Genomic DNA, 144,179 nt, shown 5'->3' with positions numbered 1-144,179 from the left:
CATAAGTACAAAAAGACTGACTCTTCTTACTGACTATGATTTGAACATTTCCTGTGAGACCAGTTTTAGATTCCGATCCTTCACTATATGTTTAGTGTATCCCGTGGACCTTCTTGTTGACGATGAAACACAGAGATTGCATCGGAATTAAATACAAAAGGCACAATGCCGACTTAAGTACAAGAAGACTGACTCTTCTTGCTGTGTATGTTTTGAACCATTCCTGTGACACTAGTTATAGATTCCGATGCTTCACTTCAGGTTTACTGTATCCCTCTGACATTCTTATTGACGATGAAACACAGAAATTGCATGGGAATTAAATAGAAAAGGCACAACGCCGACTTAAGTTCAAGAAGACTAACTCTTCCTACTCTCTATTGTTTAAACCACTCCTGTTACACTAGTTATAGATTCCGATGCTTCACTTCAGGTTTTCTGTATCCCTCTGACCTTCTTATTGACGATGAAAGACAGAAATTGCATCGGAATTAAATAGAAAAGGCACAATGCCGACTCAAGTACAAGTAGACTATCTCTTCTTACTGTCTATGTTTTGAACCTTCCCTGTGAGACCAGTTTTAGTTTCCGATGCTTCACTTCAGTTTTACTGAATCCCTTGGTCCTTCCATATTGACGATGAAGCACAGAAATTGCATCGGAATTAAATACAAAATGCACAATGCCGACTTCAGTACAAGAAGACTGACTCTTCGTACTGACTATGTTTTGAACATTTCCTGTGAGACCAGTTTTAGTTTCTGATGCTTCACTATATGTTTACTGTATGCCCTGGACCTTCTTATTGACATGGAAACACAGAAATTGCATCGGAATTAAATAGAAAAGGCACAATGCCGACTTAAGTACAAGAAGACTAACTCTACCTACTCTCTATGTTTTGAACCATTCCTGTGACACTAGTTATAGATTCCGATGCTTCACTTCAGGTTTACTGTATCCCTTGGACCTTCTTATTGACGACGAAACACAGAAATTGCATCGGAATTATATAGAAAAAGCACAATGCCGACTTAAGTACAAAAAGACTGATTCATCTTACAGACTGTGTATTGAACCATTCCTGTGACACTAGTTGTAGATTCCGATGCTTCACTTTAGGTTTACTGTATCCCTCTGACCTTCTTATTGACGATGTAACACAAAAATTGCATCGGAATTAAATACTATAGGCACAATGGCGACTTAAGTACAAGAAGACTGACTCTTCTTACTGTCTATGTTTTGAACCTTTCCTTTGACACTAGTTATATATTCCTATGTTTCACTTCAGGTTTGCTGTATCCCTTAGACCTTTTTATTGACGACGAAACACAGAAATTGCGTCGGAATTAAATAGAAAAGGCACAATGCCGACTCAAGTACAAGTAGACTGGCTCTTCTTACTGTCTATGTTATGAAGCTTTCCTGTGAGACCGGTTTCAGATTCCGATTCTTCACTTTAGATTTACTGTATCCCTTGGACCAGCTTACTGACGGCGAAACACAGAAATTGAATCAGAATTAAATAGTAACGGCACAATGCTGACTTAAGTACAAGATAACTAACTCTTCTTAATGTCTATGTTTTGAACCTTTCCTGTGAGACCAGTTTTAGATTCCGATGCTTCACTTCAGTTTTACTGTATCCCTTGGATATTCCATATTGACGATGAAACACAGAAATTGCATCGGAATTAAATACAAAAGGCACAATGCCGACTTAAGTACAAGAAGACTGACTCTTCTTACTGACTCTGTTTTGAACATTTCCTGTGAGACCAGTTTTAGTTTCTGATGCTTCACTATATGTTTACTGTATCCCTTGGATCTTCTTATTGACGATGAAAGACAGAAATTGCATCGGAATTAAATACAAAAGGAACAATGCCGACTTAAGTACAAGAAGACTGACTCTTCTTACTGACTATCTTTTGAACACTTCATGTGAGACCAGTTTTAGATTCCGATGCTTCACTATATGTTTACTGTATCCCTTGGAGCTTCTTATTGACGATGAAACACAGAAATTGCATGGGAATTAAATACAAAACGCATAATGCCGACTTAAGTACAAGAAGACTGAGTCTTCTTACTGACTATGTTTTGAACATTTCCTGTGAGACCAGTTTTAGATTCCGATGCTTCACTATATGTTTACTGTATCCCTCGGACCTTCTTATTGACGATGAAACACAGACATTGCATCAGAATTAAATACAAAAGGCACAATGCCGACTTAAGTACATGAAGACTGACTCTTCCTACTGACTATGATTACAACATTTCCTGTGAGACCAGTTTTAGATTCCGATGCTTCACTATATGTTTAACGTATCCCTTGGACCTTCGTATCGACGATGAAACACAGAAATTGCATCGGAATTAAATAGAAAAGGCACAGTGCCGACTTAAGTACAAGAAAACTGACTCTTCTTACTGTCTATGTTTTGAACCATTCCTGTGACACTAGTTATAGATTCCGATGCTTCACTTCAGGTTTTCTGTATCCCTCTGACCTTCTTATTGACGATGAAAGACAGAAATTGCATCGGAATTAAATAGAAAAGGCACAATGCCGACTCAAGTACAAGTAGACTATCTCTTCTTACTGACTATGCTTTGAACACTTCCTGTGAGACCAGTTTACATTCCGATGCTTCACTGTATGTTTACTGTATCCCTTGGACCTTCGTATCGACGATGAAACACAGAAATTGCATCGGAATTAAATAGAAAAGGCACAATGGCGACTTAAGTACAAAAAGACGGACTCTTCTTACTGTCTATTTTTTGAACCTTTCCTGTGACACTGGTTATATATTCCTATGTTTCACTTCTGGTATGCTGTATCCCTTGGACCTTCTTATTGACGACGAAACACAGAAAATGCATCGGAATTAAACAGAAAAGGCACAATGCCAAATTAAGTTCAAGAGGACTGACTCTTCCTTCTGTCTATGTTTTGAACCATTCCTTTGACACTAGTTAAAGATTCCGATGCTTCACTTCAGGTTTACTGTATCCCTTGGACCTTCCTATTGACGATGAAACACAGAAATTGCATCGGAATTAAGTAGAAAAGGCACAATGCCGACTTAAGTACAATAAGACTGACTCTTCTTACTGTCTATGTCTTGAACCATTCCTGTGACACAAGTTATAGATTCCGATACTTCACTTCATATTTACTGTATCCCTTGGACCTTCTTATTGACGACGAAACACAGAAATTGCATCGGAATTAAATAGAAAAGGCGTAATGCCGACTTCAGTACAAGAAGACTGACTCTTCCTACTGTCTATGCTTTGAACCATTCCTGTGACACTAGTTATAGATTCCGATTCTTCACTTCAGGTTTACTGTATCCCTCTGACATTCTTATTGACGATGAAACACAGAAAATGCATCGGAATTAAAAAGAAAAGGCACAATGCCGACTTATGTACAAAAAGACTGACTCTTCTTACTGTCTATATTTTGAACAATTCCTGTGACACTAGTTATCGATTCCGATGCTTGACTTCAGGTTTACTGTATCCCCTGGACCTTCTTATTGACGAGGAAACACATAAATTGCAACGGAATTAAATAGAAAAGCCACAATGCAGACTTAAGTACAAGAAGACTGACTCTTCTTACTGACTATGTTTCGAAAATTTCCTGGTAGACCGGTTTTAAATTCCGATGCTTCACTTCAGGTTTACTGTATCCCATGGACCTTCTTATTGACGTCGAAACAAAGAAATTGCATCGGAATTAAATAGAAAAGGCACAATGTCGACTTAAGTCCAAGAAAACTGACTCTTCTTACTGACTATGTTTTGAACCATTCCTGTGACACTAGTTATAGATTACGATGCTTCACTTCAGGTTTTCTGTATCCCTCTGACCTTCTTATTGACGATGAAAGACAGAAATTGCATCGGAATTAAATAGAAAAGGCACAATGCCGACTCAAGTACAAGTAGACCTTCTCTTCTTACTGTCTATGTTTTGAACCTTTCCTGTGAGACCAGTTTTAGATTCCGATGCTTCACTTCAGTTTTACTGAATCCCTTGGACCTTCCATATTGACGATGAAGCACAGAAATTGCATCGGAATTAAATACAAAAGGCACAATGCCGACTTCAGTACACGAAGACTGACTCTTCGTACTGACTATGTTTTGAACATTTCCTGTGAGACCAGTTTTAGTTTCTGATGCTTCACTATATGTTTACTGTATGCCCTGGACCTTCTTATTGACATGGAAACACAGAAATTGCATCGGAATTAAATAGAAAAGGCACAATGCCGACTTAAGAACAAGAAGACTAACTCTACCTACTCTCTATGTTTTGAACCATTCCTGTGACACTAGTTATAGGTTCCGATGCTTCACTTCAGGTTTACTGTATCCCTTGGACCTTCTTATTGACGACGAAACACAGAAATTGCATCGGAATTATATAGAAAAAGCACAATGCCGACTTAAGTACAAGAAGACTGATTCATCTTACAGACTGTGTATTGAACCATTCCTGTGACACTAGTTATAGATTCCGATGCTTCACTTTAGGTTTACTGTATCCCTCTGACCTTCTTATTGACGATGTAACACAAAAATTGCATCGGAATTAAATACTATAGGCACAATGGCGACTTAAGTAGAAGAAGACTGACTCTTCTTACTGTCTATGTTTTGAACCTTTCCTTTGACACTAGTTATATATTCCTATGTTTCACTTCAGGTTTGCTGTATCCCTTAGACCTTTTTATTGACGACGAAACACAGAAATTGCATCGGAATTAAATAGAAATGGCACAATGCCAACTTAAGTACAAGAAGACTTACTCTTCTTACTGACTAAGTTTTGAACACTTCCTGTGAGACCAGTTTACATTCCGATGCTTCACTGTATGTTTACTGTATCCCTTGGACCTTCTTATAGCCGACGAAACACAGAAATTGCATCGGAATTAAATAGAAAAGGCACAATGCCGACTTAAGTTCAAGAAGACTGACTCTTCCTACTGTCTATGTTTTGAACCATTCCTGTGACACTAGTTATAGATTGCGATGCTTCACTTCAGGTTTACTGTATCCCTCTGACATTTTTATTCACGATGAAACACAGAAATTGCATCGGAATTAAATACTATACGCACAATGGCGACTTAAGTACAAGAAGACTGACTCTTCTTACTGTCTATGTTTTGAACCTTTCCTTTGACACTAGTTATATATTCCTATGTTTCACTTCAGGTTTGCTGTATCCCTTGGACCTTTTTATTGACGACGAAACACAGAAATTGCATCGGAATTAAATAGAAAAGGCACAATGCCGTTCAAGTACAAGTAGACTGGCTCTTCTCACTGTCTATGTTATGAAGCTTTCCTGTGAGACCGGTTTCAGATTCCGATTCTTCACTTTAGATTTACTGTATCCCTTGGACCAGCTTACTGACGGCGAAACACAGAAATTGAATCAGAATTAATATAGTAACGGCACAATGCTGACTTAAGTACAAGATAACTAACTCTTCTTAATGTCTATGTTTTGAACCTTTCCTGTGAGACCAGTTTTAGATTCCGATGCTTCACTTCAGTTTAACTGTATCCCTTGGATATTCCATATTGACGATGAAACACAGAAATTGCATCGGAATTAAATACAAAAGGCACAATGCCGACTTAAGTACAAGAAGACTGAGTCTTCTTACTGACTATGTTTTGAACATATCCTGTGAGACCAGTTTTAGATTCCGATGCTTCACTATATGTTTACTGTATCCCTTGGAGCTTCTTATTGACGATGAAACACAGAAATTGCATGGGAATTAAATACAAAACGCACAATGCCGACTTAAGTACAAGAAGACTGAGTCTTCTTACTGACTATGTTTTGAACATTTCCTGTGAGACCAGTTTTAGATTCCGATGCTTCACTATATGTTTACTGTATCCCTCGGACCTTCTTATTGACGATGAAACACAGACATTGCATCAGAATTAAATACAAAAGGCACAATGCCGACTTAAGTACATGAAGACTGACTCTTCCTACTGACTATGATTACAACATTTCCTGTGAGACCAGTTTTAGATTCCGATGATTCACTATATGTTTAACGTATCCCTTGGACCTTCGTATCGACGATGAAACACAGAAATTACATCGGAATTAAATAGAAAAGGCACAGTGCCGACTTAAGTACAAGAAAACTGACTCTTCTTACTGTCTATGTTTTTAGCGATTCCTGTGACATTAGTTATAGATTCCGATGCTTCACTTCAGGTATACTGTATATCTCTCACCTTTGTATTGACGATGAAACACAGAAATTGCATCGGAATTAAATACAAAAGGCAAAACGCCGACTTAAGTACAAGAAAACAGACACTTCTCACTGTCTTCGTTTTGAACCACTCATGTGACACTAGTTATGGATTTCGATGCTTCACTTAAGGTTTACTGTATCCCTCCGACCATCTTATTGACGATGAAACACAGAAATTGCATCAAAATTAAATACAAAAGGCACAATGTTGACTTAAGTACAAGATATCTAGCTCTTCTTAGAGTCTGTGTTTTGAACCATTCCTGTGACTTTAGTTGTCGATTCCGATCCTTCACTTCAGGTTTACTGTATCGCTCTGACCTTCTTATTGACGATGAAACTCAGAAATTGCGTCGGAATTAAATACAAAAGGCACAATGCCGAATTAAGTACGAGAAAACTGACTCTTCGTACTGTCTATGTTTTGAACCATTCCTGTGATACTAGTTATAGTTTCCGATGCTTCGCTTCAGGTTTTATGTATCCCTCTGACGTTCTTATTGACGATGAAAGACAGAAATTGCATCGGAATTAAATACAAATGGCACAATGCTGACTCAAGCACAAGTAGACTGGCTCTTCTTACTGTCTATGTTATGAAGCTTTCCTGTGAGACCGGTTTCAGATTCCGATGTTTCACTTCAGGTTTACTGTATCCCTTGGACCTTCTTATCAACGATGAAACACAGAAATGGCATCGGAATTAAATAGAAAAGGCACAATGCCGACTTAAGTACAAGAAAACTGACTCTTCTTACTGTCTATGCTTTCAACCATTCCTGTGACACTAGTTATACACTCCGAAGCTTCACTTCAAGTATACTGTATCTGTCTGTCCCTCGTATTGACGATGAAACGCAGAGATTGCATCGGAATTAACTACAAAAGGCACAATGCCGACTTAAGTACAAGAAGACTGACTCTTCTTACTGACTATCATTTGAACATTTCCTGTGAGACCAGTTTTAGATTCTGATGCTTCACTATATGTTTACTGTATCCCTTGGACCTTCTTATTGACGATGAAACACAGAAATTGCATCGCAATCAAATACAAAAGCACAATGCCGAATTAAGTACAAGAGAAAAACTCTTCCTACAGTCTATGTTTTGAACCATTCCTGTGACACTAGTTGTAGATTCCGATGCTTCACTTCGGGTTTACTGTATCCCACTGACCTTCGTATTGACGATGAAACACAGAAACTGCATCGGAATTAAATACAAAAGGCACAATGCCGACTCAAGTACAAGAAGACTGGCTCTTCTTACTGACTATGTTTTGAGCCATTCCTGTGACACTAGTTATAGATTCCGATGCTTCACTTCAGGTTTACTGTATCCCTCTGACCATGTTATTGACGATGAAACACAGAAATTGCATCGGAATTAAATACATAGGCACAATTGTGACTCAAGTACAAGAAGTCTGGCTCTTCTTACTGTCTATGCTTTGAACCATTCCTGTGACACTAGTTATAGATTCCGATGCTTCACTTCAGGTTAACTGTATCCCTCTGACCTTCTTATTGACGATGAAACACTGAAATTGCATCGGAATTAAATAGAAAAGGAACAATGCCGACTTACGTACAAGAGAACTGACTCTTCTTACTGTCTATGTTTTGAACGATTCCCGTGACACTAGTTACAGATTCCGATGCTTCACTTCAGATTTACTGTATCCCTCTGACCTTCTTATTGACGAGGAAACACAGAAATTGCATCGGAATTAAATACAAAAGGCACAATGCCGACTCAAGTACAAGAAGACTGGTTCTTCTTACTGGCTATGTTTTGCAACTTTCCTGTGAGACCGGTTTTAGATTCCGAAGCTTCACTTCAGGTTTACTGTATCCCTTGGATCTTCTTATTGTCGACGAAACACAGAAATTGCATCGGAATTAAATAGAAAAAGCACAATGCCGACTTAAGTACAAGAAAACTGACTCTTCTTACTGTCTATGATGTGAACCTTCCTGTGTCACTAGTTACACATTCCGATGCTTCACTTCATGTGTACTGTATCCCTCTGACCTTCTTATTGACGATGAAACACAGAAATTGCATCGGAATTAAATACAAAAGGCAAAATACCGACTTATGAACGAGAAAACTGACTCTTCTCACTGTCTTTGTTTTGAACCATTCCTGTGACACTAGTTATGGATTTCGATGATTCACTTCAGGTTTACTGTATCCCTCTGACTTTCTTATTGATGATGAAACACAGAAATGGCATCGGAATTAAAAACAAAAGGCACAATGCCGACTTAAGTACAAGAAGACTGACTCTTCTTACTGACTATGTTTTGAACCATTCCTGTGACACTAGTTATAGATTCCGATGCTTCACTTCAGGTTTACTGTATCCCTCTGACCTTATTGACGATGAAACACAGAAATTGCATCGGAAATAAATACAAAAGGCACAATGCCGACACAAGTACAAGAAGACTGGCGCTTCCTACTGTCTATGTTTTGAACCATTCCTTTGACACTAGTTATAGATTCCGATGCTTCACTTCAGGTTTACTGTATCCCTCAGACCTTCTTATTGACGATGAAACACAGAAATTGCATCGGTATTAAATACATAGGCACAATGCCGACTCAAGTACAAGAAAACTGACTCTTCTAACTGTCTGTGTTTTGAAGCTTTCCCGTGACACTAGTTATAGATTCCGATGATTCACTTCAGGTTTACTGTATCCCTTTGACTTTCTTATTGACGATGAAACACAGAAATTGCATCGTAATCAAATTCAAAAGCACAATGCCGAATTAAGTACAAGAGAACTACTCTTCCTACTGTCTATGTTTTGAACCATTCCTGTGACACTAGTTGTAGATTCCGATGCTTCACTTCGGGTTTACTGTATCCCACTGTCCTTCGTATTGACGATGAAACACAGAAACTGCATCGGAATTAAATACAAAAGGCACAATGCCGACTCAAGTACAAGAAGACTGGTTCTTCTTCCTGGCTATGTTTTGCAACTTTCCTGTGAGACCGGTTTTAGATTCCGATGCTTCACTTCAGGTTTACTGTATCCCTTGGATCTTCTTATTGTCGACGAAACACAGAAATTGCATCGGAATTAAATAGAAGAAGCACAATGCCGACTTAAGTACAAGAAACCTGACTCTTCTTACTGTCTATGATGTGAACCATTCCTGTGTCACTAGTTACACATTCCGATGCTTCACTTCATGTGTACTGTATCCCTCTGACCTTCTTATTGACGATGAAACACAGAAATTGCATCGGAATTAAATACAAAAGGCAAAATGCCGACTTATGTACGAGAAAACTGACTCTTCTCACGGTCTTTGTTTTGAACCATTCCTGTGACACTAGTTATGGATTTCGATGCTTCTCTTCAGGTTTACTGTATTTCTCTGACCTTCTTATTGACGATGAAACACGGAAATTGCATCGCAATTAAATACAAAAGGCACAATGCCGAATTAAGTACAAGAAAACTGACGGTTCTTACTGTCTATGTTTTGAACCATTCCTGTGACACTAGTTATAGATTCCGATGCTTCACTTCAGGTTTTTTGTTTCTGTCTGACCTTCTTATTGATGATGAAATACTGAAATGGCATCGGAATTAAATACAAAACGCACAATGCCGACTTAAGTACAAGAAGACTGACTCTTCTTACTGACTATGTTTTGAACCATTCCTGTGACACTAGTTATAGATTCCGATGCTTCACTTCAGGTTTACTGTATCCCTCTGACCTTCTTATTGACGATGAAACACATAAATTGCATCGGAAATAAATACAAAAGGCACAATGCCGACTCAAGTACAAGAAGACTGGCGCTTCCTACTGTTTATGTTTTGAACCATTCCTTTGACACTAGTTATAGATTCCGATGCTTCACTTCAGGTTTACTGTGTCCCTCAGACCTTCTTATTGACGATGAAACACAGAAATTGCATCGGTATTAAATACATAGGCACAATGCCGACTCAAGTACAAGAAAACTGACTCTTCTTACTGTCTATGTTTTGAAGCTTTCCCGTGACACTAGTTGTAGATTCCGATGATTCACTTCAGGTTTACTGTATCCTTTTGACTTTCGTATTGACGATGAAACACAGAAATTGCATCGTAATCAAATACAAAAGCACAATGCCGAATTAAGTAAAAGAGAACTACTCTTCCTACTGCCTATGTTTTGAACCATTCCTGTGACACTAGTTGTAGATTCCGATGCTTCACTTCGGGTTTACTGTATCCCACTGACCTTCGTATTGACGATGAAACACAGAAACTGCATCGGAATTAAATACAAAAGGCACAATGCCGATTTAAGTACAAGAAGACTGGCTCTTCTTACTGTCTATGTTTTGATCCATTCCTGTGACACTAGTTATTGATTCCGATACTTCACTTCAGGTTTACTGTAACCCTCTGACCTTCTTATTGACGATGAAACACAGAAATTGCATCGGAATTAAACACAAAAGGCACAATGCCGACTTAAGTACAAGAAGACTGACTCTTCCTACTGTCTATGTTTAAAACCATTCCTGTGACACTAGTTATAGTTTCCGTTGCTTCACTTCAGGTTTACTGCATCCCTTTGACCTTCTTATTGCCGATGAAACACAGAAATTGAATCAGAATTAAATAGAAAAGGCACAATGCTGACTTACGTACAAGAAAACTAACTCTTCTTACTGTCTATGTTTTGAACCTTTCTCGTGAGACGAGTTTTAGATTCCGATGCTTCACTTCAGGTTAACTGTATCCCTTTGGACCTTCTTATTGACGATGAAACACAGAAATTGCATCGGAATTAAATACAAAAGTCACAATGCCGACTTAAGTACAAGAAGACTGACTCTTCTTACTGACTATGTTTTGAACATTTCCTGTGAGACCAGTTTTAGATTCTGATGCTTCACTATATGTTTACTGTATCCCTTGGACCTTCTTATTGACGATGAAACACAGAAATGGCATCGGAATTAAATACAAAAGGCACAACGCCGACTTATGTACTAGAAGACTGACTCTTCTTACTGACTACCTTTGAACATTTCCTGTGAGACCAGTTTTAGATTCCGATGCTTCACTATATGTTTACTGTATCCCTTGGACCTTCGTATTGACGATGGAACACAGAAGTTACATCGGAATTAAATAGAAAAGGCACAATGCGGACTTAAGTACAAGAAAACTGACCCTTCTTACTGCGTATGCTTTGAACCATTCCTGTGCCGCAAGTTATAGATTACGATGCTTCAATTCAGGTATACTATATCTCTCCGACCTTCTTATTGACGATGAAACACAGAAATTGCATCGGAATTAAATACAAAAGGCACAATGCCGACTCAAGTGCAAGGAGACTGGTTCTTCATTCTGGCTATGTTTTGCAACTTTCCTGTGAGACCGGTTTTAGATTCCGATGCTTCACTTCAGCTTTACTGTATCCCTTGGATCTTCTTATTGTCGACGAAACACAGAAATTGCATCGGAATTAAATAGAAAAAGCACAATGCCGACTTAAGTACAAGAAAGCTGACTCTTCTTACTGTCTATGATGTGAACCATTTCTGTGTCACTAGTTACACATTCCGATGCTTCACTTCATGTGTACTATATCCCTCTGACCTTCTTATTGACGATGAAACACAGAAATTGCATCGGAATTAAATACAAAAGGCAAAATGCCGACTTATGTACGAGAAAACTGACTCTTGTCACTGTCTTTGTTTTGAACCATTCTTGTGACACTAGTTATGGATTTCGATGCTTCTCTTCAGGTTTACAGTATTTCTCTGACCTTCTTATTGACGATGAAACACAGAAATTGCATCGCAATTAAATACAAAAGGCACAATGCCGAATTAGGTACAAGAAAACTGACGGTTCTTACTGTCTATGTTTTGAACCATTCCTGTGACACTAGTTATAGATTCCGATGCTTCACTTCAGGTTTTTTGTTCCTGTCTGACCTTCTTATTGATGATGAAACACAGAAATGGCATCGGAATTAAATACAAAAGGCACAATGCCGACTTGAGTACAAGAGGACTGACTCTTCTTACTGATAATGTTTTCAACCATTCCTGTGACACTAGTTATATATTCCGATGCTTCACTTCAGGTTTACTGTATCCCTCTGACCTTCTTATTGACGATGAAACACTGAAATGGCATCGGAATTAAATACAAAAGGCACAATGCCGACTTAAGTACAAGAGGACTGACTCTTCTTACTGACTATGTTTTCAACCATTCCTGTGACACTAGTTATAGATTCCGATGCTTCACTTCAGGTTTATTGTATCCCTCTGACCTTCTTATTGACGATGAAACACTGAAATTGCATCGGAATTAAATAGAAAAGGAACAATGCCGACTTATGTACAAGAGAACTGACTCTTCTTACTGTCTATGTTTTGAACGATTCCCGTGACACTAGTTACAGATTCCGATGCTTCACTTCAGATTTACTGTATCCCTCTGACCTTCTTATTGACGAGGAAACACAGAAATTGCATCGGAATTAAATACAAAAGGCACACTGCCGACTCAAGTACAAGAAGACTGGTTCTTCTTACTGGCTATGTTTTGCAACTTTCCTGTGAGACCGGTTTTAGATTCCGAAGCTTCACTTCAGGTTTACTGTATCCCTTGGATCTTCTTATTGTCGACGAAACACAGAAATTGCATCGGAATTAAATTGAAAAAGCACAATGCCGACTTAAGTACAAGAAAACTGACTCTTCTTACTGTCTATGATGTGAACCTTCCTGTGTCACTAGTTACACATTCCGATGCTTCACTTCATGTGTACTGTATCCCTCTGACCTTCTTATTGACGATGAAACACAGAAATTGCATCGGAATTAAATACAAAAGGCAAAATACCGACTTATGAGCGAGAAAACTGACTCTTCTCACTGTCTTTGTTTTGAACCATTCCTGTGACACTAGTTATGGATTTCGATGATTCACTTCAGGTTTACTGTATCCCTCTGACTTTCTTATTGATGATGAAACACAGAAATGGCATCGGAATTAAATACAAAAGGCACAATGCCGACTTAAGTACAAGAAGACTGACTCTTCTTACTGACTATGTTTTGAACCATTCCTGTGACACTAGTTATAGATTCCGATGCTTCACTTCAGGTTTACTGTATCCCTCTGACCTTCTTATTGACGATGAAACACAGAAATTGCATCGGAAATAAATACAAAAGGCACAATGCCGACACAAGTACAAGAAGACTGGCGCTACCTACTGTCTATGTTTTGAACCATTCCTTTGACACTAGTTATAGATTCCGATGCTTCACTTCAGGTTTACTGTATCCCTCAGACCTTCTTATTGACGATGAAACACAGAAATTGCATCGGTATTAAATACATAGGCACAATGCCGACTCAAGTACAAGAAAACTGACTCTTCTAACTGTCTATGTTTTGAAGCTTTCCCGTGACACTAGTTATAGATTCCGATGATTCACTTCAGGTTTACTGTATCCCTTTGACTTTCTTATTGACGATGAAACACAGAAATTGCATCGTAATCAAATTCAAAAGCACAATGCCGAATTAAGTACAAGAGAACTACTCTTCCTACTGTCTATGTTTTGAACCATTCCTGTGACACTAGTTGTAGAGTCCGATGCTTCACTTCGGATTTACTGTATCCCACTGACCTTCGTATTGACGATGAAACACAGAAACTGCATCGGAATTAAATACAAAAGGCACAATGCCGACTCAAGTACAAGAAGACTGGTTCTTCTTACTGGCTATGTTTTGCAACTTTCCTGTGAGACCGGTTTGAGATTCCGATGCTTCACTTCAGGTTTACTGTATCCCTTGGATCTTCTTATTGTCGACGAAACACAGAAATTGCATCGGAATTAAATAGAAAAAGCACAATGCCGACTTAAGTACAAGAAAACTGACTCTTCTTACTGTCTATGATGTGAACCATTCCTGTGTCACTAGTTACACATTCCGATGCTTCACTTCATGTGTACTGTATCCCTCTGACCTTGTTATTGACGATGATACACAGAAATTGCATCGGAATTAAATACAAAAGGCAAAATGCCGACTTATGTACGAGAAAACTGACTCTTCTCACGGTCTTTGTTTTGAACCATTCCTGTGACTCTAGTTATGGATTTCGATGCTTCTCTTCAGGTTTACTGTATTTCTCTGACCTTCTTATTGACGATGAAACACAGAAATTGCATCGCAATTAAATACAAAAGGCACAATGCCGAATTAAGTACAAGAAAACTGACGGTTCTTACTGTCTATGTTTTGAACCATTCCTGTGACACTAGTTATAGATTCCGATGCTTCACTTCAGGTTTTTTGTTTCTGTCTGACCTTCTTATTGATGATGAAACACAGAAATGGCATCGGAATTAAATACAAAAGGCACAATGCCGACTTAAGTACAAGAAGACTGACTCTTCTTACTGACTATGTTTTGAACCATTCCTGTGACACTAGTTATAGATTCCGATGCTTCACTTCAGGTTTACTGTATCCCTCTGACCTTCCTATTGACGATGAAACACATAAATTGCATCGGAAATAAATACAAAAGGCACAATGCCGACTCAAGTACAAGAAGACTGGCGCTTCCTACTGTTTATGTTTTGAACCATTCCTTTGACACTAGTTATAGATTCCGATGCTTCACTTCAGGTTTACTGTGTCCCTCAGACCTTCTTATTGACGATGAAACACAGAAATTGCATCGGTATTAAATACATAGGCACAATGCCGACTCAAGTACAAGAAAACTGACTCTTCTTACTGTCTATGTTTTGAAGCTTTCCCGTGACACTAGTTGTAGATTCCGATGCTTCACTTCGGGTTTACTGTATCCCACTGACATTCGTATTGACGATGAAACACAGAAACTGCATCGGAATTACATACAAAAGGCACAATGCCGATTTAAGTACAAGAAGACTGGCTCTTCTTACTGTCTATGTTTTGATCCATTCCTGTGACACTAGTTATTGATTCCGATACTTCACTTCAGGTTTACTGTAACCCTCTGACCTTCTTATTGACGATGAAACACAGAAATTGCATCGGAATTAAACACAAAAGGCACAATGCCGACTTAAGTACAAGAAGACTGACTCTTCCTACTGTCTATGTTTAAAACCATTCCTGTGACACTAGTTATAGTTTCCGTTGCTTCACTTCAGGTTTACTGCATCCCTTTGACCTTCTTATTGCCGATGAAACACAGAAATTGAATCAGAATTAAATAGAAAAGGCACAATGCTGACTTACGTACAAGAAAACTAACTCTTCTTACTGTCTATGTTTTGAACCTTTCTCGTGAGACGAGTTTTAGATTCCGATGCTTCACTTCAGGTTAACTGTATCCCTTTGGACCTTCTTATTGACGATGAAACACAGAAATTGCATCGGAATTAAATACAAAAGTCACAATGCCGACTTAAGTACAAGAAGACTGACTCTTCTTACTGACTATGTTTTGAACATTTCCTGTGAGACCACTTTTAGATTCTGATGCTTCACTATATGTTTACTGTATCCCTTGGACCTTCTTATTGACGATGAAACACAGAAATTGCATCGGAATTAAACACAAAAGGCACAATGCCGACTTAAGTACAAGAAGACTGACTCTTCCTACTGTCTATGTTTAAAACCATTCCTGCATGGAATTAAATACAAAAGGCACAACGCCGACTTATGTACTAGAAGACTGACCCTTCTTACTGCGTATGCTTTGAACCATTCCTGTGCCACAAGTTATAGATTACGATGCTTCAATTCAGGTATACTATATCTCTCCGACCTTCTTATTGACGATGAAACACAGAAATTGCATCGGAATTAAATACAAAAGGCACAATGCCGACTCAAGTGCAAGGAGACTGGTTCTTCATTCTGGCTATGTTTTGCAACTTTCCTGTGAGACCGGTTTTAGATTCCGATGCTTCACTTCAGCTTTACTGTATCCCTTGGATCTTCTTATTGTCGACGAAACACAGAAATTGCATCGGAATTAAATAGAAAAAGCACAATGCCGACTTAAGTACAAGAAAGCTGACTCTTCTTACTGTCTATGATGTGAACCATTCCTGTGTCACTAGTTACACATTCCGATGCTTCACTTCATGTGTACTATATCCCTCTGACCTTCTTATTGACGATGAAACACAGAAATTGCATCGGAATTAAATACAAAAGGCAAAATGCCGACTTATGTACGAGAAAACTGACTCTTCTCACTGTCTTTGTTTTGAACCATTCCTGTGACACTAGTTATGGATTTCGATGCTTCTCTTCAGGTTTACAGTATTTCTCTGACCTTCTTATTGACGATGAAACACAGAAATTGCATCGCAATTAAATACAAAAGGCACAATGCCGAATTAGGTACAAGAAAACTGACGGTTCTTACTGTCTATGTTTTGAACCATTCCTGTGACACTAGTTATAGATTCCGATGCTTCACTTCAGGTTTTTTGTTCCTGTCTGACCTTCTTATTGATGATGAAACACAGAAATGGCATCGGAATTAAATACAAAAGGCACAATGCCGACTTAAGTACAAGAGGACTGACTCTTCTTACTGACTATGTTTTCAACCATTCCTGTGACACTAGTTATAGATTCCGATGCTTCACTTCAGGTTTACTGTATCCCTCTGACCTTCTTATTGACGATGAAACACAGAAATTGCATCGGTATTAAATACATAGGCACAATGCCGACTCAAGTACAAGAAAACTGACTCTTCTTACTGTCTATGTTTTGAAGCTTTCCCGTGACACTAGTTATAGATTCCGATGATTCACTTCAGGTTTACTGTATCCCTCTGACTTTCTTATTGACGATGAAACACAGAAATTGCATCGTAATCAAATACAAAAGCACAATGCCGAATTAAGTACAAGAGAACTACTCTTCCTACTGTCTATGTTGTGAACCATTCCTGTGACACTAGTTGTAGATTCCGATGCTTCACTTCGAGTTTACTGTATCCCACTGACCTTCGTATTGACGATGAAACACAGAAACTGGGTCGGAATTAAATACAAAAGACACAATGCCGACTTAAGTACAAGAAGACTGGCTCTTCTTACTGTCTATGTTTTGAACCATTCCTGTGACACTAGTTATAGATTCCGATGCTTCACTTCAGGTTTACTGTATCCCTCTTACCTTCTTATTGACGATGAAACACAGAAATTGCATCGGAATTAAATACATAGGCACAATTGTGACTCAAGTACAGGAAGACTGGCTCTTCTTACTGTCTATGTTTTGAACCATTCCTGTGACAAAAGTTATAGATACCGATGCTTCACTTCAGGTTAACTGTATCCCTCTGACCTTCTTATTGACGATGAAACACAGAAATTGCATCGGAATTAAATAGAAAAGGCACAATGCCGACTTAAGTAAAAGAGAACTGACTCTTCTAACTGTCTATGATTTGAACTATTCCCGTGACACTAGTTACAGATTCCGATGCTTCACTTCAGATTTACTGTATCCCTCTGACCTTCTTATTGACGATGAAACACAGATATTGCATCGGAATTAAATACAAAAGGCACAATGCCCAATTAAGTACAAGAAAACTGACTCTACTTACTGCCAATGTTTTGAACCATTCCTGTGACACTAGTTATAGATTCCGATGCTTCACTTCCGGTTTTCTGTAACCCTCTGACCTTCTTATTGACGATGAAACACAGAAATTGCATCGGAATTAAACACAAAAGGCACAATGCCGACTTAAGTACAAGAAGACTGACTCTTCCTACTGTCTATGTTTAAAACCATTCCTGTGACACTAGTTATAGATTCCGTTGCTTCACTTCAGGTTTACTGCATCCCTCTGACCTTCTTATTGCCGATGAAACACAGAAATTGAATCACAATTAAATAGAAACGGCACAATGCTGACTTACGTACAAGAAAACTAACTCTTCTTACTGTCTATGTTTTGAACCTTTCTCGTGAGACGAGTTTTAGATTCCGATGCTTCACTTCAGGTTTACTGTATCCCTTTGGAACTTCTTATTGACGATGAGACACAGAAATTGCATCGGAATTAAATACAAAAGCCACAATGCCGACTTAAGTACAAGAAGACTGACTCTTCTTCTGACTATCTTTGAACATTTGCTGTGAGACCAGTTTTAGATTCCGATGCTTCACTATATGTTTACTGTATCCCTTGGACCTTCATATTGACGATGGAACACAGAAATTGCATCGGAATTAAATAGAAAAGGCACAATGCGGACTTAAGTACAAGAAAACTGACCCTTCTTACTGCGTATGCTTTGAACCATTCCTGTGGTACAAGTTATAGATTACGATGCTTCACTTCAGGTATACTATATCTCTCTGACCTTCTTATTGACGATGAAACACAGAAATTGCATCGGAATTAAATACAAAAGGCACAATGCCGACTCAAGTACAAGAAGACTGGTTCTTCTTACTGCCTATGTTTTGCAACTTTCCTGTGAGACCGGTTTTAGATTCCGATGCTTCACTTCAGGTTTACTGTATCCCTTGGATCTTCTTATTGTCGACGAAACACAGAAATTGCATCGGAATTAAATAGAAAAAGCACAATGCCGACTTAAGTACAAGAAACCTGACTCTTCTTACTGTCTATGATGTGAACCATTCCTGTGTCACTAGTTACACATTCCGATGCTTCACTTCATGTGTACTGTATCCCTCTGACCTTCTTATTGAAGATGAAACACAGAAATTGCATCGGAACTAAATACAAAAGGCAAAATGCCGACTTATGTACGAGAAAACTGACTCATCTCACTGTCTTTGTTTTGAACCATTCCTGTGACACTAGTTATGGATTTCGATGCTTCTCTTCAGGTTTACTGTATTTCTCTGACCTTCTTATTGACGATGAAACACAGAAATTGCATCGCAATTAAATACAAAAGGCACAATGCCGAATTAAGTACAAGAAAACTGACGGTTCTTACTGTCTATGTTTTGAACCATTCCTGTGACACTAGTTATAGATTCCGATGCTTCACTTCAGGTTTTTTGTTTCTCTGTGACCTTCTTATTGATGATGAAACACAGAAATGGCATCAGAATTAAATACAAAAAGCACAATGCCGACTTAAGTACAAGAAGACTGACTCTTCTTACTGACTATGTTTTCAACCATTCCTGTGACACTAGTTATAGATTCCGATGCTTCACTTCAGGATTACTGTATCCCTCTGACCTTCTTATTGACGATGAAACACAGAAATTGCATCGGAATTAAATACATAGGCACAATTGTGACTCAAGTACAGGAAGACTGGCTCTTCTTACTGTCTATGTTTTGAACCATTCCTGTGACAATAGTTATAGATACCGATGCTTCACTTCAGGTTAACTGTATCCCTCTGACCTTCGTATTGACGATGAAACACAGAAACTGCATCGGAATTAAATTCAAAAGGCACAATGCCGACTTATGTACAAGAAGACTGGCTCTTCTTACTGTCTATGTTTTGAACCATTCCTGTGACACTAGTTATAGATTCCGATGCTTCACTTCAGGTTTACTGTATCCCTCTTACCTTCTTATTGGCGATGAAACACAGAAATTGCATCGGAATTAAATACATAGGCACAATTGTGACTCAAGTACAGGAAGACTGGCTCTTCTTACTGTCTATGTTTTGAACCATTCCTGTGACAATAGTTATAGATTCCGATGCTTCATTTCAGGTTAACTGTATCCCTCTGACCCTCTTATTGACGATGAAACACAGAAATTGCATCGGAATTAAGTAGAAAAGGCACAATGCCGACTTAAGTACAAGAGAACTGACTCTTCTAACTGTCTATGTTTTGAACCATTCCCGTGACACTAGTTACAGATTCCGATGCTTCACTTCAGATTTAGTGTATCGCTCTGACCTTCTTATTGACGATGAAACACAGATATTGCATCGGAATTAAATACAAAAGGCACAATGCCCAATTAAGTACAAGAAAACTGACTCTTCTTACCGCCAATGTTTTGAACTATTCCTGTGACACTAGTTATAGATTCCGATGCTTCACTTCAGGTTTGCTGTAACCCTCTGACCTTCTTATTGACGATGAAACACAGAAATTGCATCGTAATCAAATACAAAAGCACAATGCCGAATTAAGTACAAGAGAACTACTCTTCCTACTGTCTATGTTTTGAACCATTCCTGTGACACTAGTTACACAGTCCGATGCTTCACTTCATGTGTACTGTAACCCTCTGACCTTCTTATTGACGATGAAACACAGAAATTGCAGCGGAATTAAATACAAAGGCACAATGCTGACTTAAGTACAAGAAAACTGACTCTTCTTACTGTCTATGTTTTGAAGCTTTCCCGTGACACTAGTTACAGATTTCGATGATTCACTTCAGGTTTACTGTATCCCTCTGACTTTCTTATTGACGATGAAACACAGAAATTGCATCGTAATCAAATACAAAAGCACAATGCCGAATTAAGTACAAGAGAACTACTCTTCCTACTGTCTATGTTTTGAACCATTCCTGTGACACTAGTTGTAGATTCCGATGCTTCACTTCGGGTTTACTGTATCCCACTGACCTTCGTATTGACGATGAAACACAGTAACTGCATCGGAATTAAATACAAAAGGCACAATGCCGACTTAAGTACAAGAAGACTGGCTCTTCTTACTGTCTATGTTTTGAACCATTCCTGTGACACTAGTTATAGAGTCCGATGCTTCACTTCAGGTTTACTGTATCCCTCTTACCTTCTTATTGACGATGAAACACAGAAATTGCATCGGAATTAAATACATAGGCACAATTGTGACTCAAGTACAGGAAGACTGGCTCTTCTTACTGTCTATGTTTTGAACCATTCCTGTGACAATAGTTATAGATTCCGATGCTTCACTTCAGGTTAACTGTATCCCTCTGACCTTCTTATTGACGATGAAACACAGAAATTGCATCGGAATTAAATAAAAAGGCTCAATGCCGACTTAAGTACAAGAGGACTGACTCTTCTAACTGTCTATGCTTTGAACCATTCCCGTGACACTAGTTACAGATTCCGATGCTTCACTTCAGATTTAGTGTATCCCTCTGACCTTCTTATTGACGATGAAACTCAGATATTGCATCGGAATTAAACACAAAAGGCACAATGCCCAATTAAGTACAAGAAAACTGACTCTTCTTACCGCCAATGTTTTGAACCATTCCTGTGACACTAGTTGTAGATTCCGATGCTTCACTTCAGGTTTGCTGTAACCCTCTGACCTTCTTATTGACGATGAAACACAGAAATTGCATCGGAATTAAACACAAAAGGCACAATGCCGACTTAAGTACAAGAAGACTGACTCTTCCTACTGCCTATGTTTAAAACCATTCCTGTGACACTAGTTATAGATTCCGATGCTTCACTTCAGGTTTACTGCATCCCTCTGACCTTCTTATTGCCGATGAAACACAGAAATTGATTCAGAATTAAATAGAAAAGGCACAATGCTGACTTACGTACAAGAAAAGTAACTCTTCTTACTGTCTATGTTTTGAACCTATCTCGTGAGACGAGTTTTAGATTCCGATGCTTCACTTCAGGTTTACTGTATCCCATTGGACCTTCTTATTGACGATGAAACACAGTCATTGCATCGGAATTAAATACAAAAGTCACAATGCTGACTTAAGTACAAGAAGACTGACTCTTCTTACTGTCTATGATTTGAACCATTCCTGTGTCACTAGTTACACAGTCCGATGCTTCACTTCATGTGTACTGTAACCCTCTGACCTTCTTATTGACGATGAATCACAGAAATTGCAGCGGAATTAAATACAAAGGCACAATGCTGACTTAAGTACAAGAAAACTGACTCTTCTTACTGTCTATGTTTTGAAGCTTTCCCATGACACTAGTTATAGATTCCGATGATACACTTCAGGTTTACTGTATCCCTCTGACTTTCTTATTGACAATGAAACACAGAAATTGCATCGTAATCAAATACAAAAGCACAATGCCGAATTAAGTACAAGAGAACTACTCTTCCTACTGTCTATGTTTTGAACCATTCCTGTGACACTAGTTGTAGATTCCGATGCTTCACTTCAGGTTTACTGTATCCCACTGACCTTCGTATTGACGATGAAACACAGTAACTGCATCGGAATTAAATACAAAAGGCACAATGCCGACTTAAGTACAAGATGACTGGCTCTTCTTACTGTCTATGTTTTGAACCATTCCTGTGACACTAGTTATAGATTCCGATGCTTCACTTCAGGTTTACTGTATCCCTCTTACCTTCTTATTGACGATGAAACACAGAAATCGCATCGGAATTGAATACATAGGCACAATTGTGACTCAAGTACAGGAAGACTGGCTCTTCTTACTGTCTATGTTTTGAACCATTCCTGTGACAATAGTTATACATTCCGATGCTTCACTTCAGGTTAACTGTATCCCTCTGACCTTCTTATTGACGATGAAACACAGAAATTGCATCGGAATTAAATAAAAAGGCTCAATGCCGACTTAAGTACAAGAGGACTGACTCTTCTAACTGTCTATGCTTTGAACCATTCCCGTGACACTAGTTACAGATTCCGATGCTTCACTTCAGATTTAGTGTATCCCTCTGACCTTCTTATTGACGATGAAACACAGATATTGCATCGGAATTAAATACAAAAGGCACAATGCCCAATTAAGTACAAGAAAACTGACTCTTCTTACTGCCAATGCTTTGAACCATTCCTGTGACACGAGTTATAGATTCCGATGCTTCACTTCAGGTTTGCTGTAACCCTCTGACCTTCTTATTGACGATGAAACACAGAAATTGCATCGGAATTAAACACAAAGGCACAATGCCGACTTAAGTACAAGAAGACTGACTCTTCCTACTGTCTATGTTTAAAACCATTCCTGTGACACTAGTTATAGATTCCGATGCTTCAGTTCAGGTTTACTGCATCCCTCTGACCTTCTTATTGCCGATGAAACACAGAAATTGATTCAGATTTAAATAGAAAAGGCACAATGCTGACTTACGTACAAGAAAACTAACTCTTCTTACTGTCTATGTTTTGAACCATTCAAGTGACACTAGTTATAGATTCCGATGCATCACTTCAGGTTTACTGTATCCCTCTGACCGTCTTATTGACGATGAAACACAGAAATTGCATCGGAGTTAAATGCAAAAGGCACAATGCCGACTTAAGTACAAGAAAACTGACTCTTCTGACTGTCTATGTTTCGAACCATTATGTGACACTAGCTATAGATTCCGATGCTTCACTTCAGGATTACTGTATCCCTCTGACCTTCTTATTGACGATCAAACACAGAAATTGCATCGGAGTAAAATACAAAAGGCACAATGCCAACTTAAGTACAAGAAAACTGACTCTTCTTACTGTCTATGATTTGAACCATTCCTGTGTCACTAGTTACACATTCCGATGCTTCACTTCATGTGTACTGTAACCCTGTGACCTTCTTATTGACGATGAAACACAGAAATTGCAGCGGAATTAAATACAAAGGCACAATGCTGACTTAAGTACAAGAAAACTGACTCTTCTTACTGTCTATGATTTGAACCATTCCTGTGTCACTAGTTACACATTCCGATGCTTCACTTCATGTGTACTGTAACCCTGTGACCTTCATATTGTCGATGGAACACAGAAATTGCATCGGAATTAAATAGAAAAGGCACAATGCGGACTTAAGTACAAGAAAACTGACCCCTCTTACTGCGTATGCTTTGAACCATTCCTGTGGTACAAGTTATAGATTACGATGCTTCACTTCAGGTATACTATATCTCTCTGACCTTCTTATTGACGATGAAAAACAGAAATTGCATCGGAATTAAATACAAAAGGCACAATGCCCAATTAAGTTCAAGAAAACTGACTCTTCTTACTGCCAATGTTTTGAACCATTCCTGTGACACGAGTTATAGATTCCGATGCTTCACTTCAGGTTTGCTGTAACCCTCTGACCTTCTTACTGTCGACGAAACACAGAAATTGCATCGGAATTAAATAGAAAAAGCACAATGCCGACTTAAGTACAAGAAACCTGACTCTTCTTACTGTCTATGATGTGAACCATTCCTGTGTCACTAGTTACACATTCCGATGCTTCACTTCATGTGTACTGTATCCCCCTGACCTTCTTATTGACGATGAAACACAGAAATTGCATCGGAACTAAATACAAAAGGCAAAATGCCGACTTATGTACGAGAAAACTGACTCATCTCACTGTCTTTGTTTTGAACCATTCCTGTGACACTAGTTATGGATTTCGATGCTTCTCTTCAGGTTTACTGTATTTCTCTGACCTTCTTATTGACGATGAAACACAGAAATTGCATCGCAATTAAATACAAAAGGCACAATGCCGAATTAAGTACAAGAAAACTGACGGTTCTTACTGTCTATGTTTTGAACCATTCCTGTGACACTAGTTATAGATTCCGATGCTTCACTTCAGGTTTTCTGTTTCTCTGTGACCTTCTTATTGATGATGAAACACAGAAATGGCATCAGAATTAAATACAAAAAGCACAATGCCGACTTAAGTACAAGAAGACTGACTCTTCTTACTGACTATGTTTTCAACCATTCCTGTGACACTAGTTATAGATTCCGATGCTTCACTTCAGGTTTACTGTATCCCTCTGACCTTCTTATTGACGATGAAACACAGAAATTGCATCGGAAATATATACAAAAGGCACAATGCCGACTCAAGTACAAGAAGCCTGGCGCTTCCTACTGTCTACGTTTTGAACCATTCCTTTGACACTAGTTAAAGATTCCGATGCTTCACTTCAGGTTTACTGTATCCCTCAGACCGTCTTATTGACGATGAAACACAGAAATTGCATCGGTATTAAATACATAGGCACAATGCCTACTCAAGTACAAGAAAACTGACTCTTCTTACTGTCTATGTTAAAGCTTTTCCGTGACACTAGTTATAGATTCCGATGATTCACTTCAGGTTTACTGTATCCCTCTGACTTTCTTATTGACGATGAAACACAGAAATTGCATCGTAATCAAATACAAAAGCACAATGCCGAATTAAGTACAAGAGAACTACTCATCCTACTGTCTATGTTTTGAACCATTCCTGTGACACAAGTTGTCGGTTCCGATGCTTCACTTCGGGTTTACTGTATCCCACTGACCTTCGTATTGACGATGAAACACAGAAACTGCATCGGAATTAAATTCAAAAGGCACAATGCCGACTTATGTACAAGAAGACTGGCTCTTCTTACTGTCTATGTTTTGAACCATTCCTGTGAAACTAGTTATAGATTCCGATGCTTCACTTCAGGTTTACTGTATCCCTCTTACCTTCTTATTGACGATGAAACACAGAAATTGCATCGGAATTAAATACATAGGCACAATTGTGACTCAAGTACAGGAAGACTGGCTCTTCTTACTGTCTATGTTTTGAACCATTCCTGTGACAATAGTTATAGATTCCGATGCTTCATTTCAGGTTAACTGTATCCGTCTGACCTTCTTCTTGACGATGAAACACAGAAATTGCATCGGAATTAAATAGAAAAGGCACAATGCCGACTTAAGTACAAGAGAACTGACTCTTCTAACTGTCTATGTTTTGAACCATTCCCGTGACACTAGTTACAGATTCCGATGCTTCACTTCAGATTTAGTGTATCCCTCTGACCTTCTTATTGACGATGAAACACAGATATTGCATCGGAATTAAATACAAAAGGCACAATGCCCAATTAAGTACAAGAAAACTGACTCTTCTTACCGCCAATGTTTTGAACCATTCCTGTGACACTAGTTATAGATTCCGATGCTTCACTTCAGGTTTGCTGTAACCCTCTGACCTTCTTATTGACGATGAAACACAGAAATTGCATCGGAATTAAACACAAAAGGCACAATGCCGACTTAAGTACAAGAAGACTGACTCTTCCTACTGTCTATGTTTAAAACCATTCCTGTGACACTAGTTATAGATTCCGATGCTTCACTTCAGGTTTACTGCATCCCTCTGACCTTCTTATTGCCGATGAAACACAGAAATTGATTCAGAATTAAATAGAAAAGGCACAATGCTGACTTACGTACAAGAAAAGTAACTCTTCTTACTGTCTATGTTTTGAACCTATCTCGTGAGACGAGTTTTAGATTCCGATGCTTCACTTCAGGTTTACTGTATCCCATTGGACCTTCTTATTGACGATGAAACACAGTCATTGCATCGGAATTAAATACAAAAGTCACAATGCTGACTTAAGTACAAGAAGACTGACTCTTCTTACTGTCTATGATTTGAACCATTCCTGTGTCACTAGTTACACAGTCCGATGCTTCACTTCATGTGTACTGTATCCCTCTGACCTTCTTATTGACGATGAAACACAGAAATTGCAGCGGAATTAAATACAAAGGCACGATGCTGACTTAAGTACAAGAAAACTGACTCTTCTTACTGTCTATGTTTTGAAGCTTTCCCGTGACACTAGTTATAGATACCGATGATTCACTTCAGGTTTACTGTATCCCTCTGACTTTCTTATTGACGATGAAACACAGAAATTGCATCGTAATCAAATACAAAAGGACAATGCCGAATTAAGTACAAGAGAACTACTCTTCCTACTGTCTATGTTTTGAACCATTCCTGTGGCACTAGTTGTAGATTCCGATACTTCACTTCGGGTTTACTGTATCCCACTGACCTTCGTATTGACGATGAAACACAGTAACTGCATCGGAATTAAATACAAAAGGCACAATGCCAGCATAAGTACAAGAAGACTGGCTATTCTTACTGTCTATGTTTTGAACCATTCCTGTGACACTAGTTATAGATTCCGATGCTTCACTTCAGGTTTACTGTATCCCTCTTACCTTCTTATTGACGATGAAACACAGAAATTGCATCGGAATTAAATACATAGGCACAATTGTGACTCAAGTACAGGAAGACTGGCTCTTCTTACTGTCTATGTTTTGAACCATTCCTGTGACAATAGTTATAGATTCCGATGCTTCACTTCAGGTTAACTGTATCCCTCATACCTTGTTATTGACGATGAAACACAGAAATTGCATCGGAATTAAATAAAAAGGCACAATGCCGACTTAAGTACAAGAAGACTGACTCTTCTAACTGTCTATGCTTTGAACCATTCCCGTGACACTAGTTACAGATTCCGATGCTTCACTTCAGATTTAGTGTATCCCTCTGACCTTCTTATTGACGATGAAACACAGAGATTGCATCGGAATTAAATACAAAAGGCACAATGCCCAATTAAGTACAAGAAAACTGACTCTTCTTACTGCCAATGTTTTGAACCATTCCTGTGACACGAGTTATAGATTCCGATGCTTCACTTCAGGTTTGCTGTAACCCACTGACCTTCTTATTGACGATGAAACACAGAAATTGCATCGGAATTAAACACAAAAGGCACAATGCCGACTTAAGGACAAGAAGACTGACTCTTCCTACTGTCTATGTTTAAAACCATTCCTGTGACACTAGTTATAGATTCCGATGCTTCACTTCAGGTTTACTGCATCCCTCTGACCTTCTTATTGCCGATGAAACACAGAAATTGATTCAGATTTAAATAGAAAAGGCACAATGCTGACTTACGTACAAGAAAACTAACTCTTCTTACTGTCTATGTTTTGAACCATTCATGTGACACTAGTTATAGATTCCGATGCATCACTTCAGGTTTACTGTATCCCTCTGACCGTCTTATTGACGATGAAACACAGAAATTGCATCGGAGTTAAATGCAAAAGGCACAATGCCGACTTAAGTGCAAGAAAACTGACTCTTCTGACTGTCTATGTTTCGAACCATTATGTGACACTAGTTATAGATTCCGATGCTTCACTTCAGGATTACTGTATCCCTCTGACCTTCTTATTGACGATGAAACACAGATATTGCATCGGAATTAAATACAAAAGGCACAATGCCCAATTAAGTTCAAGAAAACTGACTCTTCTTACTGCCAATGTTTTGAACCATTCCTGTGACACGAGTTATAGATTCCGATGCTTCACTTCAGGTTTGCTGTAACCCTCTGACCTTCTTGTTGTCGACGGAACACAGAAATTGCATCGGAATTAAATAGAAAAAGCACAGTGCCGACTTAAGTACAAGAAACCTGACTCTTCTTACTGTCTATGATGTGAACCATTCCTGTGTCACTAGTTACACATTCCGATGCTTCACTTCATGTGTACTGTATCCCTCTGACCTTCTTATTGACGATGAAACACAGAAATTGCATCGGAACTAAATACAAAAGGCAAAACGCCGACTTATGTACGAGAAAACTGACTCATCTCACTGTCTTTGTTTTGAACCATTCCTGTGACACTAGTTATGGATTTCGATGCTTCTCTTCAGGTTTACTGTATTTCTCTGACCTTCTTATTGACGATGAAACACAGAAATTGCATCCCAATTAAATACAAAAGCCACAATGCCGAATTAAGTACAAGAAAACTGACGGTTCATACTGTCTATGTTTTGAACCATTCCTGTGACACTAGTTATAGATTCCGATGCTTCACTTCAGGTTTTTTGTTTCTCTGTGACCTTCTTATTGATGATGAAACACAGAAATGGCATCAGAATTAAATACAAAAAGCACAATGCCGACTTAAGTACAAGAAGACTGACTCTTCTTACTGACTATGTTTTCAACCATTTCTGTGACACTAGTTATAGATTCCGATGCTTCACTTCGTGTTTACTGTATCCCTCTGACCTTCTTATTGACGATGAAACACAGAAATTGCATCGGAAATAAATACAAAAGGCACAATGCCGACTCAAGTACAAGAAGCCTGGCGCTTCCTACTGTCTATGTTTTGAACCATTCCTTTGACACTAGTTATAGATTCCGATGCTTCACTTCAGGTTTACTGTATCCCTCAGACCCTCTTATTGACGTTGAAACACAGAAATTGCATCGGTATTAAATACATAGGCAAAATGCCGACTCAAGTACAAGAAAACTGACTCTTCTTACTGTCTATGTTTTGAAGCTTTCCCGTGACACTAGTTATAGATTCCGATGATTCACTTCAGGTTTACTGTATCCCTCTGACTTTCTTATTGACGATGAAACACAGAAATTGCATCGTAATCAAATACAAAAGCACAATGCCGAATTAAGTACAAGAGAACTACTCTTCCTACTGTCTATGTTTTGAACCATTCCTGTGACACAAGTTGTCGATTCCGATGCTTCACTTCGGGTTTACTGTATCCCACTGACCTTCGTATTGACGATGAAACACAGAAACTGCATCGGAATTAAATTCAAAAGGCACAATGATGACTTATGTACAAGAAGACTGGCTCTTCTTACTGTCTATGTTTTGAACCATTCCTGTGACACTAGTTATAGATTCCGATGCTTCACTTCAGATTTAGTGTATCCCTCTGACCTTCTTATTGACGATGAAACACAGATATTGCATCGGAATTAAATACAAAAGGCACAATGCCAAATTAAGTACAAGAAAACTGACTCTTCTTACCGCCAATGTTTTGAACCATTCCTGTGACACTAGTTATAGATTCCGATGCTTCACTTCAGGTTTGCTGTAACCCTCTGACCTTCTTATTGACGATGAAACACAGAAATTGCATCGGAATTAAACACAAAAGGCACAAAGCCGACTTAAGTACAAGAAGACTGACTCTTCCTACTGTCTATGTTTAAAACCATTCCTGTGACACTAGTTATAGATTCCGATGCTTCACTTCAGGTTTACTGCATCCCTCTGACCTTCTTATTGCCGATGAAACACAGAAATTGATTCAGAATTAAATAGAAAAGGCACAATGCTGACTTACGTACAAGAAAAGTAACTCTTCCTACTGTCTATGTTTTGAACCTATCTCGTGAGACGAGTTTCAGATTCCGATGCTTCACTTCAGGTTTACTGTATCCCATTGGACCTTCTTATTGACGTTGAAACACAGTCATTGCATCGGAATTAAATACAAAAGTCACAATGCTGATTTAAGTACAAGAAGACTGACTCTTCTTACTGTCTATGATTTGAACCATTCCTGTGTCACTAGTTACACAGTCCGATGCTTCACTTCATGTGTACTGTAACCCTCTGACCTTCTTATTGACGATGAAACACAGAAATTGCAGCGGAATTAAATACAAAGGCACAATGCCGACTTAAGTACAAGAAGACAGACTCTTCTAACTGTCTATGCTTTGAACCATTCCCGTGACACTAGTTACAGATTCCGATGCTTCTCTTCAGATTTAGAGTAACCCTCTGACCTTCTTATTGACGATGAAACACAGAGATTGCATCGGAATTAAATACAAAAGGCACAATGCCAACTTAAGTACAAGGAAAGTGACTCTTCTTACTGTCTATGTTTGAACCATTCCTGTGACACTAGTTATAGATTGCGATGCTTCACTTCAGGTTTACTGTATCTTTGTGACCTTCTTATTGACGATGATACACAGAATTTGCATCGGAATTAAATACAAAAAGCACAATGCCGACTTAAGTACAAGAAAACTGACTCTTCTTACTGTCTATGTTTTGAAGCTTTCCCGTGACACTAGTTATAGATTCCGATGATTCACTTCAGGTTTACTGTATCTCTCTGACTTTCTTATTGACGATGAAACATAGAAATTGCATCGTAATCAAATACAAAAGCACAATGCCGAATTAAGTACAAGAGAACTACTCTTCCTACTGTCTATGTTTTGAACCATTCCTGTGACACTAGTTGTAGATTCCGATGCTTCACTTCGGGTTTACTGTATCCCACTGACCTTCGTATTGACGATGAAACACAGTAACTGCATCGGAATTAAATACAAAAGGCACAATGCCGACTTAAGTACAAGAAGACTGGCTCTTCTTACTGTCTATGTTTTGAACCATTCCTGTGACACTAGTTATAGATTCCGATTCTTCACTTCAGGTTTACTGTATCCCTCTTACCTTCTTATTGACGATGAAACACAGAAATTGCATCGGAATTAAATAAAAAGGCACAATGCCGACTTAAGTACAAGAAGACAGACTCTTCTAACTGTCTATGCTTTGAACCATTCCCGTGACACTAGTTACAGATTCCGATGCTTCACTTCAGATTTAGTGTAACCCTCTGACCTTCTTATTGACGATGAAACACAGAGATTGCATCGGAATTAAATACAAAAGGCACAATGCCCAATTAAGTACAAGAAAACTGACTCTTCTTACTGCCAATGTTTTGAACCATTCCTGTGACACGAGTTATAGATTCCGATGCTTCACTTCAGGTTTGCTGTAACCCTCTGACCTTCTTATTGACGATGAAACACAGAAATTGCATCGGAATTAAACACAAAAGGCACAATGGCGACTTAAGGACAAGAAGACTGACTCTTCCTACTGTCTATGTTTAAAACCATTCCTGTGACACTGGTTATAGATTCCGATGCTTCACTTCAGGTTTACTGCATCCCTCTGACCTTCTTATTGCCGATGAAACACAGAAATTGATTCAGATTTAAATAGAAAAGGCACAATGCTGACTTACGTACAAGAAAACTAACTCTTCTTACTGTCTATGATTTGAACCATTCATGTGCCACTAGTTATAGATTCCGATGCATCACTTCAGGTTTACTGTATCCCTCTGACCGTCTTATTGACGATGAAACACAGAAATTGCATCGGAGTTAAATGCAAAAGGCACAATGCCGACTTAAGTACAAGAAAACTGACTCTTCTGACTGTCTATGTTTCGAACCATTATGTGACACTAGTTATAGATTCCGATGCTTCACTTCAGGATTACTGTATCCCTCTGACCTTCTTATTGACGATGAAACACAGAAATTGCATCGGAGTTAAATACAAAAGGCACAATGCCAACTTAAGTACAAGAAAACTGACTCTTCTTACTGTCTATGATTTGAACCATTCCTGTGTCACTAGTTACACATTCCGATGCTTCACTTCATGTGTACTGTAACCCTGTGACCTTCTTATTGACGATGAAACACAGAAATTGCAGCGGAATTAAATACAAAGGCACAATGCTGACTTAAGTACAAGAAAACTGACTCTTCTTACTTTCTATGTTTTGAACATTTCCTGTGAAACCAGTTTTAGATTCTGATGCTTCACTATATGTTTACTGTATCCCTTGGACCTTCTTATTGACGATGAAACACAGAAATGGCATCGGAATTAAATACAAAAGGCACAACGCCGACTTATGTACTAGAAGACTGACTCTTCTTACTGACTATCTTTGAACATTTCCTGTGAGACCAGTTTTAGATTCCGATGCTTCACTGTATGTTTACTGTATCCCTTGGACCTTCATATTGACGATGGAACACAGAAATTGCATCGGAATTAAATAGAAAAGGCGCAATGCGGACTTAAGTACAAGAAAACTGACCCTTCTTACTGCGTATGCTTTGAACCATTCCTGTGCCACAAGTTATAGATTACGATGCTTCACTTCAGGTATACTATATCTCTCTGACCATCTTATGGACGATGAAACACAGACATTGCATCGGAATTAAATACAAAAGGCACAATGAGACTCAAGTACAAGAAGACTGGTTCTTCTTACTGGCTATGTTTTGCAACTTTCCTGTGAGACCGGTTTTAGATTCCGATGCTTCACTTCAGGTTTACTGTATCCCTTGGATCTTCTTATTGTCGACGAAACACAGAAATTGCATCGGAATTAAATAGAAAAAGCACAATGCCGACTTAAGTACAAGAAAACTGACTCTTCTTACTGTCTATGATTTGAACCATTCCTGTGAGACCAGTTTTAGGGTCCGATGCTTCACTTCAGGATTACTGTATCCCTTGGAACTTCTTATTGACGATGAAACACAGAAATTGCATCGGAATTAAATACAAAAGGCACAATGCCGACTTAAGTACAAGAAAGCTGACTCTTCTGACTGTCTATGTTTTGAACCATTATGTGACACTAGTTATAGATTCCGATGCTTCACTTCAGGATTACTGTATCCCTCTGACCTTCTTATTGACGATGAAACACAGAAATTGCATCGGAGTTAAATACAAAAGGCACAATGCCAACTTAAGTACAAGAATACTGACTCTTCTTACTGTCTAAGTTTTGAACCATTCCTGTGACACTAGTTATAGATTCCGACGCTTCACTTCAGGTTCACTGTATCCCTCTGACCTTCTTTTTGACGATGAAACACTGAAATTCCATCGGAATTAAATACAAAGGCACAATGCCGACTTAAGTACAAGGAAACTGACTCTTCTTACTGTCTACGATTTGAACCATTGCTGTGACACTAGTTATAGATTCCGATGCTTCACTTCTGGGTTACTGTATCCCTCTGACCTTCTTATTGACGATGAAACACAGAAATTGAATCAGAATTAAATAGAAAAGGCACAATGCTGACTTAAGTACAAGAAAACTAACTCTTCTTACTGTCTATGTTTTGAACCTTTCCTGTGAGACCAGTTTTAGGGTCCGATGCTTCACTTCAGGATTACTGTATCCCTTGGAACTTCTTATTGACGATGAAACACAGAAATTGCATCGGAATTAAATACAAAAGGCACAATGCCGACTTAAGTACAAGAAGACTGACTCTCCTTGCTGACTATGTTTTGAACATTTCCTGTTGTACCGGTTTTAGATTCCGATGCCTCAGTATATGTTTACTGTATCCCTTGGACCTTCTTACTGACGATTAAACACAGAAATTGCATCGGAATTATATACAAAAAGCACAATGCCTACTTAAGTACAAGGAGACTGACTCTTCTTACTGCCTATCTTTTGAACATTTCCTGTGAGACCAGTTTTAGATTCCGATGCTTCACTATTTGTTTACTGTATCCCTTGGACCTTCTTATTGACGATGAAACACAGGAATTGCATCAGAATTATATAAAAAAGGCATAATGCTGACTTAAGTACAGGAAGAGTGATTATTCCTACTGACTATGATTTCAACATTTCCTGTGAGACCAGTTTTATATTCCGATGCTTCACTAAATGTTTACTGTATCCCTTGGACCATCTTATTGACGATGAAACACAGAAATTGCATCGGAATTAAAGACAAAAGGCACAATGCCGACTCAAGTACAAGAAGACTGGCTCTTCTTACTGTCTATGTTTTGAAACTTTCCTGTGAGACCGGTTTTAGATTCCGATGCCTCACTTCAGGTTTACTGTATCCCTTGGATCTTCTTATTGACGACGAAACACAGAAATTGCATCGGAATTAAATAGAAAAAGCACAATGCCGACTTAAGGACAAGAAATCTGACTCTTCTTACTGTCTTTGTTTTGAACTATTCCTGTGACACTAGTTATAGATTCCGATGCTTCACTTCAGGTTTACTGTATCCCTGTGACCGTCTTATTGACGATGAAACACAGAAATTGCATCGGAATTAATTATATAGGCACTATGCCTACTCAAGTACAACAAGACTGGCTCTTCTTACTGTCTATGTTTTGAACCATTCCTGTGACACTAGTTATGGATTCCGATGCTTCTCTTCAGGTTTACTGTATCCCTCTGACCTTCTTATTGACGATGAAACATAGAAATAGCATCAGAATTAAATAGAAAAGACACAATGCCGACTTAAGTACAAGAGAACTGACTCTTCTTACTGTCTATGTTTTGAAGCATTCCCGTGACACTAGTTATAGATTCCGATGTTTCACTTCAGGTTAACTGTATCCCTCTGACCTTCTTATTGACGATGAAACACAGAAATTGCATCGGAATTAAATACAAAAGCACAAGGCCGACTTCAGTACAAGAGAACTGACTCTTCTTAATGCGTATATTTTGAACCATTCCTGTGACACAAGTTATAGATTACGATGCTTCACTTCAGGTATACTATATCTCTCTGACCTTCTTATTGACGATGAAACACAGAAATTACATCGGAATTAAATACAAAGGCACAATGCCGACTCAAGTACAAGAAGAGTGGTTCTTCTTACTGTCTATGTTTTGCAACTTTCCTGTGAGGCCGGTTTTCGATTCCGATGCTTCACTTCAGGTTTACTGTATCCCTTGGATCTTCTTATTGACGACGAAACACAGAAATTGCATCGGAATTAAATAGAAAAGGCACAATGCCGACTTAAGTACAAGAAAAGTGACTCTTCTTACTGTCTATGCTTTGAACCATTCCTGTGTCACTAGTTACACAATCCGATGCTTCACTTCAGGTTTACTGTATCCCTCTGACCTTCGTATTGACGATGAAACACAAATATTTCATCGGAATTAAATACAAAAGGCACAATGCCGACTTAAGTACAAGAAAACTGACTCTTCTGACTGTCTATGTTTTGAACCATTATGTGACACTAGTTATAGATTCCGATGTTTCACTTCTGGTTTACTGTATCCCTCTGACCTTCTTATTGACGATGAAACACAGAAATTGCATCGGAATTAAATACAAAAGCACAATGCCGACTTAAGTACAAGAGAACTGACTCTTCCTACTGTCTATGTTTTGAACCATTCCTGTGACGCTAGTAATAGATTCCGATGCTACACTTCAGGTTTACTGTATCCCTCTGACCTTCTTATTGAAGATGAAACACAGAAATTGCATCGGAATTAAATACAAAAGGCACAAGGCCGACTTAAGTACAAGAAGACTGACTCTTCTTACTGGGTATCTTGTAAAGATTTCCTGTTGTACCAGTTTTAGATTCCGATGCCTCACTATATGTTTACTGTCTCCCTTGGACCTTCTTACTGACGATTAAACACAGAAATTGCATCGGAATTATATACAAAAGGCACAATGCCTACTTAAGTACAAGAAGACTGACTCTTCTTACTGACTGTCTTTTAAACATTTCCTGTGAGACCAGTTTTAGATTCCGATACTTCACTATATGTTTACTGTATCCTTTGGACCTTCTTATTAACGATAAAACACAGAAATTGCATCAGAATTAAGTACAAAAGGCACAATGCTGACTTAAGTACAAGAAGACTGACTATTCCTACTGACTATGATTTCAACATTTCCTGTGAGACCAGTGTTATATTCCGATGCTTCACTATATGTTTACTGTATCCCTTGGACCTTCTTATTGACGATGGAACACAGAAATTGCATGGGAAATAAATAGAAAAGGCACAATGCGGACTTAAGTACAAAAAAACTGACTCTTCGTACTGCGTATGTTGTGAACCATTCCTGTGACACTAGTTATAGATTCCGATGCTTCACTTCAGGTATACTACATCTCTCTGGCCTTCTTATTGACGATGAAACACAGAAATTGCTGCGCAATTAAATACAAAAGGCAAAATGCCGACTTAAGTACAAGAAATCCGACTCTTCTTACTGTCTTTGTTTTGAACCATTCTTGTGACACTAGTTATCGATTCCGATGCTTCACTTCAGGTTTACTGTATCGCTCTGACCTTCTTCTTGACGATGAAACACAGAAATTGCATCGGAATTAAATACAAAAGGCACAATGCCGAATTAAGTACAAGAAAACTGACTCTTCTTACAGTCTATGTTTGAACCAATCCTGTGACACTAGTTATGGATTCCGATGCTTCACTTCAGGTTTACTGCATCCCTCTGACCTTCCTATTGACGATGAAACACAGAAATTGTATCGGAATTAAGTACAAAAGGCACAATGCCGACTTAAGTACAAGAAGACTGACTCTTCTTACTGTCTATGTTTTGAACCATTCATGTGGCATTAGTTATACATTCCGATGCTTCACTTCAGCTTTACTGTATCCCTCTGACGTTCTTATTGCCGATGAAACACAGAAATTGCGTCGGAATTTATTACAAAAGGCACAATGCCGACTTAAATACAAGAAAACTGACTCTTCTGACTGTCTATGTTTTGAACCATTATGTGACACTAGTTATAGATTCCGATGCTTCACTTCAGGTTTACTGTATCCCTCCGACCTTCTTATTGACGATGAAACAAAGAAATTGCATCGGAGTGAAATACAAATGGCACAATGCCAACTTAAGTACAAGAAAACTGACTCTTCTTACTGTCTAAGTTTTGAACCATTCCTGTGACACTAGTTATACATTCCGATGCTTCACTTCAGGATCACTGTATCCCTCTGACCTTCTTATTGACGATGAAACACTGAAATTCCTTCGGAATTAAATACAAAAGGCACAATGCCGACTTAAGTACAAGAAAACTGACTCCTCTTACTGTCTATGTTTTGAACCATTCCTGTGCCACTAGTTATAGATTTCGATGCTTCACTTCAGGTTTCTGAATGCCTCTGACCTTCTTATTGACGATGAAACAAAGAATTTGCATCGGAATTAAATACAAAAGGCACAGTGCCGACTTAAGTACAAGAAGACTGGCTCTTCTTACTTACTATCCTTTGAACATTTCCTGTTGTACCAGTTTTAGATTCCGATGCCTCACTATATGTTTACTGTATCCCTTGGACCTTCTTACTGACGATTACACACAGAAATTGCATCGGAATTATATACAAAAGGCACAATGCCTACTTAAGTACAAGAAGACTGACTCTTCTTACTGACTATCTTTTGAACATTTCCTGTGAGACCAGTTTTAGATTCCGATGCTTTACTATATGTTTACTGTTTTACTTGGACCTTCTTATTGACGATGAAACAAAGAATTTGCATCGGAATTAAATACAAAAGGCACAATGCCGAATTAAGTACAAGAAAACTGACTCTTCTTACAGTCTATGTTTGAACCAATCCTGTGACACTAGTTATGGATTCCGATGCTTCACTTTAGGTTTACTGCATCCCTCTGACCTTCAAATTGACGATGAAACACAGAAATTGCATCGGAATTAAGTACAAAAGGCACAATGCCGACTTAAGTACAAGAAGACTGACGCTTCTTACTGTCTATGTTTTGAACCATTCATGTGGCATTAGCTATACATTCCGATGCTTCACTTCAGGTTTACTGTATCCCTCTGACGTTCTTATTGACGATGAAACACAGAAATTGCATCGGAATTTAATACAAAAGGCACAATGCCGACTTAAGTACAAGAAATCCGACTCTTCTTACTGTCTTTGTTTTGAACCATTCTTGTGACACTAGTTATCGATTCCGATGCTTCACTTCAGGTTTACTGCATCCCTCTGACCTTCCTATTGACGATGAAACACAGAAATTGCAACGGAATTAAGTACAAAAGGCACAATGCCGACTTAAGTACAAGAAGACTGACTCTTCGTACTGCGTATGTTCTGAACCATTCCTGTGACACTAGCTATAGATTCCGATGCTTCACTTCAGGGATATAATATCTCTCTGACCTTCTTATTGACGACGAAATACAGAAATTGCATCGGAATTAAATACAAAAGGCACAATGCCAACTCAAGTACAAGAAGACTGGCTCTTCTTACTGTCTATGTTTTGAAACTTTCCTGTAAGACCGGTTTTAGATTCCGATGCTTCACTTCAGGTTTACTGTATCCCTTGGATCATCTTATTGACGACGAAACAAAGAAATAGCATCGGAATGAAATAGAATAGGCACAATGCCGACTTAAGTACAAGAAAACTGACTCTTCTTAGTGTCTAGGTTTTGAACCACTCCAGTGACACTAGTTACACATTCCGATGCTTCACTTCAGGTTTACTGTATCCCTCTGACCATCTTACTGACGATGAAACACATAAATTGCAGCGGAATTAAATGCAAAAGGCAAAATGCCGACTTAAGTACAAGAAATCCGACTCTTCTTACCGTCTTTGTTTTGAACCATTCCTGTGACACTAGTTATAGATTTCGATGCTTCACTTTGGGTTCACTGTATCCCTCTGACCTTCTTATTGACAATGAAACACAGAAATTGCATTGGAATTAAATACAAAAGTCACAATGCCGACTTAAGTGCAAGAAATCTGACTCTTCGTACTGTCTATGCTTTGAACCATTCCTGTGACACTAGTTATCGATTCCGACGCTTCACTTCAGGTTTACTGTATCGCTCTGACCTTCTTATAGACGATGAAACACAGAAATTGCATCGGAATTAAATACAAAAGGCACACTGCCGAATTAAGTACAAGAAAACTGACTCTTCTTACTGTCTATGTTTTGAACCAATCCTGTGACACTAGGTATAGATTCCGATGCTTCACTTCAGGTTTACTGCATCCCTCTGACCTTCTTATTGACGATGAAACACAGAAATTGCAACGGAATTAATTACAAAAGGCACAATGCCGACTTAAGTACAAGAAGACTGACTCTTCTTACTGTCTACGTTTTGAACTATTCCAGTGACACTAATTATAGATTCCGATGCTTCACTTCAGGTTTACTGTATCCCTCTGACCTTCTTATTGACGATGAAACACACATATTGCATCGGAATTAAATACAAAAGGCACAATTCCGACTCAAGTACAAGAAGACTGGCTCTTACTACTGTCTATGTTTTGAACCATTCCTGTGCCACTAGTTATAGATTCCGATGCTTCACTTCAGGTTTACTGTATCCCTCTGACCGTCTTATTAACGATGAAACACAGAAATAGCATCGGAATTAATTACATAGGCACAATGCCGACTCAAGTACAAGAAGAATGGCTCTTCTTACTGTCTATGTTTTGAACCAATCCTGTGACACTAGTTATAGATTCCGATGCTTCTCTTCAGGTTTACTGTATCCCTCTGACCTTCTTATTGACGATGATACATAGAAATTGCATCAGAATTACATAGAAAAGACACAATGCCGACTTATCTACAAGAGAACTGACTATTCTTACTGTCTATGGTTTGAAGCATTCCCGTGACACTAGTTATAGATTCCGAAGCTTCACTTCAGGTTTACTGTATCCCTCTGACCTTCTTATTGACGATGAAACACAGAAATTGCATCGGAATTAAATACAAAAGCACAAAGCCGACTTCAGTACAAGAGAACTGACTCTTAATACTGTCTATGTTTTGAACCATTCCTGTGACACTAGTAATAGATTCCGATGCTACACTTCATGTTTACTGTATCCCTCAGCCCTTCTTATTGAAGATGAAACACAGAAATTACATCGGAATTAAATACAAAAGGCAAAATGCCATCTTACGTACAAGAAAACTGACTCTTCTTACTGTCTATGTTTTGAACTATTCCTGTGACACTAGTTATAGATTCCGATGCTTCACTTCAGGTTTTCTGTATCCCTCTGACCTTCTTATTGACGATGAAACACAGAAATTGCATCAGAAATAAATAGAAAAGACACAATGCCGACTTATCTACAAGAGAACTGACTATTCTTACTGTATACGTTTTGAAGCATTCCCGTGACACTAGTTATAGATTCCGATGCTTCACTTCAGGTTTACTATATCCCTCTGACCTCCTTATTGACGATGAAACACAGAAATTGCATCGGAATTAAATACAAAAGCACAAAGCCGACTTCAGTACAAGAGAACTGACTCCTCCTACTGTCTATGTTTTGAACCATTCCTGTGACACTAGTAATAGATTCCGATGCTACACTTCATGTTAACTGTATCCCTCAGCCCTTCTTATTGAAGATGAAACAAAGAAATTACATCGGAATTAAATACAAAAGGCACAATGCCGTCTTAAGTACAAGAAAACTGACTCTTCTTACTGTCTATGTTTTGAACTATTCCTGTGATACTAGTTATAGATTCCGATGCTTCACGTCAGCTTTACTGTATAGCTCTGACTTCTTATTGACGATGAAACACAGAAATTGCATCGGAATTAAACACAAAAGGCACAATGCCGAATCCAGAACAAGAAGACTGGCTCTTCCTACTGTCTATGCTTTGAACCATTCCTGTGACACTAGTTATAGATCCCGATGATTCACTTCAGGTTTACTGTATCCCTCTGACCTTCTTATTGAAGATGAAACACAGAAATTGAATCGGAATTAAATACAAAAGGCACAATGCCGACTTAAGTACAAGAAGACTGACTCTTCATACTGTCTATGTTTTGTACTATTCCTGTGACACTAGTTATAGATTCTGATGCTTCACATCAGCTTTACTGTATCCCTCCGACCTTCGTATTGACGATGAAACACAGAAATTGCATCGGAATTAAATACAAGAAGGCACCATACCGAATCAAGAACAAGAAGACTTGCTCTTCCTACTGTCTATGTTTTGAACCATTCCTGTGACACTAGTTATAGATCCCGATGCTTCACTTCAGGTTTTCAGTATCCCTCTGACCGTCTTATTGACGATGAAACACAGAAATTGCATCGGAATTAAATACATAGGCACAATGCCGACTCAAGTACAAGAAAACTGGCTCTTCTTACTGTCTATGATTTGAACCATTCCTGTGACACTAGTTATAGATTCCGATGCGTCACTTCAGGTTTACTGTATCCCTCTGACCTTCTTATTGACGATGAAACACAGAAATTGCATCAGAATTAAATAGAAAAGGCACAATTCCGACTTAAATACAAGAAAACTGACTCTTCTTACGGTCTATGTTTTGAAGCATTCCCGTGACACTAGTTATAGATTCCGATGCTTTACTTCTGGTTTACTGTATCCCTCTGACCTTCTTATTGACGATGAAAGACAGAAATAGCATCGGAATTAAATACAAAAGGCACAATGCCGACTCAAGTACAAGAAGACTGGCTCTTCTTACTGTCTATGATTTGAACCATTCCTGTGACACTAGTTATAAATCCCGATGCTTCACTTCAGGTTTACTGTATCCCTCCGACCATCTTACTGACGATGAAACACATAAATTGCAGCGGAATTAAATGCAAAAGGCAAAATGCCGACTTAAGTACAAGAAATCCGACTCTTCTTACCGTCTTTGTTTTGAACCATTCCTGTGACACTAGTTATAGATTTCGATGCTTCACTTCAGGTTCACTGTATCCCTCTGACCTTCTTATTGACAATGAAACACAGAAAATGCATCGGAATTAAATACAAAAGTCACAATGCCGACTTAAGTGCATGAAATCTGACTCTTCTTACTGTCTATGCTTTGAACCATTCCTGTGACACTAGTTATCGATTCCGACGCTTCACTTCAGGTTTACTGTATCGCTCTGACCTTCTTATTGACGATGAAACACAGAAATTGCATCGGAATTAAATACAAAAGGCACACTGCCGAATTAAGTACAAGAAAACTGACTCTTCTTACTGTCTATGTTTTGAACCAATCCTGTGACACTAGGTATAGATTCCGATGCTTCACTTCAGGTTTACTGCATCCCTCTGACCTTCTTATTGACGATGAAACACAGAAATTGCAACGGAATTAATTACAAAAGGCACAATGCCGACTTAAGTACAAGAAGACTGACTCTTCTTACTGTCTACGTTTTGAACTATTCCTGTGACACTAATTATAGATTCCGATGCTTCACTTCAGGTTTACTGTATCGCTCTGGCCTTCTTATTGACGATGAAAAACACATATTGCATCGGAATTAAATACAAAAGGCACAATTCCGACTCAAGTACAAGAAGACTGGGTCTTACTACTGTCTATGTTTTGAACCATTCCTGTGACACTAGTTATAGATTCCGATGCTTCTCTTCAGGTTTACTGTATCCCTCTGACCTTCTTATTGACGATGATACATAGAAATTGCATCAGAATTAAATAGAAAAGACACAATGCCGACTTATCTACAAGATAACTGACTATTCTTATTGTCTATGTTTTGAAGCAATCCCGTGACACTAGTTATAGATTCCGAAGCTTCACTTCAGGTTTACTGTATCCCTCTGACCTTCTTATTGACGATGAAACACAGAAATTGCATCGGAATTAAATACAAAAGCACAAAGCCGACTTCAGTACAAGAGAACTGACTCTTCCTACTGTCTATGTTTTGAACCATTCCTGTGACACTAGTAATAGATTCCGATGCTACACTTCATATTTACTGTATCCCTCAGCCCTTCTTATTGAAGATGAAACACAGAAATTACATCGGAATTAAATACAAAAGGCAAAATGCCATCTTACGTACAAGAAAACTGACTCTTCATACTGTCTATGATTTGAACTATTCCTGTGACACTAGTTATAGATTCCGATGCTTCACTTCAGCTTTACTGTCTCCCTCTGACCTTCTTATTGACGATGAAACACAGAAATTGCATCGGAATTAAACACAAAAGGCACAATGCCGAATCAAGAACAAGAAGACTGGCTCTTCCCACTGTCTATGTTTTGAACCATTCCTGTGACACTAGTTATAGATCCCGATGCTTCACTTCAGGTTTACTGTATCCCTCTGACCTTCTTATTGAAGATGGAACACAGAAATTGCATCGGAATTAAATATAAAAGGCACAATGCCGACTTAAGTACAAGAAGACTGACTCTTCATACTGTCTATTTTTTGTACTATTCCTGTGATACTAGTTACAGATTCCGATGCTTCACTTCAGCATTACTGTATCCCTCCGACCTTCGAATTGACGATGAAACACAGATATTGCATCGGAATTAAATACAAGAAGGCACAATGCCGAATCAAGAACAAGAAGACTGGCTCTTCCTACTGTCTATGTTTTGAACCATTCCTGTGACAGTAGTTATAGATCCCGATGCTTCACTTTAGGTTTACTGTATCCCTCTGACCGTCTTATTGACGATGAAACACAGAAATTGCATCGGAATAAATACATAGGCACAATGCCGACTCAAGTACGAGAAAACTGGCTCTTCTTACTGTCTATGATTTGAACCATTCCTGTGACACTAGTTATAGATTCCGATGCTTCACTTCAGGTTTTCTGTATCCCTCTGACCTTATTATTGACGATGAAACACAGAAATTGCATCGGAATTAAATACAAAAGCACAAAGCCGACTTCAGTACAAGAGAACTGACTCTTCCTACTGTCTATGTTTTGAACCATTCCTGTGACACTAGTAATAGAATCCGATGCTACACTTCTTGTTTACTGTATCCCTCAGCCCTTCTTATTGAAGATGAAACACAGAAATTACATCGGAATTAAATACAAAAGGCACAATGCCGTCTTAAATACAAGAAAACTGACTCTTCTTACTGTCTATGTTTTGAACTATTCCTGTGACACTAGTTATAGATTCCGATGCTTCACGTCAGATTTACTGTATAGCTCTGACCTTCTTATTGACGATGAAACACAGAAATTGCATCGGAATTAAACACAAAAGGCACAATGCCGAATCCAGAACAAGAAGACTGGCTCTTCCTACTATCTATGCTTTGAACCATTCCTGTGACACTAGTTATAGATCCCGATGATTCACTTCAGGTTTACTGTATCCCTCTGACCTTCTTATTGAAGTTGAAACACAGAAATTGCATCGGAATTAAATACAAAAGGCACAATGCCGACTTAAGTACAAGAAGACTGACTCTTCATACTGTCTATGTTTTGTACTATTCCTGTGACACTAGTTATAGATTCCGATGCTTCACTTCAGGTTTACTGTATCCCTCTGACCTTCTTATTGACGATGAAACACAGACATTGCATCGGAATTAAATAAAAATGGCACAATGCCGACTTAAGTACAAGAAAACTAACTCTTCTTACTGTCTATGTTTTGAACCATTCCTGTGACACTAGATATAGATTCCGATGCTTCACTTCAGGTTCACTGTATCCCTCTGACCTTCTTATTGACGGTGAAACACTGAAATTGCATCGGAATTAAATACAAAAGGCACAGAGCCGACTTACGTACAAGAAAACTGACTCTTCTTACTGTCTATGTTTTGAACCATTCCTGTGACACTAGTTATAGATTCCGATGCTTCACATCAGGTTTACTCTATGCCTCTGACCTTCTTATTGACGATGAAACACAGAAATTGCATCGGAATTAAATACAAAAGGCACAATGCCGACTTAAGTACAAGAAAACTGACTCTTCTAACTGTCTATGTTTTGAAACATTCCTGTGACACTAGTTATAGATTCCGATGCTTCACTTCAGGTTTACTGTATCCCTCTGACCTTCTTATTGACGATGAAACACAGAAATTGCATCGGAAATAAATACAAAAGGCACAATGCCAACTTAAGTACAAGATAACAGACTCTTCTTACTGTCTATCTTTTGAACCATTCATGTGACACTCGTTATAGATTCCGATGCTTTTCTTCAGGTTTACTGTATCCCTCTGACTTTCTTATTGTCGATGAAACACAGAAATTGCTTCGAAATTAAATACAAAATGCACAAAGCCGACTTAGTAACAAGTTAACTGCCTCTTCTTCCTGTCTATGTTTTGAACCATTCCTGTGACACTAGTTATAGATTCCGATGCTTCACTTCAGGTTTACTGTATCCCTCTGACCATCTTATTGACGATGAAACACAGAAATTGCATCGGAATTAAATATAAAAGGCACACTGCCGACTTAAGTACAAGAAAAACTGACTCTTCTTACTGTCTTTGTTTTCAACCATTCCTGTGACACTAGTTATAGATTCCGACGCTTCACTTCAGCTTTACTGTATCCCTCTGACCTTCTTATTCACGATGAAACACAGAAATTGCATCGGAATTAAAAACAAAAGGCACAATGCCGACTTAAGTACAAGAAAACTGACTCTTCTTACTGCCTATGTTTTGAACCATTCCTGTGACACTAGTTATAGATTCCAATGCTTCACTTCAGGTTTACTGTATCCCTCTGACCTTCTTATTGACGATGAAACACTGAAATTGCATGGGAATTAAATAGAAAATGCACAATGCCGCCTTAAGTAGAAGAAAACTGACTCTTTTTACTGTCTATGTTTTGAACCATTCCTGTGACACCAGTTATAGATTCCGATGCTTCACTTCAGGTTCACTGTATCCCTCTGACCTTCTTATTGACGATGAGACACTGAAATTGCATCGGAATTAATTACAAAAGGCACAAAGCCGACTTAAGTATAAGAAAACTGACTCTTCTTACTGTCTATGTTTTGATCCATTCATGTGACACTAGTTATAGATTCCGATGCTTCACTTCAGGTTTACTGTATCGCTCTGACCTTCTAATTGACGATGAAACACAGAAATTGCATCGGAATTAAATACAAAAGGCACAATGCCGACTTAAGTACAAGAAAACTGACTCTTCTTACTGTCTATGTTTTGAACCATTCATGTGACACTAGTTACAGATTCCGATGCTTCACTGCAGGTTTACTGTATCCCTCTGACCTTCTTATTGACGATGAAACACAGAAATAGCATTGGAATTATATACAAAATGCACAATGCCGGCTTAAGTACAAGAAAACTGACTCTTTTTACTGTCTATGATGTGAACAATTCCTGTGACACTAGTTATAGATTCCGATGCTTCACTTCAGGTTTACTGTATCCTTCTGACCTTCTTATTGACGATGAAACACAGAAATTGCATCGGAATTAAATACGAAAGGCACAATGCCGACTTAAGTACAAGAAAACTGACTATTCTTGCTCTCTATGCTTTGAACCATTCCTGTGACACTAGTTATAGATTCCGATGCTTCACATCAGGTTCACTGTATCCCTCTGACCTTCTTATTGACGATGAAACCCTGAAATTGCATCGGAATTAAATACAAAAGGCACAAAGCCGACATAAGTATATGAAAACTGATTTTTCTTACTGTCTATGTTTTGAACAATTCCTGTGACACTAGTTATAGATTCCGATGCTTCAGTTCAGGTTTACTGTATGCCTCTGACCTTCTTATTGACGATGAAACACAGAAATTGCATCGGAATTAAATACAAAAGGCACAATGCCGACTTAAGTACAAGAAAACAGACTCTTCTTACTGTCTATATTTTGAACCATTCATGTGACACTAGTTATAGATTCCGATGCTTCACTTCAGGTTTACTGTATCCCTCTGACCTTCTTATTGACGATGAAACACAGACATTGCATCGGAATTAAATACGAAAGGCACAATGCCGACTTAAGTACAAGAAAACTGACTCTTCTTACTGTCTATGCTTTGAACCATTCCTGTAACACTAGTTATAGATTCCGATGCTTCACTTCAGGTTCACTGTATCCCTCTGACCTTCTTATTGACGGTGAAACACTGAAATTGCATCGGAATTAAATACAAAAGGCACAATGCCAACTTAAGTACAAGATAACAGACTCTTCTTACTGTCTATCTTTTGAACCATTCATGTGACACTCGTTATAGATTCCGATGCCTTTCTTCAGGTTTACTGTATCCCTCTGACTTTCTTATTGACGATGAAACGCAGAAATTGCTTCGAAATTAAATACAAAATACACAAAGCCGACTTAAGAACAAGTTAACTGCCTCTTCTTCCTGTCTATGTTTTGAACCATTCCTGTGACACTAGTTATAGATTCCGATGCTTCACTTCAGGTTTACTGTATCCCTCTGACCATCTTATTGACGATGAAACACAGAAATTGCATCGGAATTAAATATAAAAGGCACAATGCCGACTTAAGTACAAGAAAAACTGACTCTTCTTACTGTCTATGTTTTCAACCGTTCCTGTGACACTAGTTATAGATTCCGACGCTTCACTTCAGCTTTACTGTATCCCTCTGACCTTCTTATTCACGATGAAACACAGAATTTGCATCGGAATTAAAAACAAAAGGCACAATGCCCACTTAAGTTCAAGGAAACTGACTCTTCTTACTGTGTATGTTTTGAACCATTCCTGTGACACTAGTTAGAGATTCCGATGCTTCACTTCAGGTTTACTGTATCCCTCTGACCTTCTTATTGACGATGAAACACAGAAATTGCATGGGAATTAAATAGAAAAGGCACAATGCCGCCTTAAGTAGAAGAAAACTGACTCTTTTTACTGTCTATGTTTTGAACCATTCCTGTGACACCAGTTATAGATTCCGATGCTTCACTTCAGGTTTACTGTATCCCTCTGACCTTCTCATTGACGATGAAACACAGAAATTGCATCGTAATTAAATACGAAAGGCACAATGCCGACTTAAGTACAAGAAAACTAACTCTTCTTACTGTCTATGATTTGAACCATTCCTGTGACACTAGATATAGATTCCGATGCTTCACTTCAGGTTCACTGTATCCCTCTGACCTTCCTATTGGCGATGAGACACTGAAATTGCATCGGAATTAATTACAAAAGGCAGAAAGCCGACTTATGTATAAGAAAACTGACTCTTCTTACTGTCTATGTTTTGATCCATTCCTGTGACACCAGTTATAGATTCCGATGCTTCACTTCAGGTTTACTGTATCGCTCTGACCTTCTAATTGACGATGAAACACAGAAATTGCATCGGAATCAAATACAAAAGGCACAATGCCGACTTAAGTACATGAAAACTGACTCTTCTTACTGTCTATGATTTGAACCATTCATGTGACACTAGTTACAGATTCCGATGCTTCACTGCAGCTTTACTGTATCCCTCTGACCTTCTTATTGACGATGAAACACAGAAATAGCATTGGAATTATATACAAAAGGCACAATGCCGACTTAAGTACAAGAAAACTGAGTCTTCTTACTGTCTATGATGTGAACAATTCCTGTGACACTAGTTGTAGATTCCGATGCTTCACTTCAGGTTTACTGTATCCCTCTGACCTTCTTATTGACGATGAAACACAGAAATTGCATCGGAATTAAATACGAAAGGCACAATGCCGACTTAAGTACAAGAAAACTGACTATTCTTACTGTCTATGCTTTGAACCATTCCTGTGACACTAGTTATAGATTCCGATGCTTCACATCAGGTTCACTGTATCCCTCTGACCTTCTTATTGACGATGAAACCCTGAAATTACATCGGAATTAAATACAAAAGGCACAAAGCCGACATAAGTATATGAAAACTGATTTTTCTTACTGTCTATGTTTTGAACAAGTCCTGTGACACTAGTTATAGATTCCGATGCTTCAGTTCAGGTTTACTGTATGCCTCTGACCTTCTTATTTACGATGAAACACTGAAATTGCATCGGAATTAAATACAAAAGGCACAAAGATGACTTAAGTATAAGAAAACTGACTCATCTTACTGTCTATGTTTTGAACCATTCCTGTGACACTAGTTGTAGATTCCGATACTTCGCTTCAGGTTTACTGTAAGCCTCTGACCTTCTTATTGACGATGAAACACAGAAATTGCATCGGAATTAAATACAAAAGGCACAATGTCAACTTTAGTACAAGAAACTGACTCTTCTTACTGTCTATGTTTTGAACCATTCATGTGACACTAGTTATAGATTCCGATGCTTCACTGCAGGTTTACTGTATCCCTCTGACCTACTTATTGGCGGTGAAACACAGAAATTCCATCGGAATTAAATACAAAAGGCACAATGCCGGCTTAAATACAAGAAAACTGACTCTTCTTACTGTCTATGCTTTGAACAATTCCTGTGACACTAGTTATAGATTCCGATGCTTCACTTCAGGTTTAACGTATCCCTCCGACCTTCTTATTGACGATGAAACACAGAAATTGCATCGGGTTAAATCCAAAAGGCACAATGCCGACTTAAGTACAAAAAAACTGATCCTCTTACTGCCTATGTTTTGAACCAATCCTGTGACACATGTTATAGAATGCGATGCTTCACTTCAGGTTCACTAAATCCCTCATACCTTCTTATTGACGATGAAATACTGAAATTACATCAGACTTAAATAAAGAGGCACAATGGCGACTTAAGTACAAGTAAACTGACTAATCCTACTGTCTATGTATTAAACCATTCCTGTGACACTAGTTATAGAGTCCGATGCTTCACTTCAAGTTTACTGTATGCCTCTGACCTTCTTATTGACGATGAAACACAGAAATTGCATCGGAATTAAAACCAAAAGGCACAATGCCGACTTAAGCACAAGAAAACTTACTCTTCATACTGTCTATGTTTTGAACCATTCCTGTGATACTGATTATAGATTCCGATGCTTCACTTCAGGTTTATTGTATCCCTCTGACCTTCTTATTGACGATGAAACTCAGAAATTGCATCGGAATTAAATACAAAAGGTACAATGCCTACTTAAGTACAAGAAAACTGACTCTTCTTACTGTCTATATTTTGAACCATTCATGTGACACTCGTTATAGATTACGATGCTTTACTTCAGGTTTACTGTATCCCTCTGACCTTCTTCTTGACGATGAAACACAGAAATTGCTTCGGAATTAAATACAAAAGGCACAATGCCGACTTAAGTACAAGATAATTGACACTTCGTACTGTCTGTGTTTTGAACCATTCCTGTGACACTAGTTAAAAATTCCGATGCTTCACTTCATTTTTACTGTATCCCTATGACCTTCTTATTGACGATGAAACACAGCAATTGCATCGGAATGAAATATAAAATGCACAATGCCGACTTAAGTGCAAGAAAACTGACTCTTCTTACTGTCTATGATTTGAACCATTCATGTGACACTAGTTATAGATTCCGATGCTTCACTGCAGGTTTACTGTATCGCTCTGACCTCCTAATTGACGATGAAACACAGAAATTGCATCGGATTAAGTACAAAAGGCACAATGCCGACTTAAGTACAAGAAAACTAATCTTCTTACTGTCTATGTTTTGAATCATTCCTGTGGCACTAGTTATAGAATCAGATGTTTCACTTCAGGTTCACTGTATCCCTCTGACCTTCTTATTGTCGACGAAACACTGAAATTGCTTCGGAATTAAATACAAAAGGCACAATGCCGACTTAAGTACAAGAAAACTGACTCTTATTACTGTCTATGTCTTGACCCATTAATGAGACACTAGTTATAGATTCCGATGCTTCACTTCAGGTTTACTGTATCCCTCTGACCTTCTTATTGACGATGAAACACATAAATTGCATCGGAATTAAATACAAAAGGCACAATGCCGACATAAGTACAAGAAAACTGACTCTTCTTACTGTCTATGTTTTGAACAATACCTGTGACACTAGATATAGATTCCGATGCTTCACTTCAGGTTTACTGTATACCTCTGACCTTCTTATTACCGATGAAACACAGAAATTGCATCGGAATTAAATACAAAAGGCACAATGTCAACTTTAGTACAAGAAAACAGACTCTTCTGACTGTCTATGTTTTGAACCATTCATGTGACACTATTTATAGATTCCGATGCTTCACTGCAGGTTTACTGTATCCCTCTGACCTTCTTATTGACGATGAAACACAGAAATGGCATCGGAATTAAATACAAAAGGCACAATCCCGACTTAAGTACAAGAAAACTGACTCTTCTTACTGTCTATGTTTTGAACAATTTCTGTGACACTAGTTATAGATTCCGATGCTTCACTTCAGGTTTACTGTATCCCTCCGACCTTCTTATTGACGATGAAACACAGAAATTGCATCGGATTAAATACAAAAGGCACAATGCCGACTTAAGTACAAGAAAACTGATCCTCTTACTGTTTATGTTTTGAACCATTCCTGTGACACTAGTTATAGAATCCGATGCTTCACTTCAGGTTCACTAAATCCCTCTGACCTCCTTATTGACGATGAAATACTGAAATTGCATCGGACTTATATACAAGAGGCACAATGCCGACTTAAGTACAAGTAAACTGACTCTTCTTGCTGTCTATGTATTGAACCATTCCTGTGACACTAGTTATAGATTTCGATGCTTCACTTCAGGTTTACTGTATGCCTCTGACCTTCTTATTGACGATGAAACACAGAAATTGCATCGGAATTAGATATACAAAAAGCACAATGCCGACTTAGGTACAAGAAAACTTACTCTTCATACTGTCTATGTTTTGAACCATTCCTGTTACACTAATTATAGTTTCCGATGCTTCACTTCAGGTTTATTGTATCCCTCTGACCTACTTATTGACGATGAAACACAGAAATTGCATCGGAATTAAATACAACAGGTACAATGCCGACTTAAGTACAAGAAAACTGACTCTTCTTACTGTCTATATTTTGAACCATTCATGTGACACTCGTTATAGATTACGATGCTTCACTTCAGGTTTACTGTATCCCTCTGACCTTCTAATTGACGATGAAACACGGAAATTGATCGGAATTAAATACAAAAAGCACAATTCCGACTAAAGTACAAGAAAACTGACTCGTCTTACTGTCTATGTTTTGAACCATTCCTGTGACACTAGTTATAGATTCCGATGCTTCACTTCAATTTCACTGTATCCCTCTGACCTTCTTATTGACGATGAAACACTGAAATTGCATCGGAATTAAATACAAAAGGCACAATGCCGTCTTAAGTACAAGAAAACTGACTCTTCTTACTGTCTACGTTTTGAACCATTCCTATGACACTAGTTATAGATTCCGATGCTTCACCTCAGGTTTACTGTATGCCTCAGACCTTCTTACTGACGATGAAACACAGAAATTGCATCGGAAATAAATACAAAAGGCACAACGCCGACTTAAGTACAAGAAAACTGACTCTTCTTACTGTCTATGTTTTGAAACATTCCTGTGACACTAGTTATAGATTCCGATGCTTCACTTCATGTTTACTGTATCCCTCTGACCCTCTTATTCACGATGAAACACAGAAATTGCATCGGAATTTAATACAAAAGGCACAATGCCGACTTAAGTACAAGAAAGCTGACTCTTCTTACTGTCTATGTTTTCAATCATTCATGTGAACACTAGTTATAGATTCCGATGCTTTACTCTAGATTTACTGTATCCCTCTGACCTCCTTATTGACGATGATACAAAGAAATTGCTTCGGAAATAAATACAAAAGGCACAATGAAGACTTAAGTACAAGAAAACTGACTCTTCTTACTGTCTATGTTTTGAACCATTCCTGTGACACTAGATATAGATTCCGATGCTTCACTTTAGGTTTACTGTATCCCTCTGACCTTCTTATTGACGATGAAACACAGAAATTGCATCGGAATTAAATACAAAAGGCGCAATGCGGACTTAAATACAAGAAACCTGACTCTTCTTACTGTCTATGTTTTGAACCATTCCTGTGACACTAGTCATAGATTCCGATGCTTCACTTCAGGTTCACTGTATCCCTCTGACCTGCGTATTGACGATGAAACACTGAAATTGCATCGGAATTAAATACAAAAGGCACAATGCCGTCTTAAGTACAAGAAAACTGACTCTTCGTACAGTCTATGTTTTGAACCAGTCCTGTGACACTAGTTATAGATTCCGATGCTTCACTTCAGGTTTACTGTATGCTCAGACCTTCTTATTGACGATGAATCACAGAAATTGCATCGGAATTAAATACTAAAGGCACAACGCCGACTTAAGTACAAGAAAACTGACTCTTCTTACTGTCTATGTTTTGAACCATTCCTGCGACACTAGTTATATATTCCAATGCTTCACTTCATGTTTACTGTATCCCTCTGACCCTCTAATTCACGATGAAACACAGAAATTGCATCGGAATTTAATACAAAAGGCACAATGCCGACTTAAGTACGAGAAAACTGACTCTTCTTACTGTCTATGTTTTCGACCATTCCTGCGACACTAGATATAGATTCCGATGCTTCACTTTAGGTTTACTGTATCCCTCCGACCTTCTTATTGACGATGATACACAGAAAATGCATCGGAATTAAATACAAACGCACAATGCAGATTCAGTACAAGAAAACTGACTTCTCTTACTGTCTATGTTTTGAACCATTCCTGTGACACTAGATATATATTCCAATGCTTCACTTCATGTTTACTGTATCCCTCTGACCCTCTTATTCACGATGAAACACAGAAATTGCATCGGAATTTAATGCAAAAGGCACAATGCCGACTTAAGTACGAGAGAACTGACTCCTCTTACTGACTATGTTTTCAAACATACCTGTGACACTAGATATAGATTCCGATGCTTCACTTTAGGTTTACTGTATCCCTCTGACCTTCTTATTGACGATGAAACACAGAAAATGCATCGGAATTAAATAAAAACGCACAATGCAGACTTCAGTACAAGAAAACTGACTCCTCTTACTGTCTATGTTTTGAACCATTCCTGTGACACTAGTTATAGATTCCGATGCTTCACTTCAGGTTTACTGTATCCCTCTGACTTTCTTATTGACGATGAACACAGAAATTGCATCGGAATTAAATACAAAAGGCACAATGCCGACATTAGTACAAGAAAACTGACTTTTCTTACTGTCTAAGTTTGAACCATTCCTGTGACACTAGTTATAGATTCCGATGCTTCACTTCAGGTTTACTGTATCCCTCTGACCTTGTTATTGACGATGAAACACAGAAATTGCATCGGAATTAAATACAAAAGCCACAATGCCGACTTAAGTACAAGAAAACTGACTCTTCTTACTGTCTATGTTTGAACCATTCCTGTGACACTAGTTATAGATTCCGATGCTTCCCTTCAGGTTTACTGTATCCCTCTGACCTTCTTATTGACGATGAACACAGAAATTCCATCGGAATTAAATACAAAAGGCACAACGCCGACTTAAGTACAAGAAAACTGACTTTTCTTACTGTCTATGTTTTGAACCATTCCTGTTACACTAGTTATAGATTCCGATGCCTCACTTCATGTTTACTGTATCCCTCTGATCCTCGTATTCACGATGAAACACAGAAATTGCATCGGAATTTAATACAAAAGGCACAATGCCGACTTAAGTACAAGAAAACTGACTCTTCTTGCTGTCTATGTTTTCAACCATTCATGTGACACTAGTTATGGATTCCGATGCTTTACTCCAGGTTTACTGTATCCCTCTAACTTCCTTATTGACGATGATACAAAGAAATTGCTTCGGAATTAAATACAAAAGGCACAATGCCGATTTAAGTACAAGAAAACTGACTCTTCTTACTGTCTATGTTTTGAACCATTCCTGTGACACTAGATATAGTTTCCGATGCTTCACGTTAGGTTTACTGTATCCCTCTGACCTTCTTATTGACGATGAATCCCTGAAATTGCATCGGGATTAAATACATAAAGCACAATGCAGACTTCAGTACAAGAAAACTGACTCCACTCACTGTGTATGTTTTGAACCATTCCTGTGACACTAGTTATATAATCCGATGCTTCACTTCAGGTTTACTGTATCCCTCTGACCTTCTTATTGACGATGAACACAGAAATTGCCTCGGAATTAAATACCAAAGGCACAATGCCGACTTAAGTACAAGAAAACTGACTCTTCTTACTATCAAAGATTTGAACCATTACTGTGACACTAGTTATAGATTCCGATGCTTCACTTCAGGTTTACTGTATCCCTCTGACCTTATTATTGACGATGAAACACAGAAATTGCATCGGAATTAAATACAAAATGCACAATCCCGACTTAAGTACAAGTAAACTGACTCTTCTTACTGTCTATGTTTGAACCATTCCTGTGACACTAGTTATAGATTCCGATGCTTCCCTTCAGGTTTACTGTATCGCTCTGACCATCTTCTTGTCGATGAAACACAGAAATTGCATCGGAATTAAATTCAAAAGGCACAATGCCGACTTAAGTACAAGAAAACTGACTCTTCTTACTGTCTATGATTTGAACCATTCCTGTGACACTAGTTATAGATTCTGCTGCTTCACTTCAGTTTTACTGTATCCCTCTGACCTTCTTATTGACGATGAAACACAGAAATTGCATCGGAATTAAATACAAAAGGCACAATGCCGACTTAAGTTCAAGAAAACTGTCTCTTCTTACTGACTATGCTTTGAACCATTCCTGTGACACTAGGAATAGATTCTGATGCTTCACTTCAGGTTTACTGTATCCCTCTGACCTTCTTATTGACGATGAAACACAGAAATTGCATCGGAATTAAATTTAAAAGGCACAATGCCGACTTAAGTACAAGAAAACTGACTCTTCTTACTGTCTATGATTGAACCATTCCTGTGACACTAGTTATAGATTCCGATGCTTCACTTCAGGTTTGCTGTATCCCTCTGACCTTCTTATTGACGATGAAACCTAGAAATTGCATCGGAATTAAATACAAAAGGCACAATGCCGAATTAAGTACAAGAAAACTGACTCTTCTTACTGTCTATGTTATGAACCATTCCTGTGACAGTAGTTGTAGATTACGATGCTTCACTTCAGATTTACTGTATCCCTCTGACCTTGTTATTGACGATGAAACATAGAAATTGCATCGGAATGAAATACAAAAAGCACAATGCCGACTTATGTACAAGAAAACTGACTCTTCTTACTGTCTATGATTTGAACCATTCCTGTGACACTAGTTATAGATTCCGATGCTTCACTTCAGGTTTACTGTATCCATCAGACCTTCTTATTGACGATGAAACTCAGATATTGCATCGGAATTAAATGAAAGAGGCACATTGCCGACTTATGTGCAAGAAAACTGAGTCATCTTACTGTCTATGTTTGCACCATTCATGTGACACTAGTTATAGATTCCGATGCGTCACTTCAGGTTTACTGTATCCCTCTGACCTTCTTATTGACGATGAAACACAGAAATTGCATCGGAATTATATACAAAAGGCACAATGCCGACTTAAGTACAAGAAAACAGACTCTTCTTGCTGTCTATGATTGATCAATTCCTGTGACACTAGTTATAGATTCCGATGCTTCACTTCAGGTTTACTGTATCCCTCTGACCTTCTTATTGACGATGAAACACAGAAATTTCATATGAATTAAATACAAAAGGCGCAATGCCGACTTAATTACATGAAAACTGACTCCCCTTACTGTCTATGTTTTGAACCATTCCTGTGACACTAGTTATAGATTCCGACGCTTCACTTCAGCTTTACTGTATCCCTCTGACCTTCTTATTGACGATGAAACACTGAAATTGCATCGGAATTAAATACAAAAGCCACAACGCCGACTTGAGTACAAGAAAACTGACCCTTCTTACTGTCTATGTTTTGAACCATTCCTGTGACACTAGTTATAGATTCCGATGCTTCACTTCAGGTAAACCGTATCCCTCTGACCTCCTTATTGACGATGAAACACAGAAATTGCATCGGAATTAAATACAAAAGGCACAATGCCGACTTAAGTACAAGATAACTGACTCTTCCTTCTGTCAATGTTTGAAACACTCATGTGACACTAGTTATAGATTCCGATGCTTCACTTCAGGTTTACTGTATCCCTCTGACCTTCTTATTGACGATGAAACACAGAAATTGCATCGGAATTAAATTCAAAAGGCACAATGCCGACTTCAGTACAAGAAAACTGACTCTTCTTGCTGTCTATGTTTTGAACCATTCCTGTGACACTAGTTATAGATTCCGATATTTCCATTCAGGTTTGCTGTATCCCTCTGACCTCCTTATTGACGATGAAACACAGAAATTGCATCGGAATTAATTACAAAAGGCACAAAGCCGACTTAAGTTCAAGAAAACTGACTCTTCTTACTGTCTATGATTTGAACCACTCCTGTGACACTAGTTATAGATTCCGATGCTTCACTTCAGGTTCACTGATTCCGTCTGACGTTCTTATTGACGATGAAACACAGAAAATGCATTGGAATTAAATACAAAAGGCACAACGCCGACTTAAGTACAAGAAAACTGACTCTTCTTACTGTCTTTGTTATGAACCATTGCTGTGACACTAGTTATAGATTCCGATGCTTCACTTCAGGATTACTGTATCCCTCTGACCTTCTTATTGACGATGAAACACAGAAATTGCATCGGAATTAAATACAAAAGGCACAATTCCGAGTTAAGTACAAGAAATCTGACTCTTCTTACTGTCTATGTTTTGAACCATTCCTGTGGCACTAGATATAGATTCCGATGCTTCACTTCAGGTTTTCTATATCCCTCCGATCTTCTTATTGACGATGAAACGCAGAAATCGCTTTGGAATTAAATACAAAAAGCACAATGCCGACATAATTACAAGAAAGCTAACTCTTCTTACTGTCTATGTTCTGAACCATTCCTGTGACACTAGTTATAGATTCCGATGATTCACTTCAGGTTTACTGTATCCCTCGGACCCTCTTATTGACGATGAAACACAGAAATTGCATCGGAATTAAATAGAATTGTCACAATGCCGACTTAAGTACAAGAAAACTGACTCTTCTTACTGTCAATGCTTTGAACCATTCCTGTGACACTAGTTATAGATTCCGATGCTTCACTTCTGGTTTACTGTATCCCTCTGACCTTCTTATTGACGATGAAACACAGAAATTTCATCGGAATTAAATACAAAAGGCACAATTCCGACTTACATTCAAGAAAACTGACTCCTCTTACTGTCTATGTTTTGAACCATTGCTGTGACACTAGTTATTGATTCCGATGCTTCACTTCAGGTTTACTGTATCGCTCTGACCTTCTTGTTGACGATGAAACACAGAAATTGCACAGGAATTAAATACAAGAGGCTCAATGCCGACTTAAGTACTAGAAAACTGACTATTCCTCCGGTCCATGTTTTGAACCATTCCTGTGACACTAGTTATAGATTCCGATGCTTCACTTCAGGTTTACTGTATCCCTCTAACCTTCTTATTGACGATGAAACACAGAAATTGCATCGGAGTTAAATACAAAAGGCACAACGCCGACTTAAGTACAGGAAAACTGTCTCTTCTTTTAGTCTATGTTTGAACTATTCCTGTGACACTAGTTATAGATTCCGATGCTTCACTTCAGGTTTACTTTATCCTTCTGACCTTCATATTGACAATGAAACACAGATATTGCATCGGAATTAAATACATATGGCACAATGACGACTTAAGTACAAGAAAACTGACTCTTCTTGCTGTCTATGTTTTGAACCATTCCTGTGACACTAGTTATGGATTCCGATGCTTCACTTCAGGTTTACAGTATCCCTCTGACCTTCTTATTGACGATGAAACACAGAAATTGCATCGGAGTTAAATACAAAAGGCACAATGCCGACTTAAGTACAAGAATACTGACGCTTTTTACAGTCTATGTTTTGAACCATTCCAGTGACACTAGTTATAGATTCCGATGCTTCACTTCAGGTTTACTGTATCCCTCTGACCTTCTTATTGACGATGAAACCAAGATATTGCATCGGAATTAAATACAAATGGCACAATGACGACTTAAGTACAAGAAAACTGACTCTTCTTACTGTCTATGTTTTGAACCATTCCTGTGACACTAGTTATAGATTACAATGCTTCACTTCAGGTTAACTGTATTCCTCTGATCTTCTTATTTGCGATGAAACACAGAAATTGCATCGGAATTAAATACAAAAGGCACAATGCCGACTTAAGTACAAGATAACTGACTCTTCTTACTGTCTTTATTTTGAACCATTCCTGCGACACTAGTTATAAATTACGATGCTTCACTTCAGCATTACTGTATCCCTCTGACCTTCATAATGACGATGAAACACAGAAATTGCATCGGAAATAAATACAAAAGGCACAATGCCGACTTAAGTACAAGATAACTGACTCTTCTTACTGTCTATGTTTGAACCAGTCATGTGACACTAGTTATAGATTCCGATGCTTCACTTCAGGTTTATTGTATTCCTCTGACCTCCTTATTGACGATGAATTACAGAAATTGCATTGGAATTAATTACAAACGGCACAATGCCGACTTAAGTACAAGAAAACTGACTGTTCTTACTGCCTATGTTTTGAACCTTTCCTTCGACACTAGTTATAGATTCCGATGGTTCACCTCAGGTTTACTGTATCCCTCTGACCTTCTAATTGACGATGAAACATAGAAATTACATCGGAATTATATAGAAAAGGCACAATGCCGACTTAAGTACAAGAAAACTGACCCTTCTTACTGTCTATGTTTTGAACCATTCCTGTGACACTAGTTTTGGATTCCGATGCTCCACTTCAGGTTTACTGTATCCCTCTGACCTTCTTATTGACGTTGAAACACCAAAACTGCATCGGAATTAAATACAAAAGGCACAATGCCGACTTAAGTACAAGAAAACTGACTCTTCTTATTGTCTAAGTTTTGAACCATTCCTGTGACACTAGTTACAGATTCCGATGCTTCACTTCAGCTTTACTGTATCCCTCTTACCTTCTTATTGACGATGAAACACAGAAATTGCATCGGAATTAAATACAAAAGGCACAACGCCGACTTAAGTACAAGAGAACTGACCCTTCTTACTGTCTATGTTTTGAACCATTCCTGTGACACCAGTTTTAGATTCCGATGCTTCACTATATGTTTACTGTATCCCTTGGACCTTCTTATTGACGATGAAACACAGAATTTGCATCGGAATTAAATACAAAAGGCACAAAGCCGACTTAAGTACAAGAAAACTGACTCTTCTTACTGCCTATGTTTTGACCCATTCCTGTGACACTAGTTATAGATTCCGATGATTCACTTCCGGTTTACTGTATCCCTCGGACCTTCTTATTGACGATGAAACACAGAAATTTCATCGGAATTAAATACAAAAGGCACAATTCCGACTTAAGTACAAGAAAACTGACTCTTCTTACTGTCTATGTTTTGAACCATTCCTTCGACACTAGTTATAGATTCCGATGCTTCACTTCAGCTTTACTGTATCCCTCTTACCTACTTATTGACGATGAAACACACAAATTGCATCGGAATTAAATACAAAAGGCACAACGCCGACTTAAGTACAAGAGAACTGACCCTTCTTACTGTCTATGTTTTGAACCATTCCTGTGACACTAGTTTTAGATTCCGATGCTTCACTTCAGGTTTAATGTATCCCTCTGACCTTTTTATTGACGATGAAACACAGAAATTGCATCGGAATTAAATACAAAAGGCAAAATGCCGACTTAAGTACAAGAAAACTGACTCTTCCTACTGACTATGTTTGAACCAGTCCTGTGACACTAGTTATAGATTCCGATGCTTCACTTCAGGTTTACTGTGTGCGTCAGACCTTCTTATTGACGATGAATCACAGAAATTGCATCGGAATTAAATACTAAAGGCACAACGCCGACTTAAGTACAAGAAAACTGACTCTTCTTACTGTCTATGTTTTGAACCATTCCTGCGACACTAGTTATATATTCCAATGCTTCACTTCATGTTTACTGTATCCCTCTGACCCTCTAATTCACGATGAAACACAGAAATTGCATCGGAATTTAATACAAAAGGCACAATGCCGACTTAAGTACGAGAAAACTGACTCTTCTTACTGTCTATGTTTTCAACCATTCCTGCGACACTAGATATAGATTCCGATGCTTCACTTTAGGTTTACTGTATCCCTCCGACCTTCTTATTGACGATGATACAAAGAAGTTGCTTCGGAATTAAATACAAAAGGCACAATGCCGATTTAAGTACAAGAAAACTGACTCTTCTTACCGTCTATGTTTTGAACCATTCCTGTGACACTAGATATAGTTTCCGATGCTTCACTTTAGGTTTACTGTATCCCTCTGACCGTCTTATTGACGATGTAACCCTGAAATTGCATCGGAATTAAATACAAATAGCACAATGCAGACTTCAGTACAAGAAAACTGACTCCGCTCACTGTCTACGTTTTGAACAATTCCTGTGATACTAGTTATATAATCCGATGCTTCACTTCAGGTTTACTGTATCCCTCTGACCTTGTTATTGATGATGAAACACAGAAATTACATCGGAATTAAATACAAAAGGCACAATGCCGACTTAAGTACAAGAAAACTGACTCTTCTTACTGTCTATGTTTGAACTATTCCTGTGACACTAGTTATAGATTCCGATGCTTCCCTTCAGGTTTACTGTATCCCTCAGACCTTCTTATTGACGATGAAACACAGAAATTGCATCGGAATTAAATACAAAAGGCACAACGCCAACTTAAGTACAAGAAAACTGACTCTTCTTACTGTTTATGTTTTGAACCATTCCTGCGACACTAGTTATATATTCCAATGCTTCACTTCATGTTTACTGTATCCCTCTGACCCTCTTATTCACGATGAAACACAGAAATTGCATCGGAATTTAATACAAAAGGCACAATGCCGACTTAAGTACGAGAGAACTGACTCTTCTTACTGACTATGCTTTCAAACATTCCTGTGACACTAGATATAGATTTCGATGGTTCACTTTAGGTTTACTGTATCCCTCTGACCTTCTTATTGACGATCAAACACAGAAAATGCATCGGAATTAAATAAAAACGCACAATGCAGACTTCAGTACAAGAAAACTGACTCCTCTTACTGTCTATGTTTTGAACCATTCCTGTGACACTAGTTATAGATTCCGATGCTTCACTTCAGGTTTACTGTATCCCTCTGACTTTCTTATTGACGATGAACACAGAAATTGCATCGGAATTAAATACAAAAGGCACAATGCCGACATAAGTACAAGAAAACTGACTCTTCTTACTGTCTAAGTTTTGAACCATTCCTGTGACACTAGTTATAGATTCCGATGCTTCACTTCAGGTTTACTGTATCCCTCTGACCTTGTTATTGACGATGAAACACAGAAATTGCATCGGAATTAAATACAAAAGGCACAATGCCGACTTAAGTACAAGAAAACTGACTCTTCTTACTGTCTATGTTTGAACCATTCCTGTGACACTAGTTATAGATTCCGATGCTTCCCTTCAGGTTTACTGTATCCCTCTGACCTTCTTATTGACGATGAACACAGAAATTGCATCGGAATTAAATACAAAAGGCACAATGCCGACTTAAGTACAAGAAAACTGACTCTTGTTGCTGTCTATGTTTTCAACCAATCATGTGACACTAGTTATGGATTCCGATGCTTTACTCCAGGTTTACTGTATCCCTCTAACCTCCTTATTGACGATGATACAAAGAAATTGCTTCGGAATTAAATACAAAAGGCACAATGCCGATTTAAGTACAAGAAAACTGACTCTTCGTACTGTCTATGTTTTGAACCATTCCTGTGACACTAGATATAGTTTCCGATGCTTCACGTTAGGTTTACTGTATCCCTCTGACCTTCTTATTGACGATGAATCCCTGAAATTGCATCGGAATTAAATACAAAAAGCACAATGCAGACTTCAGTACAAGAAAAGTGACTCCTCTTACTGTCTATGCTTTGAACCATTCCTGTGACACTAGTTATATAATCCGATGCTTCACTTCAGGTTTACTGTATCCCTCTGACCTTCTTATTGACGATGAACACAGAAATTGCCTCGGAATTAAATACCAAAGGCACAATGCCGACTTAAGTACAAGAAAACTGACTCTTCTTACTATCAAAGTTTTGAACCATTACTGTGACACTAGTTATAGATTCCGATGCTTCACTTCAGGTTTACTGTATCCCTCTGACCTTGTTATTGACGATGAAACACAGAAATTGCATCGGAATTAAATACAAAAGGCACAATGCCGACTTAAGTACAAGAAAACTGACTCTTCTTACTGTCTATGATTGAACCATTCCTGTGACACTAGTTATAGATTCCGATGCTTCACATCAGGTTTGCTGTATCCCTCTGACCTTCTTATTGACGATGAAACACAGAAATTGCATCGGAATTAAATACAAAATGCACAATGCCGACTTAAGTACAAGAAAACTGACTCTTCTTACTGTCTATGTTTGGAACCATTCCTGTGACACTAGTTATAGATTCCGATGCTTCACTTCAGGTTTACTGTATCCCTCTGACCTTCTTATTGACGATGAAACACAGAAATTGCATCGGAATTAAATACAAAATGCACAATGCCGACTTAAGTACAAGAAAACTGACTCTTCTTACTGTCTATGTTATGAACCATTCCTGTGACAGTAGTTATAGATTCCGATGCTTCACTTCAGGTTTACTGTATCCCTCTGACCTTCTTATTGACGATGAAACACAGAAATTGCATCGGAATTAAATACAAAATGCACAATGCCGACTTAAGTACAAGAAAACTGACTCTTCTTACTGTCTATGTTATGAACCATTCCTGTGACAGTAGTTATAGATTCCGATGCTTCACTTCAGGTTTACTGTATCGCTCTGACCTTCTTCTTGCCGATGAAACACAGAAATTGCATCGGAATTAAATTCAAAAGGCACAATACCGACTTAAGTACAAGAAAACTGACTCTTCTTACTGTCTATGATTTGAACCATTCCTGTGACACTAGTTATAGATTCTGCTGATTCACTTCAGTTTTACTGTATCCCTCTGACCTTCTTATTGACGATGAAACACAGAAATTGCATCGGAATTAAATACAAAAGGCACAATGCCGACTTAAGTACAAGAAAACTGACTCTTCTTACTGTCTATGATTGAACCATTCCTGTGACACTAGTTATAGATTCCGATGCTTCACATCAGGTTTGCTGTATCCCTCTGACCTTCTTATTGACGATGAAACACAGAAATTGCATCGGAATTAAATACAAAATGCACAATGCCGACTTAAGTACAAGAAAACTGACTCTTCTTACTGTCTATGTTTGGAACCATTCCTGTGACACTAGTTATAGATTCCGATGCTTCACTTCAGGTTTACTGTATCCCTCTGACCTTCTTATTGACGATGAAACACAGAAATTGCATCGGAATTAAATACAAAATGCACAATGCCGACTTAAGTACAAGAAAACTGACTCTTCTTACTGTCTATGTTATGAACCATTCCTGTGACAGTAGTTATAGATTCCGATGCTTCACTTCAGGTTTACTGTATCCCTCTGACCTTCTTATTGACGATGAAACACAGAAATTGCTTCGGAATTAAATACAAAAGGCACAATGCCGACTTAAGTACAAGAAAACTGACTCTTCTTACTGTCTATGTCTTGAACCAGTCCTGTGACACTAGTTATAGATTCCGAAGCTTCACTTCAGGTTTACTGTATCCCTCTGACCTTCTTATTGACGATGAAACACAGAAATTGCATCGGAATTAAATACAAAAGGCACAATTCCGACTTAAGTACAAGAAAACTGACTCTTCTTACTGTCTATGATTTGAACCATTCCTGTGACACTAGTTATAGATTCTGCTGCTTCACTTCAGGTTTACTGCATCCCTCTGACCTTGCTATTGACGATGAAACATAGAAATTGCATCGGAATGAAATACAAAAAGCACAATGCCGACTTAAGTACAAGAAAACTGACTCTTCTTACTGTCTATGATTTGAACCATTCCTGTGACACTAGTTATAGATTCCGATGCTCCACTTCAGGTTTACTGTATCCATCAGACCTTCTTATTGACGATGAAACTCAGAAATTGCATCGGAATTAAATGAAAAATGCACAATGCCGACTTATGTACAAGAAAACTGAATCATCTTACTGTCTATGTTTGCACCATTCATGTGACACTAGTTATAGATTCCGATGCGTCACTTCAGGTTTTCTGTATCCCTCTGACCTTCTTATTGACGATGAAACACAGAAATTTCATGGGAATTAAATACAAAAGGCGCAATGCCGACTTAATTACATGAAAACTGACTCCCCTTACTGTCTATGTTTTGAACCATTCCTATGACACTAGTTATAGATTCCGACGCTTCACTTCAGCTTTACTGTATCCCTCTGACCATCTTATTGACGATGAAACACTGAAATTGCATCGGAATTAAATACAAAAGCCACAACGCCGACTCAAGTACAAGAAAACTGACCCTTCTTACTGTCTATGTTTTGAACCATTCCTGTGACACTAGTTATAGATTCCAATGCTTCACTTCAGGTAAACCGTATCCCTCTGACCTTCTTATTGACGATGAAACACAGAAATTGCATCGGAATTAAATACAAAAGGCACAATGCCGACTTAAGGACAAGATAACTGACTCTTCTTTCTGTCAATGTTTGAAACACTCATGTGACACTAGTTATAGATTCCGATGCTTCACTTCAGGTTTACTGTATCCCTCTGACCTTCTTATTGACGATGAAACACAGAAATTGCATCGGAATTAAATTCAAAAGGCACAATGGCGACTTAAGTACAAGAAAACTGACTCTTCTTGCTGTCTCTGTTTTGAACCATTCCTGTGACACTAGTTATAGATTCCGATATTTCCATTCAGGTTTACTGTATCCCTCTGACCTCCTTATTGACGATGAAACACAGAAATTGCATCGGAATTAATTACAAAAGGCACAATGCCGACTTAAGTACAAGAAAACTGACTCTTCTTACTGTCTATGATTTGAACCATTCCTGTGACACTAGTTATAGATTCCGATGCTTCACTTCAGGTTCACTGATTCCGTCTGACGTTGGTATTGACGATGAAACACAGAAATTGCATTGGAATTAAATACAAAAGGCACAACGCCGACTTAAGTACAAGAAAACTGACTCTTCTTGCTGTCTATATTTTGAACCATTCCTGTGACATTAGTTAAAGATTCCAATGCTTCACTTCAGGTATACTGTATCCCTCTGACCTTCTTATTGACGATGAAACATAGAAATTGCATCGCAATGAAATAGAAAAGGAACAATGCCGACATAGGTACAAGAAAACTGACTCTTCTTACTTCCTTTGTTATGAACCATTGCTGTGACACTAGTTATAGATTCCGATGCTTCACTTCAGGTTTACTGTATCCCTCTGACCTTCTTATTGACGGTGAAACACAGAAATTGCATCGGAATTAAATACAAAAGGCACAATTCCGAGTTAAGTACAAGAAATCTGACTCTTCTTACTGTCTATGTTTTGAACCATTCCTGTGGCTCTAGATATAGATTCCGATGCTTCACTTCAGGTTTTCTATATCCCTCCGATCTTCTTATTGACGATGAAACGCAGAAATCGCTTTGGAATTAAATACAAAAAGCACAATGCCGACATAAGTACAAGAAAACTAACTCTTCTTACTGTCTATGTTTTGAACCATTCCTGTGACACTAGTTATAGATTCCGATGATTCACTTCAGGTTTACTGTATCCCTCGGACCTTCTTATTGACGATGAAACACAGAAATTGCATCGGAATTAAATAGAAAAGTCACAATACCGACTTAAGTACAAGAAAACTGACTCTTCTTACTGTCAATGCTTTGAACCATTCCTGTGACACTAGTTTTAGATTCCGATGCTTCACTATATGTTTACTGTATCCCTTGGACCTTCTTATTGACGATGAAACACAGAATTTGCATCGGAATTAAATACAAAAGGCACAAAGCCGACTTAAGTACAAGAAAACTGACTCTTCTTACTGCCTATGTTTTGACCCATTCCTGTGACACTAGTTATAGATTCCGATGATTCACTTCCGGTTTACTGTATCCCTCGGACCTTCTTATTGACGATGAAACACAGAAATTTCATCGGAATTAAATACAAAAGGCACAATTCCGACTTAAGTACAAGAAAACTGACTCTTCTTACTGTCTATGTTTTGAACCATTCCTTCGACACTAGTTATAGATTCCGATGCTTCACTTCAGCTTTACTGTGTCCCTCTTACCTACTTATTGACGATGAAACACACAAATTGCATCGGAATTAAATACAAAAGGCACAACGCCGACTTAAGTACAAGAGAACTGACCCTTCTTACTGTCTATGATTTGAACCATTCCTGTGACACTAGTTTTAGATTCCGATGCTTCACTTCAGGTTTAATGTATCCCTCTGACCTTTTTATTGACGATGAAACACAGAAATTGCATCGGAATTAAATACAAAAGGCAAAATGCCGACTTAAGTACAAGAAAACTGACTCTTCCTACTGACTATGTTTGAACCAGTCCTGTGACACTAGTTATAGATTCCGATGCTTCACTTCAGGTTTACTGTGTGCGTCAGACCTTCTTATTGACGATGAATCACAGAAATTGCATCGGAATTAAATACTAAAGGCACAACGCCGACTTAAGTACAAGAAAACTGACTCTTCTTACTGTCTATGTTTTGAACCATTCCTGCGACACTAGTTATATATTCCAATGCTTCACTTCATGTTTACTGTATCCCTCTGACCCTCTAATTCACGATGAAACACAGAAATTGCATCGGAATTTAATACAAAAGGCACAATGCCGACTTAAGTACGAGAAAACTGACTCTTCTTACTGTCTATGTTTTCAACCATTCCTGCGACACTAGATATAGATTCCGATGCTTCACTTTAGGTTTACTGTATCCCTCCGACCTTCTTATTGACGATGATACAAAGAAATTGCTTCGGAATTAAATACAAAAGGCACAATGCCGATTTAAGTACAAGAAAACTGACTCTTCTTACCGTCTATGTTTTGAACCATTCCTGTGACACTAGATATAGTTTCCGATGCTTCACTTTAGGTTTACTGTATCCCTCTGACCGTCTTATTGACGATGTAACCCTGAAATTGCATCGGAATTAAATACAAATAGCACAATGCAGACTTCAGTACAAGAAAACTGACTCCGCTCACTGTCTACGTTTTGAACAATTCCTGTGATACTAGTTATATAATCCGATGCTTCACTTCAGGTTTACTGTATCCCTCTGACCTTGTTATTGATGATGAAACACAGAAATTACATCGGAATTAAATACAAAAGGCACAATGCCGACTTAAGTACAAGAAAACTGACTCTTCTTACTGTCTATGTTTGAACTATTCCTGTGACACTAGTTATAGATTCCGATGCTTCCCTTCAGGTTTACTGTATCCCTCAGACCTTCTTATTGACGATGAAACACAGAAATTGCATCGGAATTAAATACAAAAGGGACAACGCCAACTTAAGTACAAGAAAACTGACTCTTCTTACTGTTTATGTTTTGAACCATTCCTGCGACACTAGTTATATATTCCAATGCTTCACTTCATGTTTACTGTATCCCTCTGACCCTCTTATTCACGATGAAACACAGAAATTGCATCGGAATTTAATACAAAAGGCACAATGCCGACTTAAGTACGAGAGAACTGACTCCTCTTACTGACTATGCTTTCAAACATTCCTGTGACACTAGATATAGATTTCGATGCTTCACTTTAGGTTTACTGTATCCCTCTGACCTTCTTATTGACGATGAAACACAGAAAATGCATCGGAATTAAATAAAAACGCACAATGCAGACTTCAGTACAAGAAAACTGACTCCTCTTACTGTCTATGTTTTGAACCATTCCTGTGACACTAGTTATAGATTCCGATGCTTCACTTCAGGTTTACTGTATCCCTCTGACTTTCTTATTGACGATGAACACAGAAATTGCATCGGAATTAAATACAAAAGGCACAATGCCGACATAAGTACAAGAAAACTGACTCTTCTTACTGTCTAAGTTTTGAACCATTCCTGTGACACTAGTTATAGATTCCGATGCTTCACTTCAGGTTTACTGTATCCCTCTGACCTTGTTATTGACGATGAAACACAGAAATTGCATCGGAATTAAATACAAAAGGCACAATGCCGACTTAAGTACAAGAAAACTGACTCTTCTTACTGTCTATGTTTGAACCATTCCTGTGACACTAGTTATAGATTCCGATGCTTCCCTTCAGGTTTACTGTATCCCTCTGACCTTCTTATTGACGATGAACACAGAAATTGCATCGGAATTAAATACAAAAGGCACAATGCCGACTTAAGTACAAGAAAACTGACTCTTGTTGCTGTCTATGTTTTCAACCAATCATGTGACACTAGTTATGGATTCCGATGCTTTACTCCAGGTTTACTGTATCCCTCTAACCTCCTTATTGACGATGATACAAAGAAATTGCTTCGGAATTAAATACAAAAGGCACAATGCCGATTTAAGTACAAGAAAACTGACTCTTCGTACTGTCTATGTTTTGAACCATTCCTGTGACATTAGATATAGTTTCCGATGCTTCACGTTAGGTTTACTGTATCCCTCTGACCTTCTTATTGACGATGAATCCCTGTAATTGCATCGGAATTAAATACAAAAAGCACAATGCAGACTTCAGTACAAGAAAAGTGACTCCTCTTACTGTCTATGCTTTGAACCATTCCTGTGACACTAGTTATATAATCCGATGCTTCACTTCAGGTTTACTGTATCCCTCTGACCTTCTTATTGACGATGAACACAGAAATTGCCTCGGAATTAAATACCAAAGGCACAATGCCGACTTAAGTACAAGAAAACTGACTCTTCTTACTATCAAAGTTTTGAACCATAACTGTGACACTAGTTATAGATTCCGATGCTTCACTTCAGGTTTACTGTATCCCTCTGACCTTGTTATTGACGATGAAACACAGAAATTGCATCGGAATTAAATACAAAAGGCACAATGCCGACTTAAGTACAAGTAAACTGACTCTTCTTACTGTCTATGTTTGAACCATTCCTGTGACACTAGTTATAGATTCCGATGCTTCCCTTCACGTTTACTGTATCGCTCTGACCTTCTTCTTGTCGATGAAACACAGAAATTGCATCGGAATTAAATTCAAAAGGCACAATACCGACTTAAGTACAAGAAAGCTGACTCTTCTTACTGTCTATGATTTGAACCATTCCTGTGACACTAGTTATAGATTCTGCTGATTCACTTCAGTTTTACTGTATCCCTCTGACCTTCTTATTGACGATGAAACACAGAAATTGCATCGGAATTAAATACAAAAGGCACAATGCCGACTTAAGTACAAGAAAACTGACTCTTCTTACTGTCTATGATTGAACCATTCCTGTGACACTAGTTATAGATTCCGATGCTTCACATCAGGTTTGCTGTATCCCTCTGACCTTCTTATTGACGATGAAACACAGAAATTGCATCGGAATTAAATACAAAATGCACAATGCCGACTTAAGTACAAGAAAACTGACTCTTCTTACTGTCTATGTTTGGAACCATTCCTGTGACACTAGTTATAGATTCCGATGCTTCACTTCAGGTTTACTGTATCCCTCTGACCTTCTTATTGACGATGAAACACAGAAATTGCATCGGAATTAAATACAAAATGCACAATGCCGACTTAAGTACAAGAAAACTGACTCTTCTTACTGTCTATGTTATGAACCATTCCTGTGACAGTAGTTATAGATTCCGATGCTTCACTTCAGGTTTACTGTATCCCTCTGACCTTCTTATTGACGATGAAACACAGAAATTGCTTCGGAATTAAATACAAAAGGCACAATGCCGACTTAAGTACAAGAAAACTGACTCTTCTTACTGTCTATGTCTTGAACCAGTCCTGTGACACTAGTTATAGATTCCGAAGCTTCACTTCAGGTTTACTGTATCCCTCTGACCTTCTTATTGACGATGAAACACAGAAATTGCATCGGAATTAAATACAAAAGGCACAATTCCGACTTAAGTACAAGAAAACTGACTCTTCTTACTGTCTATGATTTGAACCATTCCTGTGACACTAGTTATAGATTCTGCTGCCTCACTTCAGGTTTACTGTATCCCTCTGACCTTGCTATTGACGATGAAACATAGAAATTGCATCGGAATGAAATACAAAAAGCACAATGCCGACTTAAGTACAAGAAAACTGACTCTTCTTACTGTCTATGATTTGAACCATTCCTGTGACACTAGTTATAGATTCCGATGCTCCACTTCAGGTTTACTGTATCCATCAGACCTTCTTATTGACGATGAAACTCAGAAATTGCATCGGAATTAAATGAAAAATGCACAATGCCGACTTATGTACAAGAAAACTGAATCATCTTACTGTCTATGTTTGCACCATTCATGTGACACTAGTTATAGATTCCGATGCGTCACTTCAGGTTTTCTGTATCCCTCTGACCTTCTTATTGACGATGAAACACAGAAATTTCATGGGAATTAAATACAAAAGGCGCAATGCCGACTTAATTACATGAAAACTGACTCCCCTTACTGTCTATGTTTTGAACCATTCCTATGACACTAGTTATAGATTCCGACGCTTCACTTCAGCTTTACTGTATCCCTCTGACCATCTTATTGACGATGAAACACTGAAATTGCATCGGAATTAAATACAAAAGCCACAACGCCGACTCAAGTACAAGAAAACTGACCCTTCTTACTGTCTATGTTTTGAACCATTCCTGTGACACTAGTTATAGATTCCAATGCTTCACTTCAGGTAAACCGTATCCCTCTGACCTTCTTATTGACGATGAAACACAGAAATTGCATCGGAATTAAATACAAAAGGCACAATGCCGACTTAAGGACAAGATAACTGACTCTTCTTTCTGTCAATGTTTGAAACACTCATGTGACACTAGTTATAGATTCCGATGCTTCACTTCAGGTTTACTGTATCCCTCTGACCTTCTTATTGACGATGAAACACAGAAATTGCATCGGAATTAAATTCAAAAGGCACAATGGCGACTTAAGTACAAGAAAACTGACTCTTCTTGCTGTCTCTGTTTTGAACCATTCCTGTGACACTAGTTATAGATTCCGGTATTTCCATTCAGGTTTACTGTATCCCTCTGACCTCCTTATTGACGATGAAACACAGAAATTGCATCGGAATTAATTACAAAAGGCACAATGCCGACTTAAGTACAAGAAAACTGACTCTTCTTACTGTCTATGATTTGTACCATTCCTGTGACACTAGTTACAGATTCCGATGCTTCACTTCAGGTTCACTGATTCCGTCTGACGTTGGTATTGCCGATGAAACACAGAAATTGCATTGGAATTAAATACAAAAGGCACAACGCCGACTTAAGTACAAGAAAACTGACTCTTCTTGCTGTCTATATTTTGAACCATTCCTGTGACATTAGTTAAAGATTCCAATGCTTCACTTCAGGTATACTGTATCCCTCTGACCTCCTTATTGACGATGAAACACAGAAATTGCATCGGAATTAAATACAAAAGGCACAATTCCGAGTTAAGTACAAGAAATCTGACTCTTCTTACTGTCTATGTTTTGAACCATTCCTGTGGCTCTAGATATAGATTCCGATGCTTCACTTCAGGTTTTCTATATCCCTCCGATCTTCTTATTGACGATGAAACGCAGAAATCGCTTTGGAATTAAATACAAAAAGCACAATGCCGACATAAGTACAAGAAAACTAACTCTTCTTACTGTCTATGTTTTGAACCATTCCTGTGACACTAGTTATAGATTCCGATGATTCACTTCAGGTTTACTGTATCCCTCGGACCTTCTTATTGACGATGAAACACAGAAATTGCATCGGAATTAAATAGAAAAGTCACAATACCGACTTAAGTACAAGAAAACTGACTCTTCTTACTGTCAATGCTTTGAACCATTCCTGTGACACTAGTTATAGATTTCGATGTTTCACTTCTGGTTTACTGTATCCCTCTGACCTTCTTATTGACGATGAAACACAGAACTTTCATCGGAATTAAATACAAAAGGCACAATTCCGACTTAAGTACAAGAAAACTGACTCTTCTTACTGTCTATGTTTTGAACCATTCCTTCGACACTAGTTATGGATTCCGATGCTTCACCTCAGGTTTACTGTATCCCTCTGACCTTCTAATTGACGATGAAACACAGAAATTACATCGGAATTATATAGAAAAGGCACAATGCCGACTTAAGTACAAGAAAACAGACTCTTCTTACTGACTACGTTTTGAACCATTCATGTAACACTAGTTATAGATTCCGATGCTTTACTTCAGGTTTACTGTATCCCTCTGACTTTCTTATTGACGATGAAACACATAAATTGCTTCGGAATTAATTACAAAAGGCACAATGCCGACTTAAGTACAAGTAAACTGACTCTTCTTACTGTCTATGTTTGAACCATTCCTGTGACACTAGTTATAGATTCCGATGCTTCCCTTCACGTTTACTGTATCGCTCTGACCTTCTTCTTGTCGATGAAACACAGAAATTGCATCGGAATTAAATTCAAAAGGCACAATACCGACTTAAGTACAAGAAAGCTGACTCTTCTTACTGTCTATGATTTGAACCATTCCTGTGACACTAGTTATAGATTCTGCTGATTCACTTCAGTTTTACTGTATCCCTCTGACCTTCTTATTGACGATGAAACACAGAAATTGCATCGGAATTAAATACAAAAGGCACAATGCCGACATAAGTACAAGAAAACTGACTCTTCTTACTGTCTATGATTGAACCATTCCTGTGACACTAGTTATAGATTCCGATGCTTCACATCAGGTTTGCTGTATCCCTCTGACCTTCTTATTGACGATGAAACACAGAAATTGCATCGGAATTAAATACAAAATGCACAATGCCGACTTAAGTACAAGAAAACTGACTCTTCTTACTGTCTATGTTTGGAACCATTCCTGTGACACTAGTTATAGATTCCGATGCTTCACTTCAGGTTTACTGTATCCCTCTGACCTTCTTATTGACGATGAAACACAGAAATTGCATCGGAATTAAATACAAAATGCACAATGCCGACTTAAGTACAAGAAAACTGACTCTTCTTACTGTCTATGTTATGAACCATTCCTGTGACAGTAGTTATAGATTCCGATGCTTCACTTCAGGTTTACTGTATCCCTCTGACCTTCTTATTGACGATGAAACACAGAAATTGCTTCGGAATTAAATACAAAAGGCACAATGCCGACTTAAGTACAAGAAAACTGACTCTTCTTACTGTCTATGTCTTGAACCAGTCCTGTGACACTAGTTATAGATTCCGAAGCTTCACTTCAGGTTTACTGTATCCCTCTGACCTTCTTATTGACGATGAAACACAGAAATTGCATCGGAATTAAATACAAAAGGCACAATTCCGACTTAAGTACAAGAAAACTGACTCTTCTTACTGTCTATGATTTGAACCATTCCTGTGACACTAGTTATAGATTCTGCTGCTTCACTTCAGGTTTACTGTATCCCTCTGACCTTGCTATTGACGATGAAACATAGAAATTGCATCGGAATGAAATACAAAAAGCACAATGCCGACTTAAGTACAAGAAAACTGACTCTTCTTACTGTCTATGATTTGAACCATTCCTGTGACACTAGTTATAGATTCCGATGCTCCACTTCAGGTTTACTGTATCCATCAGACCTTCTTATTGACGATGAAACTCAGAAATTGCATCGGAATTAAATGAAAAATGCACAATGCCGACTTATGTACAAGAAAACTGAATCATCTTACTGTCTATGTTTGCACCATTCATGTGACACTAGTTATAGATTCCGATGCGTCACTTCAGGTTTTCTGTATCCCTCTGACCTTCTTATTGACGATGAAACACAGAAATTTCATGGGAATTAAATACAAAAGGCGCAATGCCGACTTAATTACATGAAAACTGACTCCCCTTACTGTCTATGTTTTGAACCATTCCTATGACACTAGTTATAGATTCCGACGCTTCACTTCAGCTTTACTGTATCCCTCTGACCATCTTATTGACGATGAAACACTGAAATTGCATCGGAATTAAATACAAAAGCCACAACGCCGACTCAAGTACAAGAAAACTGACCCTTCTTACTGTCTATGTTTTGAACCATTCCTGTGACACTAGTTATAGATTCCAATGCTTCACTTCAGGTAAACCGTATCCCTCTGACCTTCTTATTGACGATGAAACACAGAAATTGCATCGGAATTAAATACAAAAGGCACAATGCCGACTTAAGGACAAGATAACTGACTCTTCTTTCTGTCAATGTTTGAAACACTCATGTGACACTAGTTATAGATTCCGATGCTTCACTTCAGGTTTACTGTATCCCTCTGACCTTCTTATTGACGATGAAACACAGAAATTGCATCGGAATTAAATTCAAAAGGCACAATGGCGACTTAAGTACAAGAAAACTGACTCTTCTTGCTGTCTCTGTTTTGAACCATTCCTGTGACACTAGTTATAGATTCCGGTATTTCCATTCAGGTTTACTGTATCCCTCTGACCTCCTTATTGACGATGAAACACAGAAATTGCATCGGAATTAATTACAAAAGGCACAATGCCGACTTAAGTACAAGAAAACTGACTCTTCTTACTGTCTATGATTTGTACCATTCCTGTGACACTAGTTACAGATTCCGATGCTTCACTTCAGGTTCACTGATTCCGTCTGACGTTGGTATTGCCGATGAAACACAGAAATTGCATTGGAATTAAATACAAAAGGCACAACGCCGACTTAAGTACAAGAAAACTGACTCTTCTTGCTGTCTATATTTTGAACCATTCCTGTGACATTAGTTAAAGATTCCAATGCTTCACTTCAGGTATACTGTATCCCTCTGACCTCCTTATTGACGATGAAACACAGAAATTGCATCGGAATTAAATACAAAAGGCACAATTCCGAGTTAAGTACAAGAAATCTGACTCTTCTTACTGTCTATGTTTTGAACCATTCCTGTGGCTCTAGATATAGATTCCGATGCTTCACTTCAGGTTTTCTATATCCCTCCGATCTTCTTATTGACGATGAAACGCAGAAATCGCTTTGGAATTAAATACAAAAAGCACAATGCCGACATAAGTACAAGAAAACTAACTCTTCTTACTGTCTATGTTTTGAACCATTCCTGTGACACTAGTTATAGATTCCGATGATTCACTTCAGGTTTACTGTATCCCTCGGACCTTCTTATTGACGATGAAACACAGAAATTGCATCGGAATTAAATAGAAAAGTCACAATACCGACTTAAGTACAAGAAAACTGACTCTTCTTACTGTCAATGCTTTGAACCATTCCTGTGACACTAGTTATAGATTTCGATGTTTCACTTCTGGTTTACTGTATCCCTCTGACCTTCTTATTGACGATGAAACACAGAACTTTCATCGGAATTAAATACAAAAGGCACAATTCCGACTTAAGTACAAGAAAACTGACTCTTCTTACTGTCTATGTTTTGAACCATTCCTTCGACACTAGTTATGGATTCCGATGCTTCACCTCAGGTTTACTGTATCCCTCTGACCTTCTAATTGACGATGAAACACAGAAATTACATCGGAATTATATAGAAAAGGCACAATGCCGACTTAAGTACAAGAAAACAGACTCTTCTTACTGTCTATGTTTTGACCCATTCCTGTGACACTAGTTATAGATTCCGATGCGTCACCTCAGGTTTACTGTATCCCTCTGACCTTCTTATTGACGATAAAACACAGAAATTACAACTTAATTAAATACAAAAGGCACAATGCCGACTTAAGTACAAGAAAACTGACTCTTCTTACTGTCTATGTTTTGAACCATTCCTGTGACACTAGTTATAGATTCCGATGCGTCACCTCAGGTTTACTGTATCCCTCTGACCTTCTTATTGACGATAAAACACAGAAATTACAACTTAATTAAATACAAAAGGCACAATGCCGACTTAAGTACAAGAAAACTGACTCTTCTTACTGTCCATGTTTTGAACCATTCCTGTGACACTAGTTATAGATTCCGATTCTTGACTTCAGGTTTACTGTATCCCTCTGACCTTCTTATTGACGATGAAACACAGATATTGCATCGGTATCAATTACAAAAGGCACAATACCGACTTACATTCAAGAAAACTGACTCCTCTTACTGTCTATGTTTTGAACCATTGCTGTGACACTAGTTATTGATTCCGATGCTTCACTTCTGGTTTACTGTATCCCTCTGACCTTCTTGTTGACGATGAAACACAGAAATTGCACAGGAATTTAATACAAGAGGCTCAATGCCGACTTAAGTACTAGAAAACTGACTATTCCTCCTGTCCATGTTTTGAACCATTCCTGTGACACTAGTTATAGATTCCGATGCTTCACTTCAGGTTTACCGTATCCCTCTAACCTTCTTATTGACGATGAAATACTGAAATTGCATCGGAGTTAAATACATAGGCACAACGCCGACTTAAGTACAGGAAAACTGTCTCTTCTTTTAGTCTATGTTTGAACTATTCCTGTGACACTAGTTATAGATTCCGATGCTTCACTTCAGATTTACTTTATCCTTCTGACCTTCATATTGACAATGAAACACAGATATTGCATCGGAATTAAATTCAAATGGCACAATGACGACTTAAGTACAAGAAAACTGTCTCTTCTTACTGTCTATGTTTTGAACCATTCCTGTGACACTAGTTATGGATTCCGATGCTTCACTTCAGGTTTACAGTATCCCTCTGACCTTCTTATTGACGATGAAACACAGAAATTGCATCGGAGTTAAATACAAAAGGCACAATGCCGACTTAAGTACAAGAATACTGACGCTTTTTACAGTCTGTGTTTTGAACCATTCCAGTGACACTAGTTATAGATTCCGATGCTTCACTTCAGGTTTACTGTATCCCTCTGACCTTCTTATTGACGATGAAACCAAGATATTGCATCGGAATTAAATACAAATAGCACAATGACGACTTAAGTACAAGAAAACTGACTCTTCTTACTGTCTATGTTTTGAAACATTCCTGTGACACTAGTTATAGATTACAATGCTTCACTTCAGGTTCACTGTATTCCTCTGATCTTCTTATTTGCGATGAAACACAGAAATTGCATCGGAATTAAATACAAAAGGCACAATGCCGACTTAAGTACAAGATAACTGACTCTTCTTACTGTCTTTATTTTGAACCATTCCTGCGACACTAGTTATAAATTACGATGCTTCACTTCAGCATTACTGTATCCCTCTGACCTTCATAATGACGATGAAACACAGAAATTGCATCGGAAATAAATACAAAAGGCACAATGCCGACTTAAGTACAAGATAACTGACTCTTCTTACTGTCTATGTTTGAACCAGTCATGTGACACTAGTTATAGATTACGATGCTTCACTTCAGGTTTATTGTATCCCTCTGACCTTCTTATTGACGATGAAACACAGAAATTGCATCGGAATTAAGTACAAAAATCACAATGCCAACTTAAGTGCAAGAAAACTGACTCTTCTTGCTGTCTATGTTTTGCACAATTCCTGTGACACTAGTTATAGATTCCGGTGCTTCACTCATGTTTACTGTATCCCTCTGACCTCCTTATTGACGATGAATTACAGAAATTGCATTGGAACTAATTACAAACGGCACAATGCCGACTTAAGTACAAGAAAACTGACTGTTCTTACTGTCTATGTTTTGAACCTTTCCTTCGACACTAGTTATAGATTCCGATGCTTCACCTCAGGTTTACTGTATCCCTCTGACCTTCTAATTGACGATGAAACACAGAAATTACATCGGAATTATATAGAAAAGGCACAATGCCGATTTAAGTACAAGAAAACTGACCCTTCTTACTGGCTATGTTTTGAACCATTCCTGTGACACTAGTTACAGATTCCGATGCTTCACTTCAGCTTTACTGTATCCCTCTTACCTTCTTATTGACGATGAAACACAGAAATTGCATCGGAATTAAATACAAAAGGCACAACGCCGACTTAAGTACAAGAGAACTGACCCTTCTTACTGTCTATGTTTTGAACCATTCCTGTGACACCAGTTTTAGATTCCGATGCTTCACTATATGTTTACTGTATCCCTTGGACCTTCTTATTGACGATGAAACACAGAATTTGCATCGGAATTAAATACAAAAGGCACAATGCCGACTTAAGTACAAGAAAACTGACTCTTCTAACTGCCTATGTTTTGACCCATTCCTGTGACACTAGTTATAGATTCCGATGATTCACTTCAGGTTTACTGTATCCCTCGGACCTTCTTATTGACGATGAATCACAGAAATTGAATTAAATAGAAAAGTCACAATGCCGACTTAAGTACAAGAAAACTGACTCTTCTTACTGTCAATGCTTTGAACCATTCCTGTGACACTAGTTATAGATTCCGATGCTTCACTTCTGGTTTACTGTATCCCTCTGACCTTCTTATTAACGATGAAACACAGAAATTTCATCGGAATTAAATACAAAAGGCACAATTCCGACTTAAGTACAAGAAAACTGACTCTTCTTACTGTCTATGTTTTGAACCATTCCTTCGACACTAGTTATAGATTCCGATGCTTCACTTCAGCTTTACTGTATCCCTCTTACCTAGTTATTGACGATGAAACACACAAATTGCATCGGAATTAAATACAAAAAGCACAACGCCGACTTAAGTACAAGAGAACTGACACTTCTTACTGTCTATGTTTTGAACCATTCCTGTAACACTAGTTTTAGATTACGATGCTTCACTTCAGGTTTACTGTATCCCTCTGACCTTTTTATTGACGATGAAACACAGAAATTGCATCGGAATTAAATACAAAAGGCACAATGCCGACTTAAGTATAAGAAAACTGACTCTTCTTACTGTCTATGTTTTGACCCATTCCTGTGACACTAGTTATAGATTCCGATGATTCACTTCAGGTTTACTGTATCCCTCGGACCTTCTTATTGACGATGAAACACAGAAATTGCATCGGAAATAAATACAAAAGGCACAATGGCGACTTAAGTACAAGAAAACTGACTCTTCTTACTGTCTATGGTTTGAACCATTCATGTGACACTAATAATAGATTCCGATGCTTCACTTCAGGTTTACTGTATCCCTCTGACCTTCTGATTGACGATGAAACACAGAAATTGCATCGGAATGAAATAGAAAAGGAACAATGCCGACTTAGGTACAAGAAAACTGACTCTTCTTACTGTCTATGCTTTGAACCATTCCTGTGACACTAGTTATAGATTCCGATGCTTCACATCAGGTTTACTGTATCCCTCTGACCTTCGTATTGACGATAAAACACAGAAATTGCATCGGAATTAAATACAAAAGGCAAAATGCCGACTTAAGTACAAGAAAACTGACTCTTCCTACTGACTATGTTTGAACCATTCCTGTGACACTAGTTATTGATTCCGATGCTTCACTTCAGGTTTACTGTATCCCTCTGACCTTCTTGTTGACGATGAAACACAGAAATTGCACAGGAATTAAATACAAAAGGCACAATGCCGACATAAGTACAAGATAACTGACTCTTCTTGCTGTCTATGGTTTGAACCATTCCTGTGACACTAGTTATAGATTCCGGTGCTTCGCTTCAGGTTTACTGTATCCCTCTGCCCTCCTTATTGACGATGAAACACAGAAATTGCATCGGAATTATTTACAAAAGGCACAATGCCGACTTCAGTACAAGAAAACTGACTCTTCTTACTGACAATGCTTTGAACCATTCCTGTGACGCTAGTTATAGAATCCATTGCTTCACTTCAGGTTTACTGTATCCCTCTGACCTTCTAATTGACGATGAAACACAGAAATTGCATCGGAATTAAATACAAAAGGCACAACGCCGACTTAAGTACAAGAAAACTGACCCTTCTTACTGTCTATGTTTTGAACCATTCCTGTGACACTAGTTTTAAATTCCGATGCTCCACTTCAGGTTTTCTGTATCACTCTGACCTTCTTATTGACGTTGAAACACAGAAACTGCATCGGAATTAAATACAAAAGGCACAATGCCAACTTAAGTAGAAGAAAACTGACTCTTCTTATTTTCTAAGTTTTGAACCATTCTTGTGACACTAGTTACAGATTCCGATGCTTCACTTCAGCTTTACTGTATCCCTCTTACCTTCTTATTGACGATGAAACACAGAAATTGCATCGGAATAAAATACAAAAGGCACAACGCCGACTTAAGTACAAGAGAACTGACCCTTCTTACCGTCTATGCTTTGAACCATGCCTGTGACACTAGTTTTAGATTCCGATGCTTCACTTCAGGTTTACTGTATCCCTCTGACCTTTTTATTGACGATGAAACACAGAAATTGCATCGGAATTAAATACAAAAGGTACAATGCCGACTTAAGTACAAGAAAACTGACTCTTCTTACTGCCTATGTTTTGACCCATTCCTGTGACACTAGTTATAGATTCCGATGATTCACTTCAGGTTTACTGTATCCCTCGGACGTTCTTATTGACGATGAAACACAGAAATTGCATCGGAATTAAATAGTAAAGTCACAATGCCGACTTAAGTACAAGAAAACTGACTCTTCTTACTGTCAATGCTTTGAACCATTCCTGTGACACTAGTTATAGATTCCAATGCTTCATTTCTGGTTGACTGTATCCCTCTGCCCTTCTTATTGACGATGAAACACAGAAATTTCATCGGAATTAAATACAAAAGGCACAATTCCGACTTAAGTACAAGAAAAGTGACTCTTCTTACTGTCTATGTTTTGAACCATTCCTTCGACACTAGTTATGGATTCCGATGCTTCACCTCAGGGTTACTGTATCCCTCTGACCTTCTTATTGACGTTGAAACACAAAAACTGCATCGGAATTTAATACAAAAGGCACAATGCCGACTTAAGTACAAGAAAACTGACTCTTCTTATTGTCTAAGTTTTGAACCATTCCTGTGACACTAGTTACAGATTCCGATGCTTCACTTCAGCTTTACTGTATCCCTCTTACCTTCTTATTGACGATGAAACACAGAAATTGCATCGGAATTAAATACAAAAGGCACAACGCCGACTTAAGTACAAGAGAACTGACCCTTCTTACTGTCTATGTTTTGAACCATTCCTGTGACACCAGTTTTAGATTCCGATGCTTCACTATATGTTTACTGTATCCCTTGGACCTTCTTATTGACGATGAAACACAGAATTTGCATCGGAATTAAATACAAAATGCACAATGCCGACTTAAGTACAAGAAAACTGTCTCTTCTAACTGCCTATGTTTTGACCCATTCCTGTGACACTAGTTATAGATTCCGATGATTCACTTCAGGTTTACTGTATCCCTCGGACCTTCTTATTGACGATGAAACACAGAAATTGAGTTAAATAGAAAAGTCACAATGCCGACTTAAGTACAAGAAAACTGACTCTTCTTACTGTCAATGCTTTGAACCATTCCTGTGACACTAGTTATAGATTCCGATGCTTCACTTCTGGTTTACTGTATCCCTCTGACCTTCTTATTAACGATGAAACACAGAAATTTCATCGGAATTAAATACAAAAGGCACAATTCCGACTTAAGTACAAGAAAACTGACTCTTCTTACTGTCTATGTTTTGAACCATTCCTTCGACACTAGTTATAGATTCCGATGCTTCACTTCAGCTTTACTGTATCCCTCTTACCTACTTATTGACGATGAAACACACAAATTGCATCGGAATTAAATACAAAAGGCACAACGCCGACTTCAGTACAAGAGAACTGACCCTTCTTACTGTCTATGTTTTGAACCATTCCTGTAACACTAGTTTTAGATTACGATGCTTCACTTCAGGTTTACTGTATCCCTCTGACCTTTTTATTGACGATGAAACACAGAAATTGCATCGGAATTAAATACAAAAGGCACAATGCCGACTTAAGTACAAGAAAACTGACTCTTCTTACTGTCTATGTTTTGACCCATTCCTGTGACACTAGTTATAGATTCCGATGATTCACTTCAGGTTTACTGTATCCCTCGGACCTTCTTATTGACGATGAAACACAGAAATTGCATCGGAAATAAATACAAAAGGCACAATGGCGACTTAAGTACAAGAAAACTGACTCTTCTTACTGTCTATGTTTTGAACCATTCATGCGACACTAATAATAGATTCCGATGCTTCACTTCAGGTTTACTGTATCCCTCTGACCTTCTGATTGACGATGAAACACAGAAATTGCATCGGAATGAAATAGAAAAGGAACAATGCCGACTTAGGTACAAGAAAACTGACTCTTCTTACTGTCTATGCTTTGAACCATTCCTGTGTCACTAGTTATAGTTTCCGACGCTTCACTTCAGGTTTACTGTATCCCTCTGACCTTCGTATTGACGATAAAACACAGAAATTGCATCGGAATTAAATACAAAAGGCAAAATGCCGACTTAAGTACAAGAAAACTGACTCTTCCTACTGACTATGTTTGAACCATTCCTGTGACACTAGTTATTGATTCCGATGCTTCACTTCAGGTTTACTGTATCCCTCTGACCTTCTTGTTGACGGTGAAACACAGAAATTGCACAGGAATTAAATACAAAAGGCACAATGCCGACTTAAGTACAAGATAACTGACTCTTCTTGCTGTCTATGGTTTGAACCATTCCTGTGACACTAGTTATATATTCCGGTGCTTCGCTTCAGGTTTACTGTATCCCTCTGCCCTCCTTATTGACGATGAAACACAGAAATTGCATCGGAATTATTTACAAAAGGCACAATGCCGACTTCAGTACAAGAAAACTGACTCTTCTTACTGACAATGCTTTGAACCATTCCTGTGACGCTAGTTATAGAATCCGTTGCTTCACTTCAGGTTTACTGTATCCCTCTGACCTTCTAATTGACGATGAAACACAGAAATTGCATCGGAATTAAATACAAAAGGCACAACGCCGACTTAAGTACAAGAAAACTGACCCTTCTTACTGTCTATGTTTTGAACCATTCCTGTGACACTAGTTTTATATTCCGATGCTCCACTTCAGGTTTTCTGTATCACTCTGACCTTCTTATTGACGTTGAAACACAGAAACTGCATCGGAATTAAATACAAAAGGCACAATGCCAACTTAAGTACAAGAAAACTGACTCTTCTTATTGTCTAAGTTTTGAACCATTCTTGTGACACTAGTTACAGATTCCGATGCTTCACTTCAGCTTTACTGTATCCCTCGTACCTTCTTATTGACGATGAAACACAGAAATTGCATCGGAATTAAATACAAAAGGCACAACGCCGACTTAAGTACAAGAGAACTGACCCTTCTTACTGTCTATGTTTTGAACCATGCCTGTGACACTAGTTTTAGATTCCGATGCTTCACTTCAGGTTTACTGTATCCCTCTGACCTTTTTATTGACGATGAAACACAGAAATTGCATCGGAATTAAATACAAAAGGTACAATGCCGACTTAAGTAGAAGAAAACTGACTCTTCTTACTGCCTATGTTTTGACCTATTCCTGTGAAACTAGTTATAAATTCCGATGATTCACTTCAGGTTTACTGTATCCCTCGGACGTTCTTATTGACGATGAAACACAGAAATTGCATCGGAATTAAATAGTAAAGTCACAATGCCGACTTAAGTACAAGAAAACTGACTCTTCTTACTGTCAATGCTTTGAACGATTCCTGTGACACTAGTTATAGATTCCGATGCTTCATTTCTGGTTGACTGTATCCCTCTGCCCTTCTTATTGACGATGAAACACAGAAATTTCATCGGAATTAAATACAAAAGGCACAATTCCGACTTAAGTACAAGAAAAGTGACTCTTCTTACTTTCTATGTTTTGAACCATTCCTTCGACACTAGTTATGGGTTCCGATGCTTCACCTCAGGTTTACTGTATCCCTCTGACCTTCTTATTGACGTTGAAACACAAAAACTGCATCGGAATTAAATACAAAAGGCACAATGCCGACTTAAGTACAAGAAAACTGACTCTTCTTATTGTCTAAGTTTTGAACCATTCCTGTGACACTAGTTACAGATTCCGATGCTTCACTTCAGCTTTACTGTATCCCTCTTACCTTCTTATTGACGATGAAACACAGAAATTGCATCGGAATTAAATACAAAAGGCACAACGCCGACTTAAGTACAAGAGAACTAACCCTTCTTACTGTCTATGTTTTGAACCATTCCTGTGACACCAGTTTTAGATTCCGATGCTTCACTATATGTTTACTGTATCCCTTGGACCTTCTTATTGACGATGAAACACAGAATTTGCATCGGAATTAAATACAAAAGGCACAATGCCGACTTAAGTACAAGAAAACTGTCTCTTCTAACTGCCTATGTTATGACCCATTCCTGTGACACTAGTTATAGATTCCGATGATTCACTTCAGGTTTACTGTATCCCTCGGACCTTCTTATTGACGATGAAACACAGAAATTGAATTAAATAGAAAAGTCACAATGCCGACTTAAGTACAAGAAAACTGACTCTTCTTACTGTCAATGCTTTGAACCATTCCTGTGACACTAGTTATAGATTCCGATGCTTCACTTCTGGTTTACTGTATCCCTCTGACCTTCTTATTAACGATGAAACACAGAAATTTCATCGGAATTAAATGCAAAAGGCACAATTCCGACTTAAGTACAAGAAAACTGACTCTTCTTACTGTCTATGTTTTGAACCATTCCTTCGACACTAGTTATAGATTCCGATGCTTCACTTCAGCTTTACTGTATCCCTCTTACCTACTGATTGACGATGAAACACACAAATTGCATCGGAATTAAATACAAAAGGCACAACGCCGACTTAAGTACAAGAGAACTGACCCTTCTTACTGTCTATGTTTTGAACCATTCCTGAACCACTAGTTTTAGATTACGATGCTTCACTTCAGGTTTACTGTATCCCTCTGACCTTTTTATTGACGATGAAACACAGAAATTGCATCGGAATTAAATACAAAAGGCACAATGCCGACTTAAGTACAAGAAAACTGACTCTTCTTACTGTCTATGTTTTGACCCATTCCTGTGACACTAGTTATAGATTCCGATGATTCACTTCAGGTTTACTGTATCCCTCGGACCTTCTTATGGACGATGAAACACAGAAATTGCATCGGAAATAAATACAAAAGGCACAATGGCGACTTAAGTACAAGAAAACTGACTCTTCTTACTGTCTATGTTTTGAACCATTCATGCGACACTAATAATAGATTCCGATGCTTCAATTCAGGTTTACTGTATCCCTCTGACCTTCTGATTGACGATGAAACACAGAAATTGCATCGGAATGAAATAGAAAAGGAACAATGCCGACTTAGGTACAAGAAAACTGACTCTTCTTACTGTCTATGCTTTGAACCATTCCTGTGACACTAGTTATAGTTTCCGATGCTTCACTTCAGGTTTACTGTATCCCTCTGACCTTCGTATTGACGATAAAACACAGAAATTGCATCGGAATTAAATACAAAAGGCAAAATGCCGACTTAAGTACAAGAAAACTGACTCTACCTACTGACTATGTTTGAACCATTCCTGTGACACTAGTTATTGATTCCGATGCTTCACTTCAGGTTTACTGTATCCCTCTGACCTTCTTGTTTACGATGAAACACAGAAATTGCACAGGAATTAAATACAAAAGGCACAATGCCGACTTAAGTACAAGATAACTGACTCTTCTTGCTGTCTATGGTTTGAACCATTCCTGTGACACTAGTTATAGATTCCGGTGCTTCGCTTCAGGTTTACTGTATCCCTTTGCCCTCCTTATTGACGATGAAACACAGAAATTGCATCGGAATTATTTACAAAAGGCACAATGCCGACTTCAGTACAAGAAAACTGACTCTTCTTACTGATAATGCTTTGAACCATTCCTGTGATGCTAGTTATAGAATCCGTTGCTTCACTTCAGGTTTACTGTATCCCTCTGACCTTCTAATTGACGATGAAACACAGAAATTGCATCGGAATTAAATACAAAAGGCACAACGCCGACTTAAGTACAAGAAAACTGACCCTTCTTACTGTCTATGTTTTGAACCATTCCTGTGACACTAGTTTTAAATTCCGATGCTCCACTTCAGGTTTTCTGTATCACTCTGACCTTCTTATTGACGTTGAAACACAGAAACTGCATCGGAATTAAATACAAAAGGCACAATGCCAACTTAAGTCCAAGAAAACTGACTCTTCCTATTGTCTAAGTTTTGAACCATTCTTGTGACACTAGTTACAGATTCCGATGCTTCACTACAGCTTTACTGTATCCCTCTTACCTTCTTATTGACGATGAAACACAGAAATTGCATCGGAATTAAATACAAAAGGTACAATGCCGACTTAAGTACAAGAAAACTGACTCTTCTTACTGCCTATGTTTTGACCCATTCCTGTGACACTAGTTATAGATTCCGATGATTCACTTCAGGTTTACTGTATCCCTCGGACGTTCTTATTGACGATGAAACACAGAAATTGCATCGGAATTAAATAGTAAAGTCACAATGCCGACTTAAGTACAAGAAAATTGACTCTTCTTACTGTCAATGCTTTGAACCATTCCTGTGACACTAGTTATAGATTCCGATGCTTCATTTCTGGTTGACTGTATCCCTCTGCCCTTCTTATTGACGATGAAACACAGAAATTTCATCGGAATTAAATACAAAAGGCACAATTCCGACTTAAGTACAAGAAAAGTGACTCTTCTTACTGTCTATGTTTTGAACCTTTCCTTCGAAACTAGTTATGGATTCCGATGCTTCACCTCAGGTTTACTGTATCCCTCTGACCTTCTAATTGACGATGAAACACTGAAATTACATCGGAATTATATAGAAAAGGCACAATGCCGACTTAAGTACAAGAAAACTGACTCTTCTTACTGTCTATGTTTTGAACCATTCCTGTGACACTAGTTATAGATTCCGATGCGTCACCTCAGGTTTACTGTATCCCTCTGACCTTCTTATTGACGATAAAACACAGAAATTACAACGGAATTAAATACAAAAGGCACAATGCCGACATAAGTACAAGAAAACTGACTCTTCTTACTGTCTATGTTTTGAACCATTCCTGTGACACTAGTTATAGATTCCGATTCTTGACTTCAGGTTTACTGTATCCCTCTGACCTTCTTATTGACGATGAAACACAGATATTGCATCGGAATCAATTACAAAAGGCACAATGGCGACTTACGTTCTCGAAAACTGACTCCTCTTACTGCCTATGTTTTGAACCATTGCTGTGACACTAGTTATTGATTCCGATGCTTCACTTCAGGTTTACTGTATCCCTCTGACCTTCTTGTTGACGATGAAACACAGAAATTGCACAGGATTTAAATACAAGAGGCTCAATGCCGACTTAAGTACTAGAAAACTGACTATTCCTCCTGTCTATGTTTTGAACCATTTCTGTGACACTAGTTGTAGATTCCGATGCTTCACTTCAGGTTTACTGTATCCCTTTAACCTTCTTGTTGACGATGAAACACAGAAATTGCATCGGAGTTAAATACAAAAGGCACAACGCCGACTTAAGTACAGGAGAAATGACTCTTCTTTTAGTCTATGTTTGAACTATTCCTGTGACACTAGTTATAGATTCCATTGCTTCACTTCAGGTTTACTTTATCCTTCTGACCTTCATATTGACAATGAAACACAGATATTGCATCGGAATTAAATACAAATGGCACAATGATGACTTAAGTACAAGAAAACTGACTCTTCTTACTGTCTATGTTTTGAACCATTCCTGTGACACTAGTTATAGATTCCGATGCTTCACTTCAGGTTTACAGTATCCCTCTGACCCTCTTATTGACGATGAAACACAGAAATTGCATCGGAGTTAAATACAAAAGGCACAATGCCGACTTAAGTACAAGAATACTGACTCTTTTTACAGTCTATGTTTTGAACCATTCCAGTGACACTAGTTATAGATTCCGATGCTTCACTTCAGGTTTACTGTATCCCTCTGACCTTCTTATTGACGATGAAACCAAGATATTGCATCGGAATTAATTACAAATGGCACAATGACGACTTAAGTACAAGAAAACTGACTCTTCTTACTGTCTATGTTTTGAACCATTCCTGTGACACTAGTTATAGATTACGTTGCTTCACTTCAGGTTAACTGTATTCCTCTGATCTTCTTATTTGCGATGAAACACAGAAATTGCATCGGAATTAAATACAAAAGGCACAATGCCGACTTAAGTACAAGATAACTGACTCTTCTTACTGTCTTTATTTTGAACCATTCCTGCGACACTAAAATCGTCAATAAGGAGGTCAGAGGGAATCTATAACTAGTGTCACAGGAATGGTTCAAAGCATTGACAGTAAGAAGAGTCAATTTTCTTGTACTTAAGTCGGCATTGTGACTTTACTATTTAATTCCGATGCAATTTCTGTGTTTCATCGTCAATAAGAACGTCCGAGGGATACAGTAAACCTGAAGTGAATCATCGGAATCTATAACTAGTGTCACAGGAATGGGTCAAAACATAGGCAGTAAGAAGAGTCAGTTTTCTTGTACTTAAGTCGGCATTGTACCTTTTGTATTTAATTCCGATGCAATTTCTGTGTTTCATCGTCAATAAGAAGGTAAGAGGGATACAGAAAACTGACTCTTCTTACTGACAATGCTTTGAACCATTCCTGTGACGCTAGTTATAGAATCCGTTGCTTCACTTCAGGTTTACTGTATCCCTCTGACCTTCTAATTGACGATGAAACACAGAAATTGCAACGGAATTAAATACAAAAGGCACAACGCCGACTTAAGTACAAGAAAACTGACCCTTCTTACTGTCTATGTTTTGAACCATTCCTGTGACACTAGTTTTAAATTCCGATGCTCCACTTCAGGTTTTCTGTATCACTCTGACCTTCTTATTGACGTTGAAACACAGAAACTGCATCGGAATTAAATACAAAAGGCACAATGCCAACTTAAGTCCAAGAAAACTGACTCTTCTTATTGTCTAAGTTTTGAACCATTCTTGTGACACTAGTTACAGATTCCGATGCTTCACTACAGCTTTACTGTATCCCTCTTACCTTCTTATTGACGATGAAACACAGAAATTGCATCGGAATTAAATACAAAAGGTACAATGCCGACTTAAGTACAAGAAAACTGACTCTTCTTACTGCCTATGTTTTGACCCATTCCTGTGACACTAGTTATAGATTCCGATGATTCACTTCAGGTTTACTGTATCCCTCGGACGTTCTTATTGACGATGAAACACAGAAATTGCATCGGAATTAAATAGTAAAGTCACAATGCCGACTTAAGTACAAGAAAATTGACTCTTCTTACTGTCAATGCTTTGAACCATTCCTGTGACACTAGTTATAGATTCCGATGCTTCATTTCTGGTTGACTGTATCCCTCTGCCCTTCTTATTGACGATGAAACACAGAAATTTCATCGGAATTAAATACAAAAGGCACAATTCCGACTTAAGTACAAGAAAAGTGACTCTTCTTACTGTCTATGTTTTGAACCTTTCCTTCGAAATTAGTTATGGATTCCGATGCTTCACCTCAGGTTTACTGTATCCCTCTGACCTTCTAATTGACGATGAAACACTGAAATTACATCGGAATTATATAGAAAAGGCACAATGCCGACTTAAGTACAAGAAAACTGACTCTTCTTACTGTCTATGTTTTGAACCATTCCTGTGACACTAGTTATAGATTCCGATGCGTCACCTCAGGTTTACTGTATCCCTCTGACCTTCTTATTGACGATAAAACACAGAAATTACAACGGAATTAAATACAAAAGGCACAATGCCGACTTAAGTACAAGAAAACTGACTCTTCTTACTGTCTATGTTTTGAACCATTCCTGTGACACTAGTTATAGATTCCGATTCTTGACTTCAGGTTTGCTGTATCCCTCTGACCTTCTTATTGACGATGAAACACAGATATTGCATCGGAATCAATTACAAAAGGCACAATGGCGACTTACGTTCAAGAAAACTGACTCCTCTTACTGCCTATGTTTTGAACCATTGCTGTGACACTAGTTATTGATTCCGATGCTTCACTTCAGGTTTACTGTATCCCTCTGACCTTCTTGTTGACGATGAAACACAGAAATTGCACAGGATTTAAATACAAGAGGCTCAATGCCGACTTAAGTACTAGAAAACTGACTATTCCTCCTGTCTATGTTTTGAACCATTTCTGTGACACTAGTTATAGATTCCGATGCTTCACTTCAGGTTTACTGTATCCCTTTAACCTTATTGTTGACGATGAAACACAGAAATTGCATCGGAGTTAAATACAAAAGGCACAACGCCGACTTAAGTACAGGAGAAATGACTCTTCTTTTAGTCTATGTTTGAACTATTCCTGTGACACTAGTTATAGATTCCATTGCTTCACTTCAGGTTTACTTTATCCTTCTGACCTTCATATTGACAATGAAACACAGATATTGCATCGGAATTAAATACAAATGGCACAATGATGACTTAAGTACAAGAAAACTGACTCTTCTTACTGTCTATGTTTTGAACCATTCCTGTGACACTAGTTATAGATTCCGATGCTTCACTTCAGGTTTACAGTATCCCTCTGACCCTCTTATTGACGATGAAACACAGAAATTGCATCGGAGTTAAATACAAAAGGCACAATGCCGACTTAAGTACAAGAATACTGACTCTTTTTACAGTCTATGTTTTGAACCATTCCAGTGACACTAGTTATAGATTCCGATGCTTCACTTCAGGTTTACTGTATCCCTCTGACCTTCTTATTGACGATGAAACCAAGATATTGCATCGGAATTAATTACAAATGGCACAATGACGACTTAAGTACAAGAAAACTGACTCTTCTTACTGTCTATGTTTTGAACCATTCCTGTGACACTAGTTATAGATTACGTTGCTTCACTTCAGGTTAACTGTATTCCTCTGACCTTCTTATTTGCGATGAAACACAGAAATTGCATCGGAATTAAATACAAAAGGCACAATGCCGACTTAAGTACAAGATAACTGACTCTTCTTACTGTCTTTATTTTGAACCATTCCTGCGACACTAAATATAAATTACGATGCCTCACTTCAGCATTACTGTATCCCTCTGACCTTCTTAATGACTATGAAACACAGAAATTGCATCGGAAATAAATACAAAAGGCACAATGCCGACTTAAGTACAAGATAACTGACTCCTCTTACTGTCTATGTTTGAACCAGACATGTGACACTAGTTATAGATTCCGATGCTTCACTTCAGGTTTATTGTATCCCTCTGACCTTCTTATTGACGATGAAACACAGAAATTGCATCGGAATTAAATACAAAAGGCACAATGCCGACTTAAGTACAAGAAAAATGACTCTTCTTGCTGTCTATGTTTTGAACCATTCCTGTGACACTAGTTATAGATTCCGGTGCTTCACTTCAGGTTTACTGTATCCCTCTGACCTCCTTATTGACGATGAATTAGAGAAATTGCATTGGAATTAATTACAAAAGGCGCAATGCCGACTTAAGTACAAGAAAACTGACTCTTCTAACTGTCAATGCTTTGAACCATTCCTGTGACACTAGTTATAGATTTCGATGCTTCACTTTTGGTTTTCTGTATCCCTCTGACCTTCTTATTGACGATGAAACACAGAAATTTCATCGGAATTAAATACAAAAGGCACAATTCCGACTTAAGTACAAGAAAACTGACTCTTCTTACTGTCTATGTTTTGAACCATTCCTTCAACACTAGTTATGGATTCCGATGCTTCACCTCAGGTTTACTGTATCCCTCTGACCTTCTAATTGACGATGAAACACAGAAATTACATCGGAATTATATAAAAAAGGCACAATGCCGACTTAAGTACAAGAAAACTGACTCTTCTTACTGTCTATGTTCTGAACCATTCCTGTGACACTAGTTATAGATTCCGATGCGTCACCTCAGGTTTACTGTATCCCTCTGACCTTCTTATTGACGATAAAACACAGAAATTACAACGGAATTAAATACAAAAGGCACAATGCCGACTTAAGTACAAGAAAACTGACTCTTCTTACTGTCTATGTTTTGAACCATTCCTGTGACACTAGTTATAGATTCCGATTCTTGACTTCAGGTTTACTGTATCCCTCTGACCTTCTTATTTACGATGAAACACAGGTATTGCATCGGAATCAATTACAAAAGGCACAATGCAGACTTACGTACAAGAAAACTGACTCCTCTTACTGTCTATGTTTTGAACAATTGCTGTGACACTAGTTATTGATTCCGATGCTTCACTTCAGGTTTACTGTATCCCTCTGACCTTCTTGTTGAAGATGAAAGACAGAAATTGCACAGGAATTAAATACAAGAGGCTCAATGCCGTCTTAAGTACTAGAAAACTGACTATTCTTCCTGTCTATGTTTTGAACCATTCCTGTGACACTAGTTATAGATTCCGATGCTTCACTTCAGGTTTACTGTATCCCTCTAACCTTCTTATTGACGATTAAACACAGAAATTGAATCGGAGTTAAATACAAAATCACAACGCCGAATTAAGTACAGGAAAACTGACTCCTCTTTTAGTCTATGTTTGAACTATTCCTGTGACACTAGTTATAGATTCCGATGCTTCACTTCAGGTTTTCTTTATCCTTCTGACCTTCATATTGACAATGAAACACAGATATTGCATCGGAATTAAATACAAATGGCACAATGACGACTTAAGTACAAGAAAACTGACTCTTCTTACTGTCTATGTTTTGAACCATTCCTGTGACACTAGTTATAGAATCCGATGCTACACTTAAGGTTTACAGTATCCCTCTGACCTTCTTATTGACGATGAAACACAGAAATTGCATCGGAGTTATATACAAAAGACACAATGCCGACTTAAGTACAAGAATACTGACTCTTTTTACAGTCTATGTTTTGAACCATTCCAGTGACACTAGTTATAGATTCCGATGCATCACTTCAGGTTTACTGTATCCCTCTGACCTTCTTATTGACGATGAAACCAATATAATGCATCGGAATTAAATACAAATGGCACAATGACGACTTAAGTACAAGAAAACTGACTCTTCTTACTGTCTATGTTTTGAACCATTCCTGTGACACTAGTTATAGATTACGATGCTTCACTTCAGGTTAACTGTATTCCTCTGATCTTCTTATTTGCGATGAAACACAGAAATTGCATCGGAATTAAATACAAAAGGCACAATGCCGACTTAAGTACAAGATAACTGACTCTTCTTACTGTCTTTGTTTTGAACCATTCCTGCGACACTAGTTATAAATTACGATGCTTCACTTCAGCATTACTGTATCCCTCTGACCTTCTTAATGACGATGAAACACAGAAATTGCATCGGAAATAAATACAAAAGGCACAATGCCGACTTAAGTACAAGATAACTGACTCTTCATACTGTCTATGTTTGAACCAGTCATGTGACACTAGTTATAGATTCCGATGCTTTACTTCAGGTTTATTGTATCCCTCTGACCTTCTTATTGACGATGAAACACAGAAATTGCATCGGAATTAAATACAAAAGGCACAATGCCGACTTAAGTGCAAGAAAACTGACTCTTCTTGCTGTCTATGTTTGAACCATTCCTGTGGCACTAGTTATAGATTCCGGTGCTTCACTTCAGGTTTACTGTATCCCTCTGACCTCCTTATTGACGATGAATTACAGAAATTGCATAGGAATTAATTACAAAAGGCACAATGCCGACTTAAGTACAAGAAAACTGACTCTTCTTACTGTCTATGTTTTGAACCATTCCTTCGACACTAGTTATAGATTCCGATGCTTCACCTCAGGTTAACTGTATCCCTCTGACCTTGTAATTGACGATGAAACACAGAAATTACATCGGAATTATATAGAAAAGGCACAATGCCGACTTAAGTACAAGAAAATTGACTCTTCTTACTGTCTATGTTTTGAACCATTCCTGTGACACTGGTTATAGATTCCGATGCGTCACCTCAGGTTTACTGTATCCCTCTGACTTTCGTATTGACGATGAAACACAGAAATTGCAACGGAATTAAATACAAAAGGCACAATGCCGACTTAAGTACACGAAAACTGACTCTTCTTACTGTCTATGTTTTGAACCATTCCTGTGACACTAGTTATAGATTCCGATTCTTGACTCAGGTTTACTGTATGCCTCTGACATTCTTATTGACGATGAAACACAGAAACTGCATCGGAATTAAATACAAAAGGCACAATGCCGACATAAGTACAAAAAAACTAACTCTTCTTATTGTCTAAGTTTTGAACCATTCCTGTGTTACCAGTTACAGATTCCGATGCTTTACATCAGCTTTACTGTATCCCTCTGACCTTCTTATTGACGATGAAACACAGAAATTGCATCGGAAATAAATACAAAAGGCACAATGCCGACTTAAGTACAAGATAACTGACTCTTCATACTGTCTATGTTTGAACCAGTCATGTGACACTAGTTATAGATTCCGATGCTACACTTCAGGTTTATTGTATCCCTCTGACCTTCTTATTGACGATGAAACACAGAAATTGCATCGGAATTAAATACAAAAGGCACAATGCCGACTTAAGTGCAAGAAAACTGACTCTTCTTGCTGTCTATGTTTGAACCATTCCTGTGACACTAGTTATAGATTCCGGTGCTTCACTTCAGGTTTACTGTATCCCTCTGACCTCCTTATTGACGATGAATTACAGAAATTGCATAGGAATTAATTACAAAAGGCACAATGCCGACTTAAGTACAAGAAAACTGACTCTTCTTACTGTCTATGTTTTGAACCATTCCTTCGACACTAGTTATAGATTCCGATGCTTCACCTCAGGTTAACTGTATCCCTCTGACCTTCTAATTGACGATGAAACACAGAAATTACATCGGATATATATAGAAAAGGCACAATGCCGACTTAAGTACAAGAAAATTGACTCTTCTTACTGTCTATGTTTTGAACCATTCCTGTGACACTGGTTATAGATTCCGATGCGTCACCTCAGGTTTACTGTATCCCTCTGTCCTTCGTATTGACGATGAAACACAGAAATTGCAACGGAATTAAATACAAAAGGCACAATGCCGACTTAAGTACACGAAAACTGACTCTTCTTACTGTCTATGTTTTGAACCATTCCTGTGACACTAGTTATAGATTCCGATTCTTGACTCAGGTTTACTGTATGCCTCTGACATTCTTATTGACGATGAAACACAGAAACTGCATCGGAATTAAATACAAAAGGCACAATGCCGACATAAGTACAAAAAAACTAACTCTTCTTATTGTCTATGTTTTGAACCATTCCTGTGTTACTAGTTACAGATTCCGATGCTTCACTTCAGCTTTACTGTATCCCTCTGACCTTCTTATTGACGATGAAACACAGAAATTGCATCGGAAATAAATACAAAAGGCACAATGCCGACTTAAGTACAAGATAACTGACTCTTCATACTGTCGATGTTTGAACCAGTCATGTGACACTAGTTATAGATTCCGATGCTTCACTTCAGGTTTATTGTATCCCTCTGACCTTCGTATTGACGATGAAACACAGAAATTGCATCGGAATTAAATACAAAAGGCACAATGCCGACTTAAGTGCAAGAAAACTGACTCTTCTTGCTGTCTATGTTTGAACCATTCCTGTGACACTAGTTATAGATTCCGGTGCTTCACTTCAGGTTTACTGTATCCCTCTGACCTCCTTATTGACGATGAATTACAGAAATTGCATAGGAATTAATTACAAAAGGCACAATGCCGACTTAAGTACAAGAAAACTGACTCTTCTTACTGTCTATGTTTTGAACCATTCCTTCGACACTAGTTATAGATTCCGATGCTTCACCTCAGGTTAACTGTATCCCTCTGACCTTCTAATTGACGATGAAACACAGAAATTACATCGGAATTATATAGAAAAGGCACAATGCCGACTTAAGTACAAGAAAATTGACTCTTCTTACTGTCTATGTTTTGAACCATTCCTGTGACACTGGTTATAGATTCCGATGCGTCACCTCAGGTTTACTGTATCCCTCTGACCTTCGTATTGACGATGAAACACAGAAATTGCAACGGAATTAAATACAAAAGGCACAATGCCGACTTAAGTACACGAAAACTGACTCTTCTTACTGTTTATGTTTTGAACCATTCCTGCGACACTAGTTATAGATTCCGATTCTTGACTCAGGTTTACTGTATGCCTCTGACATTCTTATTGACGATGAAACACAGAAACTGCATTGGAATTAAATACAAAAGGCACAATGCCGACATAAGTACAAAAAAACTAACTCTTCTTATTGTCTAAGTTTTGAACCATTCCTGTGTTACTAGTTACAGATTCCGATGCTTCACTTCAGGTTTACTGTATCCTTCTGACCTTCTTATTGACGATGAAACACAGAAATTGCATCGGAATTAAATTTAAAAGGCCCAACGCCGACTTATGTACAAGAAAACTGACACTTCTTACTGTCTATGATTTGAACCACTCCTGTGACACTAGTTTTAGATTCCGATGCTTCACTTCAGGTTTACTGTATCCCTCTGACCTTCTTATTGACGTTGAAACACAGAAAATGCATCGGAATTAAATACAAAAGGCACAATGCCGACTTAAGTACAAGAAAACTGACTCTTCTTATTGTCTAAGTTTTGAACCATTCCTGTGACACTAGCTATAGATTCCGATGCTTCACTTCAGCTTTACTGTATCCCTCTTACCTTCTTATTGACGATGAAACACAGAAATTGCATCGGAATTAAATACAAAAGGCACAATGCCGACTTAAGTACAAGAAAACTGACTCTTCTTACTGTCTATGATTTGACCCATTCCTGTGACACTAGTTATAGATTCCGATGATTCACCTCAGGTTTACTGTATCCCTCGGACCTTCTTATTGACGATGAAACACAGAAATTGCATCGGAATTAAATAGAAAAGTCACAATGCCGACTTAAGTACTAGAAAACTGACTCTTCTTACTGTCAATGCTTTGAACCATTCCTGTGACACTAGTTATAGACTCCGATGCTTCACTTCTGGTTTACTGTATCCCTCTGACCTTCTTATTGACGATGAAACACAGAAATTTCATCGGAATTAAATACAAAAGGCACAATTCCGACTTAAGTACAAGAAAACTGACTCTTCTTACTGTCTATGTTTTGAACCATTCCTTCGACACTAGTTATGGATTCCGATGCTTCCCCTCAGGTTTACTGTATCCCTCTGACCTTCTAATTGACGATGAAACACAGAAATTGCATCGGAAATAAAAACAAAAGGCACAATGACGACTTAAGTACAAGAAAACTAACTCTTCTTACTGCCTATGTTTTGAACCATTCCTGTGACACTGGCTATAGATTCCGATGCGTCACCTCAGGTTTACTGTATCCCTCTGACCTTCGTATTGACGATGAAACACAGCAATTGCAACGGAATTAAATACAAAAGGCACAATGCCGACTTAAGTACACGAAAACTGACTCTTCTTACTGTCTATGTTTTGAACCATTCCTGTGACACTAGTTATAGATTCCGACTCTTGACTCAGGTTTACTGTATCCCTCTGACCTTCTTATTGACGATGAAACACAGAAACTGCATCGGAATTAAATACAAAAAACACAATGCCGACATAAGTACAAAAAAACTGACTCTTCTTATTGTCTAAGTTTTGAACCATTCCTGTGTTACTAGTTACAGATTCCGATGCTTCACTTCAGCTTTACTGTATCCCTCTGACCTTCTTATTGACGATGAAACACAGAAATTGCATCGGAATTAAATACAAAAGGCCCAACGCCGACTTAAGTACAAGAAAACTGACACTTCTTACTGTCTATGATTTGAACCACTCCTGTGACACTACTTTTGGATTCCGATGCTTCACTTCAGGTTTACTGTATCCCTCTGACCTTCTTATTGACGTTGAAACACAGAAACTGCATCGGAATTAAATACAAAAGGCACAATGCCGACTTAAGTACAAGAAAATTGACTCTTCTTATTGTCTAAGTTTTGAACCATTCCTGTGGCACTAGCTATAAATTCCGATGCTTCACTTCAGCTTTACTGTATCCCTCTTACCTTCTTATTGACGATGAAACACAGAAATTGCACCGGATTAAAATACAAAAGGCACAATGCCGACTTAAGTACAAGAAAACTGACTCTTCTTACTGTCTATGTTTTGACCCATTCCTGTGACACTAGTGATAGATTCCGATGATTCACTTCAGGTTTACTGTATCCCTCGGACCTTCTTATTGACGATGAAACACAGAAATTGCATCGGAAATAAAAACAAAAGGCACAATGACGACTTAAGTACAAGAAAACTGACTCTTCTTACTGTCTATGTTTTGAACCATTCCTGTGACACTAGTTATAGATTACGATGCTTCACTTCTGGTTAACTGTATTCCTCTGATCTTCTTATTTGCGATGAAACACAGAAATTGCATCGGAATTAAATACAAAAGGCACAATGCCGACTTAAGTACAAGATAACTGACTCTTCTTACTGTCTTTGTTTTGAACCATACCTGCGACACTACTTATAAATTACGTTGCTTCACTTCAGCATTACTGTATCCCTCTGACCTTCTTATTGACGATGCAACACAGAAATTGCATCGGAATTAAATACAAAAGGCACAATGCCGACTTAAGTACAAGATAACTGACTCTTCTTACTGTCTATGTTTGAACCACTCATGTGACACTAGTTATAGATTCCGATGCTTCACTTCAGGTTTACTGTATCCCTCTGACCTTCTTATTGACGATGAAACACAGAAATTGCATCGGAATTAATTACAAAAGGCACAATGCCGACTTTAGTACAAGAAAACTGACTCTTCTTACTGACTACGTTTTGAACCATTCATGTAACACTAGTTATAGATTCCGATGCTTTACTTCAGGTTTACTGTATCCCTCTGACTTTCTTATTGACGATGAAACACATAAATTGCTTCGGAATTAATTACAAAAGGCACAATGCCGACTAAAGTACAAGAAAACTGACTCTTCTTACTGTCTATGTTTGAACCATTCCTGTGACACTACTTATAGCTACCGATGCTTCACTTGAGGTATACTGTATCCCTCTGACCTTCTTTTTGACGATGAAACATAGAAATTGCATCGGAATGAAATAGAAACGGAACAATGCCGACTTAGGTACAAGAAAACTGACTCTTCTTACTGTCAATGTTTTGAACCATTCCTGTGACGCTAGTTATAGAATCCGTTGCTTCACTTCAGGTTTACTGTATCCCACTGACCTTCTTATTGACGATGAAACACAGAAATTTCATCGGAATTAAATACAAAAGGCACAATGCCGACTTAAGTACAAGAAAACTGACTCTTCTTACTGTCTATGTTTTGAACCATTCCTTCGACACTAGTTACAGATTCCGATGCTTCACTTCAGGTTTACAGTATCCCTTGACCTTCTAATTGACGATGAAACACAGAAATTACATCGGAATTAAATAGAAAGGGCACAATGCCGACTTCAGTACAAGAAAACTGACTCTTCTTACTGTCTATGCTTTGAACCATTTCTGTGACCCTAGTTATAGATACCGATGATTCACCTCAGGTTTACTGTATCCCTCTCACCTTCTTATTGACGATGAAACACAGAAATAGCTTCGGAATTAAATACAAAAGGCACAATGCCGACTTAAGTACAAGAAAACTGACTCTTCTTACTGTCTATGTTTTGAACCATTCCTGTGACACTAGTTATAGATTCCGTTGCTTCACGTCAGGATTACTGTATCCCTCTGACCTTCGTATTGACGATGAAACACAGAAATTTCATCGCAATTAAATACAAAAGGCACAATGCCGACATAAGTACAAGACAACTGACTCTTCTTACTGTCTATGTTTTGAACCATTCCTTCGACACTAGTTATAGATTCCGATGCTTCACTTCAGGTTAACTGTATCCCTCCGACCATCTAATTGAAGATGAAACACAGAAATTACATCGGAATTAAATAGAAAAGTCACAATGCCGACTTCAGTACAAGAAAACTGACTCTTCTTACTGTCTATGTTTTGAACCATTCCTGTGACCCTAGTTATAGATTCCGATGCTTCACATCAGGCTTACTGTATCCCTCTGACCTTCATATTAACGATGAATTACAGAAATTTAATCGGAATTAAATACAAAAGGCACAATGCCGACTTAAGTACAAGAAAACTGACTCTTCTTACTGTCTATGTTTTGAACCATTCCTGTGACACCACTTATAGATTCCGATGCTACACTTGAAGTATACTGTATCCCTCTGCCCTTCTTATTGACGATGAAACATAGAAATTGCATCGGAATGAAATAGAAAAGGAACAATGCCGACTTAGGTACAAGAAAACTGACTCATCTTACTGTCAATGCTTTGAACCATTCCTGTGACACTAGTTATAGATTCCGTTGCTTCACGTCAGGATTACTGTATCCCTCTGACCTTCGTATTGACGATGAAACACAGAAATTTCATCGGAATTAAATACAAAAGGCACAATGCCGACGTAAGTTCGTGACAACTGACTCTTCCTACTGTCTATGTTTTGAACCATTCCTTCGACACTAGTTATAGATTCCGATGCTTCACCTCAGGTTAACTGTATCCCTCTGACCTTCTAATTGACGATGAAACACAGAAATTACATCGGAATTATATAGAAAAGGCACAATGCCGACTTAAGTACAAGAAAATTGACTCTTCTTACTGTCTATGTTTTGAACCATTCCTGTGACACTGGTTATAGATTCCGATGCGTCACCTCAGGTTTACTGTATCCCTCTGACCTTCGTATTGACGATGAAACACAGAAATTGCAACGGAATTAAATACAAAAGGCACAATGCCGACTTAAGTACACGAAAACTGACTCTTCTTACTGTTTATGTTTTGAACCATTCCTGCGACACTAGTTATAGATTCCGATTCTTGACTCAGGTTTACTGTATGCCTCTGACATTCTTATTGACGATGAAACACAGAAACTGCATTGGAATTAAATACAAAAGGCACAATGCCGACATAAGTACAAAAAAACTAACTCTTCTTATTGTCTAAGTTTTGAACCATTCCTGTGTTACTAGTTACAGATTCCGATGCTTCACTTCAGGTTTACTGTATCCTTCTGACCTTCTTATTGACGATGAAACACAGAAATTGCATCGGAATTAAATTTAAAAGGCCCAACGCCGACTTATGTACAAGAAAACTGACACTTCTTACTGTCTATGATTTGAACCACTCCTGTGACACTAGTTTTAGATTCCGATGCTTCACTTCAGGTTTACTGTATCCCTCTGACCTTCTTATTGACGTTGAAACACAGAAAATGCATCGGAATTAAATACAAAAGGCACAATGCCGACTTAAGTACAAGAAAACTGACTCTTCTTATTGTCTAAGTTTTGAACCATTCCTGTGACACTAGCTATAGATTCCGATGCTTCACTTCAGCTTTACTGTATCCCTCTTACCTTCTTATTGACGATGAAACACAGAAATTGCATCGGAATTAAATACAAAAGGCACAATGCCGACTTAAGTACAAGAAAACTGACTCTTCTTACTGTCTATGATTTGACCCATTCCTGTGACACTAGTTATAGATTCCGATGATTCACCTCAGGTTTACTGTATCCCTCGGACCTTCTTATTGACGATGAAACACAGAAATTGCATCGGAATTAAATAGAAAAGTCACAATGCCGACTTAAGTACTAGAAAACTGACTCTTCTTACTGTCAATGCTTTGAACCATTCCTGTGACACTAGTTATAGACTCCGATGCTTCACTTCTGGTTTACTGTATCCCTCTGACCTTCTTATTGACGATGAAACACAGAAATTTCATCGGAATTAAATACAAAAGGCACAATTCCGACTTAAGTACAAGAAAACTGACTCTTCTTACTGTCTATGTTTTGAACCATTCCTTCGACACTAGTTATGGATTCCGATGCTTCCCCTCAGGTTTACTGTATCCCTCTGACCTTCTAATTGACGATGAAACACAGAAATTGCATCGGAAATAAAAACAAAAGGCACAATGACGACTTAAGTACAAGAAAACTAACTCTTCTTACTGCCTATGTTTTGAACCATTCCTGTGACACTGGCTATAGATTCCGATGCGTCACCTCAGGTTTACTGTATCCCTCTGACCTTCGTATTGACGATGAAACACAGCAATTGCAACGGAATTAAATACAAAAGGCACAATGCCGACTTAAGTACACGAAAACTGACTCTTCTTACTGTCTATGTTTTGAACCATTCCTGTGACACTAGTTATAGATTCCGACTCTTGACTCAGGTTTACTGTATCCCTCTGACCTTCTTATTGACGATGAAACACAGAAACTGCATCGGAATTAAATACAAAAAACACAATGCCGACATAAGTACAAAAAAACTGACTCTTCTTATTGTCTAAGTTTTGAACCATTCCTGTGTTACTAGTTACAGATTCCGATGCTTCACTTCAGCTTTACTGTATCCCTCTGACCTTCTTATTGACGATGAAACACAGAAATTGCATCGGAATTAAATACAAAAGGCCCAACGCCGACTTAAGTACAAGAAAACTGACACTTCTTACTGTCTATGATTTGAACCACTCCTGTGACACTACTTTTGGATTCCGATGCTTCACTTCAGGTTTACTGTATCCCTCTGACCTTCTTATTGACGTTGAAACACAGAAACTGCATCGGAATTAAATACAAAAGGCACAATGCCGACTTAAGTACAAGAAAATTGACTCTTCTTATTGTCTAAGTTTTGAACCATTCCTGTGGCACTAGCTATAAATTCCGATGCTTCACTTCAGCTTTACTGTATCCCTCTTACCTTCTTATTGACGATGAAACACAGAAATTGCACCGGATTAAAATACAAAAGGCACAATGCCGACTTAAGTACAAGAAAACTGACTCTTCTTACTGTCTATGTTTTGACCCATTCCTGTGACACTAGTGATAGATTCCGATGATTCACTTCAGGTTTACTGTATCCCTCGGACCTTCTTATTGACGATGAAACACAGAAATTGCATCGGAAAAAAAAACAAAAGGCACAATGACGACTTAAGTACAAGAAAACTGACTCTTCTTACTGTCTATGTTTTGAACCATTCCTGTGACACTAGTTATAGATTACGATGCTTCACTTCTGGTTAACTGTATTCCTCTGATCTTCTTATTTGCGATGAAACACAGAAATTGCATCGGAATTAAATACAAAAGGCACAATGCCGACTTAAGTACAAGATAACTGACTCTTCTTACTGTCTTTGTTTTGAACCATACCTGCGACACTACTTATAAATTACGTTGCTTCACTTCAGTATTACTGTATCCCTCTGACCTTCTTATTGACGATGCAACACAGAAATTGCATCGGAATTAAATACAAAAGGCACAATGCCGACTTAAGTACAAGATAACTGACTCTTCTTACTGTCTATGTTTGAACCACTCATGTGACACTAGTTATAGATTCCGATGCTTCACTTCAGGTTTACTGTATCCCTCTGACCTTCTTATTGACGATGAAACACAGAAATTGCATCGGAATTAATTACAAAAGGCACAATGCCGACTTTAGTACAAGAAAACTGACTCTTCTTACTGACTACGTTTTGAACCATTCATGTAACACTAGTTATAGATTCCGATGCTTTACTTCAGGTTTACTGTATCCCTCTGACTTTCTTATTGACGATGAAACACATAAATTGCTTCGGAATTAATTACAAAAGGCACAATGCCGACTAAAGTACAAGAAAACTGACTCTTCTTACTGTCTATGTTTGAACCATTCCTGTGACACTACTTATAGCTACCGATGCTTCACTTGAGGTATACTGTATCCCTCTGACCTTCTTTTTGACGATGAAACATAGAAATTGCATCGGAATGAAATAGAAACGGAACAATGCCGACTTAGGTACAAGAAAACTGACTCTTCTTACTGTCAATGTTTTGAACCATTCCTGTGACGCTAGTTATAGAATCCGTTGCTTCACTTCAGGTTTACTGTATCCCACTGACCTTCTTATTGACGATGAAACACAGAAATTTCATCGGAATTAAATACAAAAGGCACAATGCCGACTTAAGTACAAGAAAACTGACTCTTCTTACTGTCTATGTTTTGAACCATTCCTTCGACACTAGTTACAGATTCCGATGCTTCACTTCAGGTTTACAGTATCCCTTGACCTTCTAATTGACGATGAAACACAGAAATTACATCGGAATTAAATAGAAAGGGCACAATGCCGACTTCAGTACAAGAAAACTGACTCTTCTTACTGTCTATGCTTTGAACCATTTCTGTGACCCTAGTTATAGATACCGATGATTCACCTCAGGTTTACTGTATCCCTCTCACCTTCTTATTGACGATGAAATACAGAAATAGCTTCGGAATTAAATACAAAAGGCACAATGCCGACTTAAGTACAAGAAAACTGACTCTTCTTACTGTCTATGTTTTGAACCATTCCTGTGACACTAGTTATAGATTCCGTTGCTTCACGTCAGGATTACTGTATCCCTCTGACCTTCGTATTGACGATGAAACACAGAAATTTCATCGCAATTAAATACAAAAGGCACAATGCCGACATAAGTACAAGACAACTGACTCTTCTTACTGTCTATGTTTTGAACCATTCCTTCGACACTAGTTATAGATTCCGATGCTTCACTTCAGGTTAACTGTATCCCTCCGACCATCTAATTGAAGATGAAACACAGAAATTACATCGGAATTAAATAGAAAAGTCACAATGCCGACTTCAGTACAAGAAAACTGACTCTTCTTACTGTCTATGTTTTGAACCATTCCTGTGACCCTAGTTATAGATTCCGATGCTTCACATCAGGCTTACTGTATCCCTCTGACCTTCATATTAACGATGAATTACAGAAATTTAATCGGAATTAAATACAAAAGGCACAATGCCGACTTAAGTACAAGAAAACTGACTCTTCTTACTGTCTATGTTTTGAACCATTCCTGTGACACCACTTATAGATTCCGATGCTACACTTGAAGTATACTGTATCCCTCTGCCCTTCTTATTGACGATGAAACATAGAAATTGCATCGGAATGAAATAGAAAAGGAACAATGCCGACTTAGGTACAAGAAAACTGACTCATCTTACTGTCAATGCTTTGAACCATTCCTGTGACACTAGTTATAGATTCCGTTGCTTCACGTCAGGATTACTGTATCCCTCTGACCTTCGTATTGACGATGAAACACAGAAATTTCATCGGAATTAAATACAAAAGGCACAATGCCGACGTAAGTTCGTGACAACTGACTCTTCCTACTGTCTATGTTTTGAACCATTCCTTCGACACTAGTTATAGATTCCGATGCTTCACTTCAGGTTTACTGTATCCCTCTGACCTTCTAATTGAAGGTGAAACACAGAAATTACATCGGAATTAAATAGAAAAGGCACAATGCCGACTTCAGTACAAGAAAACTGACTCTTCTTACTGTCTATGTTTTGAACCATTCCTGTGACCCTAGTTATAGATTCCGATGCTTCACCTCAGGTTTACTGTATCCCTCTGACCTTCTTATTGACGATGAAACACAGAAATTGCTTCGGAATTAAACACAAAAGGCACAATGCCGACTTAAGTACAAGAAAACTGACTCTTCTTACTGTCTATGTTTTGAACCATTCATGTGACACTAGTTATAGAATCCGATGCTTCACTTCAGGTTAACTGTATCCCTCTGACCATCTTATTGTTGATGAAACACAGAAATTGCATCGGAATTAAATACAAAAGGCACAATGCCGACTTAAGTACAAGAAAACTGACTCTTCTTACTGTCAATGTTTTGAACCATTCCTGCGACACTAGTTATAGATTCCGATGCTTCACTTCATGTTACTGTATCCCTCTGACCTTCTTATTGAAGATGAAACACAGATATTGCATCGGAATCAATTACAAAAGGCACAATGCCGACTTACGTACAAGAAAACTGACTCTTCTTACTGTCTATGTTTTGAAACATTCCTGTAACACTAGATATAGATTCCGATGCTTCACTTCAGGTTCAAATGGCTCTGAGAACCTTGGGACTCAACTGCTGTGGTCATCAGTCCCCTAGAACGTAGAACTACTTAAACCTAACTAACCTAAGGACATCACACACATCCATGCCCGAGGCAGGATTCGAACCTGCGACCGTAGCGGTCGCACGGTTCCGGGCTGCGCGCCTAGAACCGCGAGAGATTTACTTCAGGTTTACTATATCCCTCTGACCTTCTTATTGACGATCAAACGCAGAAATCGCATCGGAATTAAATCCCAAAAAGCACAATGCCTACTTAAGTACAAGAAAAATGTCTCCTCTTACTGTCTATGTTTTGAACCATTACTGTGACACTAGCTATAGATTCCGATGCTTCACTTCAGGTTTACTGTATCCCTCTGACCTTCTTATTGACGATGAAACACAGAAATTGCATCGGAATTAAATACAAAAGGCACAATGCCGACTTAAGTACAAGAAAACTGACTCTTCTTACTGTCTATGTTTGAACCATTCATGTGTCACTAGTTATAGAATCCGATGCTTCACTTCAGGTTTACTGTATCCCTCTGACCATCTTATTGTTGATGAAACACAGAAATTGCATCGGAATTAAATACAAAAGGCACAATGCCGACTGATGTACAAGAAAACTGACTCTTCTTACTGTCTATGTTTGCACCATTCATGTGACACTAGTTATAGATTCCGATGCGTCACTTCAGGTTTAGTGTATCCCTCTGACCTTCGTATTGACGATGAAACACAGAAATTGCATCGGAATTATATACAAAAGGCACAATTCCGACTTAAGTACAGGAAAACAGACTCTTCTTACTGTCTATGATTGAACCATTCCTGTGACACTAGTTATAGATTCCGATGCTTCACATCAGGTTTACTGTATCCCTCTGACCTTCTTATTGACGATGAAACACAGAAAGTGCATCGGAATTAAATACAAAAGGCACAATGCCGACATAAGTACAAGAAAACTGACTCTTCTTTTTGTCTATGTTTTGAACCATTCCTGTGACATTAGTTATACATTCCGATGCTTCACTTCTGGTTTACTGTATCCCTCTGACCTTCTTATTGACGATGAAACACAGAAATTTCTTCGGAATTAAATACAAAAGGCACAATGCCGACTTAAGTACAAGAAAACTGACTCTTCTTACTGTCTATGTTTGAACCATTCATGTGTCACTAGTTATAGAATCCGATGCTTTACTTCAGGTTTACTGTATCCCTCTGACCATCTTATTGTTGATGAAACACAGAAATTGCATCGGAATTAAATACAAAAGGCACAATGCCGACTGATGTACAAGAAAACTGACTCTTCTTACTGTCTATGTTTGCACCATTCATGTGACACTAGTTATAGATTCCGATGCGTCACTTCAGGTTTACTGTATCCCTCTGACCTTCGTATTGACGATGAAACACAGAAATTGCATCGGAATTATATACAAAAGGCACAATTCCGACTTAAGTACAGGAAAACAGACTCTTCTTACTGTCTATGATTGAACCATTCCTGTGACACTAGTTATAGATTCCGATGCTTCACATCAGGTTTACTGTATCCCTCTGACCTTCTTATTGACGATGAAACACAGAAAGTGCATCGGAATTAAATACAAAAGGCACAATGCCGACATAAGTACAAGAAAACTGACTCTTCTTTTTGTCTATGTTTTGAACCATTCCTGTGACACTAGTTATACATTCCGATGCTTCACTTCTGGTTTACTGTATCCCTCTGACCTTCTTATTGACGATGAAACACAGAAATTTCTTCGGAATTAAATACAAAAGGCACAATGCTGACTTAAGTACAAGAAAACTGACTCTTCTTACTGTCTATGTTTTGAACCACTCCTTCGACACTAGTTATAGATTTTGATGCTTCGCTTCAGGTTTACTGTATCCCTCTGACCTTCTAATTGACGATGAAACACAGAAATTACATCGGAATTAAATAGAAAATTCACAAAGCCGACTTAAGTACTGGAAAACTGACTCTTGTTACTGTCTATGTTTTGAACCATTCCTGTGACACTAGTTATAGATTCCGATGCTTCACCTCAGGTTTACTGTATCCCTCTGACCTTTTTATTGACGATGAAACACAGAAATTGCAACGGAATTAAATACAAAAGGCACAATGCCGACGTAAGTTCGTGAGAACTGACTCTTCCTACTGTCTATGTTTTGAACCATTCCTTCGACACTAGTTATAGATTCCGATGCTTCACTTCAGGTTTACTGTATCCCTCTGACCTTCTAATTGAAGGTGAAACACAGAAATTACATCGGAATTAAATAGAAAAGGCACAATGCCGACTTCAGTACAAGAAAACTGACTCTTCTTACTGTCTATGCTTTGAACCATTCCTGTGACCCTAGTTATAGATTCCGATGCTTCACCTCAGGTTTACTGTATCCCTCTGACCTTCTTATTGACGATGAAACACAGAAATTGCTTCGGAACTAAACACAAAAGGCACAATGCCGACTTAAGTACAAGAAAACTGACTCTTCTTACTGTCTATGTTTTGAACCATTCATGTGACACTAGTTATAGAATCCGATGCTTCACTTCAGGTTTACTGTATCCCTCTGACCATCTTATTGTTGATGAAACACAGAAATTGCATCGGAATTAAATACAAAAGGCACAATGCCGACTTAAGTACAAGAAAACTGACTCTTCTTACTGTCTATGTTTTGAACCATTCCTGCGACACTAGTTATAGATTCCGATGCTTCACTTCATGTTACTGTATCCCTCTGACCTTCTTATTGAAGATGAAACACAGATATTGCATCGGAATCAATTACAAAAGGCACAATGCCGACTTACGTACAAGAAAACTGACTCTTCTTACTGTCTATGTTTTGAAACATTTCTGTAACACTAGATATAGATTCCGATGCTTCACTTCAGGTTCAAATGGCTCTGAGAACCTTGGGACTCAACTGCTGTGGTCATCAGTCCCCTAGAACGTAGAACTACTTAAACCTAACTAACCTAAGGACATCACACACATCCATGCCCGAGGCAGGATTCGAACCTGCGACCGTAGCGGTCGCACGGTTCCGGGCTGCGCGCCTAGAACCGCGAGAGATTTACTTCAGGTTTACTATATCCCTCTGACCTTCTTATTGACGATCAAACGCAGAAATCGCATCGGAATTAAATCCCAAAAAGCACAATGCCTACTTAAGTACAAGAAAAATGACTCCTCTTACTGTCTATGTTTTGAACCATTACTGTGACACTAGCTATAGATTCCGATGCTTCACTTCAGGTTTACTGTATCCCTCTGACCTTCTTATTGACGATGAAACACAGAAATTGCATCGGAATTAAATACAAAAGGCACAATGCCGACTTAAGTACAAGAAAACTGACTCTTCTTACTGTCTATGTTTGAACCATTCATGTGTCACTAGTTATAGAATCCGATGCTTCACTTCAGGTTTACTGTATCCCTCTGACCATCTTATTGTTGATGAAACACAGAAATTGCATCGGAATTAAATACAAAAGGCACAATGCCGACTGATGTACAAGAAAACTGACTCTTCTTACTGTCTATGTTTGCACCATTCATGTGACACTAGTTATAGATTCCGATGCGTCACTTCAGGTTTACTGTATCCCTCTGACCTTCGTATTGACGATGAAACACAGAAATTGCATCGGAATTATATACAAAAGGCACAATTCCGACTTAAGTACAGGAAAACAGACTCTTCTTACTGTCTATGATTGAACCATTCCTGTGACACTAGTTATAGATTCCGATGCTTCACATCAGGTTTACTGTATCCCTCTGACCTTCTTATTGACGATGAAACACAGAAAGTGCATCGGAATTAAATACAAAAGGCACAATGCCGACATAAGTACAAGAAAACTGACTCTTCTTTTTGTCTATGTTTTGAACCATTCCTGTGACACTAGTTATACATTCCGATGCTTCACTTCTGGTTTACTGTATCCCTCTGACCTTCTTATTGACGATGAAACACAGAAATTTCTTCGGAATTAAATACAAAAGGCACAATGCCGACTTAAGTACAAGAAAACTGACTCTTCTTACTGTCTATGTTTGAACCATTCATGTGTCACTAGTTATAGAATCCGATGCTTCACTTCAGGTTTACTGTATCCCTCTGACCATCTTATTGTTGATGAAACACAGAAATTGCAACGGAATTAAATACAAAAGGCACAATGCCGACTGATGTACAAGAAAACTGACTCTTCTTACTGTCTATGTTTGCACCATTCATGTGACACTAGTTATAGATTCCGATGCGTCACTTCAGGTTTACTGTATCCCTCTGACCTTCGTATTGACGATGAAACACAGAAATTTCTTCGGAATTAAATACAAAAGGCACAATGCTGACTTAAGTACAAGAAAACTGACTCTTCTTACTGTCTATGTTTTGAACCACTCCTTCGACACTAGTTATAGATTTTGATGCTTCGCTTCAGGTTTACTGTATCCCTCTGACCTTCTAATTGACGATGAAACACAGAAATTACATCGGAATTAAATAGAAAATTCACAAAGCCGACTTAAGTACTGGAAAACTGACTCTTGTTACTGTCTATGTTTTGAACCATTCCTGTGACACTAGTTATAGATTCCGATGCTTCACCTCAGGTTTACTGTATCCCTCTGACCTTTTTATTGACGATGAAACACAGAAATTGCAACGGAATTAAATACAAAAGGCACAATGCCGAATTAAGTACAAGAACACTGACTCTTCTTACTGTCTATGTTTTGAACCATTCCTGTGACACTAGTTACAGATTCCGATGATTCACTTCAGGTTTACTGTATCTCTCTGACCTTCTTATTGACGATGAAACACAGAAATGGCATCGGAAATAAATACAAAAGGCACAATGCCGACTTAAGTACAAGAAAACTGACTCTTCTTATTGTCTATGTTTGAACCATTCATGAGACACTAGTTATAGAATTCGATGCTTCACTTCAGGTTTACCGTATACCTATGACCATCTTATTGTTGATGAAACACAGAAATTGCATCGGAATTTAGTACAAAAGGCACAATGCCGACTTAAGTACAAGAAAACTGATCTTCTTACTTTCTATGTTTTGAACCATTCCTGTGACACTAGTTATAGATTCCGATGCTTCACGTCATGTTACTGTATCCCTCTGACCTTCTTATTGACGATGAAACACAGATATTGCATCGGAATTAAATACAAAAGGCACAATGCCGATTAAAGTACTAGAAAACTGACTCTTCTTACTGTCTATGTTTGCACCATTCACGTGACACTAGTTATAGATTCCGATGCGTCACTTCAGGTTTACTGTATCCCTCTGACCTTCTTATTGACGATGAAACACAGAAATTGCATCGGAATTAAATACAAAATGCACAATTCCGACATAAGTACAGGAAAACTGACTCTTCTTACTGTCTATGATTGAACCATTCCTGTGACACTAGTTTTAGATTACGATGCTTCACTTCTGGTTAACTGTATTCCTCTGATCTTCTTATTTGCGATGAAACACAGAAATTGCATCGGAATTAAATACAAAAGGCACAATGCCGACTTAAGTACAAGAAAACTGACTCTTCTTACTTTCTATGTTTTGAACCATTCATGTGACACTAGTTATAGAATCCGATGCTTCACTTCAGGTTTACTTTATCCCGCTGACCATCTTATTGTTGATGAAACACAGAAATTGCATCGGAATTAAATACAAAAGGCACAATGACGACCTAAGTAAAAGAAAACTCTTCCTACTGTCTATGTTTTGAACCATTCATGTGACACTAGTTAAAGATTCCGATGCTTCACTTCAGGTTTACTGTATCCATCAGACCTTCTTTTTGACGATGAAACACAGAAATTGCATCGGAATTAAATACAAAATGCACAATGCCGACTTATGTACAAAAAAACTGACTCATCTTACTGTCTATGTTTGCACCATTCACGTGACACTAGTTATAGATTCCGATGCGTCACTTCAGGTTTACTGTATCCCTCTGACCTTCTTATTGACGATGAAACACAGAAATTGCATCGGAATTAAATACAAAATGCACAATTCCGACTTAAGTACAGGAAAACTGACTCTTCTTACTGTCTATGATTGAACCATTCCTGTGACTCTAGTTTTAGATTCCGATGCTTCACTTCAGGTTTACTGTATCCCTCTGACCTTCTTATTGACGATGAAACACAGGAAATGCATCGGAATTAAATAGAAAAGGCACAATGCCGACTTAAGTACAAGAAAACTGACTCTTCTTACTGTCTATGTTTTGAACCATTCCTGTGACACTAGTTATAGATTCCGATGCTTCACTTCTGGTTTACTGTATCCCTCTGACCTTCTTATTGACGATGAAACACAGAAATTTCTTCGGAATTAAATACAAAAGGCACAATGCCGACTTAAGTACAAGAAAACTGACTCTTCTTACTGTCTATGTTTTGAACCACTCCTTCGACACTAGTTATAGATTCCGATGCTTCACTTCAGGTTTACTGTATCCCTCTGACCTTCTAATTGACGATGAAACACAGAAATTACATCGGAATTAAATAGAAAAGACACGAAGCCGACTTAAGTACAGGAAAACTGACTCTTCTTACTGTCTATGTTTTGAACCATTCCTGTCACACTAGTTATAGATTCCGAACTTTCCCTTCAGGTTTACTGTATTCCTCGGACCTTCTTATTGACGATGGAACACAGAAATTGCATAGGAAATGTATACAAAAGGCACAATGCCGACTTAAGTACAAGAAAACTGACTCTTCTTACTGCCTATGTTTGAACCATTCCTGTGACACTAGTAATAGATTCCGATTCTTGACTTCAGGTTTACTAAATCCCTCTGACCTTTTTATTGACGATGAAACACAGAAACTGCATCGGAATTGAATACAAAAGGCGCAATGCCGACATAAGTACAAGAAAACTGACTCTTCTTATTGTCTAAGTTTTGAACCATTCCTGTGACACTAGTTATAGATTCCGATGCTTCACTTCAGTTTTACTGTATCCCTCTTACCTTCTTATTGACGATGAAACACAGAAACTGCATCGGAATTAAATACAAAAGGCACAATGCCGACTTAAGTACAAGAAAACTGACTCTTCTTATTGTCTAAGTTTTGAACCATTCCTGTGACACTAGTTACAGATTCCGATGCTTCACTTCAGCTTTACCGTATCCCTCATACCTTCTTATTGACGATGAAACACAGAAATTGCATCGGAATCAAATACAAAAGGCACAATCCCGACTTAAGTACAAGAAAACTGACTCTTCTTACTGTCTATGTTTTGACCCATTCCTGTGACACTAGTTATAGATTCCGATGATTCACTTCAGGTTTACTGTATCCCTCGGACCTTCTTATTGACGATGAAACACAGAAATTGCATCGGAAATAAAAACAAAAGGCACAATGACGACTTAAGTACAAGAAAACTGACTCTTCTTACTTTCTATGTCTTGAACCATTCCTGTGACACTACTTATAGATTACGATGCTTCACTTCTGGTTAACTGTATTCCTCTGATCTTCTTATTTGCGATGAAACACAGAAATTGCATCGGAATTAAATACAAAAGGCACAATGCCGACTTAAGTACAAGAAAACTGACTCTTCTTGCTGTCTATGTTTTGAACCATTCCTGTGACACTAGTTATAGATTCCGGTGCTTCACTTCAGGTTTACTGTATCCCTCTGACCTCCTTATTGACGATGAAACACAGAAATTGTATCGGAATTAATTACAAAAGGCACAATGCCGACTTTAGTACAAGAAAACTGTTTCTTCTTACTGACTACGTTTTGAACCATTCATGTGACACTAGATATAGATTCCGATGCTTCACTTCAGGTTCAAATGGCTCTGAGAACTATGGGACTCAACTGCTGTGGTCAACAGTCCCCTAGAACTTAGAACTACTTAAACCTAACTAACCTAAGGACATCACACACATCCATGCCCGAGGCAAGATTCGAACCTGCGACCGTAGCGGTCGCACGGTTCCGGGCTGCGCGCCTAGAACCGCGAGAGCTTCACTTCAGGTTTACTATATCCCTCTGACCTTCTTATTGACGATCAAACGCAGAAATCGCATCGGAATTAAATACAAAAAGCACAATGCCGACTTAAGTACAAGAAAAATGACTCTTCTTACTGTCTATGTTTTGAACCATTACTGTGACACTAGCTATAGATTCCGATGCTTCACTTGAGGTATACTGTATCCCTCTGACCTTCTTATTGACGATGAAACATAGAAATTGCATCGGAATGAAATAGAAAAGAAACAATGCCGACTTAGGTACAAGAAAACTGACTCTTCTTACTGTCTATGTTTTGAACCATTCCTGTGACACTAGATATAGATTCCGATGCTTCACTTCAGGTTCAAATGGCGCTGAGAACTATGGGACTCAACTGCTGTGGTCATCAGTCCCCTAGAACTTAGAACTACTTAAACCTAACTTACCTGAGGACATCACACACATCCATGCCCGAGGCAGGATTCGAACCAGCGACCGTAGCGGTCGCACGGTTCCGGACTGCGCGCCTAGAACCACGAGAGCTTCACTTCAGGTATACTATATCCCTCTGACCTTCTTATTGACGATGAAACGCAGAAATCGCTTCGGAATTAAATACAAAAAGCACAATGCCGACTTAAGTACAAGAAAAATGACTCTTCTTACTGACTGTGTTTTGAACCATTCATCTGACACTAGTTATAGATTCCGATGCTTTACTCCAGGTTTACTGTATCCCTCTGACCTTCTTATTGACGATGAAACACAGAAATTGCTTCGGAATTAAATACAAAAGGCACAATGCCGACTTAAGTACAAGAAAATTACTCTTCTTACTGTCTATGTTTTGAACCATTCCTGTTACACTAGTTATAGATTCCGTTGCTTCACGTCAGGATTACTGTGTTCCTCTGACCTTCTTATTGACGATGAAACACAGAAATTTCATCGCAATTAAATACAAAAGGCACAATGCCGACATAAGTACAAGACAACTGACTCTTCTTACTGTGTATGTTTTGAACCATTCCTTCGACACTAGTTATAGATTCCGATGCTTCACTTCAGGTTTACTGTATCCCTCCGACCTTCTAATTGAAGATGAAACACAGAAATTATATCGGAATTAAATAGAAAAGGCACAATGCTGACTTCATTACAAGAAAACTGACTCTTCTTACTGTCTATGTTTTGAACCATTCCTGTGACACCACTTATAGATTCCGATGCTTCACTTGAGGTATACTGTATCCCTCTGCCCTTCTTATTGACGATGAAAGATAGAAATTGCATCGGAATGCAATAGAAAAGGAACAATGCCGACTTAGGTACAAGAAAACTGACTCATCTTACTGTCAATGCTTTGAACCATTCCTGTGACACTAGTTATAGATTCCGTTGCTTCACGTCAGGATTACTGTATCCCTCTGACCTTCTTATTGACGATGAAACACAGAAATTTCATCGGAATTAAATACAAAAGGCACAATGCCGACTTAAGTACGTGACAACTGACTCTTCCTACTGTCTATGTTTTGAACCATTCCTTCGACACTAGTTATAGATTCCGATGCTTCACTTCAGGTTTACTGTATCCCTCTGACCTTCTAATTGAAGGTGAAACACAGAAATTACATCGGAATTAAATAGAAAAGGCACAATGCCGACTGCAGTACAAGAAAACTGACTCTTCTTACTGTCTATGTTTTGAACCATTCCTGTGACCCTAGTTATAGATTCCGATGCTTCACTTCAGGTTTACTGTATCCCTCTGACCTTCTTATTGACGATGAAACACAGAAATTGCATCGGAATTAAATACAAAAGGCACAATGCCGACTTAAGTACAAGAAAACTGACTCTTTTTACTGTCTATGTTTTGAACCAGTCCTGTGACACTAGTTATAGATTCCGATGCTGCACTTCATGTTACTGTATCCTTCTGACCTTCTTATTGAAGATGAAACACAGATATTGCATCGGAATCAATTACAAAAGGCACAATGCCGACCTACGTACAAGAAAACTGACTCTTCTTACTGTCTATGTTTTGAAACATTCCCGTGACACTAGATATAGATTCCGATGCTTCACTTCAGGTTCAAATGGCTCTGAGAACTATGGGACTCAACTGCTGTGGTCAACAGTCCCCTAGAACTTAGAACTACTTAAACCTAACTAACCTAAGGACATCACACACATCCATGCCCGAGGCAAGATTCGAACCTGCGACCGTAGCGGTCGCACGGTTCCGGGCTGCGCGCCTAGAACCGCGAGAGCTTCACTTCAGGTTTACTATATCCCTCTGACCTTCTTATTGACGATCAAACGCAGAAATCGCATCGGAATTAAATACAAAAAGCACAATGCCGACTTAAGTACAAGAAAAATGACTCTTCTTACTGTCTATGTTTTGAACCATTACTGTGACACTAGCTATAGATTCCGATGCTTCACTTCAGGTTTACTGTATCCCTCTGACCTTCTTATTGACGATGAAACAAAGAAATTGCATCGGAATTAAATACAAAAGGCACAATGCCGACTGAAGTACAAGAAAACTGACTCTTCTTACTGTCTATGTTTTGAACCATTCCTGTGACACTAGTTATAGATTCCGATGCTTCACTTCTGGTTTACTGTATCCCTCTGACCTTCTTATTGACGATGAAACACAGAAATTTCTTCGGAATTAAATACAAAAGGCACAATGCTGACTTAAGTACAAGAAAACTGACTCTTCTTACTGTCTATGTTTTGAACCACTCCTTCGACACTAGTTATAGATTCCGATGCTTCACTTCAGGTTTACTGTATCCCTCTGACCTTCTAATTGACGATGAAACACAGAAATTACATCGGAATTAAATAGAAAAGTCACAAAGCCGACTTAAGTACTGGAAAACTGACTCTTGTTACTGTCTATGTTTTGAACCATTCCTTTGACACTAGTTATATATTCCGATGCTTCACCTCAGGTTTACTGTATCCCTCTGACCTTTTTATTGACGATGAAACACAGAAATTGCAACGGAATTAAATACAAAAGGCACAATGCCGAATTAAGTACAAGAAAACTGACTCTTCTTACTGTCTATGTTTTGAACCATTCCTGTGACACTAGTTACAGATTCCGATGATTCACTTCAGGTTTACTGTATCTCTCTGACCTTCTTATTGACGATGAAACACAGAAATTGCATCAGAAATAAATGCAAAAGGCACAATGCCGACTTAAGTACAAGAAAACTGACTCTTCTTATTGTCTATGTTTGAACCATTCATGAGACACTAGTTATAGAATCCGATGCTTCACTTCAGGTTTACTGTATCCCTCTGACCATCTTATTGTTGATGAAACACAGAAATTGCATCGGAATTTAGTACAAAACGCACAATGCCAACTTAAGTACAAGAAAACTGACTCTTCTTACTGTCTATGTTTTGAACCATTCCTGTGACACTAGTTATAGATTCCGATGCTTCACGTCATGTTACTGTATCCCTCTGACCTTCTTATTGACGATGAAACACAGAAATTGCATCGGAATTAAATACAAAAGGCACAATGCCGACTTATGTACAAGAAAACTGGCTCATCTTACTGTCTATGTTTGCACCATTCATGTGACACTAGTTATAGATTCCGATGCGTCACTTCAGGTTTAGTGTATCCCTCTGACCTTCTTATTGACGATGAAACACAGAAATTGCATCGGAATTAAATACAAAATGCACAATTCCGACTTAAGTACAGGAAAACTGACTCTTCTTACTGTCTATGATTGAACCATTCCTGTGACACTAGTTTTAGATTCCGATGCTTCACTTCAGGTTTACTGTATCCCTCTGACCTTCTTATTGACGATGAAACACAGGAAATGCATCGGAATTAAATAGAAAAGGCACAATGCCGACTTAAGTACAAGAAAACTGACTCTTCTTACTGTCTATGTTTTGAACCATTCCTGTGACACTAGTTATAGATTCCGATGCTTCACTTCTGGTTTACTGTATCCCTCTGACCTTCTTATTGCTGATGAAACACAGAAATTTCTTTTGAATTAAATACAAAAGGCACAATGCCGACTTAAGTACAAGAAAACTGACTCTTCTTACTGTCTATGTTTTGAACCACTCCTTCGACACTAGTTATAGTTTCCGATGCTTCACTTCAGGTTTACTGTATCCCTCTGACGTTCTAATTGACGATGAAACACAGAAATTACATCGGAATTAAATAGAAAAGACACAAAGCCGACTTAAGTACAGGAAAACTGACTCTTCTTACTGTCTATGTTTTGAACCATTCCTGTCACACTAGTTATAGATTCCGAACTTTCACTTCAGGTTTACTGTATCCCTCGGACCTTCTTATTGACGATGGAACACAGAAATTGCATAGGAAATGTATACAAAAGGTACAATGCCGACTTAAGTACAAGAAAACTGACTCTACTTACTGTCTATGTTTTGAACCATTCATGTGACACTAATAATGGATTCCGACGCTTCACTTCAGGTTTACTGTATCCCTCTGACCTTCATATAGACGATGAAACACAGAAATTGCATCGGGATGAAATAGAGAACGAACAATGCCGACTTAGGTACAAGAAAACTGACTCTTCTTACTGTCTATGATTTGAACCATTCCTGTGACACTAGTTATTGATTCCGATGCTTCACTTCAGGTTTACTGTATCCCTCTGACCTACTTATTGACGATGAAACACAGAAATTGCAACGGAATTAAATACAAAAGGCACAATGCCGAATTTAGTACAAGAAAACTGACTCTTCTTACTGTTTATGTTTTGAACCATTCCTGTGACACTAGTTATAGATTCCGATGCTTCACTTCATGTTACTGTATCCCTCTGACCTTCTTATTGACGATGAAACACAGAAATTGCATCGGAATTAAATACAAAAGGCACAATGACGACCTAAGTACAAGAAATCTCTTCCTACTGTCTATGTTTTGAACTATTCATGTGACACTAGTTATAGCTTCCGATGCTTCACTTCAGGTATACTGTATCCAACAGATCTTCTTATTGACGATCAAACGCAGAAATCGCATCGGAATTAAATACAAAAAGGACAATGCCGACTTAAGTACAAGAAAAATGACTCTTCGTACTGTCTATTTTTTGAACCATTACTGTGACACTAGTTATAGATTCCGATGCTTCACTTCAGGTTTTCTGTATCCCTCTGACCTTCTTATTGAAGATGAAACACAGATATTGAATCGGAATGAAATACAAAAGGCACAATGCCGACTTAAGTACAAGAACACTGACTCATCTTACTGTCTATGTTTTGAACCATTCCTGAGACACTAGTTATAGATTCCGATGCTTCACTTCAGGTTTACTGTATCCCTCTGACAATCTTATTGACGATGATGCACAGAAATTGCATCGGAATTAAATACAAAAGGCACAATGCCGACTTAAGTACAAGAAAACAGACTCTTCTTACTGTCTATATTTTGAACCATTCATGTGACACTAGTTATAGATTCCGATGCTTCACTTCATGTTACTGTATCCCTCTGACCTTCTTATTGACGATGAAACACAGAAATTGCATCGGAATTAAATACAAAAGGCACAATGACGGCCTAAGTACAAGAAATCTCTTCCTACTGTCTATGTTTTGAACTATTCATGTGACACTAGTTATAGCTTCCGATGCTTCACTTCAGGTATACTGTATCCAACAGATCTTCTTATTGACGATCAAACGCAGAAATCGCATCGGAATTAAATACAAAAAGGACAATGCCGACTTAAGTACAAGAAAAATGACTCTTCGTACTGTCTATTTTTTGAACCATTACTGTGACACTAGTTATAGATTCCGATGCTTCACTTCAGGTTTACTGTATCCCTCTGACAATCTTATTGACGATGATGCACAGAAATTGCATCGGAATTAAATACAAAAGGCACAATGCCGACATATGTACAAGAAAACTGACTCTTCTTACTGTCTATGTTTGCACCATTCATGTGACACTAGTTATAGATTCCGATGCGCCACGTCAGGTTTACTGTATCCCTCTGACCTTCTTATTGACGGTGAAACATAGAAATTGCATCGGAATTAGATAGAAAAGGAACAATGCCGACTTAAATACAAGAAAACTGACACTTCATACTGTCTATGTTTTGAACCATTCCTGTGACACTAGTTATAGATTCCGATGCTTCACTTCAAGTTTACTGTATCCCTCTGACCTTCTTATTGAAGATGATACACAGATACTGCATCGGAATTAAATACAAAAGGCACAATGCCAACTTAAGTACAAGAAAACTGACTCTTCTTACTGTCTATGTTTGAACCATTCCTGTGACACTAGTTATAGATTGCGATGCTTCACTTCAGGTTTACTGTATCTTTGTGACCTTCTTATTGACGATGATACACAGAATTTGCATCGGAATTAAATACAAAAAGCACAATGCCGACTTAAGTACAAGATAACTGACTCTTCTTACTCTCTATGTTTTGAGCCATTCCTGTGACACTAGTTATAGATTCCGATGCTTCACATCAGGTTTACTGTATCCCTCTGACCTTCTTATTGAAGATGAAACACAGATATTGAATCGGAATGAAATACAAAAGGCACAATGCCGACTTAAGTACAAGAACACTGACTCATCTTACTGTCTATGTTTTGAACCATTCCTGAGACACTAGTTATAGATTCCGATGCTTCACTTCAGGTTTACTGTATACCTCTGACAATCTTATTGACGATGAAACACAGAAATTGCATTGAAATTAAATACAAACGGCACAATGCCGACTTAAGTACAAGAAAACTGACTCTTCTTACTCTCTATGTATTGAACCATTCATGGGACACAAATTATAGATTCCGATGCTTCACTTCAGGTTTACTGTATCCCTCTGATCGTCTTATTGACGATGAAACACAGAAATTGCATCGGAATTAAATACAAAAGGCACAATGCCGGCTCAGGTACAAGAAGTCTTTCTCTTCTTACTGTCTATGTTTTGAACCTTTCCTGTGAGACCGGTTTTTGATTCCAATGCTTCACATCAGCATTACGGTATTCCTTGGACCTTCTTATTGACGACGAAACACAGAAATTGCATCGGAATTAAATAGAAAAGGCACAATGCCGACTTAAGTACAAGGGAACTGACTCGTCTTACTGTGTATGTTTTGAACCATTCCTGTGACACTAGTTATAGATTCCGATGCTTCACTTCAGGTTCACTGTACCCTCTGACCTTCTTATTGACGATGAAACACTGAAATTGCATCGGAATTAAACACAAAAGGCACAATGCCGACTTAAGTACAAGAAAACTGACTCTTCTTACTGTCTTTGTTTTGAACCATACCTGTGACACTAGCTATAGATTCCGATGCTTCACTTCAGATTAACTGTATCCCTCTGACCTTCTTATTGACGATGAAACACAGAAATTGAATTGGAATTACATACAAAAGGCACAACGCCGACTTAAGTACAAGAAAACTGACTCTTCCTACTGTCTATGTTTTGAAAGGTTCCTGTGACACTAGTTATAGATTCCGATGCTTCACTTCAGGTTTACTGTATCCCTCCGACCTTCGTGTTGACGATGAATCACAGAAATTAATTCGGAATTAAATAGAAAAGGCACAATTCCGACTTAAGTACAAGAAAACTGACTCTTCTTACTGTCTATGTTTTGATCCATTCCTGTGACACTAGTTATAGATTCCGATGCTTCACTTCAGGTTTACTGTATCCCTCTGACCTTCTTATTGACGATGAAACATAGTAATTGCATCGGAATTAAATAGAAAAGGAACAGTGCCGACTTAAGTACAAGAAAACTGACTCTTCTTACTGTCTATGATTTGAACCATTCCTATGACACTAGTTATAGATTCCGATGCTTCACTTCACGTTTACTGTATCCCTCTGACCTTCTTATTGACGATGAAACACAGAAATTGCAACGGAATTAAATAGAAAAGGCACAATGCAGACTTAAGTACAAGAAAACAGACTCTTCTTACTGTCTATGGTTTGAACCATTCCTGTGACACTAAATATAGATTCCCATGCTTCACTTCAGGTTTACTGTATCCCTCTGACCTTCTCATTGACGATGAAACACAGAAATTGCATGGGAATTAAATACAAAAATCACAATGCCGACTTAAGTACAAGAAAGCTGACCCTTCTAACTGTCTATGTTTTGAACCATTCATGTGACACTAGTTATAGATTCCGATGCTTCACTTCAGGTTTACTGTATCCCTCTGACCTTCTTATTGACGATGAAACACAGAAATTGCATCGGAATTAAATACAAAACGCACAATGCCGACTTAAGTACAAGAAAACAGACTCTTCTTACTGTCTATGGTTTGAACCATTCCTGTGACACTAGTTATAGATTCCGATGCTTCACTTCAGGTTTACTGTATCCCTCTGACCTTCTTATTGACGATGTAACACAGAAATTGCATCGGAACTAAATACAAGAGGCACAATGCCGACTTAAGTACAAGAAAACTGAATCTTCTTACTGTCTATGATGTAAACCATTCATGTGGCACTAGTTATAGATTCCGATGCTTTACTGCAGGTTTACTCTATCCCTCAGACCTTCTTATTGACGATGAAACACAGAAATTGCATCGGAATTAAATAGAAAAGGCACAATGCCGACTTAAGTACAAGAAAACTGACTCTTCTTACTGTCTATGTTTTGAACCAATCATGTCACACTAGTTATAGATTCCGAACTTTCACTTCAGGTTTACTGTTTCCAACGGACCTTCTTATTGACGATGGAACACAGAAATTGCATAGGAAATGTATACAAAAGGCACAATGCCGACTTAAGTACAAGAAAACTGACTCTACTTACTGTCTATGTTTTGAACCATTCATGTGACACTAATAATGGATTCCGACGCTTCACTTCAGGTTTACTGTATCCCTCTGACCTTCATATAGACGATGAAACACAGAAATTGCATCGGGATGAAATAGAGAAGGAACAATGCCGACTTAGGTACAAGAAAACTTACTCTTCTTACTGTCTATGATTTGAACCATTCCTGTGACACTAGTTATAGTTTCCGATGCTTCACTTCAGGTTTACTGTATCCCTCTGACCTACTTATTGACGATGAAACACAGAAATTGCAACGGAATTAAATACAAAACGCACAATGCCGAATTTAGTACAAAAAAACTGACTCTTCTTACTGTCTATGTTTTGAACCATTCCTGTGACACTAGTTATAGATTCCGATGCTTCACTTCAGGTTTACTGTATCCCTCTGACCTTCTTATTGACGATGAAACACAGAAATTGCATCGGAATTAAATACAAAAGGCACAATGGCGACTTAAGTACAAGAAAACTGACTCTTCTTACTGTTTATGTTTTGAACCATTGTTGTGACACTAGTTATAGATTCCGATGCTTCACTTCATGTTACTGTATCCCTCTGACCTTCTTATTGACGATGAAACACAGAAATTGCATCGGAATTAAATACAAAAGGCACAATGACGACCTAAGTACAAGAAATCTCTTCCAACTGTCTATGTTTTGAACTATTCATGTGACACTAGTTATAGCTTCCGATGCTTCACTTCAGGTATACTGTATCCATCAGATCTTCTTATTGACGATCAAACGCAGAAATCGCATCGGAATTAAATACAAAAAGGACAATGCCGACTTAAGTACAAGAAAAATGACTCTTCTTACTGTCTATGTTTTGAACCATTACTGTGACACTAGTTATAGATTCCGATGCTTCACTTCAGGTTTTCTGTATCCCTCTGACCTTCTTATTGACGATGAAACACAGAAATTGCATCGGAATTAAATACAAAAGGCACAATGCCGACTTAAGTACAAGAAAACTGACTCTTCTTACTGTCTATGTTTTGAACCTTTCCTGTGACACTAGTTATAGATTCCGATGCTTCACTTCATGTTACTGTATCACTCTGACCTTCTTATTGACGATGAAACACAGAAACTGCATCGGAATTAAATACAATAGGCACAATGCCGACATATGTACAAGAAAACTGACTCTTCTTACTGTCTATGTTTGCACCATTCATGTGACACTAGTTATAGATTCCGATGCGTCACGTCAGGTTTACTGTATCCCTCTGACCTTCTTATTGACGGTGAAACATAGAAATTGCATCGGAATTAGATAGAAAAGGAACAATGCCGACTTAAATACAAGAAACTTGACACTTCATACTGTCTATGTTTTGAACCATTCCTGTGACACTAGTTATAGATTCCGATGCTTCACTTCAGGTTTACTGTATCCCTCTGACAATCTTATTGACGATGATGCACAGAAATTGCATCGGAATTAAATACAAAAGGCACAATGCCGACTTAAGTACAAGAAAACAGACTCTTCTTACTGTCTATATTTTGAACCATTCATGTGACACTAGTTATAGATTCTGATGCTTCACTTCAGGTTTACTGTATCCCTTGGACCTTCTTATTGACGATGAAACACAGAAATTGCATCGGAATTAAATACAAAAGGCACAATGCCGACTTAAGTACAAGATATCTGACTCTTCTTACTGTCTACGGTTTGAAATATTCCTGTGACACTAGTTATAGATTCCGATGCTTCACTTTAGGTTTACTGTATCCCTCTGACCTTCTTATTGACGATGAAACACAGAAATTGCATTGAAATTAAATACAAACGGCACAATGCCGACTTAAGTACAAGAAAACTGACTCTTCTTACTCTCTATGTTTTGAACCATTCATGGGACACAAATTATAGATTCCGATGCTTCACTTCAGGTTTACTGTATCCCTCTGATCGTCTTATTGACGATGAAACACAGAAATTGCATCGGAATTAAATACAAAAGGCACAATGCCGGCTCAGGTACAAGAAGTCTTTCTCTTCTTACTGTCTATGTTTTGAACCTTTCCTGTGAGACCGGTTTTTTATTCCTATGCTTCACATCAGCATTACTGTATCCCTTGGAACTTCTTATTGACGACGAAACACAGAAATTGCATCGGAATTAAATAGAAAAGGCACAATGCCGACTTAAGTACAAGGGAACTGACTCGTCTTACTGTGTATGTTTTGAACCATTCCTGTGACACTAGTTATAGATTCCGATGCTTCACTTCAGGTTCACTGTACCCTCTGACCTTCTTATTGACGATGAAACACTGAAATTGCATCGGAATTAAACACAAAAGGCACAATGCCGACTTAAGTACAAGAAAACTGACTCTTCTTACTGTCTTTGTTTTGAACCATTCCTGTGACACTAGCTATAGATTCCGATGCTTCACTTCAGATTAACTGCATCCCTCTGACCTTCTTATTGACGATGAAACACAGAAATTGAATTGGAATTACATACAAAAGGCACAACGCCGACTTAAGTGCAAGAAAACTGACTCTTCTTACTGTCTATGTTTTGAAAGGTTCCTGTGACACTAGTTATAGATTCCGATGCTTCACTTCAGGTTTACTGTATCCCTCCGACCTTCTTATTGACGATGAAACACAGAAATTGCATCGGAATTAAATACAAAAGACACAATGCCGACTTAAGTACAAGAAAACTGTGTCTTCTTACTGTCTATGTTTTAAACCATTCATGTGACACTATTTATAGATTCCGAAGCTTTACTCCAGGTTTACTGTATCCCTCTGACCTTCGTGTTGACGATGAATCACAGAAATTAATTCGGAATTAAATAGAAAAGGCACAATGCCGACTTAAGTACAAGAAAACTGACTCTTCTTACTGTCTATGTTTTGATCCATTCCTGTGACACTAGTTATAGATTCCGATGCTTCACTTCAGGTTTACTGTATCCCTCAGACCTTCTTATTGACGATGAAACATAGTAATTGCATCGGAATTAAATAGAAAAGGAACAGTGCCGACTTAAGTACAAGAAAACTGACTCTTCTTACTGTCTATGTTTTGAACCATTCCTATGACACTAGTTATAGATTCCGATGCTTCACTTCACGTTTACTGTATCCCTCTGACCTTCTTATTGACGATGAAACACAGAAATTGCAACGGAATTAAATAGATAAGGCACAATGCAGACTTAAGTACAAGAAAACAGACTCTTCTTACTGTCTATGGTTTGAACCATTCCTGTGACACTAAATATAGATTTCCATGCTTCACTTCAGGTTTACTGTATCCCTCTGACCTTCTTATTGACGATGAAACACAGAAATTGAATTGGAATTACATACAAAAGGCACAACGCCGACTTAAGTACAAGAAAACTGACTCTTCTTACTGTCTATGTTTTGAAAGGTTCCTGTGACACTAGTTATAGATTCCGATGCTTCACTTCAGGTTTACTGTATCCCTCCGACCTTCGTGTTGACGATGAATCACAGAAATTAATTCGGAATTAAATAGAAAAGGCACAATTCCGACTTAAGTACAAGAAAACTGACTCTTCTTACTGTCTATGTTTTGATCCATTCCTGTGACACTAGTTATAGATTCCGATGCTTCACTTCAGGTTTACTGTATCCCTCTGACCTTCTTATTGACGATGAAACATAGTAATTGCATCGGAATTAAATAGAAAAGGAACAGTGCCGACTTAAGTACAAGAAAACTGACTCTTCTTACTGTCTATGTTTTGAACCATTCCTATGACACTAGTTATAGATTCCGATGCTTCACTTCACGTTTACTGTATCCCTCTGACCTTCTTATTGACGATGAAACACAGAAATTGCAACGGAATTAAATAGAAAAGGCACAATGCAGACTTAAGTACAAGAAAACAGACTCTTCTTACTGTCTATGGTTTGAACCATTCCTGTGACACTAAATATAGATTCCCATGCTTCACTTCAGGTTTACTGTATCCCTCTGACCTTCTTATTGACGATGAAACACAGAAATTGCATGGGAATTAAATACAAAAATCACAATGCCGACTTAAGTACAAGAAAGCTGACCCTTCTAACTGTCTATGTTTTGAACCATTCATGTGACACTAGTTATAGATTCCGATGCTTCACTTCAGGTTTACTGTATCCCTCTGACCTTCTTATTGACGATGAAACACAGAAATTGCATCGGAATTAAATACAAAACGCACAATGCCGACTTAAGTACAAGAAAACAGACTCTTCTTACTGTCTATGGTTTGAACCATTCCTGTGACACTAGTTATAGATTCCGATGCTTCACTTCAGGTTTACTGTATCCCTCTGACCTTCTTATTGACGATGTAACACAGAAATTGCATCGGAACTAAATACAAGAGGCACAATGCCGACTTAAGTACAAGAAAACTGAATCTTCTTACTGTCTATGATGTAAACCATTCATGTGACACTAGTTATAGATTCCGATGCTTTACTCCAGGTTTACTCTATCCCTCAGACCTTCTTATTGACGATGAAACACAGAAATTGCATCGGAATTAAATAGAAAAGGCACAATGCCGACTTAAGTACAAGAAAACTGACTCTTCTTACTGTCTATTTTTTGAACCAATCATGTCACACTAGTTATAGATTCCGAACTTTCACTTCAGGTTTACTGTTTCCCTCGGACCTTCTTATTGACGATGGAACACAGAAATTGCATAGGAAATGTATACAAAAGGCACAATGCCGACTTAAGTACAAGAAAACTGACTCTACTTACTGTCTATGTTTTGAACCATTCATGTGACACTAATAATGGATTCCGACGCTTCACTTCAGGTTTACTGTATCCCTCTGACCTTCATATAGACGATGAAACACAGAAATTGCATCGGGATGAAATAGAGAAGGAACAATGCCAACTTAAGTACAAGAAAACTTACTCTTCTTACTGTCTATGATTTGAACCATTCCTGTGACACTAGTTATAGTTTCCGATGCTTCACTTCAGGTTTACTGTATCCCTCTGACCTACTTATTGACGATGAAACACAGAAATTGCAACGGAATTAAATACAAAACGCACAATGCCGAATTTAGTACAAAAAAACTGACTCTTCTTACTGTCTATGTTTTGAACCATTCCTGTGACACTAGTTATAGATTCCGATGCTTCACTTCAGGTTTACTGTATCCCTCTGACCTTCTTATTGACGATGAAACACAGAAATTGCATCGGAATTAAATACAAAAGGCACAATGGCGACTTAAGTACAAGAAAACTGACTCTTCTTACTGTTTATGTTTTGAACCATTGTTGTGACACTAGTTATAGATTCCGATGCTTCACTTCATGTTACTGTATCCCTCTGACCTTCTTATTGACGATGAAACACAGAAATTGCATCGGAATTAAATACAGAAGGCACAATGACGACGTAAGTACAAGAAATCTCTTCCTACTGTCTATGTTTTGAACTATTCATGTGACACTAGTTATAGCTTCCGATGCTTCACTTCAGGTATACTGTATCCATCAGATCTTCTTATTGACGATCAAACGCAGAAATCGCATCGGAATTAAATACAAAAAGGACAATGCCGACTTAAGTACAAGAAAAATGACTCTTCTTACTGTCTATGTTTTGAACCATTACTGTGACACTAGTTATAGATTCCGATGCTTCACTTCAGGTTTTCTGTATCCCTCTGACAATCTTATTGACGATGATGCACAGAAATTGCATCGGAATTAAATACAAAAGGCACAATGCCGACTTAAGTACAAGAAAACAGACTCTTCTTACTGTCTATATTTTGACCATTCATGTGACACTAGTTATAGATTCTGATGCTTCACTTCAGGTTTACTGTATCCCTTGGACCTTCTTATTGACGATGAAACACAGAAATTGCATCGGAATTAAATACAAAAGGCACAATGCCGACTTAAGTACAAGATATCTGACTCTTCTTACTGTCTACGGTTTGAAATATTCCTGTGACACTAGTTATAGATTCCGATGCTTCACTTTAGGTTTACTGTATCCCTCTGACCTTCTTATTGACGGTGAAACACAGAAATTGCATTGAAATTAGATACAAACGGCACAATGCCGACTTAAGTACAAGAAAACTGACTCTTCTTACTCTCTATGTTTTGAACCATTCATGGGACACAAATTATAGATTCCGATGCTTCACTTCAGGTTTACTGTATCCCTCTGATCGTCTTATTGACGATGAAACACAGAAATTGCATCGGAATTAAATACAAAAGGCACAATGCCGGCTCAGGTACAAGAAGTCTTTCTCTTCTTACTGTCTATGTTTTGAACCTTTCCTGTGAGACCGGTTTTTTATTCCTATGCTTCACATCAGCATTACTGTATCCCTTGGACCTTCTTATTGACGACGAAACACAGAAATTGCATCGGAATTAAATAGAAAAGGCACAATGCCGACTTAAGTACAAGGGAACTGACTCGTCTTACTGTGTATGTTTTGAACCATTCCTGTGACACTAGTTATAGATTCCGATGCTTCACTTCAGGTTCACTGTACCCTCTGACCTTCTTATTGACGATGAAACACTGAAATTGCATCGGAATTAAACACAAAAGGCACAATGCCGACTTAAGTACAAGAAAACTGACTCTTCTTACTGTCTTTGTTTTGAACCATTCCTGTGACACTAGCTATAGATTCCGATGCTTCACTTCAGATTAACTGTATCCCTCTGACCTTCTTATTGACGATGAAACACAGAAATTGAATTGGAATTACATACAAAAGGCACAACGCCGACTTAAGTACAAGAAAACTGACTCTTCTTACTGTCTATGTTTTGAAAGGTTCCTGTGACACTAGTTATAGATTCCGATGCTTCACTTCAGGTTTACTGTATCCCTCCGACCTTCTTATTGACGATGAAACACAGAAATTGCATCGGAATTAAATACAAAAGACACAATGCCGACTTAAGTACAAGAAAACTGTGTCTTCTTACTGTCTATGTTTTAAACCATTCATGTGACACTATTTATAGATTCCGATGCTTTACTCCAGGTTTACTGTATCCCTCTGACCTTCGTGTTGACGATGAATCACAGAAATTAATTCGGAATTAAATAGAAAAGGCACAATGCCGACTTAAGTACAAGAAAACTGACTCTTCTTACTGTCTATGTTTTGATCCATTCCTGTGACACTAGTTATAGATTCCGATGCTTCACTTCAAGTTTACTGTATCCCTCTGACCTTCTTATTGACGATGAAACATAGTAATTGCATCGGAATTAAATAGAAAAGGAACAGTGCCGACTTAAGTACAAGAAAACTGACTCTTCTTACTGTCTATGTTTTGAACCATTCCTATGACACTAGTTATAGATTCCGATGCTTCACTTCACGTTTACTGTATCCCTCTGACCTTCTTATTGACGATGAAACACAGAAATTGCAACGGAATTAAATAGAAAAGGCACAATGCAGACTTAAGTACAAGAAAACAGACTCTTCTTACTGTCTATGGTTTGAACCATTCCTGTGACACTAAATATAGATTTCCATGCTTCACTTCAGGTTTACTGTATCCCTCTGACCTTCTTATTGACGATGAAACACAGAAATTGCATGGGAATTAAATACAAAAATCACAATGCCGACTTAAGTACAAGAAAGCTTACCCTTCTAACTGTCTATGTTTTGAACCATTCATGTGACACTAGTTATAGATTCCGATGCTTCACTTCAGGTTTACTGTATCCCTCTGACCTTCTTATTGACGATGAAACACAGAAATTGCATCGGAATTAAATACAAAAGGCACAATGCCGACTTAAGTACAAGAAAACAGACTCTTCTTACTGTCTATGGTTTGAACCATTCCTGTGACACTAGTTATAGATTCCGATGCTTCACTTCAGGTTTACTGTATCCCTCTGACCTTCTTATTGACGATGAAACACAGAAATTTCTTCGGAATTAAATACAAAAGGCACAATGCCGACTTAAGTACAAGAAAACTGACTCTTCTTACTGTCTATGTTTTGAACCAATCCTTCGACACTACTTATAGATTCCGATGCTTCACTTCAGGTTTACTGTATCCCTCTGACCTTCTAATTGACGATGAAACACAGAAATTACATCGGAATTAAATAGAAAAGACACGAAGCCGACTTAAGTACAGGAAAACTGACTCTTCTTACTGTCTATGTTTTGAACCATTCCTGTCTCACTAGTTATAGATTCCGAACTTTCCCTTCAGGTTTACTGTATTCCTCGGACCTTCTTATTGACGATGGAACACAGAAATTGCATAGGAAATGTATACAAAAGGCACAATGCCGACTTAAGTACAAGAAAACTGACTCTACTTACTGTCTATGTTTTGAACCATTCATGTGAAACTAATAATGGATTCCGACGCTTCACTTCAGGTTTACTGTATCCCTCTGACCTTCATATAGACGATGAAACACAGAAATTGCATCGGGATGAAATAGAGAAGGAACAATGCCGACTTAGGTACAAGAAAACTGACACTCCTTACTGTCAATGATTTGAACCGTTCCTGTGACACTAGTTATAAATTCCGATGCTTCACTTCAGGTTTACTGTATCCCTCTGACCTACTTATTGACGATGAAACACAAAAATTGCAACGGAATTAAATACAAAAAGCTCAATGCCGAATATAGTACAAGAAAACTGACTCTTCTTACTGTCTATGTTTTGAACCATTCCTGTGACACTAGTTATAGACTCCGATGCGTCACCTCAGGTATACTGTATCCCTCTGACCTTCTTATTGACGATAAAACACAGAAATTACAACGGAATTAAATACAAAAGGCACAATGCCCACTTAAGTACAAGAAAACTGACTCTTCTTACTGCCTATGTTTGAACCATTCCTGTGACACTAGTAATAGATTCCGATTCTTGACTTCAGGTTTACTGTATCCCTCTGACCTTTTTATTGACGATGAAACACAGAAACTGCATCGGAATTGAATACAAAAGGCACAATGCCGACTTAAGTACAAGAAAACTGACTCTTCTTATTGTCTAACTTTTGAACCATTCCTGTGACACTAGTTATAGATTCCGATGCTTCACTTCAGTTTTACTGTATCCCTCTGACCTTCTTATTGACGATGAAACACAGAAACTGCATCGGAATTAAATACAAAAGGCACAATGCAGACTTAAGTACAAGAGAACTGACTCTTCTTATTGTCTAAGTTTTGAACCATTCCTGCGACACTAGTTATAGATTCCGATGCTTCACTTCAGCTTTACTGTATCCCTCATACCTTCTTATTGACGATGAAACACAGAAATTGCATCGGAATCAAATACAAAAGGCACAATCCCGACTTAAGTACAAGAAAACTGACTCTTCTTACTGTCTATGTTTTGACCCATTCCTGTGACACTAGTTATAGATTCCGATGATTCACTTGAGGTATACTGTATCCCTCTGACCTTCTTATTGACGATGAAACATAGAAATTGCATCGGAATGAAATAGAAAAGAAACAATGCCGACTTAGGTACAAGAAAACTGACTCTTCTTACTGTCTATGTTTTGAACCATTCCTGTGACACTAGATATAGATTCCGATGCTTCACTTCAGGTTCAAATGGCGCTGAGAACTATGGGACTCAACTGCTGTGGTCATCAGTCCCCTAGAACTTAGAACTACTTAAACCTAACTTACCTGAGGACATCACACACATCCATGCCCGGGGCAGGATTCGAACCAGCGACCGTAGCGGTCGCACGGTTCCGGACTGCGCGCCTAGAACCACGAGAGCTTCACTTCAGGTATACTATATCCCTCTGACCTTCTTATTGACGATGAAACGCTGAAATCGCTTCGGAATTAAATACAAAAAGCACAATGCCGACTTAAGGACAAGAAAAATGACTCTTCTTACTGACTGTGTTTTGAACCATTCATCTGACACTAGTTATAGATTCCGATGCTTTACTCCAGGTTTACTGTATCCCTCTGACCTTCTTATTGACGATGAAACACAGAAATTGCTTCGGAATTAAATACAAAAGGCACAATGCCGACTTAAGTACAAGAAAATTACTCTTCTTACTGTCTATGTTTTGAACCATTCCTGTTACACTAGTTATAGATTCCGTTGCTTCACGTCAGGATTACTGTGTTCCTCTGACCTTCTTATTGACGATGAAACACAGACATTTCATCGCAATTAAATACAAAAGGCACAATGCCGACATAAGTACAAGACAACTGACTCCTCTTACTGTCTATGTTTTGAACCATTCCTGTGACACCACTTATAGATTCCGATGCTTCACTTGAGGTATACTGTATCCCTCTGCCCTTCTTTTTGACGATGAAAGATAGAAATTGCATCGGAATGCAATAGAAAAGGAACAATGCCGACTTAGGTACAAGAAAACTGACTCATCTTACTGTCAATGCTTTGAACCATTCCTGTGACACTAGTTATAGATTCCGTTGCTTCACGTCAGGATTACTGTATCCCTCTGCCCTTCTTATTGACGATGAAACACAGAAATTTCATCGGAATTAAATACAAAAGGCACAATGCAGACTTAAGTACGTGACAACTGACTCTTCCTACTGTCTATGTTTTGAACCATTCCTTCGACACTAGTTATAGATTCCGATGCTTCACTTCAGGTTTACTGTATCCCTCTGACCTTCTAATTGAAGGTGAAACACAGAAATTACATCGGAATTAAATAGAAAAGGCACAATGCCGACTGCAGTACAAGAAAACTGACTCTTCTTACTGTCTATGTTTTGAACCATTCCTGTGACCCTAGTTATAGATTCCGATGCTTCACCTCAGGTTTACTGTATCCCTCTGACCTTCTTATTGACGATGAAACACAGAAATTGCATTGGAATTAAATACATAAGGCACAATGCCGACTTAAGTACAAGAAAACCGACTCTTTTTACTGTCTATGTTTTGAACCAGTCCTGTGACACTAGTTAGAGATTCCGATGCTGCACTTCATGTTACTGTATCCTTCTGACCTTCTTATTGAAGATGAAACACAGATATTGCATCGGAATCAATTACAAAAGGCACAATGCCGACTTACGTACAAGAAAACTGACTCTTCTTACTGTCTATGTTTTGAAACATTCCCGTGACACTAGATATAGATTCCGATGCTTCACTTCAGGTTCAAATGGCTCTGAGAACTATGGGACTCAACTGCTGTGGTCAACAGTCCCCTAGAACTTAGAACTACTTAAACCTAACTAACCTAAGGACATCACACACATCCATGCCCGAGGCAGGATTCGAACCTGCGACCGTAGCGGTCGCACGGTTCCGGGCTGCGCGCCTAGAACCGCGAGAGCTTCACTTCAGGTTTACTATATCCCTCTGACCTTCTTATTGACGATCAAACGCAGAAATCGCATCGGAATTAAATACAAAAAGCACAATGCCGACTTAAGTACAAGAAAACTGACTCTTCTTACTGTCTATGTTTTGAACCATTACTGTGACACTAGCTATAGATTCCGATGCTTCACTTCAGGTTTACTGTATCCCTCTGACCTTCTTATTGACGATGAAACAAAGAAATTGCATCGGAATTAAATACAAAAGGCACAATGCCGACTGAAGTACAAGAAAACTGACTCTTCTTACTGTCTATGTTTTGAACCATTCCTGTGACACTAGTTATAGATTCCGATGCTTCACTTCATGTTACTGAATCCCTCTGACCTTCTTATTGACGATGAAACACAGAAATTGCATCGGAATTAAATACAAAAGGCACAATGACGACCTAAGTACAAGAGAACTCTTCCTACTGTCGATGTTTTGAACCATTCCTGTGACACTAGTTATAGCTTCCGATGCTTCACTTCAGGTTTACTGTATCCATCAGACCTTCTTATTGACGATGAAACACAGAAATTGCATCGAAATTAAATACAAAAGGCACAATGCCGACTTATGTACAAGAAAACTGACTCTTCTTACTGTCTATGTTTGCACCATTCATGTGACACTAGTTATAGATTCCGATGCGTCACTTCAGGTTTACTGAATCCCTCTGTCCTTCTTATTGACGATGAAACACAGAAAATGCATCGGAATTTAATACAAAAGGCACAATGCCGACTTAAGTACAAGAAAACTGACTCTTCTTTTTGTCTATGTTTTGAACCATTCCTGTGACACTAGTTATAGATTCCGATGCTTCACTTCTGGTTTACTGTATCCCTCTGACCTTCTTATTGACGATGAAACACAGAAATTTCTTCGGAATTAAATACAAAAGGCACAATGCTGACTTAAGTACAAGAAAACTGACTCTTCTTACTGTCTATGTTTTGAACCACTCCTTCGACACTAGTTATAGATTCCGATGCTTCACTTCAGGTTTACTGTATCCCTCTCACCTTCTAATTGACGATGAAACACAGAAATTACATCGGAATTAAATAGAAAAGTCACAAAGCCGACTTAAGTACTGGAAAACTGACTCTTGTTACTGTCTATGTTTTGAACCATTCCTTTGACACTAGTTATATATTCCGATGCTTCACCTTAGGTTTACTGTATCCCTCTGACCTTTTCATTGACGATGAAACACAGAAATTGCAACGGAATTAAATACAAAAGGCACAATGCCGAATTAAGTACAAGAAAACTGTCTCTTATTACTGTCTATGTTTGCACCATTCATGTGACACTAGTTATAGATTCCGATGCGTCACTTCAGGTTTACTATATCCCTCTGACCTTCTTATTGACGATCAAACGCAGAAATCGCATCGGAATTAAATACAAAAAGCACAATGCCGACTTAAGTACAAGAAAAATGACTCCTCTTACTGTCTATGTTTTGAACCATTCCTGTGACACCACTTATAGATTCCGATGCTTCACTTGAGGTATACTGTATCCCTCTGACCATCTTATTGTTGATGAAACACAGAAATTGCATCGGAATTTAGTACAAAACGCACAATGCCGACTTAAGTACAAGAAAAATGACTCTTCTTACTGTCTATGTTTTGAACCATTCCTGTGACACTAGTTATAGATTCCGATGCTTCACGTCATGTTACTGTATCCCTCTGACCTTCTTATTGACGATGAAACACAGAAATTGCATCGGAATTAAATACAAAAGGCACAATGACGACCTAAGTACAAGAAAACTCTTCCTACTGTCTACGTTTTGAACCATTCATGTGACACTAGTTATAGCTTCCGATGCTTCACTTCAGGTTTACTGTATCCATCAGACCTTGTTTTTGACGATGAAACACAGAAATTGCATCGGAATTAAATACAAAAGGCACAATGCTGACTTGTGTACAAGAAAACTGACTCATCTTACTGTCTATGTTTGCACCATTCATGTGACACTAGTTATAGATTCCGATGCGTCACTTCAGGTTTAGTGTATCCCTCTGACCTTCTTATTGACGATGAAACACAGAAATTGCATCGGAAGTAAATACAAAATGCACAATTCCGACTTAAGTACAGGAAAACTGACTCTTCTTACTGTCTATGATTGAACCATTCCTGTGACACTAGTTTTAGATTCCGATACTTCACTTCAGGTTTACTGTATCCCTCTGACCTTCTTATTGACGATGAAACACAGGAAATGCATCGGAATTAAATAGAAAAGGCACAATGCCGACTTAAGTACAAGAAAACTGACTCTTCTTACTGTCTATGTTTTGAACCATTCCTGTGACACTAGTTATAGATTCCGATGCTTCACTTCTGGTTTACTGTATCCCTCTGACCTTCCTATTGCTGATGAAACACAGAAATTTCTTCGGAATTAAATACAAAAGGCACAATGCCGACTTAAGTACAAGAAAACTGACTCTTCTTACTGTCTATGTTTTGAACCACTCCTTCGACACTAGTTATAGTTTCCGATGCTTCACTTCAGGTTTACTGTATCCCTCTGACGTTCTAATTGACGATGAAACACAGAAATTACATCGGAATTAAATAGAAAAGACACAAAGCCGACTTAAGTACAGGAAAACTGACTCTTCTTACTGTCTATGTTTTGAACCATTCCTGTGACACTAGTTATAGATTCCGATGCTTCACTTCAGGTTTACTGTATCCCTCTGACCTTCTTATTGACGATGAAACACAGAAATTGCATCGGAATTAAATACAAAAGGCACAATGGCGACTTAAGTACAAAAAAACTGACTCTTCTTACTGTTTATGTTTTGAACCATTCCTGTGACACTAGTTATAGATTCCGATGCTTCACTTCATGTTACTGTATCCCTCTGACCTTCTTATTGACGATGAAACACAGAAATTGCATCGGAATTAAATACAAAAGGCACAATGACGACCTAAGTACAAGAAATCTCTTCCTACTGTCTATGTTTTGAACTATTCATGTGACACTAGTTATAGCTTCCGATGCTTCACTTCAGGTATACTGTATCCATCAGATCTTCTTATTGACGATCAAACGCAGAAATCGCATCGGAATTAAATACAAAAAGGACAATGCCGACTTAAGTACAAGAAAAATGACTCTTCGTACTGTCTATGTTTTGAAACATTACTGTGACACTAGTTATAGATTCCGATGCTTCACTTCAGGTTTTCTGTATCCCTCTGACCTTCTTATTGACGATGAAACACAGAAATTGCATCGGAATTAAATACAAAAGGCACAATGCCGACTTAAGTACAAGAAAACTGACTCTTCTTACTGTCTATGTTTTGAACATTTCCTGTGACACTAGTTATAGATTCCGATGCTTCACTTCATGTTACTGTATCACTCTGACCTTCTTATTGACGATGAAACACAGAAATTGCATCGGAAGTAAATACAAAATGCACAATTCCGACTTAAGTACAGGAAAACTGACTCTTCTTACTGTCTATGATTGAACCATTCCTGTGACACTAGTTTTAGATTCCGATACTTCACTTCAGGTTTACTGTATCCCTCTGACCTTCTTATTGACGATGAAACACAGGAAATGCATCGGAATTAAATAGAAAAGGCACAATGCCGACTTAAGTACAAGAAAACTGACTCTTCTTACTGTCTATGTTTTGAACCATTCCTGTGACACTAGTTATAGATTCCGATGCTTCACTTCTGGTTTACTGTATCCCTCTGACCTTCCTATTGCTGATGAAACACAGAAATTTCTTCGGAATTAAATACAAAAGGCACAATGCCGACTTAAGTACAAGAAAACTGACTCTTCTTACTGTCTATGTTTTGAACCACTCCTTCGACACTAGTTATAGTTTCCGATGCTTCACTTCAGGTTTACTGTATCCCTCTGACGTTCTAATTGACGATGAAACACAGAAATTACATCGGAATTAAATAGAAAAGACACAAAGCCGACTTAAGTACAGGAAAACTGACTCTTCTTACTGTCTATGTTTTGAACCATTCCTGTGACACTAGTTATAGATTCCGATGCTTCACTTCAGGTTTACTGTATCCCTCTGACCTTCTTATTGACGATGAAACACAGAAATTGCATCGGAATTAAATACAAAAGGCACAATGGCGACTTAAGTACAAAAAAACTGACTCTTCTTACTGTTTATGTTTTGAACCATTCCTGTGACACTAGTTATAGATTCCGATGCTTCACTTCATGTTACTGTATCCCTCTGACCTTCTTATTGACGATGAAACACAGAAATTGCATCGGAATTAAATACAAAAGGCACAATGACGACCTAAGTACAAGAAATCTCTTCCTACTGTCTATGTTTTGAACTATTCATGTGACACTAGTTATAGCTTCCGATGCTTCACTTCAGGTATACTGTATCCATCAGATCTTCTTATTGACGATCAAACGCAGAAATCGCATCGGAATTAAATACAAAAAGGACAATGCCGACTTAAGTACAAGAAAAATGACTCTTCGTACTGTCTATGTTTTGAAACATTACTGTGACACTAGTTATAGATTCCGATGCTTCACTTCAGGTTTTCTGTATCCCTCTGACCTTCTTATTGACGATGAAACACAGAAATTGCATCGGAATTAAATACAAAAGGCACAATGCCGACTTAAGTACAAGAAAACTGACTCTTCTTACTGTCTATGTTTTGAACATTTCCTGTGACACTAGTTATAGATTCCGATGCTTCACTTCATGTTACTGTATCACTCTGACCTTCTTATTGACGATGAAACACAGAAATTGCATCGGAATTAAATACAATAGGCACAATGCCGACATATGTACAAGAAAACTGACTCTTCTTACTGTCTATGTTTGCACCATTCATGTGACACTAGTTATAGATTCCGATGATTCACTTCAGGTTTACTGTATCCCTCCGACCTACTTAATGACGATGAAACGCAGAAATCGAATCGGAAAGAAATACAAAAAGCACAATGCCGACTTAAGTACAAGATAACTGACTCTTCTTACTGTCTATGTTTTGAGCCATTCCTGTGACACTAGTTACAGATTCCGATGTTTCACATCAGGTTTACTGTATCCCTCTGACCTTCTTATTGAAGATGAAACACAGATATTGAATCGGAATGAAATACAAAAGGCACAATGCCGACTTAAGTACAAGAACACTGACTCATCTTACTGTCTATGTTTTGAACCATTCCTGAGACACTAGTTATAGATTCCGATGCTTCACTTCAGGTTTACTGTATCCCTCTGATCGACTTCTTGACGATGAAACACAGAAATTGCATCGGAATTAAATACAAAAGGCACAATGCCGGCTCAGGTACAAGAAGTCTTTCTCTTCTTACTGTCTATGTTTTGAACCTTTCCTGTGAGACCGGTTTTTGATTCCAATGCTTCACATCAGCATTACGGTATCCCTTGGACCTTCTTATTGACGACGAAACACAGAAATTGCATCGGAATTAAATAGAAAAGGCACAATGCCGACTTAAGTACAAGGGAACTGACTCGTCTTACTGTGTATGTTTTGAACCATTCCTGTGACACTAGTTATAGATTCCGATGCTTCACTTCAGGTTCACTGTACCCTCTGACCTTCTTATTGACGATGAAACACTGAAATTGCATCGGAATTAAGCACAAAAGGCACAATGCCGACTTAAGTACAAGAAAACTGACTCATCTTACTGTCTTTGTTTTGAACCATACCTGTGAAACTAGCTATAGATTCCGATGCTTCACTTCAGATTAACTGTATCCCTCTGACCTTCTTATTGACGATGAAACACAGAAATTGAATTGGAATTACATACAAAAGGCACACGCCGACTTAAGTACAAGAAAACTGACTCTTCTTACTGTCTATGTTTTGAAAGGTTCCTGTGACACTAGTTATAGATTCCGATGCTTCACTTCAGGTTTACTGTATCCCTCCGACCTTCTTATTGACGATGAAACACAGAAATTGCATCGGAATTAAATACAAAAGACACAATGCCGACTTAAGTACAAGAAAACTGTGTCTTCTTACTGTCTATGTTTTAAACCATTCATGTGACACTATTTATAGATTCCGATGCTTTACTCCAGGTTTACTGTATCCCTCTGACCTTCGTGTTGACGATGAATCACAGAAATTAATTCGGAATTAAATAGAAAAGGCACAATTCCGACTTAAGTACAAGAAAACTGACTCTTCTTAGTGTCTATGTTTTGATCAATTCCTGTGACAGTAGTTATAGATTCCGATGCTTCACTTCAGGCTTACTGTATCCCTCTGACCTTCTTATTGGCGATGAAACATAGTAATTGCATCGGAATTAAATAGAAAAGGAACAGTGCCGACTTAAGTACAAGAAAACTGACTCTTCTTACTGTCTATGTTTTGAACCATTCCTATGACACTAGTTATAGATTCCGATGCTTCACTTCACGTTTACTGTATCCCTCTGACCTTCTTATTGACGATGAAACACAGAAATTGCAACGGAATTAAATAGAAAAGGCACAATGCAGACTTAAGTACAAGAAAACAGACTCTTCTTACTGTCTATGGATTGAACCATTCCTGTGACACTAAATATAGATTCCCATGCTTCACTTCAGGTTTACTGTATCCCTCTGACCTTCTTATTGACGATGAAACACAGAAATTGCATGGGAATTAAATACAAAAATCACAATGCCAACTTAAGTACAAGAAAGCTGACCCTTCTAACTGTCTATGTTTTGAACCATTCATGTGACACTAGTTATAGATTCCGATGCTTCACTTCAGGTTTACTGTATCCCTCTGACCTTCTTATTGACGATGAAACACAGAAATTGCATCGGAATTAAATACAAAACGCACAATGCCGACTAAAGTACAAGAAAACAGACTCTTCTTACTGTCTATGGTTTGAACCATTCCTGTGACACTAGTTATAGATTCCGATGCTTCACTTCAGGTTTACTGTATCCCTCTGACCTTCTTATTGACGATGTAACACAGAAATTGCATCGGAACTAAATACAAGAGGCACAATGCCGACTTACGTACAAGAAAACTGAATCTTCTTACTGTCTATGATGTAAACCATTCATGTGACACTAGTTATAGATTCCGATGCTTTACTCCAGGTTTACTCTATCCCTCAGACCTTCTTATTGACGATGAAACACAGAAATTGCATCGGAATTAAATAGAAAAGGCACAATGCCGACTTAAGTACAAGAAAACTGACTCTTCTTACTGTCTATGTTTTGAACCAATCATGTCACACTAGTTATAGATTCCGAACTTTCACTTCAGGTTTACTGTATCCCTCGGACCTTCTTATTGACGATGGAACACAGAAATTGCATAGGAAATGTATACAAAAGGCACAATGCCGACTTAAGTACAAGAAAACTGACTCTACTTAC

Source organism: Schistocerca americana, chromosome 6 (assembly GCF_021461395.2).
Source record: "Schistocerca americana isolate TAMUIC-IGC-003095 chromosome 6, iqSchAmer2.1, whole genome shotgun sequence".
NCBI classification, from domain to species: Eukaryota; Metazoa; Arthropoda; class Insecta; order Orthoptera; family Acrididae; genus Schistocerca; species Schistocerca americana.
Note: the sequence above shows the minus strand (reverse complement) of the source record.